Source organism: Hyla sarda, chromosome 4, assembly GCF_029499605.1.
Source record: "Hyla sarda isolate aHylSar1 chromosome 4, aHylSar1.hap1, whole genome shotgun sequence".
Classification (NCBI taxonomy): Eukaryota; Metazoa; Chordata; class Amphibia; order Anura; family Hylidae; genus Hyla; species Hyla sarda.
Genome location: NC_079192.1, coordinates 300434210 through 300578388, shown reverse-complemented (window position 1 = coordinate 300578388; position 144179 = coordinate 300434210). Strand labels below are relative to the sequence as shown.

Below are 144179 nucleotides of genomic sequence, written 5' to 3'. Positions count from 1 at the left end.
CAGCATCAACATTCAATGCTTTTATATGTCGGGGCCATCGCATAAATGGCTATCTGGCAGCGCAGACTGCTTCAGCTGCCGCTGGATAGTCGTTTAATGTGCCCTGTGTGCTCCAGTAGGTGTCACTCACCTGTCCCCAATGTTCCGGACCGTCCTCTTCATGTTCCGCTGCATGGCCGTCGCTCTCCTTGGTCATCATCATGTCACCGCGCACGCCGTCCCGTCATCCAATAGGAGCGGCATATGCAGTAACGTGATGTCGGCAATGGAGAGTGACAATCCAGGGCAGCGGTGAAGGTCCGGAGCGGCGGGGACACGTGAGTATAACTTTGTATATTATTATTGCACGGATCCCTCAACATACAATGGATTCAAGTAACGATGGTTCATTTGGAATGAATTACCATCGTATGTTGAAGGATCACTGTATTTGATACAGTGCCACATAAAAGATTGGTACAGAAAATTAAAAGGATTGGGCTGAGGGAAAATGTGTAAGTGGGTAAAATGTGTAAGGTAACTGGCTCAATGATAGAAAACAGAGGGTGGTTATTAATGGTACATACTCTGAGTGGGTGACTGTTACTTGTGGGGTACCAAAGGGGTCAGATTTGGGTCCGATTCTTTTTAAAATATTTACTTATGACCTTGTAGAGGGCTTAAATAGTAAAGTGTCAATCTTTGCAGGTTATAATAAACTATGTAAGCAGTTAACACAAAAGAGGACAGTGCACTGTTACAAATGGATCTGGATAGGTTAGAGGTTTGGGCTGAGAAGTGAAAGATGAGGTTCAACACTGATAAATGTAAGGTAATGCACATGGGGAGGAAAAATCCGGGCTGGGAAAAAGTATTAAATGGGAAAATACTGGGAATGACTGACATGAAAAAGGACTTGGGGGTTTTAGTTTACATTAAATGTAACTGTAGCAATCAGTGTCGGGCAGCTGCCGCCAAGGCAAATTAAATCATAGGTGCATCAAAATAGGCAGAGAAGTGGTTCTGCCACTGTACAAATCACTAATCAAACCATACATGGAATATTGTGTACAGTACTGGGCACCAGTGTACAAGAAAGATATAGCGGAGCTAGATATATGGGAGGACTACAATACCTAGAAAGATTATCAGAATCAGGGTAATTGGGTTTAGAAAAAGACGGCTTTGGCGGTGACCTGATACCTATGTATAAATACACTGCTCAAAAAAATAAAGGGAACACTTAAACAACACAATGTAACTCCAAGTCAATCACACTTCTGTAAAATCACACTGTCCACTCAGGAAGCAACACTGATTGACAATCAATTTCCCATGCTGTTGTGCAGATGGAAAAGACAACAGGTGGAAATCATAGATAATTAGCAAGACACCCCCAATAAAGGAGTGGTTCTGCAGGTGGTGACCACAGACAGGTAGTTCGGCTCATCCAGGATGGCACATCAATGCGAGCTGCGGCAAGAAAGTTTGCTGTGTCTATCAGCGTAGTGTCCAGAGTAAGGAGGTGCTACCAGGAGACAGGCCAGTACATCAGGAAATGTGGAGGAGGCCACAATCCAGCAGCAGGAACGTTACCTCCGCCTTTGTGTAAGGAGGAGCACTGCCAGAGTCCTGCAAAATGACCTCCAGCAGGCCACAAATGTGCATGTGTCCACTCAAACAGTCAGAAACAGACTCCATGAGGATGGTATGAGGGCCTGACGTCCACAGCTGGATGTTGTGCTTACAGCTCAACACCGTGCAGGACATTTGGCATTTGCCAGAGAACAACAAGATTGGCAAATTCACCACTGGTGCCCTGTGCTCTTCACAGATGAAAGCAGGTTCACACTGAGCACATGTGACAGATATGGCAGAGTCTGTAGATGCATGGAGAATGTTCTGCTGCCTGCAACATCCTCCAGCATGACCAGTTTGGCGGTGGGTCAGCACTGGTGTGGGGTGGCATGTTTTTGGGTGCCACACAGCTCTCCATGTGCTTGCCAGTGGCAGCCTGACTGCCATCAGGTACCGAGATGAGGTCCTCAGACCTCTTGTGAGACCATATGCTGGTGCGGTTGTCCCTGGGTTCCTCCTAATGCAAGACAATGCTAGCCCTCATGTGGCTGGAGTGTGTCAGCAGTTTCTGCAAGAGGAAGGCATTGATGCTTTGGACTGGCCCACCCGTTCCCCAGACCTGAATCCGATTGAGCACATCCGGGACATCATGTCTCGCTGCACCACAGACTGTCCAGGAGTTTGCAGATGCTTTAGCCAAGGTCTGGGAGGACATCCCTCAGGAGACCATCCACCACCTCATCAGGAGCATGCCCAGGCATTGTAGGGAGGTCATACGGGCACATGGAGGCCACACACACTGCTGAGCCTCATTTTCACTTGTTTTAAGGACATTACATCAAAGTTGGATCAGCCTGTAGTGTGGTTTTCCACTTTGATTTTGAGTGTGACTACATATCCAGACCTCCATGAGTTGATCAATTTGATTTCCATTGATAATTTTTGTGTGATTTTGTTGTCAGCTCATTCAACTATGTAAAGACGAAAGTATTTCTTACAATTAGTCCATTCATTCAGATCTAGAATGTGTTAGCTTAGTGTTCCCTTTATTTTTTTGAGCAGTGTATATCAGGGGGCAGTACAGAGATCTCTTCCATGACCTATTTATACCCAAGACTATCTATCAAAAGGGGACATCCTCTACGTTTAGAGGAAAGAAGGATTCTACATTAACACAGGCAGGAGTTCTTTACTGTAAGAGCAGTGAGACTATGGAGCACTCTGCCAGAGGAAGTGGTCATGGAGAACTCAATAAAAGAGTTCAAAAGGGGCCTGGATGCATTTCTGGAGAGGGATAACATTACAGGTTATGGATATTAGATTTATAGGGACAGAACATTGATCCAGGGATTCATTATGATGCCATATTTGGACACAGAATTTTTCACTTAGTATGGGGCAATTGGCATCAGCCTCATAAGGGTTTTATGTCTTTCTCTGGATTAATACAGCAGGGATACGATAGGCATATAGGTTGAACTTGATGGACTCTGGTCTTTTTTCAACCTTATGAACAAAGTACCATATTTATCGGTGTATAACTTGCACTTTTAAAACTAAAATTTATGGCAAAAATCCAACCTTCGTGTTATACGCCGATAAATGTCCTGGTCACTGATTCAAAGTGGCTGCAGCGCCGGCTGCTTGTTAAAGATCAGCAGCCTGGCTGCGACCACTTTAAACAGTACCCAGCGGTGGCACCTGCGTGCAAACACTTCTCCCCTGCTCTGCATTTTATATTTTTTATTTTACATTACCTGGCCACGCCCCAGCAGGCTCAGGTCAGGTGGCAGGAATGAGAAGTGACGTTCCTGACGCCGTGCAGAGGAGCCTGCAGAAGACATCTCTCATCCTCGACATATCTGCCGCACAGCATCGCAAGACCCACCACCTGACCTTAGCCTAACGAGCGTGGTCCGGTAATGGATTATAAAAAAATAAAATAAATTAAAAGCAAGGGGGGGGATAATGAGCAGAGGGGGGATAATGAGCAGAGGGGGGATAATGAGCAGAGGGGGGATAATGAGCAAAGGGGGGGATAATGAGCAGGGGGGGATAATGAGCAGGGGCGAATAATGAGCAGGGGCAGATAATGAGCAGGGGGGATAGTGTGAGGGGGATAATGAGCAGGGGGATAATGAGCAAGGGGGAAATGATGAGCGTTGGGGGGGAATAATGAGAGGGGGGAATGATGAGCAAGTGGGGGGGAGAATGATGAGGCAGGGAGAATCACAGGGAAAGGAGGCACACAGGGATCGGGGGGGGGGGGGGGGGATAAATGTGGCATGGGGGCTCATAAAAGGGGAGGAATGATGTGGCACTGGGTGGGGGGGACCAAACTGTGGAGCAGGGGGAATCAAAGTTGGGGGGATGATGAGGCATATAGTTCAGAGCTTCCAAGTCATTTATTTTACATTTACTTTTTTCCCCTCAAATTTTCCTGTGAAAATGAAGGTGCGTGTTATACGCCAATAGATGCGGTAACTGTTATATGATCACATTTCTGCATCCATCTTATGGACACAAGTTGTGGTCTAATAAAACTACCAGCAAAATAGATCCATATGATGCTGTCAATTTGGATGATTACAGCTTGCAGCTATATTTCTGCCATAGACATGTGTCCATATTAAACTTTTGTGAAATTGGTCTTCTCCTAGGTGTACAGAGATTTTTTTTTAAACAATATATTCCCATTTAACCTATTGTTGACAATTAGTTCACTGGAGAGGACTACATTGAATGCAATTTAAGGTCTTTATTTGCACAGTTATTAAAGGGAACCTCAAGGCAGCATCACATACGGATAGTGTTGCCACCCAGACTGTTTTTTTAATGCCTCTGCCACTAATTTTGTAGAAAAAGTATGTAAAATCCGGTATCTTTTAGGAAAGGGCCCTCGGCCACTGCGTTCAGATTCAAATGATGCGCCCTGGCCCTGCCTGCAGCAACTGCCGCAGCTCACTGTGGTAAGGTAAGCTGCGGTGGCTGCAGGGACTTATCGGGGTTCAACTGAAATGATTAAAAGAGTATAACACGGGGGGGATCAATTAAAATGGTTAAATGGTTATGGCACAAGGGGATCAGTGGAAAGGGGGGGATGAATGAATTGGAATGGTTATGATACGGGGTTCAGGGGGGATTCATTGAAATGAGTCAAAGAGTATGGCATGGGGGATCAACTGAAATGATTATGACACAGGGGATCAGAGGGGGGTTAATGTGATGTCACACATATATAATTGTTACGCCGAGCGCTCCGGGTTCCCGCTCCTCCCCGGAGCGCTCACAGCGTTCTCCTGTTCGCAGCGCCCCAGTCAGACCCGCTCAGCGCACCCGGTCAGGTGCGCTGCGATAATGTTCCCAGCCGGGATGCGATTTGCGATGCAGGACGCGCCCGGTCGCAGTGCGCATCCCGACCCGCTTACCAGACTCGCTCCCCGTCTGTGCTGCCCCGGCGTGCGCGGCCCCGCCCCCCAGGGCGCGCGCGCGCGCCGGGTCTTTGTGATTTGAAGGGCCGGTGCGCCACTGATTGGCGCATGGGTTTTAATTAGTGTCTTCACCTGTGCACTTCCCTATATTACCTAACTTCCCCTGCACTTCCTTGCCGGAACTTGTTGCCATTGTGCCAGTGAAAGCGTTTCCTTGTGTGTTCCTAGCCTGTGTTCCAGACCTCCTGCCGTTGCCCCTGACTACGATCCTTGCTGCCTGCCCTGACCTTCTGCTACGTCCGACCCTGCTCTTGTCTAATCCCTTGTACCGCGCATATCTCAGCAGTCAGAGAGGTTGAGCCGTTGCCGGTGGATACGACCTGGTTGCTACCGCCGCTGCAAGTCCATCCTGCTTTGCGGCGGGCTCTGGTGAAAACCAGTAGCAACTTAGAACCGGCCCACCGACACGGTCCACGCCAATCCCTCTCTGACACAGAGGATCCACCTCCAGCCTGCCGAATCCTGACAATAATTAATTATGCAAATTAGAATGTCAGGTATTTTTGGGCAAGAAAGTTGGCAACCCCACATACAGACAGATACAACGTTCTCAGCAATCTATCAATTATGCCAGGATGTACTGTAGGTCTCAAGAACCTACACCTGAAAGCAGGTAGCATGCGGCCAGAAAAGTGTCACCACCGCCATTGCTCCATCGCAATGATTGACAGATTTCTCTCTATTACTGCGTAGTATGGAAAAGCAGTTAATTCTACCTGTGCATATGGATTACTGTGGATTACATTACTAGGTAAAAAAATCTTTTTTTTACATGGAAAATCGAGCGCACATGTCAGCATGTCAATTATGAATGTGTCATGGAGTTTCACAGTGAATTTAAATGTATCCAGGATAAAATTTCTGTAATATATCTTCCACACATCAACATGACCATGAAGACCTGAAAGGCTATCTGTACAACTGACATAACAAGTGACCTATCAACCTTTCAAGTGTACCAGTCAATAGACATCAATTATTTATTGACCCTACTAAATAGCACAAAAATGTTTGATACATGTACTTGTGTTCGTTGTGAAGTATCGGGCGCAGTATTAGTATTTTAGCAGTGCACTGTAATGTATTCTCCAGTCTCCTGTTTAGCATGGATAATCATTACATTAAGTGATAGTGGCAGGTGCATTGGCAGGACTCAGGATAAAAATACCATCATCTGAGCCATGCATGTTTTTATATCACTAAAGTAAACTAAAACTTACTTATTATGTAAAAATACATATTTTAAAAACAACAACATTTTCCATTCCTAAGGATAGCCCTGGGAATGTTGGCCATTAATGTCATATTATCATACAAATGTGTTTGCAGTAGGCCATGGTGCCAGCCAACGGGTTAATCAAACAATGATCTTCCTCATAGAGCAAATCATTAGAGCAATTGTTTATGAATAGAAAACCACCCACATGCCTGCACATATTGCCACCCCTCCCTTTGCCTCTTTTATCAGCTGTAATTCCATGGAAAGGATTCTGGGCTGCAGTCCGAATGCTTTGCATGGCCTCCTGTATCGCAGCGGGGCTCCGGCCAGCATTACCTGGCCTGTAAAAGCTTCTTTGCAGTTCTACATTACAGCTTTCTGTGAAGTACTATTAGAGTGGAGAAACACCCACCGAGAGACAGAAAAGAGTCCATTTTCCTATAGAAGGGAAAACTAAAGTAAAAGGATTACAGCCCCGTAATTCCTGCTGGGTCACAGGACAGAAAAAAAGGAAGCGTCTATCTGACTGCTTAGAAAAGCAGAGCGAAGAGAAAGCGGTGAGAAAGGTTGTAGAGACCTCTGCAGTCATTGACTAGTCATGCACCAGAAAACCTTGGGAGATGGATGTGTTATTCCACTGCATGTCCACAAAACACAGTGAAGTAATGCGCTCTCAGGGAGATCAATAATGTTATAAATGGTGTATTAATGGAAGGACAAAAGAGAGAAGGATGAGGAGAAGTGCATTATGGGCATGTGTGACTGTTGTGCAATTAATGATGGTAAATTCATGGTTATTTATTCTCCTTAACATAAAAGGTATTCACTTGTGTATAGAATTGTATGAGCATGTACCATGCTGAAAGTGGCAGCTTCTTCCGGCTCTGCTCACACTGATAATATTCAGCCATTGTGTCCTTTGTCAAACCCTGATGAAGGCTTTACAGTAACAAAATGATATCAATTTTATATGAGGATTTAACCCCTATGAATGGCTGATACATTGTATCGTATCTCAAATTATGATAAAACGACCAATATGACACAATTTTCTAGAAACTACTTAACCTTGCAGAAAAAGATACTGCGGCAGGATGGGTGCATGCAGTTAGAGAGTACGGTGTCCATTTTAGGACATCGTCAGTCATCAGCCGTACCTCTGCCCTCCGTCAGGTGAAACAGCATCCCACCTCCTCCCTCAGACCAATCGCCGTCAATCGTCAGCCGCAACTCCGTCCTCCGTCAGGCGAAACGGTGTCCCGCCTCCTCCCTCACACCAATCGCTGTCATCCTTCAGCCACAGCTCCCTCATCCAAAAGTCCCTCATCAAAAACGCTTTCATGCCTCAGACGATTCTCCCTCAGACGCATAGCAGAGCCGACGCTGCACAGCACTGTATAGCAGAGCCGACATTGAATAGCATGTACAGCAGAACCCGTATAGCAGAGAGCCGACACTGCCTCAGCTCTGCTAGACAGAAGGAAGGTTTTTCGTCTGAGGGATGACAGAGTTTTGGAGGAGAGACTTTAGGATGACAAATGAGGGAGGAGGGAGTTGCGGCTGACGCCTGACGGAGATTGGTCCAAGGGAGGAGGCGGGACACTGTTTCGCCTGACAAAGGACGGCTGACGATGTCCTAAAATGGACACCGTAAGTGAGTCTTTTCTTCAGCCTAGTAAAGCCATTGCTTTACTATAGGTCCTACAGCAATGTCGTAACTCCATCTATAGTTTTATGAGAAGGCTTATCGAAAATGATCTTTTTTACATACTTTAGTCAGGTGTCAGTAGAGACGCTTTGCTGATGTTCGTAACTATGGAGCACCTAAACACTCTTGCCAGCAGAGCCATCAATGAAAAGCTCTGACAAAACCTTCTAAGTAAACAGTCATTGATTTTAGTGGCCCTGTGCTTACAATGCTGTGTCAGAGGTTTTCATTGATCAAATATTCAAGTAGAGATGAATAGATTGAATGGCTTTGACATATATCTAAGGCTAGTTCCACACTGCATAAAACAGTGTACAGCAGGCTCTACTTCACAAATACAACCGGGTGCAGTATTTTAGCAGCAGTGTACGTAGTGCACTGTAATGTATTCTCCAGTCTCCTGTTTAGCATGGATAATCATTACATAAAGTGATAGTGGCAGGTGCATTGGCAAGACTCAGCATAAAAATACCATAAAGGGATACTCCGCACCTAGACATCTTATCATCTATCCAAAGGATAGGGGATAAGATGTCTGATCGCAGGGGGCCCACCACTGTGGACCCCTGCGATCTCAGTTGCGGCATTGCCGTCTATGAGATAACACCTTTCTAAGTGGTCCTAGTGCCCTCTGGATTATTCAAATGAGTGGAATGTCCATCTGTGTTTTTCAGGCGGACGTTCCGCACATTTTTGCCATCCTGTTGCACCATCCCGTTTGATGCCTATCTTTTATTTATTTATTGTTGACATGATTTAACAAAACAAACAAACACATTTAGCCAGGTGTGGCACTCATCTAAAATAAGTTTTCATATCATATAACTTGTTAGAAAATATTCATGTCCTTCACCTTCTCACAATAGGTAGAATGGTTAAATCACCCAGGTTGTATAAGGCTTCTGACCCTAAATCTATACATTCCTTTTAGTTAATCAAAACCTTCATTGTTGAGATTTCAGTAATAAATAGATATGCAAATTAGTCTTTGAAGTCCACTGGGCGTTCCCATTGGCTACTAGAGCCCAGCACAGTTCTGCCCCCTCACCAGTTAGTCACTTCCCTGTGTGCACTGGGCACCTCCTTTACCCCCCGATTGACAGGCTATAGGTTGTGCTGTAATCCCCGCTTCTTCCCTGTAATTTAGTAGCCAAGAGGAACGCCCCATGGGCTCCAAAGTCTCATTTTTAAACCCTGAAAACCTGCTGACAGGTTTGCTTTAAAATAAATGTATCACCTGAATTTTTTAATTCCTGATTAGCACCAAAAACTAAAACATGTTTACTTTTCCAATCTATTTTTTATTTTCTGACTGTACATTTATTAATTCATTTTTAGTACATTATTTTGAAGGCGGTCAGATTGTCTGAGCTTGCTGCACAGCATTTAGAAACATGCCTTACAGCAGCCCCATAGAGGAAACAACAGACTGGAGGTGACCCTATTGGCTTTTGTGGGAGAGTTTTCAAAGCATGCTTTGTGACCTGTGCAGAGGTCAGTGTGTAGCAGGGGTCTCAAACTCAAATTATCTAAAGTTATATGATATGAAAACTTATTTTAGATGAGTGCCACAGCTGGCTAAATACATTTAGTACAGTCTGCTGTACCATTCCATATAGCAAGAAAAACATCCATCCTGTTATGTATTAGCTGAACAGAAGCCTAAAGGACATGTTTTTGGCCTCCGTCCGGTGAATAGGTGACCTGCGGATCTGTATAATTATATATAGAAAAAAAGCTCCATAGACAAACAGGTCAGAGAACAGCAGTGTGGAGCCTTAGGCTATTTGAAATATTTTGTGCTTTTTTTTGTTTGGTTTGTTTGTTTGTTTTGTTAAATCATGTTAAAAATAAATAAATAAAAGGTAGGCATCAAACAGGATGGCAAAAATGTATGGAATGTCCGCCTGAAAAACACAGGCGGACATTCCACCCATTTGAATAATCCAGAGGCCACTAGGACCTCTTAGAAATGTGTTGTCTCATAGACGGCAATGCATTTCCGAGTGAAATCCACAGAAAGTATAGACAAGTCTATTCTTTCTTTGGACGCCGGAATCGGGATTTCCGCAGCAGACATTTCCACCGTGTGCACAGTGCAGCAGAATCCTATTGAAATCAATAGGACTTTGCTCCAGTGGAATGTACGTGCGGAATATTCCTACAGACATTCCTCCATGAGAACATAGCCTTAGGATAGAAAAAATGGGACAGCCTCAGATTCTGATAGAAACTTAGTAAATAGAAATACGTCAGATTTTCCGCTCCAATTCCTCTTCCCCTTCCTTGGGTGGTTTCTGGCTTGTGCGGAATTGGTGTGGAATGGGAGAGCGGAATCCCATAGAAGTCTATTGGGCTTTTATTTGAGGCGGATTTCCGCAAGTGGAGATTCTGCCGTGTAAATAGACCCTTACTCTATATACAGTGACCCCCCCCCCGACGTACAATGGCCCCGACATACGATAATTTCAACATACGATAGCATCAACATACGATGCTTTTGTATGTCGGGGCCATTGCATAAACGGCTATCCGGCAGCGCAGACTGCTTCAACTGCCTGTCCCCGGCGCTCCGGACCGTCCTCTTCGGGATACCCTGCATCGCCGTCGCTCTCCTGCGTCATCATCACGTCACCGCGCACGCCGTCCCGTCATCCAATAGGAGCAGCGTGTGCAGCGACGTGATGACGGCAATGAAGAGCGACATCCCAGCCAGCAGAGACGGTCCGAAGCGGCGGCGACAGCGATGGAGGGAAACATCCAGGGCAGGTGAGCGGCGGGGACAGGTGAGTATAACATCCTATTCTTTTCATTGCACGGATCCCTCAACATACGATGGTTTAAACTAACGATCATTCATTTGGAATGAATTACCATCATATGTTGAGGGACCACTGTATCAGTGTTTCACAACTAGGGTGCCTCCGGTTGTTGCAAAACTCCAACTCCCAGCATGCCCAGACAGCCTTCGGCTGTCCGGGCATGCTGGGAGTTGGAGTTTTGCAACAGCCGGAGGCACCCAGGTTGGGAAACACTGCTGTAGACAGAACTGATAGCACCATCTTTCTTTCCTTTTTTATTTTTTTTTAGTTTTTAATCCTGCCATGATCGGAGAATAACCCATTGTAAGTACAAAATAAATTGGGTGTATGAAGACGGAGATGTGGAACCTTGACTTGCCTGATGTCAGAGGACAGGATCATAGTCTTCTGTACACACAGACAGTCAGGGATAGATAGAGAAGCAGCTCAGCGGAACCTCATCTCCACGTTGCGCAGAGATGAATGTTTTTGTCTGGCTTTCCTTGCTGCAGAGATATAAATCAGAGTAGCAATCCAGCTCCATTGCTCGTGAGGAAAACAAGCAGCTCTTATAGAAAATGTTCTCGTGTAAAGGGGAAGGAGGTTATATGCAAATACTCCATATAACATTCCTCCTGTACATGGCAGTGTTACTACGGTAATAAATCCAATACTAGGGCTGTGCCTAGAGACTGGGATCTGTACACAGCGAGCCATGCTGCTTACATGTCAATAGTCATAACAACCTATATATATTTGATGCCTACAGCGCAGCGCTTTATAGAATACACCGCATTGCAAAAGAATCAAACGCCTATTAAAAATAAAACAAAAAGGGGGGTGGGGGGGGGACCCTGCCCGTTAGAGCTTACAATCTACATTACCAGCCGCATTAATGACTGCATGTATATTCATGAGGGAATATTTGTCTCTAGCTTTTGTGCACTGCTCCGGAGTTAGGAAGCTTGGCCTGTGAATATTAAGCAGCTGTAATTATTAGCAGCGCTAATATATGTGAGCCTGAGTCAGCTGGGTGCTGCGGGTGAGGGGAACAGATGCAAAGTGCTACATTTCTCCTCGTTTGTTAATTGCGAAATGAGAATAAAATGGAAAATGAAAGTCTGAGTGTGGAAGGTCATGGATATGTGATGCGATCCTTCTTCCAAGCACGTTCTCTTGGCCAGCTTGAGCCTTACCGTCACAGCTGCTGCTTCCTCCAGGTCTCCTGCAGTGCTACATGACTGCCCCCAGTGGTCAGCTGCAGAATCACAGAGTGCAGACGTACCGTACAATGACCCAAATAGTGTCGGTCTCTCTTCCTGCAAAGCAGGCACAGAACACCCCATTTTAGAATTTATGGAATAGCGTGCAATTGCAGATTTTGTGTAGGCAGTGAATTGGGAAATGTATCAATGAATTAAATGACCGTAAGTTTAGCTATAATGTCAGGTATAAGTTGTCATATTCTAGTCCTAACATCTTACTATACGTTTAAAACGATCACTTCTATCTGGCCATAATGCACGGGTAGCATTCTAAGGGTAGGGTCTTTTACAGTTTTGTTGGGCCCAAAAACCCACATGGTACATTCATTTAACCTGTTAAGGACCAAGGGCTTACAGGTACGCCATTGTGTCCTGGTACTTAAAGGGGTACTCCCCGCCCTAAGACATTTATCCCCTATCCAAAGAATAGGTGATAAGATGTCTGACTGCGGGGTCCCGCTGCTGGGGACCCCCGCAATTTTGCATTCAGCACCCACCTCTTTGTGCTGCACGCCATGCTGCCAGCTCACAAACTGCCGGATGCCGACCACGGGACCGAAGTATTGTGATGTCACAACTCAGTGTGACGTCACCTCCCATAGATTTGCATAGTGAGGGCAGGGCGTGACGTCACATACCCCATCCCCATGGTCGGCACCCGGCAGTTTTTGAGCTGGCAGCATGGCGTGCAGCTCAAAGGAGTGGGTGCCGAATGCAAGATTGCAGGGGTCCCCAACGGCGGGACCCCTGCGGTCAGACATCTTATCCCCTATCCTTTGGATAGGGGATAAGATGTCTTAGGGCGGGAGTACCCCTTTAAAGAGTACCTCCCATTACCTTGTTAAATTTTATAATCCTCCCAGTTGACTGCCCCCGTCATGATAAACCACCCCCTGCCTTTATTTTTATTATTTTTTAGTTTTCCTGCATGATCGGTTTTACTCAGTTTTTTGGTGTTAAATTGTTACAACGTTTTTGCTCAACAGGCAAATTGGGAAAAAGTTTTGTGACTTTTATGCAGATTTTTTTGTTTTGTTTTCATTGGGAAGTGTGGTTGAAGTCAAAAGAGTGTTCAATTTTGCAGTGGTAGCTGATTAATCAAATGAGACCATTTTACATTATTACTGATTTTTGCACAATTACTCAAATTTTTGCACAAACTCACTCCAGCCCAGACCATACTGTAAAACCTGCTTAGATCTAGGGTATTTATCTTATTACTTGGATGACCCTTTGCTTAAGGATTTAGCCAGATTTAATTCACCAGAGGTGACAAAAATTGGTATTGAGTTTGACAAAGAGGAAAATATAATTGTTGAATAATAGTGGGCACCTGAATAAATGTGAAAAGCTAAAAAGGTTTCTTTGCCAGCATCTCAGCATTTCTGATCTGTCTTTACAATCCAGGGAAAATTCACACATGGCATATTTTTAAGCTGCGAACCAGGGACGTGCACACATAGACATGAAAGGCGGCTGCACCTGCCTTTGATGCCCTATTGACAGGCATATTATTGTATGTGGGGGTGAGGAGGCCGTATAAGGGGTAGTATATAAGGGAGATAGGAAGCAGTATATGTGTGTGAGAGAGGGGAGTAGTATTATAGGGAGGCAGTGTGTGGAGGGGGGGGGGCACTTTTGGATTGATTTGGGGTCTGTATCCCAAGATTAACCCCTAAATGGCACAGTGTGTATTATCCCTGTACTGTGACATCACTGTGTGTATTATTTCTGTGAATTATCCCTAAACTGTGACATCACTGTTTATTATCACTGTACTGTGATTTCACCGTGTGTATTATCGCTGTACTGTGACATCACTGTGTATTATCTCTGTACGGAAACATCACTGTGGGTATTATCTCTGTACTGTGACATCACTGTGGGTATTATCTCTGTACTGTGACATGACTGTGTATTATCTCTGTACGGAGACATCACTGTGTGTATTATCTCTGTACTGTGACATCGCTGTGTATATTATCCCTGTACTGTGACATCACTGTGCGTATTATCCCTGTACTGTGACATCACTATGCGTATTATCTCTGTACTGTGACATCACTGTGCATATTATCTCTGTACTGTGACATCACTGTGCATATTATCTCTGTACTGTGACATCACTGTGTGCATTATCCTTGTACTGTGAAATCATTGTGTCTTATCTCTGTACTGAGACATCACTGTGACATCACTGTGCGCATTATCCCTGTACTGTGACATCACTGTGTGTATTATCTCTGTACTGTGACATCACTAGTGTTGCTCACAAATATTCGCAATTCGAATATTCGTCGCGAATATCGCATATTCGCGAATTTGCGAATATTACGAATTTCGCGATTAAAATGCGCTATTACGAATATTCGTCTTTTTTTCAAACTGTTTTAAAAACTGAGCACATTGTAGGGATCTCCTTCGACTGATAAATGCAATGCTCGTATCATTTCATTAAAGACCTAGGGATGAGATTGTGATGCGAATATTCATGGAAATTCAGCCCTACTTATGCCTGTGAGCCAATGAGAGTTCTGCAATCACAGTTGTGCTGCAAGCAACGTCTCTAGCAATGTCCCTCGCATGATGTTATAGCGCGCATGCGCAGATGAGCAAAATTTAACTATTAATTTCACATTCGCAATAGCGAAATTTCGCAATTTAAAAAAATGTCACGAATATAACGAATATTCGAATTTCACGAATATGGGACGAATATTCGTCCTCTTATTCGCGAAATATCGCAAATTCGAATATGGCATATGCCGCTCATCACTAGACATCACTGTGCGCATTATCCCTGTACTGAGACATCACTGTGGGTATTATCTCTGTATTGTGACATCACTGTGTGTATTATCCCTGTACTGTGACATCACTGTGGGTATTATCTCTGTACTGTGACATCACTGTGTTCATTATCCCTGTACTGTGACATCACTGTGTATTATCTCTGTACAGAAACATCACTGTGGGTATTATCTCTGTATTGTGACATCACTGTGTGTATTATCCCTGTACTGTGCCGTCACCGTGGGTATTATCTCTGTACTGTGACATCACTGTGTGCATTATCCCTGTACTGTGACATCACTGTGTCTTATCTCTGTACTGAGACATCACTGTGGGTATTATCTCTGTACTGTGACATCACTGTGCGCATTATTCCTGTTTTGTGACATCACTGTGTGTATTATTCTTATTCTGTGACATCACTGTATGTATTATTCCTGTTCTGTGACATTAGTGAGTGTATTATTCCTGTACTGTGACATCCCTGCATGTATTATTCCTTTACTGTGACTTGTAGGAAGATGCATTTTAAGCCCAGATACTCTGTTTTTTGTAAATTATGCATCTTCTCTGCAGGGCAACCCAACAACAACATGGCATGGAAACACAATAGGAATATTGTCTTCACAATTGTATTGCATCAAAGTAAGTGTCTGCTCAAAAACAAAAACATGATCTAGGATTTTGTTGATGTAGGTTTTAACCTTGCTACCAATCCAGGTGGTTTCTTCCAATAAGCTTGAGGAGTCTAGACTAGAATCCTTATGAGTTTCCTTATGAGTGTCTGAGCTCCAACTATGTACAAATTTCTGAAAATATTGTATGGCCACCAATCCTGGTCCAATCACAGATCTAATGACTAGAACCGATCACATTATAATTTTCAGCGATGTTGTCAGTTCAGGTAATTAGACCAGTGGTCAGGCCAGGATTTGAGGCTGTAATACTGACAGAAAAATGTCCAAACTGCTGGCAGGTCCATAAGGAGATCAGAGAGGGGAATCACTTCATACCTGTAGTCTCGGGCACACACAGGTCACATGACCGAGAGAAACATTGAAGAAGGTTCCAGCTTTTGCCAGTGCCTGGGAGTGGGCTTTTTCTGCACTGTATGAGAACATTTCTAGTCCCGCTGCTCAGCTATGAGTGATAGGTTGAGCAGTCTCCTATCTGGATGCTTGACTTCTCAGTCATAGGTAATAGGAGGGGTACCTAAGAACACTTTGGGTACCTAGGAAAAGCCCACCCCTGCACACTTATGGAGAATGACCTTCTACAGCATTTATCTAAGTCATGCAAGCTGTATGTGTGGTGGCCCAGTACGAGAGATGTTACCCCGTACCCTTGCTACCCTGTCAGGCAGCCTCCTTCAGTGTCCCCAGGGATCCTTGTACCTGTCTCCCTCCTGTACATGTGTTCTGCAGTGTATTGTATTATAAAATGTGTTGTATCTGTAAGTTATGTCATGTGATTGTTACCCAGGAGGTACCAGTGACCAGGTGATCCCAAGAGTGACCTATGGGCTCCCTGCTAGTCTCCCCCATATAAGCCCTGGGTGGAGTTGCTTCTCTCTCTTTGAGCTCTGCTTTTCTGCTAAGCTGAAGTCCAGTGCAGTCGTGCCTAGTGTGTGGGTCCAGAGTGTTGGAGACCTCAAAGTCAAGTCCTGCAGCCACCATTAGTCAAGTAAGCTAAAGTCACAGCTTTATAAGTCAAGTCAAATCAGTCCCCGTCATCTGTCAAGTCAGCGTTGTCTGCATTCAATTGTCCAGTCCTACTACAAGTCCCAGCAAGCCCTTAAGGTCTCTGTGTCACTGGTCAAGCCCTGGCTGAACTGTACAGACTTTACCAACTGTCTACCCTCAGTAAAGCTACCGTTGTCCGTAACTTGGCATCGGAGTCTTTATTGCCCCCGTGCCTAGCCCAGGATCCAGCGGTATACCTTCGGGTGGTTTTAGGCTAAACCACGCCCTGGCGTCATGAATACAAGGGGTTAATGCCATCTATCCCTAGGGTAACAACATCTGCCCTCATCACACCGTGCTACCACATATGCAAAACATAAGGTATGTATAGACTCCCCTCCCTGATCTCTAGGCCTGTTAGCTGTTTTGTTCCTAACTGCTGACAGGTTCAATTTAAAGGAGATCTCCAGCAAAAAATAACTTAACTCAACTCACCTCTGCTGTGCATATAGCCTCTGACTGTGTGACATGCTGGATCAGCCATTGACTAAACCACCTCCAGTCTGAGAGGGGTGGGGTGCACGGCTAAAGAGGGTGTCACACCCCCCAACTTACAAAGTAAAAACAAAAGGAAAGATAGCCAGCACAACAACCTAATACACAGGTGCCCGCTGCTGTGGCAAATACAAAATGTAGAAAAAAGAAAGTTGCAACAGCACTGTAGGTCAAAAAATGGAGGCTCTTAGGATCTTTTTGATCAAATTGTGTCCCCCCCATCCACCACGCGGAGGTGGCCTCATATCGGATGGGACCCTAACATGATAACTCACCTCTGGTGGACAACACATGCTCCTCCTTGAGAGTGCCGGAGTTCCATTCCCAGTGATCGCAGGGGCCCCAGCAGTTGTACCCCTGTGATCAGCTACTTATCCCCTATCCTGTGGATAGAGAATAAGTTATTTTGCCTGAAGGATGAGGGAGGTACGGCTGAAAACTGATGGCGATTTGTCTGAGGGAGGAGGCGGGGCGCTGTTTTGCCTGAAGGATGAGGGAGGTACAGCTGACGACTGACGATGTCCTAAAATGGACACCGTACTGGAGTACTCCTTTAAGCTCACCCTAAATAGGTTTTCCTACTGAAGTAAGTAAGGTAATATCTCTAAGGTATGAAATAGCATGTTGATCAATGGAGGTCTGACTGCTTAGACCCTTATCCTTAGAACTGTAGAATTAAATTAGGGCTCTAGCTACTTATTTTCTAAACATATCAATATTTGGGCCACCCACTGTGCAGCGAACTACAGTGCAGGCCCATTCACTAAAAGGGCCACACACAGCCAGTTCACCCACACTAAACACAGGGCTATAGTGCGGGTGAACCAGATTAAATGAGGTATAACTTACCCAAACCTGTGGTCAGGTCCTGGAGATAGACCTGATATTAGATGGCAATGCTGATATGTTAATCACCGCCCTTGTGCAATGGAGGCAGGACCTGGCATACAAAGCTTCCTTGTCTCCATCCCCACTGCCCCAATATCCCTGTCCATAGAGAGCTCACATAGACAAAGGGTCCTCCATGAATATTCATAAGATGGGTAGGCATATCAGAGAGGAGGGGATGGAGGCAGGGATGCTGGGTATACTAGGTCTCATGATGGATAATACATTGTAGATCTTCTGAACCAGACCGCAGATCCAGCTAAGTTATACCTCATTTTAATCCTGTTCACCCCCACAATAACCCAGTGTATTGGGTTCAGTATGGGTAGACCAACTGTCAGTTTCCTTTTAAATGGAGTTGTGTTAAGGTTCTACAGAGTGTGGCTGGGCATGATGCTGTGGAAGGACTTGCTGAAAGTGCCAGTGTGCCTTCATTCTTTGTACTAGCAGATGGCCCATAGTTTGGATCTGCACCTATCACTCTGCAATGATACTGTATATTCTTGCCCTAAAACACCATGATATGTCAAAGGGGTACTCCGGCGCTTAGACACCTTATCCCCTATTCAAAGGATAGGGGATAAGATGCCTGATCACGGGGGTCCCGCGGCTGGGGACCCCCGTGATCTTTTACGCAGCTCCCCAGTTAAAATCAGTCCCCGGAGCATGTTCGCTCATGGTCTGATTACCGGCGACCACTAGTCGGCGGCGTGTGACGTCACGCTCCGCCCCTCAATGCAAGCCTATGGGATGTCTAAGCGCCGGAGTACCCCTTTAAACTCTTCTCCTTATCTGCAGGTCAGCAACGCATTGTTAGTGGCATGGGATCTGTTCAGATGGGAATATACTCCTGTGCACACTGACAGAACCTTTTGCTCTCCAGAGTAAAGACAATGGGGGAGATTTATCAAAGGATTTAGGCTAGGTTTCCAATTTTTTTTTTTTTTTTTTTTTTTTTTCTGGCAGTTTTTGGAAAACTGCCACTGCAGTTTTTGGGCCAAAGTCAGAAGTGGATCCATAAGGGAGGAGAAGTGTTAGTCCTTCCTTTATATGTCCTATTCCTTTTGAATACACTTCTGTCTTTGGCTCAAAAACTGCAGTGGCAATTCTCCAAAAACTGCCAGAAAAAAAAACAAGTGGAAACCTAGCCAAAGACAGTTTTTTCCTGTCTAAATTTGTCGCACAGAAAGTCGCAGTCTAAATACGTGCAACATTTTTGTGACTTTTGCTTTAGAGGATTTTTAGAACTTGATGCATTCTGGTCTATTTTAGACAGAAAAATGCATTGGTGCTGAATTTATCAATAGCAACTTTTTGGCGAAAAGTCGCATCGGTCGAAAGTATGCTAAAATGTCAGACCATGCTGAAGCAGGTTTAAATACAGTCTAAACCGTAGATCCCGAAGTCTGTGCTCAGAATATATCAAGAGCCGTGCGCCTTTTGATGAATTAAGCGCGCAATAGTCCAGCCTTACGCTCTGTAGGTTGGTCTACAGTTTTGATAAATCCCCCCAATGAAACTTTGGTTGTGCTCATGAGAAAATTCAGGAGCACGTAGTGTTCTCCCCAAACATAGGGCACTGACAATGAGTAATGAATGTAATCCAAAATGTTTTAACCTTCATTAGAAAATTTAGAAATCAAGATCAATGAATAGAAATAAAACTGCAGCAAAGTATCCGGCACAGCTTGATATAAGATAGTTGTCACTGCAGTCTATCCAATTATACAACACCATTTACAGGTGTAAAATGGGCATTTCACAGTGCAGCTGAAGGCTATTGAACGTTCACATCTTTTCAAAAAAGACAGAATAATGTGTATATATAGTCTGTTTTTTGGGGGGGGGGGGGTGTAAATATATTTTAAATTCTTTGCCTATAGTCCAAAAATGCTAAAATATCTGGTCACATATGCATAATGGAAGCAATGATGCTGTGTCTGACCAAACTTAGGGCAGCCGAAAAGACTCCAATAATTTAAAAGGAATCTATTAGGATTCTGGCTTTGTGTTTGTCACATTTTGATGGCAAGACTAGATCTAGGGCATGTTCACACAAAATCAGCATGGTTGTTGAGACAAAAACCATGCAGTTTTTGTTCGAAAACCACCTCCCTTTAATTTCAATGGGAGCCTCATGAAAAATTGGTATTTTGGGGGACATTTATCAAAACCTTTGCAAAGGAAAAGTTGCCCAGTTGCCTGAAGCAAGCGAACTGATTGGTTGCTATGGCAAAGCAAAGTTGTAATACCACACACAACCTGAGGACAGGTATGGTACAGAAACGGAAGTCCGTAATGTCAGGACTCCGCCCCGTGTGACGTCACGCCCGTCCCCTCAATGCAAGTCTATGGGAGGGGGTGTGACGCCCCCTCCCATAGACTTGCATTGAGGGGACGGGCGTGACGTCACGGACTTCAGTTCCTGTAGTCGCGACTAAGACCCTCCAGCGCTTCCGGACAAAAAACAGGTGGGTGCCGCATGCAATAATGTGGGGGTCCCCATCGGCAGGACCCCCGAGATCAGACATCTTATCCCCTATCCTTTGGATAGGGGATAAGATGTCTAGGATGGGAGTACCTCTTTAAAGAGAAGTCACTCCAGGAAGAAGTACACAACTTTTTTTTTGATCAGTGATAAAGTCAATGTTGGAATTTCTTTGCATACATTTTTATATGTATATGAGTCACATTGTAGTTTTAATTTGATCTTAGTCTTGGCATTTCATTTTAAGATCCAAATGTCTGTACGATGCTTTGGCATGATGAAATACATTAGCAAGGTTGCATGAACAGCAGGCACTAAAAACTTAAAAAGACAATGGGTATACCAAAGCTATATCAATGAAGTTATAGAAAATCCAGTGTAGAAATAACTGCAGCAACTTAACACCCACTGTAGAACATTTCTGTAGTCACCTACAGTGACCAGTGCTAAAATAGAAAAGGAAAACTTGTAAAAGTTGTAAAAATCTTCACCAGTTGTGTATGCTTCAAATAAAAAATAATGTATCTGTGGTGACTAAGGGTGCATGTATGACGTACTGATGGGGTGTTATGACTGAAAAAGAGTTTGTGATGCCAGGAGTGTTAACCACCATACATGCAAAGGATAAGCAGTTGCCTGTGCCAGGCGACAAAAAACCTCAAATGCCAGATTACGGCAACAACTTTAACTTTACTTTCAGGAACTTGCAGGATAAACAGGAACAGTTCAATTTTAATGCAGTGTTCACTGAAGGATGCATAAGGAACCACACTTATTTCTGGGCATTATGGGACTTGTAGTCCTTGCAGATTAATTTAAGTTTTAGATTTAGCTGAGACTGGTCTGAACATGAATTGGACAGACTAACTGACTTCTAGATTTAATTGAAGAAAACTTAGATATAGACTTAGAGACAGAAGAGATGTCTGCTACTGGCCTAGACTTTCTACACACAGTATTCCAGGGTTAAGGCTTACCACCAGGATGAAGGTATCTGGACCGGAGTTGGCTGAGGCTTTCTTTCTCATTATCCCTTTGGTACTGGACTTTTTAGAACTTGATTGGATAGACTAGACTGAAGAATGACCTGGTCAGCGGGAATCTGTATGTGGGCAGCCAGACTCTGAGGAACTGGTAGATAAAAGAGAACAGATAAAACCTGTCCCCATTAGAGGTATGGAGCATGTCTGCTGCAGAGATGCTCATATTGCTCTTCCTAGGCTCACAATGAATCCTCACACTAACAGCTAACTAGCTCCTCCCTGTCTAGTCATACCTGGATGGAGCAGAGCAGGAGGCCCTAAATGGCTACTGTGCTCTTGTGGTTCTCTGTGCATCCTCGTGCACAAACAAGATTCCCTCTACATAGAAGGAACAAATACTTAGACAGCAGATAAATGATAATACACTGAAACATTGTAAAGAGAAGTAGAGGGGGGGGGGGGGGCTCAACCAAACATAGAAATGAATGGGGTGCTATGTATATGTGTTGGCTAATATAATTTTGTATAATAAAGATATTTATATTTGTGATATTTTTCTTGTGGGTGTGCACTTTTTATGCAGTGATTTCTTTTTTCTCTTTTGCGGTATAATACACTGAAACATAACACACAACCCGAAGCCTAAACTATGGGCCCAGAGCAGACACTGCAAAATGACAGCTACCTGAAAGGGCAGATAGACAGGTGTGTTCAGCACATCGAACTAGATTTATGCAATAGCAAATGTCTGTAGCAATAAAATAGGTGATGTGACGTTATACACTGCTCAAAAAAATTTAAGGGAACACTTAGATAACACATCCTAGATCAGAATGAACTAACTAATCATATGAAATACTTTTGTCTTCACCAGCGGATCCGCAGCGTAAAATACGCTGTAAATACGCTCGTGTGAATGTACCCTAACACAGGAATTTCCGGACAGAAAAATTATGTTTGCAAAAACAGCACCTCACGTGTCCATGGGCTGTGTCAGGTATTGCTAATCATCTCCATTGAGGTAAATAGTTCAGAGCTGCCATACCAGACACAACCTGTGTACATGTATGGAGCTCTTTCTGGAAACATGATCCTGAACAACCCCTTTAAATGGAGCAGCAGTGCACGTTTCACTAGTACTTCATGTAAATGGGGGGGGGGGGGGGGGGCGCAAAGGACTGACAGTCTGCCAGGGATGTGCAGGCAATTATTACTGCAGCACTGTCAGCACAATAACCAGGTTGTGCATAGGCGTTATAAAAGTGTATAATGGATATGTTCACACGTCAGAATTTCCAAGCAGAATCTGTCAAATTTCACTCTGAAATTCCTTTGAAGCAGAGTCCAATTGTTTTCAATGGGATTCTGCTGCATTGTGCACATGCCTGAATTTCCACAGCAGCAAAATCTGGCACAAAAATTTCAGCTCCAGCCTCTACAGAAAGAATTGACATGTCATTTTTTTTTTTTTAGCAGAATTTGCTCAGAAATGCATTGCCGTCTATGGAGATGGTGCATTTCCAAGTGCCAGTCGGCACTTGCTGTCTGCAGAATGGCGTCCTGGAAATTTTCCAGTGTGAACATACCCTTATGGAGTGTTTCTCAAGTGCGGTCCTCAAGAACCCCCAACAGGTCGTGTTTTCTGGATTTCCTTAGTCTTTTACAGGTAAAACAGTTATTGTCAGTAAATCAGGAATCACCAGAGTTATATCACCTGTACAAAAAACTAAGGAAATCCTGAAAACATGACCTGCCGAGGGGGCATTGAGGACTGTGCTTGAGAAACACTGCCCCAGAGATCTCTATGTTTATAAGGTTCATTCACTTGCAGCCTCTATAAGGCACAGCAGGTAGAAGACTTGAATCCTTGCAGCCCTAGACTTCATCTTAATGAGAGATAAGACATATTGTGAAAATTACTAGAATATCTTACCTTAACCCCGGGGAGGTGCAATCCATGCCAATGCTGATATAAGGATTATTCCTTCTAGAAAAACAAAACCCTGTGATCACAGCAGCAGCAATGCCGATTCAAGCACACAGTCACTTTCTGAAGTGTATGGAGATGTTCACAAAGTGGAATTTTCACAGAAAAATTCCACCAGAAATTCTGCAAAATTTACTGCACATTAGGGGAGATTTATCAAACTGTGTGAGAGAAAAAGTGGAGCGATTTCCCACAGCAGCCAATCACAGCTCAGCTAACGAGCTCTGGTAAAGTGAAAGCTGAACTGTGATTGGCTGCTGTGGGAAAATCTCTCTACTTTTTCTCTCACACAGTTTGATAAATCTGGGCCATTGTGTGCAATTGGCATTCGGTTGTCTCATTTACACGGCAGAATTTCAGCCACAGAAATTCTGCCTTCCGCAAAAATATAAGACCTGTCTTTAATCTTGCAGAATTCTATGGCGTATTCCAACAAAAAATTCTGCCAAAATTCAAAACCCCATTGAGTTATGTTTGCACACACAAAAATGGCGCTCAAATTACGCAAAACTGCAGAAATTCTGCAGCAAGCTTTGCAGAACAGAATTCGAGTGGAATAGCAGAATTCCCATTGTGTGGACATTGCCTGAGTGGGGAACAGTAAAGCTGGGAAGAATAATATAAGCTATCATGATTGCAGACAAAAAGGTATATATGTTGTATATATGTTACATGACAGACAATGGGAACAACTTCTGGTTAGTCATTCTGCAAGGCTACTCCTGAAACAGCAAAGAAAATGTTAATAAAGTAACTAAAAGCAAGTTTTATATTTATCAGAGTACCCCAAAAGTAAAAATATCTAAAAGGATAGGGGAAGAGTTTTAGATTGTGGGTGACCCCCTTAGGACCCCCGCAATCTACTGCATGGCACCCCGGCTCTCCCTGGGAATGCGGTGTGTCATCCCCCAAATGAACTGGCGGTCGAGATGCCCCCTCCATGTATCTCTCCCATAGAGATACAAGGAGGGGGCATGTCGGCTGCTGCTTCGTGGAGAGATTGACACGATCCATTCCCGGGGAGAACCGGGGTGCCATGCAGTAGATTGTGGGTGACCCCCTAGGACGGCCCTCAATCTAAAACTTATCCCCTATCCTTTTAGATAGTTGAGTTTTATGTACAAACTGGATGTAAGCCCCAAAGCCTCTCCTAGTGGTAGGAATATTTTTCCGGGGTCCCATGCAGGAGATTGTGGGGGTTCCCAGCAGTCGGGCCCCCTGCAATCTAAAACGTATCTTTTGGATAGGGGATACATTTTTCTACATGATTAACATTCAATGCTGATTCATTTCTAAATTTATTTAACCACTTTGGTGGTAAAGTAAATGACAAATTGTTAAACAATGGAAAATACTAATAAGTCCACGTTGACACGTCATTTTTGGCTGCAAACAAAATAAAAATGAAGGGAAAAAAAAGTTTTGCATTTAAAGCAGATTTCTTTTTAAATGGCTGGAAATGTCGGGCACGAAAAAATTAAAAAAATCTGCTGAAATAAATGGCACTTCACTGTTTAATGGCCATAAGAACTGCAAAGAAAGAAAACGAAATGATCCAGCACTTGACGAAATCCACAGCTTTATTAGATCCTCTATAAAAACAGCATGGCAACACACAATTCACAAGGTATGTGTAATCTTGACGCGTTTCGAGCGCATGCGCTCGAAACGCGCCAAGATTACATATACCTTGTGAATTGTGTGTTGCCATGCTGTTTTATAGAGGATCTAATAAAGCTGTGGATTTCGTCAAGTGCTGGATCATTTCATTTTCTTTCTTCCTTGTTGGACACATGGAGCCTGGGTGAGGACCTGCTGCCAGACCACTGCCCTCTTCAGAACAAAAGTATGGTGTCAAAGTTTAGTTAGGCAGAATGAGATAAAGTGTAGCGACCTTTTACAGTAACAAAAAGAAGGGGGTGCTGTACTATCACTCTAAAGAACTGTTGGGCTTTAGACTTCAATAATTTAAGAATATTCCAAAAATCGGGACATTATATAACTTTTTTTTTTTCATCCCGTCTTGCAGTACTGTTTTGTCAACAGCAAAAAGGCCCAAGGGCATTCCAGATTTAAAAAAAATATCTACTTTCTCTAAATTTCCCCAAACTTTGCTAAAAAGGTCAATTGCTAAAAGCTCAGATGTCTTTCCAGTAGTCATTAAAATAAAATTCTCCTCAGGGGTTTTTCTGGGCAGTAATGTGTTGTAGTTCACATGTACTTACTCCAAGACAAATGCCAACCAAACAGCATGGGTTTGAAATATACATTTGTAAGTAAAGCCAGTCACAGTCAGGACAGCATGAAATCTCATTAACATAATGGTAGGTAATCACATTAAAAGTGAATTCGAATTTTAAAAAAATAAAAGGGTACAATCTACATACTTATTTCTGCCAAGGAACTTATTTCAAATACAAAAACCTGCCTCTTAATACCATCATGTCTTAGGGCTCGTTCACATCTGACTCCGCTATTTGGAGTTCCGTTGGCAATCTGGTTAGAATGGCAGGAGTTGTGTCATCACTCTTAATGGATGTCCATCCAGCTTTTTACTTCAACACATCACAGGGAGAAAAAAACACAACAGTCTTTGACAGATTGTTATTGTGCACTGTCTTGACCACATTCCTGCTCTCTGTATCTATTCACAATAAAACTAAACAACTGATCCTTAATCACTTAAGGACTCAGCCCATTTGGGCCTTAAAGGGGTACTCTGGCGCGAAGACATCTTATCCCCTTTATAAAAGGATAGGGGAAAAGATGCGTAGGACCCCCGTGATCCCCCACGTCGGGACCCCCGTGATCTTGCACACAGCACCCCGTTAGAATCAGTCCCCAGAGCACATTCGCTCCAGGTCTGATTACTGACGATCACGGGGTCGGAGCATTGTGACATCACGGCTCCGCCCCCAGATTGCCAATTTTTTTTCAAGTTTTTGTTTTTTCCTCCTCACCTTCAAAAAATCATAATTCTTTTATATTTTCATCCACAGACTAGTATGAGGGCTTGTTTTTTGCGCGACCAGTTGTCCGTTGTACTGCCATCACATCACTCACATACCATAAAATGTATGGCACAACCAAAAAAATACTATTTGTGTGGGGAAATTAAAAAGAAAACTGCAATTTTGCAAAGTTTCGTTTTCACGGCATACAATTTATGGTAAAAATGACGTGTTCTTTAAGCCCTTAAGGACCGGGGGGTTTTCAGTTTGTGCATTTTCGTTTTTTGCTCCTTGCCTTTAAAAAATCATAACTCTTTCAATTTTGCACCTAAAAATCCATATGATGGCTTATTTTTTGCGCCACCAATTCTACTTTGTAATGATGTCAGTCATTTCACCCAAAAATCTACGGTGAAACGGAAAAATAAATCATTGTGCGACAAAAATAAAAAAAAACGCCGTTTTGTAACTTTTGGGGGCTTCCGTTTCTACGTAGTACATTTTTCGGTAAAAATGACACCTTATCATTATTCTGTAGGTCCATATACGATTAAAATGATACCCTACTTATATAGGTTTTATTTTGTCGGACTTCTGGAAAAAATCATAACTACATGCAGGAAAATTAATACGTTGAAAATTGTCATCTTCTGACCCCTATAACTTTATTCCGTGTATGGGGCGGTATGAGGGCTCATTTTTTGCGCCGTGATCTGAAGTTTTTAACGGTACAATTTTTGCATTGATAGGACTTATTGATCGCTTTTTATTCATTTTTAAATGATATAAAAAGTGACCAAAAATGCACTATTTTGGGCTTTGGAATTTTTTTGCGCGCACGCCATTGACTGAGCGGTTTAATTAATGATATATTTTTATAATTCGGACATTTCCGCATGCGGTGATACCATATATGTTTATTTTTATTTACACTTTTTTTTATGGGAAAAGGGGGGTGATTCAAACTTTTAATAGGGGAGGAGTTAAATGATATTCATTCACTTTTTTTTTTGCAGTGTTATAGGTCCCATAGGGACCTATAACACTGCACACACTGATCATCATTGATCACTGGTCTCTCATAGGAAACCAGTGATCGACGATTCTGCCGCATGACCGCTCATGCCTGGATCTCAAGCACTGAGCAGTCATTCGGCGATCGGACAGCGAGGAGGCAGGTAGGGGCCCTCCCGTTGTCCTGTAAGCTGTTCGGGATGCCGCGATTTGGCCGCGGCTATCCCTAACAGCCCACTGAGCTAACCGGCAGCTTTCACTTTCGGTTTTAGCCACGCGGCTCAGCTCTGAGCGCGTGGCTAAAGGGTTAATAGCGTGCGGCGCCGCGATCGGCGCGCTATTAGCGGCGGGTCCCGGCTTCACTATGACGCCGGGCCCGACGTGATATGATGCGGGGTTACAGTGTAACCCCGCGTTATATCAGGAGAGCAGGACCAAGGACGTACCAGTACGTCCTTGGTCCTTAAGGGGTTAATCTTTGGGTCAATACGATTAAAATGATACCCATGATAACATACTTTTCTATTACTGTTTCGCTTAAAAAAAAGAAAATCGCAAACCAAATTAGTACGTTTAAAATCCCCCTATTTTGAAGACCTATAACATTTTTCCGTATAAGCGGGCGTATGAAGGCTCAATTTTTGTGCCTTGATCTATACTTTTTATTGATACCATATTTGCTAATATAAAACTTTTAATACATTTTTTATTTAAAAAAAATTTGGAATAAAATGTTATAGAAAAGCAGCTATTTTGGACTTTTTTTTTAGGTTCACGCTGTTCACTGTACGGTATCATTAACATTTTATTTTAATAGTTGGGATATTTACGCACGCGGCTATACCAAATATGTATATAAAATTTTTATTTTATTTTATTTTTTTACACTTTTTGGGGGTGAAATAAGGAAAATGGGCCAATGGGGGTTTTTCAAATTTTTTTTTTTTACACTTTAATAGTCCCCATAGGGGACTATTTATAGCAATCATTTGATTGCTAATACTGATCAGTGCTATGCATAGGACATAGCACTGATCAGTATTATCGGTCATCTTCTGCAGACCAGAGCAGAAGACCCGTGGAAGGCAGCGGAGGCAGGTGAGGGGACCGCGATACTGCAGATGCCGTGATCTGTATTGATCACGGCATCTGAGGGGTTAATGGCAGACATCCGCGCGATTGCGGATGTCCTCCATTACCGGCTGGCGCATGACCCGAGCATCGTTCCCATGCTCGCAGTTATGCATAAGACGTAAATGTACGTACTGGTGTGTTAAGTAAGAGCTCACCAGGACGTACATTTACGCCCGACGTCGTTAAGGGGTTAAAGGGGTACTCAGCCACTAGACATATTATCCCCTGGCCAATTTAAATAACTTTTTTTACTGTGACGAGCTTTCAATATCCGCCTCACTGTCTTTCTTGCACTTGTTATGATAGCGACATATTGATAAATTTGGCCTAAGTACACATAACTTCAACATTGTAAGTATAGACCTACAGCTTGTGTGCCACCACAAGCAATGATAAAAGTGTTTCAGAGTTTGTGCTACACCTGTCACATATATTCATATATATCCCAGCTATAGATGAGGTAGTGAAACCTTGCATGTTATAGCTTTTCTTTTAACCTGCATTACGCAGTGACCTTCTTTGAGAATGCAATTTTAGGTGATCTTATGTATTGTATTACATAGGCTCAAAAAAAAAAAAAAGGGGTTATCTATAAATAAAATATTAGTTTTTTTTCCCAAAAACAGCACCAATATTACATATATAATTATATTATATATTTTATTTTAAGGAAATCACATTTTTTTCTAATCCTGGATAACCTCTTTAAAGGTATTTTCCCACCTTTTGCTTAATCTGTGGACCCCATTTCCAATTGTGTCTAAACCTAACATAAGAGGAGCATGTATTGACAAGATGAGACACTGCAGTGAATTTATCCACATGCAGCTATCAATTAGTTCAACAACCACAACTTGTCAAGGATTAATAAGTAGGCTCCCAACAATATGAAGCCATTTTGAGGAACGAAATGCAGCATTTTGTGCATCTTTAAAATCAGCAGGTTGTTGCAAATATTAGGAATTTTTTGGTCCTGCCAGTAACGAAGGTTCAGTAGATACTTTAATGCTAGGAGCTAGCACCCTCTAGTGGCAGCAGCATGCTATAATCCCAAATCCACAAAGACCACAAGACGTGTTTTGTCAACTTTATTTTCCATAAACAATTTTGTACAGTAACATTGCACCGAGAATTCCTGAATATCCTCTGAGTTCCGCTGCAGCAGTGTGAAGTGTGGACGGAGGAGTCGAGACTTCTGGTCATTTCAGAACTGTAACTCTTGGAAAAACACATTCTGAAAACATTCACAGTTTTAAAAAGGGACAAGTATAAAAAAAAAGAAAAAAAAAAAAAAAGAAAAAACACTTTACCAGACATCTGCCTCTAAAGAAGTAAAATGCTTTACTGGCCTAACACTGGCTAGCTAAGAACACACATTCTGGGGCATAAGAATAAAATGAAGCAGTGACTGCTGGGGAGAAATGTTCATGCTACTGTGGATCATCTAGAATGTGAACATTTGCTGGTAGAAAACCCATACAGATCTACTCCATTATATTTCCCATGTAACTTATGTTAAATAGGGGCAATGTGTGTGAATCCAATCCATATGGCACGATTGACTCATCAGTGTCCATATTCCTCAGTAGACAGGCTGTGTAGTAGAGGTAGGTGACATGGAACTTTCCATCTGTTTCGTTACTAACTATGCAGTTTTCAAGCTGCAGTGCATAGATATCAAGAAAACCACGTAAGGAATGTAAAATATTTATAAAATGTGATAGCTTTCTAGAGATCAATAGTCATCCCCAAAGCTAGCATACTGTTTTGTCAGATCAAATTTCTATCATCTAAGGATTATTTCCCCTTCATCAATCTGCACTATCACATTTAAGGAACCTAACACATACTAGAAGACGCTCTGTCCCTGAATAAAGAGGAATCAGACTAAATAAAAAGAGGGCTCTGGTCTTCAATCTCAAAGTGAACACTAGCATTGAGTGATCACTATCTGGACTGATATTTTCTCCATGTAGCCTAAAACAAGGGTATCACGTAGCTGTGCAGTACATTTATCAAAGGCAAAAAAAAATGTGCAATACACATACACTCATCATAAGCACAAGTGGGATGCAAGGAGTTAACTGGACGTATGTGCTTTATGCCCAGACAGACGTCTAAAAAGAAAAAAACCTTGCCACAAAATACACAGACGTAAAAAAAAACAATTAATAAATGGAATGAAACAGACATGGCCATAGAAAACACCCCAGGGTACAGAATGCGGAGACCAATGAAGGGTGCTGACCACAATGGACAGTCATCCAGTTTTGACTGTGGAGAGAATGCAACAGGCTGTGGTCATTTCAGAAAACAATGATCCTTTAAGACTTCAGTTAACAATCCATACATTGGCATATACCATGGCATACAAACTGGACGGGATATCCTTAGTGTTCATGGCTGTCATGTGGGTGTATTGATCAATGAAGGTGCACATTCAAATGTCATGTACTAGGAATTGGGGCTTTAGAGGGACACTTTACACAAGTGTGACAACAAATTCTATCCTTCTCAGTTTGCAGGGAGAGCTGCTTGGCAATTCTGCCACACTTAGCATGACTGGCTAGTAAACCAACCAATATGTTGGAGACCTATTTCACGGTCTTCTCTGATGTGCTTCTGCCACAGCTGGCATGTCCAATACCCTCATAATCATCATAGAAAATACACATAGGAAAAGAAAGCAAAAATACCATTCAGTAAAATTTGCATGGGCAGCCCTGGGCACTATATGATTCATTAATGTAAACCATTATGCTGCAACGGCTCCAGTGTCTGACAATTCAGGGAAAGGGTTGCTGGCACCACACACCATCAAGTAATCATGCCAGGAAATGTCCCTTTATTATACCACATTGAGGACTTCATCAGAAGTTGGTTGAAATGGTGTGTTCAGTCTTTTCATTTTGTTATATAGATTTATATATACTATATTTATAAATATAAAATCACTGTCACGCTGCCCTTTTTTTTATCGTACATGCACGTATTTACACCATGGCTTCCAATGCCAGCCCCTCCATGCCCAGGGAGGGAAGGAAGCCCAGGCAGGAGGTGGGAATTTATGTTACAGAATATGGCGTTGCCACTCCTTCTCAAAACTATCACAGGAGAAGGGAAAATAAAAAGCATTTGACCATCTTTATCCCACCATCTTGCCACAAAACACTATCGAGGAAAAGGGGGCATTCTTGTAAAAGTCCAGTGCCAAGTCTCTGTGATGTTAGAGTGCAGTCCCGTAAGGCAGGCTCCAGTGTTCATTGAGGACGGCTGAGGAGCACAGTAAGTCACCAGTTTGCCTTCACAGCTTTAATATCACTAACTAGATTCTGAGCCAAGCAGATTCCAAAAATCTAGAGGAGAGAGGGGGAAAAAAAAGTGATATTTCATATAGCAGCTTTTAATATTTCTTGTAAGATCTCTGCAAACCACAATAAGCATGTGATGCGACAGACTGCTCTTCTATTAGCAGGGAGTAGGAGATTGTACACACCAGATTAGAGTGTGAACAGTAGGGAGAGCATACATGAGAGCAGCTCATACATGCTGTAGATCAGTGTTTCCCAACCAGGGTGCCTCCAGCTGTTGCAAAACTACAACTCCCAGCATCCCCGGACAGCCAATTTTTCCAATCAGTACTACAGGGTCCATTGGATCCTCAAGTCATGTCGCACAACAAGTCTCCCATTTATGTATGGTGTGCTACAATGTTTATAAGATATATAAAAGTGGATATTTATTGTAACTTTTTCTATTTACAGCAATAAGGAAACATTGAGGGCAGATTTCTGTTCTACAGGAACATCATTTTTGTTTAAAGCAAATGTACGATGTTGGTAAGACTCTTGGGCTGAGACATATGGTGGGGGAAAAAATAAAGCTGCCTTTTCTCCTGGGGGTCTGTTTGTAAGCATATAAATGGTTAAGGGGTATTTCAGGATTTAAAACTAGTAGTATATCACTGGAGCACCTTCTTTTTTCTGCCTAGTTGGCGCAGGACATGCACATTCAGCCAATCACTGGCTGAGACAGAAGACTGCCCTCTCATCTCAGAACCAGGCAGGAAAGAGGAGCAGTAGGAGACCCGAGGGAAGCGCAGGGGCACTGGGGTAGGTACTTTTTTCCCCACCTACCCCAGAAATAGGGTTGAAAACATTGAAAGGCATGTGTTATTGATCTGCCCTCACCTATAAAGCCTATTATCTACCTTTGGGCAAATCCTACATTCAAGACTAAACATATCTCCGTTTAGCAAGCCAAGCACTTTCTCGCTTACAACACTCATAGCCATTATCTTTCCGATGTAACATGCAGAATGTTACTTTGTGTAAACAAAAACCATTATTTAATTCAGGAAAAAAAATCACCTAACACTTTTAGTCCAGCAGAGGGCAGCAAAACTCTTCATAATGTATTTTCTACAAAGTGCAACAGAGCATGGTGGGATCACAAGTCATGTTTGAGATCCTGTGTGATTTGTTTTGTTCAAGGATTTCTAAGTGTCTAGTTTGTTACCCAAAAAAAGAGGTTTGATTTCATGATGCATGCGCACATTTTGTATGGGTCCTCTTGTTTGCATAAAACAGGATACAATCTATCCAGCTAAACGCGTACATATAAGTACTAGTTAACATGGATTTACACCGCATGTTTGTTTCAGTTTTGAAGGAAAAAGAAAACCACAAGAAGTCAGTCAGTCCTCAAGGATGCAATAAAAGATGAACATTATATTTATATATATATATATATATATATATATATATATACACATACATACACGGTATATATATATATATATAATATATATATATATATATTTAAATGGAATATAGAGATGTAGAAAGTGTCCTGGTTGAATCAAGGACATAGAACAAATTAAATAAAAGATTTAAAAAAATGAAATAGCATAGGGAAATACAAATAGATATATAGATTCTCTCATCTATTGGACGTTTAAGATTTTCCTGTCTTTTTTTAATTATATTTGTTTATATTCATGTATAAAACCACAGGGCCCTCGTGGCTACCTCACCATGATAAATTTGGTACATATGGAATAATAATAAAATATCTAAGAAAATAAAAAATTGAAAAATAATTGTCAAGAATCACTATCTAATATATGCAAGATCAAAATTACAAATAAGTTAATGTCTAAATTTATCAATACATAGAGTAATCCCTTTTGTAGTAAAATAAACAGCAGCCAATTAATCTGCTTTAAACAAAAATGATGTTCCTGTAGAAGAGAAATCTGCTCTTAATGTTTCCTTATTGCTGTAAATAGATAAAGTTACAATAAATACCCACTTTTATATATCTTATAAACATTGTAGCACACCGTACATAAATGTTTGATGTTGGTAAGACGCTTGTAAAGGAATCCTGTAAGGAAAGAGTTATTAAAATGTCACCCGATACACCGGGCGCCCCGTTCCTCCAAAGGTCCCCCTTCTTCCAGCGCTCATTTGCGCACTGAGGCCGACCTGCCGGCTAGATTTAAATGTTCATAAGCGCCAGTCACGTGAGTGCTCGTGCCTACTGAGCACTCACATGACCAGCGCTTAAGAATATTTAAATCTAGCCGGCGGGCCCGCCTCAAAGCGCAAGTGAGCGCTGGAAGAAGGGGGACCTTTGGAGGAACAGGGCGCCGGACTGCAGGTAGGTATAGCATTCAGAGACCCCGCATCGGTCTCCTGTTCACCCGCACTATAACCTGGTGTATCAGGTTATGGTGCGGGTGAACGGGTGACTGTTTTCCTTTAAGGTATGGTACATAGCACCTTAAAGAGCAACTGTCATGAGGTTTGGGGCATATAACCTAAGGATTGTGTGTGTATGGTGTGTAAAATATGTCTGCAGCCTTACTTGTATCCCTCTTATTACAGCTTTTATTAGCTCAAAAACACTTTTATATGCTGCCACTGACAGTCGGATAGGCTTGGCTAGGGGTTCGCTATGCCCCGCGGCCGCCACGCCTATCCCCTGTACACCAGCGCTGGGACCGCTGTGAATGGCACATAGGTCCCAGTGCACGCGCCCCTTATCTTTCATATGTAAGCGCCGACCACCATTTCTTTACAGAGCGAGCGCTGACACCTCCGTGTGCCCGAGCAATACTGGAGGCAGAGAGTGAGCGCTCTCTGCCTCTAATGAATGCATAAGAGCCCAGCACGTCTCCTGCACAGGGAGAAGTAAGAGGAGAAGGACGGGCATTGTCCATGCGCACAGAGGTGTCAGACAGTTGAAGTGAGTGCTCGCGCTCTGTGAAGAAATGTCGTTCGGCGCTTACATATGAAAGATAGGGGCGCATGCGCTGGGACCTGTGGAACACAGCGGTCCCAGCGCTGGTGTATAGGGGATAGGCATGGCGGCCGCGGGGCATAGCGAACCCCTGGCCACGCCTATCCGACTGTAAATGGCTGCACATTAAAGTTTTTTTTTTTAGCTAATAAAAGCCGTAATAAGAGGGATAAAGGCAAGGCTGCAGACATATTTTACACACCATACACACACTATGGTTAGGTTATATGCCCCAAACCTCATTACAGTTGCGCTTTAAATACTCTCCCCTTACAGGACTTGTTTAGAAGATTTTCACCAACATCAAGATTTACTGTGTGCTACAATGTTTAAGTTATGTGAATTGACCGAGGAAAAAAAGTAATGAACCCATAAATAAAAGGGGGATGCAAAAATGCATGGAAAGTCAAGACAACAGCTGGAATCTATAAGTAATTAAAAAGCAATCCAGTCCCTTGTCAGTGCAAATTAATATCAGCTGGTTCAGTCCCAACTGATGGCCTGCAAAAAAGTGCCATACAAGACACATCTCATGATGGGACTTCTGTGTTGCAACAATTAGGTTGCAAAGATCTTACTGGTGTTTGTTCACTGGAAGATTCAGAAGCTTAGAAATGCTCATGTAACCCTGTTGGGGTTATAATACAGGTGGGGAAAAAAATCATTTCACCATAAATTTGCATCGACCAGGTCAAGAAGACTTGTCCAAGAGCCAAGGACCACTTGTGAAGAGCTTCAAAAAGACCTGTAATTAGCAGGTACTGTTGTTTCAAAGAAAACAGTGAGTAATGAAATCCGCCACCATGACCTGTATGCTGCTCACCACACAAGACTCCATTGTTGAATAAAAATAATGTTAAAGCTCATGTAAAGTTTGGGGAATATAGTGTGATCATATGAGAGCAAAATGGAACTATATGGAGGTCATAATACACACCTTGTTTGGAGGAAAAAAGGCACTGCACATCACCCTAAAACCACCATAACAAGAGTGAAGTTTGGAGGCAGGGACATCATGATGTGTGCTTTTCAGCAAATTGTACTGGCAAATGGGCAAATTTACCGGGACATTTCTGACAACAATCTGCTGCCATCTACCAGAATGATTGAAAAGAAACGAGGGCAGACATTTCAGCAAGACAATGATCCTAAACACACAGCCAAAGAAACTCTCAAATGGTTTCAAAGAAAGAAAATAAAGCTGCTAGAATGGCCCAGCCAACAACATGACTTATATCCCATTGAAAATGTATGGAAAGAACTGAAGATCATGATTCATAGAAGAGGCCCACAGAACCTTCAAGATTTTAAGTCTGTTTGTGCCGAAGAATGGACCAAAATCACATCAGTGGAATGCATGTGACTAGTTTCTCCATACAGGTACCAACTTGAAGCAATCATTACCAACAAAGGCTTTTGTAAAAATCAGTGTTCAAAGCTTTTGTTAAAGTGGGCAACCAAGATATGCGTTAAGCTGACCATGGCTTGTGTGTATTACCTGTAATAAATCTGTTTTAACAGATGCAATAAAGTCAAGAAAGTTTTATCCCCATTGGAGTTGTGCTGGGCTACTTTTTCTTTTGGAGTATTGGCACATTCTACAAGGGAAGTATCTGCTTTGTGGGCAGAGAGAACGGAGGCCTCACTGAAACAAATTTGCAGGACAGCAACATGGTCTTCTAGCCATACCTTTGCTGGACACTACAGGTTGGACATTTTGGTCTCTAAATATTGGGCATTTAAAGGAAAACTGTCAGCCACTTCACCCACACAAAACCCAATATACTGGGTGATAGTGTGGGTGAATTGGAGTCCAACAAGGGGGCACTTACTTTAGTGTGTCATCTGGCCACTGAGTTTTCCCCCGATAAAGTTCTGTTTGTCCTCTCTGTAGCAGTGCTTTGAAAGCGGTCCCCAAAGTCCATGTTTCTTTGGTTCCCAGAGGAAGGGGCCTAAGCCCGCCACCGTGGTTTGCGACTTCAAAGCACTACTACAGAGAGGACAAACAGAACTTTATCGGGGGGGAAACTTAGCAGCCAGGGCACACACTAGAGTAAGTGACCCCTCGTTGGACTCCAGTTCACCCACACTATCACCCAGTATATTGGGTTTAGTGTGGGTGAACTGGCTGACAGTTTTCCTTTAAATAGGTACTGTCAGATACAAAACTTTTGAAATGTTGAAAACCAATAGGTTTTGCAATTTCTTTCATTCGAACACTTTCAGTATTTCATACTGAAAAAGCCAGTCAAACAACTGCGCGACCCCCCCCCCCCCCCCTTACCTGCTTGGACACATACTAGTCCTGCTGTGTCCATGCATCATCACCTATGTCATGGACACATTTCCTTGATTGACAGCTGTGAACACAGGGCTCACAGCTGGAGAAAAAATCCTCCCACTTTCAGCTTGTGTCCCGTTACTGTCAGTGAGGACAAGCTGGGAGTTGTAGTTTTGCTAATGCTAGGGGAGATGTAATCAGACAGCATACTGAGGGAGGGGGTGGAGACCTGCACAGTGAGGCCACGCCTTTTTGAGAGGAATTCAGAATAGTGAGCTAAATTAAAAGTGTAATAAAAAAAGGTGCTAGACACATAAAAATTAGATGTACATGGTCAGGATTAGGTACTGAGTGATATATTTAAAAAAAAAAAAAAAAGTTTTTTTTGTTGGATCTGATGGGTACGCTTTAAAGTAAAGTTTATCCAGCAGTCATCCTGCCCTTACTACATTAATAGTGCCATCATGAAAAAGGATGCTGTGGAAAGTTGGAATTATTCCTACCGTTAATTAAGTTTTCAGGAGTCCCTCATGACCGCACCACCTTATATCCCACCCTGGTAACTGGTGTAGTCCAGCTTTTAGTTGTAACTTGTTAAGCACTGCTTTTAACATTTTTGTTTCTGTCCCTACAACGGTGAGGGAGCATCCTCCATTCTTTCATAGAGCCATCATGAGGGAATAATGCTTACTTTTACTTACTTGAACAGGTGATCACCTGAGCGCTTGCACAGTGAACAACAATAGTTTTTCACTCTGTATGGCAGTGTACTTTATACATTTTACCACACAAATTATAGAAGGTCTTCATACAAGCATACCACTCCCTGTGACTGTAAGGATGAACGGACAGACGACAGAGGAGACCAGCATAGGAATCTAACACAGCCTAGATGCTGTGGTTAAACATCTAAGTTAAACAGTTAAGTACTCCTGAGCTGCTCCATACTCATCCTAATGTATGTGTAAGGCCCCTTTCACACTGCCATTGCGCCCCGCCAAGAACGGTCATTAAAGTCTCTTTTTTTGTGCCTTTAACAGCCGTTCTCGTGACGGGGCACAACAAGAAACAATGGCTCCCGATGGCTCCCATTTACTATTATGGCGTCCGTCAGGCGCCGTTGTTTTTTTTACGGGAATAACGGGAGAAAAAGACGGCACTAACAGTATTTTTCCTCCCACTATTCTCCGCGGCTCCCCTGACGGGCGTCACTGTGCCGTGTCATTATGGCAGTGTGAAAGGAGCCTAAGTGGGAGGTTTTATAAAGCCAGAATTTTCAGATCTTAAAAGAAAACAAGTGATCATAATTTTCACTGGGGGTCGTAATTCCAGTGACCATACATACCTGCAATAAAGCAACTGCAACAAACACTCCGGCAACTACTATTAAGTTGTCTTGTAGCCATTTTTCAAACTGACCCACACATCCCTTAGTATATATATAACTCTGTTGCTCCAGCTCCTGTTGTAAAGAAAAGAATTCTGTGAGACCACTTACAAGATGCAATACTTGAAAATGATTATTTTATTAGGTGCCTTGTAGCAATGCTGCATATAGGAAATCTGTAGTCCTACAAAGATGGCAACAATTACCACACTACTTATACTGCAGAAAGACTGGCTCGAGCAGCTACAATATCTTTACACGCTATCTAGTGGTGAAATAGGTCGAAGGAAGAAAGAAAGTTCTTTGTTAGAACTTAGATTAATTTAATTACGATTTTATATAAAAATTGTTTAATTCCCAACCTTACACTGTAAAACTTTTTTTAAGCACTGCATGTCACAGATCTAAGAGAGGAACTCGAAGCTGTATACAGTTTTGAGATCCATTTTGCCATTGATGCTGCAATAGGCATAAACACACAAGCTTTAGTTTAGGTGTGGTTTAAGTGGTGTAAAAAATAGCTAATAGTATCTCTCTACAAAAAAAAAATAAAAAAAATAAAGTTGAGAATACCTAATGTCTTGAGATATCAGATAAGGCAGATCGATCGATTATCTATCTATTTATATCTTCCATCTTCCGTCAGTGGAATGACCAAAATCCAAATCTAAATGTTGCTGTTTGACCAGCTTCATAAGAAACTGACACAAATGGAACATTGTATCCCAGCTTCTTTCTTAGGATAAGTGATATCTAAAACCACTTAACAGAAGCAACTTACTCACAGACTTGAGAAAACTAAAACCATTTGCTGCTGAAATTAACCCCTGAAATTCCAAGTCCCATTGACATATCTTTTTCCGGGCAGATTCATGTTCATTCTATTGGTGGAATGAAAGTTCTTGTTGGAAATTCTGCTACAGGAGGCTGCTGCAAGTGGAATCTTCTAGGAATTTTATTCTTGTAGCGGAATGTTTCTAGTGTATATGGACACTACAATTTTCACACTCTGTCATGTCCATCAGAAATTTACTTTGCTGTAATTTCCAAACCTATACTGCTGACAAAACAGACTCAATCATACATAGACACCCAGAAAACAAAATACAATCCTTACTAGCTTTAGTCTCACGTCATAGCCACACTGTGTGTTAGGGACATCCTCCTATAGGAAGGAAAGACAACATGCTTTAGAAACACTTCCAAATGTTTAAGCTTCTATACATATTAAATTGATGATATATACTTTGTGTTCATTGGGGAAAGCCCAAGACATAGGATCTGTCTACCTATAGGTCACAACAAGAAGCAAAAAGAATGCCTTTTGTGGCCTTATTCAGGCCAACATACCACAAAAATATATGTATGCAACAAAAAATGCCAATAGCTTTACTTGGCACATATGTCAAACAGAAACTATAAGCATGATGTGAACATGGTCTTATGAACAATATGGGATAAAACACTGAGAAACACACACAAAAAAATAACAATCAGCACTTAAAAACACACATACATGTATAAAAAAAAAAGTGGTGACCATAGGGACAGACATGTAATTTGAAAAAATAAAAAGAGCTGTGTCCTCTCATTTCCATTCTGCACAGCTAAAATGAACAGTATACGGAATTGCCGGAAGTCCCATAGAATCACAATGCAAGGGTACGCCAGTGGAATTATTTTTTTTTTTTTCTTTAAATCAACTGGAACAAGAAAGTTGAACAGAATTGTAAATTACTTCTATTAAAAATAATCTTTACCCTTCCAGTACTTATTAGCAGCTGTATGCTACAGAGAAAATTCCTTTCTTTTTTAATTTTTATTTGTCTTGTCCACAGTGCTCTCTGCTGACACCTGCCCCCCCCCCCCCCCCCCCATCAGGAACTGTCCAGATTAGTACGGTATGTATCTTAGTGTGATAAATTTATTTAACCAGTTTTTTGATAGCACAATACTGCTTCAAGGACTTTAATACCATGAGTCTGATTGCAGAGTTCTACCTAGTGAGGTATAGTTTAAAGTCCCTTGCTATTCTCCCACTTGTGTTACTTCTAGGTTAAACTTGCAGAGAAATTATCTGCCAGTCTCCATGTAATGCGTGGTGGTAATGGGCATGAAAATCTCAATGATTGCTTTGGGAAATTTTATTGGGGGAGGGGGCAGTAACAGAGACTAAGACATGGATGAAATCTCTCACTCTTACAAAAAGGAAAACATGCATATAACTGTCCTTTTCAGGCATTATGAAAGACTCAGAGACACCAACCGAAGAAGGCTAAGTTTCCACTTGTTTTTTTCTGGCAGTTTTTGGAATACTACCACTGCAGTTTTTGAGCCAAAGCCAGAAGTGGATCCATAAGGGAGGAGAAATGTAAGTACTTCTTTATATGTCCTATTCCTTTTGAATACATTTCTGGCTTTGGCTCAAAAACTGCAGTGGCAGTATTCCGAAAACTGCCAGAAAAAAAAAAAAACAAGTGGAAACTTAGCCTAAAACAGTCTTGTACAAAAAATTTACCGCAGGGTCCTTCACACAACAAGAGAACGGCACCCCACAGCGTTCTCGGCTCGGATTAGAGTCTGTGCAATTGAAGTAAATGTTGAGGTTCCAGTCATTGGGTCCATGAGCACCACAGCAGGACCACTGTAAAATGGAAAGAACAATCATAAGGTAGCCTTCAAGTAACAGAAGTTTTAGGATTATTTACAGCATTTTAGAGAAATGTTCAGAATAAGCTGAAAAAGCTTTGTTCAGCAGAAAAGACGGTCAATGATATTCTAATGTTTGCAGGGGCCTCTCTACCAACTGTAGGGCACTGTTCAAGTAACATGCAATTTTTATTGCAGGAGGCAATTTTACAGAATATAAGCTGCTATGAGAAGTAATGTAATGTAGTCTGATGACAACTGCAGGATAAGTGTAACATGATTCAAGTAATACATTGTAATTGGACTTACATATTCCTGAGCAAAGTCAATGAGGTTCTGCAGGTCTATATCATCACGATATGCCTTAACATTGTTATTAATAAAGAAGTTGAGTTGATCTTTGATCCAGTCTTTAAATACAAAGGCCAGGATCCCTGCTGTCAGCTCAAGGAAAAAGATCAGCCCAAGGAAGACTGAGAACTGCGAAGAAAAACATAATATAAATCAGAAAATACTTCTAAGACATTCTGGGCAGGCTGCAGTTCTGATCTTAAAAGACAAATGGGTCCCCAAGGCTTCCTACTTGGAATGGAGCAAAGGCCTGTGGAGACACTTATTAGGGGTACTCCTGTGGAAAACTTTTTTTTTTAAATCAACTGGTGCCAAAAAGTTAGACGGATTTGTAAATTATTTCTATAAAGAAACGTTCCAGTACTTATCAGATGCTGTTTACTACAGAAGAAATGTTTTCTTTTTGGACTTCTTTTCTGTCTGTCCACAGTGCTCTCTGCTGACACCTCTGTCCATTTTAGGAACTGTCCAGAGCAACATAGGTTTCCTATAGAGATTTTCTCCTGCTTTGGACAGTTCCTGACATGGACAGAGGCGTCAGCAGAGAGCACTGTGGAAAGAAAAGAAATCAAAAAAGAAAATCATTTCCTCTGTAGTATACAGCAGCTAATAAGTACTGGAAGGATTAAGATTTTTTAATAGAAGTAATTTACAAATCTGTTTAACTTTTTGGCACCAGTTAAATAAAAAATAAATAAATAAAGTTTTCCACGGAGTACCCCTTTTAGTGCTGTAAGTGAATCTGATGTAGTTATTTTTATATTTCTCAAGATCTAGGATGGTATTTATCAGCCCCAATAAACTATAACAGAAGACATTAATCATCATCAGAAAGATCAGAGAAAAAGGAGGAGACGGTGACCCACAGCTACAATATTAATAATCATGCCATCCAAAGAATGTAATAACTGGGCAGGGAGGATTGAATGGGTGTGGTAGACATAGCAACAAAACCATAACAGAAAGTTATCCTAGTAAACAATCATTTCAGGCTGTGGGTATGACAGGCAATGTTATGCTGCAGATACCGAATGTGACTTTTACATTCATGAGTAAAATCTGGCTAAAGAGCTACTGTGGCGACTAAAAAGATGACGAGAATGAGACAAGATCACAAGAATGAGACAAGATCACATTTTCAGTATGACCATGAGAACACTGGTCCCTCTTATATGTTCAATTTACCAACAATTACCAGGAAAGGTAATATAGGTTAACATCAAAACCATTAAAGAATTCAATAATATGTAAATTTTATGGCAATTTGCTACTTTTTTGCATTAGGCTGCGTTCACATCTGCATAATAGGCTCTGTTGCCTATTTAAAAAGACTACTCCGGGATGCAAAAATTGTCAGACTGGCGGCAGTAAAAAAATAAATAAAGAGATACATATTTGCAATCGCTCCCCCGATGTCTCAGATAATACGCTCCGGCCTCCGCCCCTATCCTCTTCCTGGGTGCCGGTGGTGAGTCATCCTGCACTCAGCAAATCACCGGCCACAGCGAAGCGGGCCAAAAATGTCACACTGCCGCTCAGCCTATTGCCGGCCGAGGCGGGACTTTGCTGCGGCTGGTGATTGGCTGAGTGCAGTATGACTCGCCGACAACCAGGAAGAGGATCGCGGCAGAGGCCGGAGCGGGTTACCGAAGGCACCGGGGGAGCGATGGCAGGTATGCATCTCTTAATTTTTTTTAATGCAGCCAGTCTGAATGACCATTTTTGCATCCCGGAGTACTACTTTAAGGTGGGAGAGGGATGGACAGATTAGAAACCAACAGACCCCTTGTTCATTATGGAGTTCTACAGGCGCAGGTTGTGTCAATCATTTAACAAATCTAACATTGTTGTGGTTTGTTTCTAAACTAAAATAGGACAAAGCCTTAGGTTTCTTAGTTGATGCACTAAGCTAAAAATGAAATATACCATGAGCTGCATTGGCCAACATACATGGCTGTTAAGGGAAAATTGCACAATAATGCTTAAACAGAAAAGCATACTCCCTGTTTAATGTTTACACTGAAGATAAGGTCATTACTTATTTCTACACTTTCTGTTACCATTAAAGGGGTATTCCAGGAAAAAACTTTTTTTATATATATCAACTGGCTCCAGAAAGTTAAACAGATTTGTAAATTACTTCTATTAAAAAATCTTAATCCTTTCAGTACTTATGAGCTTCTGAAGTTAAGGTTGTTCTTTTCTGTCTAAATCCTCTCTGATGACACCTGTCTCAGGAAATGCCCAGTTTAGAAGAGGTTTGCTATGGGGATTTGCTTCTAAACTGGGCGTTTCCCGAGACAGGTGTCATCAGAGAGGATTTATACAGAAAAGAACAACCTTAACTTCAGAAGCTCATAAGTACTGAAAGGATTAAGATTTTTTAATAGAATAAATTTACAAATCTGTTTAACTTTTTTCCTGGAATACCCCTTTAAGATTAACAATTTTATACCTCTATTAAACTAAAAAAATAAAAATAAAAATTATTGGTTCATGGATCATAAAGATGTGAGTTACCAGTCCTCTTATTCTAAGAAATACAATGCAGGGGAAAAAAAATTAAGCATGTTGTGTAAAGTGTTTGCTTATTCAGAGCACAGACCTTTCAAGGTCCATTGAGTGCAAAGGCTAAATTCATGTCACCAACATAGAAAAAGTAAATGTATTTGTACAAATCTAAATGTAAACCACATGCAATAGTCCTTAATGAAACAACATACAAATTTTAGTAGAGTAGTGTTCTCCCGCAGTGCTCCAATGCAGCCAGCAAACCCCAGCACAAACATAACAGCCCCAGTGACCATGAAGAGCCAGACAGGGTCAAAGCCGCCTAGGTCCGTGATGGAGGAGATGTTGGAAAGGACACCCTGTGGAGAGAACAGCTATATCATCAGACAGTAAATTACTGGTTAAAAGAGCACATAAAAGGCACCAAACACTGATAAACATCTAAAGTTATAGAAAAACTCACCCACTCAAAAAAAAAAAGTGTGAACGCTGATCAGGCATTACCCCTGCATCCAAAATGGGGGGGTCCCAATCAGCATAAAGCACAAACGAAGGACTCTTAGCCCTCATACATCCAATTTTAAAGCTATATACAGAAAAAAAAGTAAAAAATTACTTAAATATAATATAGTAAGCAGTACAATAATACTGTCAAGTGCTTTGTGTAAAAAAAGAAATAAAAAGTTGCAGAATTTTTCTCTTCATTTTCCTGCCACAGATAATAAATTTTTAGGGGAAAATGATTGCAAAAAAAATAAATAAAATAAAACTGTCATATGGGTCTATAGAGGGATAAATAGGTGCTATGGACCTTAAAGGAGAACTCCAGAGTATAAAAATTGTCGCCCATACTGCCGGCAGTAAAAAATGAAGAGGTACATACCTTCCTCCGCTCCCCTGGGGCCTCCGGTAACCGGCTCCGGTCTCCGCCGCGATCCACTTCCTGGTTGCCGGTGGTCGGAGAGTCTTACTGGGCTCAGCCAATCACCAGCCGCAGCGAAGTCCCGACTCGGCCGGCGATACGCTGAGTGGCAGTGTGACGTTTTCGGCCCCGGACGCAGGTGCATAAGAGCAATTACCCAAATATCCAGAGACCCAAAACCCCCGTCCCACAGGCCCGCCGTGAGCACCCAGAAGGTGAAATTAGCTCGATTGGTGTAATCCGAATGACCCGAACATCCCCCATCCTGGGAGTACAAGGACCCTAAAGGAGACAGACATGGGAACTGGAGGTTCCCGAGTAACCAGGAAGACGTACACGGAAGTATAAACTGTCAAGAAGGAGCGGAAGACCCTAAAAAAGGAGCATCCCATAACACCAGACATGAGAAATTGGAGGTTCCTGGGTCTCCTGGAAGACTTACACCTGAAGGGGGAAGGAAACCCAACAGCCGCAAAACGCTCCGGGAGACAAACTTCCGTGGCGGGACAAGAAGTGCCGTACAGAGAGACCGCCCACAATGGAATCACGGAGAAGTCGGGGCAGGATAGCCACCCCTGCCCGAGACCTCAAGCATCAAGAAGGCCCAAAGAACCAGGATGGCCAACCCAAAAAGAAGGCACACCACAGCAGTCTAGGATAGCGTCCAAGCCAAGAAGACTAACCAGAGTTATACCCCAGCAGTCCGAGAAGACCACAGCACTCCGAAGCAACATCCCGTCAGGATGGGAACGGAGTGAAAAAAAAAGGGACCCCAGCAGAAACTCCCAGGTGAGGGAGGTCACTCTAGAAGACCGTGGTGTCAGTGTCGCACAACCGACGCAGTCAAGATTGTGGAGATTGTGCCAAGCGATGAGGAGAGAGATATGGCTCCATCTAGGCAGAAGATAGCGCTCAGCGAAATAGTCTGCCTAGCGGAGGGGAAAAACAAGGGGTGGTTGGGAAAAAAAACCTAGGCACCAACCACAATAGCTCCCTGATCCCCGTTCCTCCCTGTGGAAGGGGGATTGACAAGTGCACCAGGCACTGTCAAAGCAGGGAAATGCCGCCCTACGGCAACGGGACAAGATACTGGGTGGACATAGCCCCCCCCCGGAACCCTACAACAATATAGAGATATTAAGAGATCGGAATCCTGGATACAGGTGCTGGGCAAGGAAACCAAGACACTGCTACAAATGAGTGTAAGAAGCACATGCACACAGCAACCAACAGCATTGAGAGAAACACCCCAACAAGGTGCACCCTAGACCAGATGGGTGCCAGCTTAGCCATCCTAGACTTGTGTAAGGCAACAGAGCAGACGCCTGAGCCACCCTGCACAGAAAACCAGGAAAATACCTGGAGGCAAAAGGGGGCCTGAACTGACTGTCGCCCCAACAGGCCCCCTGCCAGATCAGAGGTGCTCAACCGTCACAGGACTTCAGAACAAGACCACAGGAAGGCCCGAGGCACACCACACCGAACAGAAAGGAGGCTGAACTCTACATGTGCAGAGGACCTAGCATACGTAGGGACACAGACATGGTTACCTCACTGTAGTAGAAGGGAAGCAAACTGCAGACACGAAGGAAACCACAGACATACAAAAGTCCAGCTGAATGGAAGACACTCAGCACCCAATCCAGCAGACCAACGTGGCATTCTTAGAAAAGTGGAACAGAGTGCAGCTGTAGCCATGAAAAGCCATGGAACCTGGAGGAGACGCCCACACCCCAGCTCCTAATGGTGCTACACACCAGGACTGCTGTTGCAGATGCAAGAGATGAGGGATGCATGTGGGGCAGGAAACATGCAGACACAGAATAGGTCCCATGAACCCATAGACACACTTTGTGGAACTTCACACGGAAGGAGTCACCGCACTGCAGTCACAGGAGCGGCAAGAATGGGGGAGGTGACCTGGTGGATCAGAAAGCCATGCAGACACTGTCTGGCTACCTGGTATAGGGGCTATGGCCACACCGGGTCCCGCATCCAGAACCGCACACTAAAAAGTGGGCTACCAGCCTAAAGCCATGAGAGCGGCAGGCATGTGGAGAGGGACCTGATAAAGTAGGAAACTCCACAAACCAGCATATGGCGCATTGCAGAGGGCTAATGGAGCAACATGGGGAGACCCACTCAGAACTACGCCTAGGCAGCGGGTTACCTGAACTTCCACCACGCAGTGGGAAGTGTATGGTAGCTGACCCGACGTAGCAGTGAACTGTGGAGACAGCCATCCGGCTGACAGAAGGAGGATTCCTGAGCCCACAGGAGCACTCCTTCGAACCCTCCCACAGACAGTGGGGAACAGGAGTGCGGCCAAACTTATGGGTGACCCGGTGGGGTAGGAGACCATGCAGACTAAGACTGGCTGACACCCAGCAGACCCTTGTGCCTGCATGAACCCTCAGATAGAGTCCTCACACCAACAGTGAGGTACGGGAGGCCATAGCTATGCACACAGCAGCCCAGAGATGGGACACAAACAGTGGCGGAAACTGTGCAAACAACGGTCTGGCAAAATGAGTGCCCCTCCAGGCGCTGGTGATAAGGGGACACAGTCAGATAGGTAATAACTATGCCCCTTGACGCATGTAGAAAGGTAGTGAAGTCTAGAAGCCATGAACAGAATCCCCGTCACCCTGGGAGAACCGGGGAGGCTTAGGAGCCGTGGATTGTATCCCCTTCGCCATACATAGGGTCCACAGAACACGCCAAGTCACTCCACCGGACATCGTGCACTAGCAGGAGCTTCAGCCGCAGATACTTCAGCCCTTGGAGAAGCGACAGGTGGCAGATAAAACCTTGCAGACCACTGTCTGGCTTACTGGTATGGGTCCATGTAGGCAACGGCGCACTCCAGCGATGACCCTGCACTAGTAGTGGGGTACCGAAGTCCAGCCGCGGACGTGGCAGTTGCGAGATGAGTGAGACTAATGTCTGGCCCAATGAGAGCAGGCGCAATCAATGGCCACGCAGGGACACTTCCACAGAGACCTTGCACTGGAAATGGGGATCTGGGACAGCACCCACGGATGTGGCAGCCTGTGGAGGAGGGAATAATTTATGTACACGGCAGGAACACCTGCGGACATGTCAAACATGTCATGACAACAGGTGGTAGAGGAGAAACAGTCCTGACTGCAACCCCCGGTATCTTCTAAGGAATCATGAAATCCCTGTCACAACCCGCCACAGCGAGTCAAGTATGTCTCCAACAGAGTGAGAAAAGGTACGCCAGAGATTCAATGCATATGTGTCATATCAGGTCCCATACAGGGTGATTGAGACAAGAAGGCCCCCCCCCCCATATACAGTCCCAGAAAAAAGAGCCCAGCAGATATTTTTGGTGCACTGTACCCAGATACCGCCTTAGCTGGTCAATGTATGGGGCGACGGAAGCAAGCTTCGAAATTAACTATACGGTCCCCGGATAGGGGACGTATCAGACATTAAACTGATAAGAACAGGACACTACACTTGAACTTGAAGGAGATATGCACAGAGTCCCCGTCCAGCAACACGACCGCCGGCACCTGTGAGGGGAAGGATGGCAGAGCTATATCTTCCCCCCACCATAAAGGCTGCGAGCGACGAGAGCACAGTTCCGAGTCCCTGTCCATCCAGGCGGGAGAGGGAAAGCAGCGGTGCCCGGCTGGGAAAGGTACCGCCGGCTGAAAGAGACAACTCCCTGAACCAGGGAGTCAGAGAAGGGATACAGCCTCTGACATCCCTGGTAGTACTAAAGACCCCTGCAGAGCCAGTCTGGAGATTTCGCTGCGGGGAAAAGAGAGGCGGAGCTAAGCTAAGGAGAGGCACAGATCCTTGATCTTAAAAGATGTCCTCAGCCAGCTTTTAAGTCACCTGCATCATGTCAGGCTGAGACAGCGGGACGAGCAGGGAAGATAGGGGGACCTGGACCCATGGTGCAGCCCCAGGCGCTGGCCGTTGGCGGGAAGGGGTTAACGGTGCATACTTTTATGTTCCTTGCCCCTTAGCCGCATATTGGGGGGGGGGGGGGGGGGACAGGTAGTGCCATGCTCCTGAACCCTCAGCTGAAAAAAGTAAACAAAAGGGAGTAAAGAACCTAACTAAACAGCCCTTACTAGAAAATAAAAAACGACCAGGTCTGGGGAGCTCCCCAGACCTGTGTCTTGCCTCCTACTGACACTAGCTAAAACTGATTACCTCATTTCCAGTGGGCGGGTATATCCTGCCAGGGAGGAGATTACTTTTTTTCCCCTAATGTCAGCGCCTCCTAGTGGCAAGAGGCTATACCCATCTGTAAGGTGTCCCCTAATTTAGAGCGACCGAGAAACCTTTTTATTTAAATCAACTGGTGCCAGAAAGTTAAACATATTTGCAAATTACTTATATTAAAAAATCCTTCCAGTACCAGCTGCTATATGCTAGTATCAGCTGCTATATGCTCCACAGGAAGTTCTTTTCTTTGAATTTCCTTTCTTTCTGTCTGACCACAGAACTCTCTGCTGACACTTCTGTCCATTTTAGGAACTGTCTAGAACATGATAGGTTTGCTATGGGGATTTTCTCCTATTTCCCCCCAAATAGCAGCTAATAAGTACTGGAAGGATTAAGATTTTTTAATAGAAGTAAATTACAAATATCTTTAACTTCCTGGCACGAGTTCATACAAAAATAAAAAATAAATTCCAGTGGAGTACCCCTTTAAAGGGAAGGGAAATGAAGGCAGCAAGTCCTCTAGAGAACCCACATGTATTTATTTTGTCAGCATTAATAACTTTACATTCAACTGGAACACTGTGCATGTTTTCCATCTGACAATATCCTGCAATTGTAATCCGGCTTAATTGTATCACAAAACAATGTTTTTATAACCTCAATCCCCATAAGCAGCACATAATGAATCTGTAATAAAGTTAAGTCCTTCAGCCTGGTCTCACATCTTTAATGCATCTTGCACAATTTAAGGCTTGTACTGTCAGAAACGGCAGCAATAAATCGCACAGAACACCAGGTCCACAGTACGCGGCTAATGTGATGAGCTGGATGGAGGATCACTTAAGTGTTCTACCACTGGCAGCCTACATCTATAAAACAATATGAGAATGAGGTTAATTGCAGCTAATGAAACCTATTTCTTATCACAGAATCCACAAACACATGGAGGAGGTTATTAAAAGTGACGCTGCTTAAGTGCAGGAAGAAATCTAAAACTAGAAAAATTCAATATAAAAAAAAAAATTAACTACTTTAAGACACCGTTCACATCTCGCTATAGAGCTACGTTACAAATATACACTGAGAAACTATCAGAATAAATTTGTTCTTGTGAAGCATATCAATGTATCAATCAATGTATGCAATCCTTGAACAGCAGTTTGAGGGTGCATATTGCTGTGCAGCATGTGTGCGAGTTGTTCATTGAAGCCCAGATCCTGGATCTAGAGGAGCAACTGGCAACACTGAGACGTATTGACAACTTGGAGAGGAGTCTCCTGCTCACTGAGCAAGTACTCTATGGGGTAGAGGTGGGGGAGGATAGTGGGACGGAGGTGCAGGACAGTCAGGCAGTTAGCTGGGTTACAGTTAGAAAAAACTGGGTAGAGGGAAAAGTGTCAGGGAGGCTAGTCCTGAACTGGCACATCCCAACAAGTTTGCCGGTTGGCGGAAGAGGGGGATGCCATTTCAGAGCTAGCAGTACTGCAGCAAAACTCTGCCTCTGACCGCCAGGGGGGTGTCTAAGAGGGAGGAGTGCAGGCCAGGCCAGACAGGTACTGGTAGTGGGGGACTCTATTAGGGGGACAGACTGGGATCGCCCAACAGTGTGTTGTCTTCCTGGTGCTCGAGTTTGGCACATCACAGATCGGGTTGACAGGTTGCTGGGTGGGGCTGGAGAGGACTCAGCGGTCATGGTACATATTGGCACCAATGACAAAGTAAGAGGTAGGTGGAGTGTCCTTAAAAATGATTTCAAGGACTTAGGCCGCAAGCTTAAGGCAAGGACCTCCAAGGTAATATTTTCTGAAATATTACCTGTACCACGAGCCACACCAGAGAGGCAGCAGGAGATTAGGGAGGTAAACAAGTGGCTCAGACGCTGGTGTAGGAAGGAGAGGTTTGGGTTCATGGAGAACTGGGCCGACTTTGCTGTCAGTTACCAGCTCTACCGTAGGGAAGGGCTGCACTTCAATGGGGAGGGTGCAGCTGTGCTTGGGGAGAGGATGGCTAGAAGGGTGGAGGAGTGTTTAAACTAGGGACTGGGGGGGGGAGGGAACCTACAGCAAAGAGGGGGAAGATAGTGTAGATAGAGAGGGGGGACTTATTAATGTACCTGGGGGTGGAGCGGAGGGAAGAGTTAGACTAGTTAATAGGGATAGGCTTCAAAGGAAGAAAAAACATACAGCATTGAATTGCATGTTGACTAATGCCAGAAGTCTGTCCAATAAAACAGGTGAACTGGAGGGGTTGATGTCTGAGGAGGATTATGATATAGTGGGTATAACAGAGACTTGGTTGAACGATGTGACTGGGCGGTCAACATACAGGGTTATAGTCTAATCAGGAGTATGTCTTTATGTAAAGTCCAGTCTGAAGGCCGCACTGCGGGAGGATATATGGGAGGGAAACGATAATGTGGAGTCATTATGGGTAGAAATATATGGAGATAAAAAAAAAAATTCTGATAGGGGTTTGCTATAAAGCCACCAAACACAATGGAAGAGGCAGAAGATCAATTACTGAGGCAAATAAACAAGGCAGCAAATCAGAATGAGGTGATAATAATGGGGGACTTTAACTATCCTGATATAAACTGGGAGACTGAGACCTGTGACTCTCATAAAGGAAACAGGTTTCTAACTATAGCTAAAGACAATTATCTGCAATGGGGAGGGTGCAACTGTGCTTGGGGAGAAGATGGCTAGAAGAGAGTAAAACTAACCCCAAAATGTTCTTTAACTATATAAATAGCAAAAAGGTCAAAAATGAAAGTGCTGGCCCTTTAAAAAAAACGATAAAGAAGAAATTATAAACGGGGATGAGGAAAAAGCAAATATATTAAACAAATTCTTTTCTTCTCCACTGTATTCACCGAGGAAAATGAAATGCCAGGTGAAATATAGAGATGAGCGAACTTACAGTAAATTCGATTCGTCACGAACTTCTCGGCTCGGCAGTTGATGACTTTTCCTGCATAAATGAGTTCAGCTTTCAGGTGCTCCGATGGGCTGGAAAAGGTGGATACAGTCCTAGGAGACTCTTTCCTAGGAATGTATCCACCTTTCCCAGCCCACCGGAGCACCTGAAGGCTGAACTAATTTACGCAGGATAAGTCATCAACTGCCGAGCCGAGAAGTTCGTGACGAATCGAACTTACTGTAAGTTCGCTCATCTCTAGTGAAATACAGCGAAATAAGGCAAACTCCCCAGTACAGGTCACCTGTCTAACCCAGGAAGAAGTACAGTGCCGCTTACAAAAAAATCAAAAATAGACAAATCACCAGGTCCAGATGGCATTCACCCCATGTTCTAAAGGAATTAAGTAATGTAATAGACAGACCCCTAAATATAATATTCAGGGACTCTATAGTAACAGGGACTGTTCCCGAGGACTGGCGCATGTCAAATGTGGTGCCAATATTTAAAAAAGGGGACAAAAAGGTGACCCCGGGAATTATAGGCCTGTTAGTTTAACCTCTGTTGTATGTAAATTGTTTGAGGGTTTTCTAAGGGATGCTATTTTGGAATATCTTGATAAAAATAAATGTATGACTCCATATCAGCATGGCTTTATGAGGGATCAGTCCTGTCAAACTAACCTGATCAGCTTTTATCTGGATTTTTCCAAAGCATTTGATACGGTGCCACATAAACGGTTGGTGCATAAAATGAGAGGGATTGGGCTGGGGGAGAATGTGTGTAAGTGGGTACGTAACTGGCTCAGTGATAGGAAACAGAGTGGTTGCTAATGGTACTTATTCTGATTGGGTGACTGTTACTAGTGGGGTACCACAGGGGTCAGTCTTGGGTCCTGTCCTATTTAATATATTCATTAATGACCTTGTAGAGGGGTTGAATAGGAAAGTAGTAATCTTTGCAGATGATACTAAACTCTGTAAAGCGGTAAACGCAATAGAGGACAGTGCACTGTTACAAATCAATCTGGATAGGTTGGAGGTTTGGGCCGGGAAGTGGCAGATAAGGTTCAAAACTGATAAACGTAATGTAATGCACATGGGGATGAAAAATCCGGTCTGGGATTATGTATTAAAAAGGAGAACAGACGACAGACGTGGAAAAGGACTTGGGCGTCTTAATTAACAGTAAATGTAGCTGTAGTGACCCGTGTCTGGCAGCTGCTGCCAAGGCAAATAAAATCATGGGGTGCATCAATAGGGGCTTAGATGCCTAGGACAAGGAAATAATTCTACCGCTGTACAAATCACTAGTCAGACCACACATCGAATACTGTGTACAGTACTGGGCACCAGTGTACCAGAAAGATATAGTGGAGCTGGAGAGGGTTCAAAGACAGGCAACTCGAGTAATACAGGGAATGGGAGGATTACAGTACCCAGAAAGATTATCAGAATTAAGGTTATTTAGTTTAGAAAAAAAGAAGGCTTAGGGGAGACCTAATAACTATGTATAAATATATCAGGGGGCAGTACAGAGATCTCTCCCATGACCTATTTGTACCCAGGACTGTATCTATAACAAGTGGGCATCCTCTACATCTAGAGGAAAGAGGGTTTCTACACCAGCACAGACGGGGGTTCTTTACTGTAAGAGCAGTGAGATTGTGGAATTCTCTGCCTGAGGAGGTGGTCATGGTGAACTCTGTAAAAGAATTTAAAAGGGGTCTAGATGCATTTTTGGAGAGTAAAAACATTGCTGGTTATGTATATTAGATTTAGATTTATAGGGACAGAACGTAGATCCAGGGATTTATTCTGACTGCCATATTTGGAGTCGGGAAGGAAGTTTTACCTTAATATGAGGGTTTTTTGCCTTCCTCTGGATCAACTCAGTAGGGACTCATTAGGGTTATAGGTTGAACTTGATGGACTCTGGTCATTTTTCAACCTTATGAACTATGTTACTATATCGGTGACAGTTAAAATTTTTATGTGAGGGTGTCCAACTCAGCAATATAATCTGGATTTTGATAAAACAATAAAACTGAGGAAGATAACTACTATGATCATTTACTAGAATGATTTGATAATCCAGAATATTTAAGAATTGATAACAAGTCCTTGCGGTTTTGCATGGACCTGTAGAAACACATGGTGCACCTGTAGTGCATATCTACAGTATATTCTCTGCTAGGCTAGATTTACATATATCCGGCATCAGGCTCTGGCGAAACTGGATGAAAATTGCATCAACTGATGCACTAACTGATGCCAGAAGTGCATCAGTTGGCATCAGTTGTGCCTCATCCGGCATCCATTGTTTGTGATCGCCGGACAGGGGAATGCAGCAGGATGCGTCTGTGCCGGTCCAACAAGTCCAATCATCCAGCGTCTAAACTGAGACACCGGATGATTGTGAACGGTCCCATTCTAATGAATGAGATAGTTTCTGGCTTCATGTTCCCTCCGGCACAGATTTTGCCGCGCTGGAGGGAAATTACAACTGACGTCGGACTTATGTAAAGGGGGCCTTATAGGCAACGATTCTGGGGAAAAAAATCTCAATAGAGAAGGCCACACTTTTCGATTTTTATGTACTTTTATTTCCATGGGTGCTGCATACAGACTTCTCATATCTGCATTTAAGAGAGCTACCTACTACAAAAACTGTTACAAATATCTCCCTTGGGACTGAATAAAGCTTAGTGGAGAGAGCACAAGGCGTGTTCATGTAGGGTATCCACAACAGGTGCTGATAACCCCACTATGATATCTCCATCATTAGCCACAGCCAGATAAGCCTCAGGAAGCTAAATCAGAAACCATACTGAAAAGTGTATCACAAACAATTGTGATGAAATATGACCCCATGAAAGACAAGAAGTTAATAGCAGAAAGAAAAGTTTACCTTCTCTGCCCATGCCCATAAGCCGATGGCCAGGAAAGAGGCCCCCAACAACTGCAAGGTAATAAGGAGACAGAAAACATTAGTCACATGGTATGAATGGACAAGTTGCAGACCAATAATATAAATTAAGCATTTTTCTATTTATTTTAATTTATAATACTTACAATTAAAGTCTTACCTACCCACAAAGACACATGTTAAAAAAAAAAACATGAAAAAAGTAAATGGCGGCTCAGTTTTACAATAAAGAATAGCATGGTAAAACCCGACCTTTAGTGAACAAAAGGCCATAGTTCTCACACAGAACATTATTCAGCAATGCACAAAGAATTTACTCCCACAACACTATCACATTCTCACAATCTTGCTTTCCCTTTTTAACACAGTTGCCCAAGGAACACAAAGCTAGCTCTGAAAACATTGTTTGCATCTTATCAGTGTGGCACATTAATGGTTAATAACTGATTTAAAAGGCATAATGTAAACTGTACTTCTGGTTGGTATTTTATTAAGGTTCAACAATCCCCTATACAAGTCATATTGTGCCAGGTTCATGCAGAGACAAGAAATGCAGCAATGACTACAAAGTGCCTAACACAAAACTATACAGTAAGGTATTAATAGTAACTCTAGGACATTAGTATCAGGTTAGGATAGCAGAGAGTGCTATAAACCTGGTAGTTAAAAAAAAAACATACAGAATTGGTACAGAACCCATAACATTTCATGCTATACACTATAAAATGTATAAACAGCTAGTTACATATACTGCGACGCTCACAGAGCTACGGTGTTCATTTAGCTCCCTTTAAATGTTTATTAGACTTGCATATACTTGGCTGTTTTCAGAATCCCTGCTACCTCCTACCAACACTTTCAGAAAAGCTTTTTTTAAGAACAGTGTCAGTCCTAGAGGTGAGGTCAATAAACGTTTAAGATGGAGATAAGCCCTTTAAGAGAAAAGAACAAACAAAAAAACAAACAAATACTTACCAATCCCTGACTACTCCCACCGCAGCTGTAATTCTTCTGATCCCTCACTGCTTATCTCTCCAGCTTGCTTCAACCTATCACTGGCTGCCGACAGAAATTGCTCAGAGAACAACCTGCACACCCAGTTACTTATCTCAGGTCCCAGCATCAAGTTGCCCCCTCCCCACCGCCCATGACAAAATACCCCTTTAATATGTTATGTAAAGCATACGCTCAACTTTGACTACCAGTTAATAGCTAGAGAGATGTAAAGCATTGCATCACATGGACTACAGCCTGTAATGTAATACAGAGCTGCATTTACAATTCTTAGGCTTCAGAGCCAAAATTCACTTGCATTTCTTCGTGTCTCCGTATCTGCAAAGACTCTGTTCTGGTGATCTGCATTCAGGGAATTGTCATATATTATGCATAAGTCAGACAGTAATGTGGAAAAACATCTACATCACAACTAGGGACTACATCTGGCATATACACCAGGGAAAATACTGTATGTGTCATTAAAAAAAATTAAGTAGTATGACAATGTGCTAGATTACGGTGCTACACTGCTCAAAAAAAATAAAGGAAACACTTAAAGGACAACTGCAGCGCAATATACACTTATCCCCTATCTACAAGACCCCCCCGCGGTCTCCCTAATGGGGCGCCGCCATTAGCGCTCACAGTGAGCGCTTAGGCACGTAGCGTCGACCTAGAGGTCAACAGTGACGCCCCGTCTCCTTCCCGTCCCCATACAGTTCTATTGGGGGAGGCACGAACACTGCCTCCCCGTCTCTCCCATAGAGATGTATGGAGGAGGCGTGCCGGCCGCAACGGCATGCTGCGGCTGGCACGCCCCCTGCACGGGACAGCCGTGGCCCCGTACAGGAGATCACAGGGGGTCCCAGAGGTCGGACCCCCCGCGCTCAAACACTTATCCCCTATCCTGTGGATAGGGGATAAGTGTTAATCATGCTGCAGATGTCCTTTAAACAATGTCAGGGCTGGTTCACATCACGTTTCACTCCGGCCGGCTCATTGAAATAAATTACATACAGGAGCGCATATGAAGGCATACGGGAGCGCAAGGTTTTAGCTCCCCCCTGCCGTATGCGCTCCCGTATGGGAGAAAACGTGATGTGAACCCAGCCTAACACCAAGTCAATCGCACTTCTGTGAAATTACACTGTCCACACAGGAAGCCACACTGAATGATAATCAATTTCACATGCTGTTGTGCAAATGGAACAGACAACAGGTGGAAGTTATAGGCAATTAGCAAGACACCCCCAATAAAGGAGTGGTTCTGCAGATGGTGACCACAGACCACTTCTCAGTTCCTACGCTTCCTGGCTGATGTTTTGGTCACTATTGAATGCTGGAAGTGCTTTCACTCTAGTGGTAGCATGAGATGGAGTTTACAACCCACACAAGTGGCTCAGGTAGTGCAGTAGTGTCCAGAGCATGGAGGCCCTACCAGGAAACAGGCCAGTACATCAGGAGAAGTGGAGGAGGCTGTAGGAGGGCAACAACCCAGCAGAAGGACCGATACCTCTGCCTCTGTGCAAGGAGGAGCAGGAGGAGCACTGCCAGAGCCCTGCAAAATGACCTCCAGCAGGCCACAAATGTGCATGTGTCCACTCAAATGGTCAGAAACAGACTCCATGAGGGTGGTATGAGGGCCCAACGTCCACAGGTAGGGGGTTGTGCATACAGCCCAGCACCGTGTAGGATGCTTGGCATTTGCCAGAGAACAACAAGATTGGCAAATTCCCCACTGGCACCCTGTGCTCTTCACAGATTAAAGCAGGTTCACACTGAGCATGTGACAGACGGACCCAGGGAGTACCTGTACACCCGTGGGACTTTCGGTCCCCGTCGCACAACGGACGGGGACTGGACAGGGATGACTGCTGTGGTCCTGAGACCCACACCCCCATGTCGGCGATCACACCGGCAATTTGCAACGATTCTGGGTCATACTGGTCTCCGGTGACCCAGAAAATAAGGGGGATCGGGAGTGTCCAAGACACAATCCCCCTGAAGGGATAGGAGTGAGGTGGCAGGGGTGCCACCTAGGGTTGGGCAGTATACCGGTTCATACCGAATACCGAAATTTTTGTCCGGCACGATATTAATTTTTCCCCATACATCAATACCAGTTTGGCCTCTCCCCCTCAGGAATTAATGAACTATCAGCCCAGTGCTGCGCTGTCCCCACATAGGGGACCTAGTCATATGTGACCCGCGAACGCTGTCCTGCTCCACCCCCCAATTAATTATCATCCCAGCGCTGTGCTGTCCCCATCGGGGTAAATACTCACATAACACCCGCAAGCGCTGCCCTCCTTGTCCTTCTGTTTGTAAAAAAGGTAAACAAAATAAACTTTAACTCACCTTCCCTGTTAGTCCGAACCTGCTTCCTGGAGACGGGAACGCTGGACAGAGGTCAGCCTATCACCGGCCGCAGCGATTTTCCGCCTCGGCCGGTGATAGGCTGAGCCCACTGTCATGTAAGAAGCCCCTATGCAATCCCTAATTTAGTCCTCAAATGCGCATGGCGTTCTCACTTCAGAGCCCTGTCGTATTTCAAGGAAAAAGTTTAGGGCCACATATGGGGTATTTCCTTACAAATTGAGTTACAAATTTTGGGGGTCTTTTTCTCCTTTTACCCCTTATGAAAAGGAAAAGTTGGGGTCTACACCAGTCTGTTAGTGTAAAAAAAATCAAAAAAATTACACTAACATGCTGGTGTTGCCCCATACATTTTATTTTCACAAGAGTTAAAAGGAAAAAAAAAAAAAAAAAAAAAAAGACCCCCAAACTTTGTAGCGCAATTTCTCACAAGTATGGAAATACCCCATATGTGTGCGTAAAATGCTCTGTGTGTGCACAACAAAGCTCAGGAGTGAGAACACACTATGTACATTTGAGGCCTAAATTGGCAATTTGCACTGGGGTGGCTGATTTTACAGCGGTTCTGACAAATGCAAAAAAATAAATACCCACATGTGACCCCATTTTGGAAACTACACCCCTCACGGAACGTGACAAGGGGTGAAGTGAGCCTTAACACCCCACAGGTGTTTGACGAATTTTCATTAAAGTTGGATGGGAAAACGAAAAAAAACAACAACTAAACACGCTGGCCTAAATTTCTCATTTTCACAAAGGAAAATAGGGGAAAAAAAAGCCCCCCAAAATTTATAACCATTTTTTTCTGAGTAAGAATATACCCCATATGTGGATGTAAAGTGCTCTGCTGGCGAACTACAATGCTCAGAAGAGATGGAGCGCAACTGGGCTTTTGGCAAGAAAATTTGTCCGGAATAGAAGGCCACGTGTGTTTACAAAGCCCCCATAGAGACAGAACAATGGACCCCCCCCCCCCCCACACATGTGACCCCATTTTGGAAACCTCACCCCTCGCAGAATGTTATAAGGGGTACAGTGAGCATTTATGCCCAACAGGTGTCCGACCGATTTTTGGAACAGTGGTCCGTGAAAATTAAAAAAATGTATTTTTCATTTGCACAGCCCACTGTTCCAAAGACCTGTCAAGCGCCAGTGGGGTGTAAATGCTCACTGCACCCCTTATTAAATTCTGTGAATGGTGTAGTTTCCAAAATGGGGTCCATTGTTTTGGCACCATGGGGGCTTTGTAGAAGCACAAGGCCCCCGACTTCTATTTCAAACAAATTCTCTCTCCAAAAGCTCAATGGCGCTCCTCCTCTTCTGAGCATTGCAGTGCACCAGCAGAACACTTGATGTCCACACATGTGGTATTTCCATACTCTGAGGAAATGGGGTTACAAATTTTGGGGGGCATTTTCTCCTATTACCCCTTATAAAAAAAAATAATTTGTGGGGGGAAAAAAACTGCATTTTAGTGAAAAAAAAAAAAAACATTTACACATCCAACTTTAACGAAAAGTCGTCAAACACTTGTGAGGTGTTAAGGCTCACTGTACCCCTTGTTACATTCCTTGAGGGGTGTAGTTTCCAAAATAGTATGCCGTGTTTTTTTTTTTTGCTGTTCTGGCACCATAGGGGCTTCCTAAATGTGACATGCCCCCCAAAAACCATTTCAGAAAAACTCTCCAAAATCCTCAACGTTGCCCTTTCCATTCTGAGCCCTCTAGTGCACCCAACAGAGCACTTGACATACACATGAGGTATTTCCTTACTTGAGAGAAATTGGGTTACACATTTTAGGGCGATTTCTCTCCTCTTACCCCTTGTAAAAACTCAAAAACTGAGTCTACAAGATCATGAGAGTGTAAAAAAATAAAAATAAAAAAAGATTTAGAATTTTCTCCTTCCCTTTGCCGCTATTCCTGTCAAACACCTGAAGGGTTAACACACTTTCTGAATGTGATTTTGGATACTTTGAGGGGTGCAGTTTTTATAATGGGGTCATATAGGGGGTATTTTTTAATATGACGGCCCCTCAAATCCACTTCAAACCTGAACTGGGCCCTGAAAAATTCTGATTTAGAAACTTGTGAAAAATTGGAAAATTGCTGTTAAACTTTGAAGCCCTCTGATTTCTTCCAAAAGTAAAAACATGTCAACTTTATGATGCAAACATAAAGTAGACATATTGTATATGTGAATCAACATATCATTTATTTGAGATGTCCATTTTCCTTATAAGCAGAATTTTAAAGTTAAAAAAAATGCAAAATTTTCACATTTTTCATGAAATTTTTGACAAAGAAATGATGCAAGTATCGTCAAAATGTTACCACTAACAAAGTAGAATATGTCACGAAAAAACAATCTCTGAATCAGAATGAAAAGTAAAAGTATCCCAGAGTTATTAATGCTTAACCCCTTAAGGACCAGGCCATTTTATACCTTAAGGACCGGAGCGTTTTTTGCAATTCTGACCACTGTCACTTTAAACATTAATAACTCTGGAACGCTTTTAGTTATTATTCTGATTCCGAGATTGTTTTTTCGTGATATATTCTACTTTAACATAGTGGTAAAATTTTATGGTAACTTGCATCCTTTCTTGGTGAAAAATCCCAAAATTTGACGAAAAAATTGAAAATTTTGCATTTTTCTAACTTTGAAGCTCTCTGCTTGTAAGGAAAATGGATATTCAAAATAAAAAAAAATTTGATTCACATATACAATAAGTCTACTTTATGATTGCATCATAAAATTTACGTGTTTTTACTTTTGGAAGACACCAGAGGGCTTCAAAGTTCAGCAGCAATTTTCCAAATTTTCACAAAATTTTCAAACTCAATATTTTTCAGGGACCAGTTCAGGTTTGGAGTGGATTTGAAGAGTCTTCATATTAGAAATACCCCATAAATGACCCCATTATAAAAACTACACCCCCCAAAGTATTCAAAATTACATTCAGTAAGCGTTTTAACCCTTTAGATGTTTCACAGGAATAGCAGCAAAGTGAAGGAGAAAAATCAAAATCTTCATTTTTTTTCACTTGCATGTTCTTGTAGACCCAATTTTTGAATGTTTGCAAGGGGTAAAAGGAGAAAAATTTTACTTGTGTTTGTAGCCCAATTCCTCTCGAGTAAGCACATACCTCATATGTCTATGTAAAGTGTTCGGCGGGCGCAGTAGAGGGCTCAGAAGCGAAGGAGCGACAAGGGGATTTTAGAGAGTACGTTTTTCTGAAATGGTTTTTGGGGGGCATGTTGCATTTAGGAAGCCCCTAGGGTGCCAGAACAGCTAAAAACCCCCCACATGCCATACCATTTTGGAAACTAGACCCCTTGAGGAACGTAACAAGGAATTAAGTGAGCCTCAATACGTCACAGGGGTTTCACGACTTTTGCAAATGTAAAAAAAAAAAAAAAAAAATTATCTAAAGTGCTTGGTTTCCCAAAAATTTTACATTTTTACAAAGGGTTAAAGCAGAAAATACCCCACAAAATTTGAAGCCCAATTTCTCCCGATTCAGAAAACACCCCATATGGGGGTGAAAAGTGCTCTGCTGGCGCACTACTGGTCTCAGAAGAGAAGGAGTTACAAATTTTGCTCTGGGGGCATGCCACATTTAGGAAGCCCCTATGGGGCCAGGACAGTAAAAAAAAAACACATGGCATACCATTTTGGAAACTAGACCCCTTGGGGAACGTAACAGTGTTACACCTCACAGGTTTTTTGAACAGTGGGCCGTAAAAGTGAAAAATTTGATTTTTTTGCACTATATTGACAGTGTTACCCCAAATGTTTCAATTTCACATTGGGTAATAGGGCAAAAAGCCCCCAAAATTTGTAGAACAATTTTGTCTGAGAAAAAAAATACCCCATATGTGGATGTAAATTGCTCTGTGGACGCACTACAATGCTCAGAATAGAAGGAGTGAAAATTTTGTTGTAATTGAAGTCGGGGGTCATGTGCATTTATAAAGCCCCCAACAGGAAAAAAAAAAAAAAACACATGTGACACCATTTTAGAAACTTCACCCCTCAATGAACGTAACAAGGGGTACAGCGGGAAATAACACCTCACAGGTTTTTTTTGAAAAGTGGGCGATAAATTGAAAAATTTGATTTTTTTACAGTAAAATGCTGGGGTTACCCAATTATTAACATAATATGAGAAATTGGGTTACAAATTTTGGAGGGCTTTTCCCCCTGACTATAAAAATACATCCACATATGGGGTAACATGCTGGGCGGGCGCACAACAAGGCTCAGAAGTCATAGAGGTCACTTTGTATTTGTGGCCTTTGGCATATCAGTAGCTGACGGTTACATACATTCCGAGGAAAATACAAAAATGAAACACCCACATGTGACACCATTACAGAAAGTACCCACCCTGAGGAATGGGTATAGGGGTAATTTTTAATGCACAGGTGTTTCCTAAATTTATTTTCCAGGAATGGATGAAGGGTAGCTTTTGAAAATTGCAATTTTCAACCTATGTTCTGCTTCATCTTTCTGGGAACAACTAACATGTGACTCCGAATTGTCGCCTGAAAATACGACAGAGCTCAGTGAGAACTCTTCGCATTTGAGGCGGATGTTTGTTACGGACCTAACAGTTACATACATTCAGAGGAAAATACAAGAAAGGAACACCCACATGTGAACCTATTACAAACAGTACACCCCCTAGGGAAGGTGTATAGGGTGAAGTGGAGATTTGGAACAGACGGGTGTTCCCTTCATTTATTTTCCAGGAATGGATGAAGTGTACTATGGGGGGAAGAAAATTGCAATTTTAGTACTGATATGCCAATTATTTTCCCAGAATGATGACCCAGAGTACAGCCAAAAGTAAAAATGATGCCCGCCCCAAACCCTATACTCTGAATCATCATTCTGGGAAGGGGATGTGTGGGGCCGTCCCTATTCTGTTACCTCAAATGCGCAACCCGCTCAGGTGGGGAGAGAGAGCGTTGCGCATTTGAGGCAACTGCAAACCTCCAATGCTGTTGACTCTGTGTCCCATGACCCATTTTTTAGGGGGAAGAAAAAAAAAATATTGGGCTATTGGGAAAAAGGTTTTGTTTTTTGGGGGTGTGTTTTGGTTTAAAATTTGGAAGTCAATGTACCCTGGACTGGTACATTGGAACCGAATTCTGGGGAATGAAAATTAGGGCAAAGGATGGAAAATTTAGTACTCCATGGAAGTGTGATACTCCCTGAAGCAGCCTATGCAGAGGCCCGGATGATCGGGGCAAGTGTCACATTGAGTGGTGGTGTCCCTCCGTCTCCCCTTCTTGTGACACACTCTGCATTTCTTCTGGGTTCGTCCCGTCCTTCCAGTGTTGGGGATCACACCTGGAAAGTGTTGGCCGGGGACGATCCGGGGACCTAAAGTTCCAGAGGTGCTCTGACCCGCTCTTTGGCGGTCACCATAGATGAGGGCCTTTAGAACTACCTCTTGGAACTCCAGGTATGTCCCTGTGTTGCCAGCGTTCTGGTACAGTATAAAAGAGTTGTACATGGCAACCTGTACCATGTAGACCGCAACCTTTTTATACCATACGCGTGTTTTCCGCATGGCGTTATATGGCTTGAGTACTTGATCAGAAAGATCAACTCCCCCCATATACCGATTGTAGTCCAGAATACAATCGGGCTTGAGGACCGGTCCCACGGTACCTCGCACAGGGACAGGGGTGCTGCCATTCCCATGAATTGTGGTGAGCATAAGGACATCCCTCTTGTCCTTATACCGGACCAACAACAGGTTCTCATGGGAAAAGGCACGGGACTCACCCCGGGGGATAGGAGCATGTAGGGGATGGGGCGGAAGGCCTCTTTGATTCTTCCGGACTGTCCCACAAGCGACCGTGGATCTGGCGGCGAGGGACGTGAAGAGAGGGATACTAGTATAAAAGTTATGGGCCCCAAATGATTTTCCCGCTAACACCCAGAGTGGGGGGACATTCTGGGGGTTCAAAACGGGAATCTCGTCCCTCATACACTATAAACTTGCAAGTGTACCCGGAGGTACTCTCGCAAAGTTTATACATCTTCACGCCATACCGCGCCCGCTTGGTCGGGATGTATTGCCGGAAGCTGAGTCTCCCTTTGAAGCTGATGAGAGACTCATCAATAGAGACCTCCCGCCCCGGGACATAGGCCTCCCAAAATCTGGCCCCGAAGTGATTGATGACCGGCCTGATTTTATACAGGCGGTCATACGCGGGATCAGTTCGGGGGGGACATGCCGCATTATCAGCATAATGCAAACATCTCCGAATGGCCTCGAACCGGGAGCGTGCCATGGCCATACTGTAGAGGGGTGTCTGGTAAAAGACGTCCCCACTCCAATATTGCCTGACACTGGGTTTTTTAACTATACCCATATGCAGCGCGAGGCCCCAATAGGTCCTCATTTCGGCTGCATCGACTGGAGTCCAGCCGCCGGGTCTAGCTAAAAGTGAGCCCGGGTTAGCGGCGACGAACTGTTGGGCGTACAGATTCGTCTGTGTAACCATCAAATTAACAAAGTCGTCACTGAAAAAATGACCGAAAAAGTCCTTTTCAGTGAACCCGGCGATGTTAATTTTGATTCCTGAGTCGCCAACAAACTCAGGAATCACGGGCTCGTGGTCCGCTGGCTCAGCCCAGTCAAGTTCTCCGGTACGATGTACCAGTGATCTTGGCAGGGGGGCTTCACTAGTATGAGCGCCAGGGGGACTCATACTAGCATGGGGCACAGGGTCAAGGGCAGAGGAGGTTTGCGGCACCGCACGGCGGCGTCTCCGCCGCCTTGGTGGCTCATCATCAGAACTAGATGATGAGGAGGACGATGAAATAAGGAAGGTGGGGTCTTCATCGTCCTCTGAGCCGCTCTCGGTGTCGGAGGCAATTAGGTCATATGCCTCCTCCGCCGAAAACACTCTGCGGGCCATTTTCCTACTCTAATGTGGATACGGGGGGTGTGTGTGTGTGTGGGGGGGGGAAAAACTTTATTGGTGTGTGTGCTGCGTGTGGTGTGGTGCGATATTACCTCCCTAACCCTCCCTAACCTAACCTAACTAAACTAACCCGCCCTAACAGAAAAAAATATAAAATAAAAAGGAGCCTTTTTAAAAAAAAAAGGGGGGACTTCTAGCGCAAAAAAGCCCTGCGCCCAAAAAAAAGCGTTTATCTAATCAGTGGTGTGCGCACTGATTAGCGCTTGTGGCGGCAGGGGGCGCAGAAGTCAGTGGGGGGTCTGGCCACTGACCCCCACACAAAAAAAAACTGAAAAAAAAAAAAAAACGCTTTACCCCGAAAAAAATGCACCCACCTGAACCCCCAAAAAAACGCTGATCAGTGATAAATCACAGACAGCGGCGGGACTGGCTGCACACACAGGTACGGTCCGTCCGCACAGTACACGCCTGCTACTGGTGGCACGGACCGCCTATGGGTGCAAAAAATAAACCGCGTTAACCGAAAAAAGTGCCTGTACCACAAAAAAAAACGCTGATCAGTGATAAATCACCGACAGCGGTGAGGCACGCCGCACACACACAGGTAAGGTCCGGCCACACAGTACACGCCTGCTACTGGTGGCACGGACCGCCTATGGGTGCAAAAACACGCTAGAAAACCCGAAAAAAAGCGCCGGCACCACAAAAAAAACGCTGATCAGTACTACGGGACTGATCAGCGGCGGGTGGGCTTTAACAAACGGTGGCGGACCGCTCTTTTATAACTAAGAGGGTCCGCACACACGCTTAGTGAAAAAAAAAAAAAAAAAAGATCTGCACCAAAAAAAAAGGGCTGGCGGCAGACCGCAGCGACCCAGCAGGGCCGGGGTCACGCAGCTAAAGGTGCTACGGACCCACGGACACCCACTGAGGTACGCTGAAAAAAAGACAAAAAAAAACTTTTTTTTTTTTACCCTAACCTGTCCCTACCTAATCTAAAGCTATCCCTGGCGATTTCTGTGCCAAGGGGCCACAGAAAGGGGGCAAGGGGCACTTTTTTTGGACACAGGGGATGGTGGGCAGCACGGGGCTCCGTCCTGCACACCAGATCTATGTGGAATGGTGGGCAGAACGGAGCAACGTGCTCCTAGCCCCCACCATCCCCTCCCATTACTATGTGATTGGTGTGGCCACTTTGGCCACCCAATCACAACTGTACTGAGGGGGTGGCCACAATGCCAGCCCCCAGTACAGCATGGATGGTGATTGGTGGTGTATACTACACCACCAGTCACCATCTATATCCGGGTCACAGGGTCACACGTGACCCTGATGACCCGGAACCGCTGCAGAACGCCGGTAAGTAGTTACCGGCGTCCTGCAGCGATCGCAGGTATAGGAGGTCCTCCGGACCTCCTCCTGCACACTGCCGGGATGTCTGCTGATAGAAATCAGCAGACATCCGGCTCCGATCCCCGCCCGGCGAGCGGCGGGGAACGGAATCGCAGCGCATCGCTCGTCTGAATTGACGAGCGATGCGCTGCGATCGCCGACATGGGGGGGCATAATGACCCCCCTCGGCGTTATGCCGCGATGCCTGCTGAACGATTTCAGCAGGCATCGGGCACCGGCTTCCCTCCGGCTAGCGGTGGGGGGCTGGGAATGGACAGGACGTACTCCTACGTCCTCGGTCCTTAAGGACTCGGAAACGGGGGCGTAGGAGTACGTCCATTGTCCTTAAGGGGTTAAAGTGACAGTGGTCAGATGTGCAAATAATAGTCGGGTCCTTAGGGTGAAAATGGGCTGGGTCCTTAACCCCTTAAGGACGCAGCCCTTTTTCACCTTAAGGACTGAGCCATTTTCGCAATTATGACCACCGTAACTTTACGAATTAATAACGCGAAAACGCTTTTACCGAATATTCTGAGTCTGAGACTGTTTTTTCGTGACATATTCTACTTTATTTTGGTGGTAAAATTTCGGCGTTAATTGCATCCTTTTTTGGTGAAAAATCCCAATAGAAAACGCTTTTACCGAATATTCTGAGTCTGAGATTGTTTTTTCGTGACATATTCTACTTTATTTTGGTGGTAAAATTTCGGCGTTAATTGCATCCTTTTTTGGTGAAAAATCCACAATATGTCCACTTAATGTTGGCATCATAAAATGGACATATTTTTGCTTTTTGAAAAAATTAGAGGGCTTCAAAGTAGAGCAGCAATTTTCAAAAATGTCATGAAAATTGCTAAATCTGAAGGGACAGATGTTACAGAACTACAACTCCCAGCATGCCTGGGCAGTCAAGGCATGCTGAGAGTTGTAGTTTGGCAACATCTGGAGGGCTACTGTTTGGGCACCACTGTAACAGTGGTCTCCAAACTGTGACCCTCCAGATGTTGCAAAACTACATGCTGGGAGTTGCAGTTTGGCCCCCCTAGTGGTTGCCACAGTAAAGATCGATTTACTTTCACTTTCAATTCCCCCCACTGTCGATTCCCTACCTGATCAGGATCCTGCAGGCTCCAGCGAAGATCCCAGGTCCCCAGGCATCTTCTCTTGCAGGTACAGCCTCCATCTTCTTCCCAGAGCCCCTCGACATCCAGGGGCGGGCAGAACGGGGGGTTGCCATGGCAACCCCCTGTCCTGCGCTGCCATTGGTCAGAACTCCGTTCTGAGTAATGGCAGGGGATAGGAGTAGATCGCAGCTTTGCGATCTCACTCCAATCCTTTAGGCTGATCGGGACTGTTGCTGACAACTCCGATCAGCCCTATTTTCCGGGTGATCGGGTCACCAGAGAACCGATCAGCCCGGAATTGTAGAAAATCGCATGTCTGAATTGACATGCGATTTTCTCCGATCGCCGACATGGGGGGGTCTCAGGACCCCCCTGGGCGATGTGCCAGGGTGCCTGCTGAATGATTTCAGCAGGCATCTGGCTCCGGTCCCCAACCGGCTAGCGGTGGGGACCGGATTTCCCACGGGCGTATGGATACGCCCTCGGTCCTTAAGGACTCTGAATGCAGGGTGTATCCATACACCCTGTGTCCTGAAGAGGTTAAAGGGGTACTCCGGTGCGTACACATCTTATAAGATGCCTGATCGCAGGAGTCCCGCAGCTGGGGACGCCCGTGATCATGCACGCGGCACCCCATTTGTAATCAGTCCCCGGATCGTGTTCGCTCCGGGTCTGATTACGGTCGACCGCAGGGTCGGCGGCACGTGACGTCACGCCTCCGCCCCCATGTGACGACATGCTCCGCCCCTCAATGCAAGCCTACAAGAGGGGGCGTGATAGCTATCACGCCCCCTCCCGTAGGCTTGCATTGAGGAGCGGAGACTCCCGCGATCAGGCATCTTATCCCCTATCCTTTGGATAGGGGATAAGATGTGTAAGCACTGGAGTACCCCTTTAAGGGGTTAAGCCAGCTGTACATTGGTGTTTAAGTAACTTTTTTTTTTTTTATAAAAGGGGAAGATTCATCTAGACCTGTCCAGTGGAAAAGTTGCTGAGTTGCCCATAGCAACCAGATTGCTTCTTTCATTTTTGAGAAAACCTCTGAAAAATGAAAGAAGCGATGTGATTGGTTGCAATGGGCAACTCAGCAACTTTTCCTCTGGGCAGGTTTTGGAAAATCTCCCCCAAAGTGAATAAACAACAACTGTAAGGAGCTATTGTGAACTTTTACTGTGGTTTTGTTTCACTTTCTACAACAGTATGTTTAATTCTGCTGTATACAAAACTGCAGTCAACTACACAATTCACAGCCAAAAAGAATGTAAAAAAATTTAATAAAAAATATATAGCAAATCAATGGGAAACAGATTCTGCTGTATGACAAACAGCAGCATACATTTATGTGTACTGTACGTTTATACACTTGAAAAATGGGTAAACAACAAATATGCTAAACAGAAACAAACAATGTGTGAACATCTCCTTAGCCAAACATGACTTCTATATAAGCAGCTGTATAAGCACCTAAATAAGCAGCTGATCTATAGCGCTGGAGTTTTGGCTCAGTTTCAGTGCATTTAATATTGTTGTATGCAAAAAAAAGGATACATTCTTATATTTATTATTATATTTTTTTTTATTTTTTTTAAATAAGTCAAATGGGAAATGGATTTTGTTATATGGCATACAGTGTATAAAAGTGTATAAAACAAAACTGCAGAATTAACCCTCAGAAGTCAGTTTGTAGAGACAACACACTGTATACTCACACATCTAATCTATCCAGACCAGGTACATGCAGTCCCTGGAGAGCCTATTGCATTGACAAGCACTTGCCATATTTGTAGGCTTACATCAACATCCCATTTCCTTGTTTTGATCAGGGAATGTGTTTCTCCAGCTGTGATTTACTATCTCTCCAGTGCTTTTGGGACATTCGCTCCAAGTGTCTCACACTTAAACATGTAGAATATTACTTTATTTCAACGTACTATGCCTGAACCTTTGCCTCTGTGGACTATTCCTCTACTACATAAAAGTATAAACAATATACAGAATAAGAAGTTCATATAGAAGGACGCGCAATTGCCTCTTCTACAAGGGGAGAGAGGTAACAATGTGTGTTACATTGTTCTGGACATGGTGGTGTGTGAAGGCAGCAGGGTGTTACAGGAGATGGAGGAGGGGTATGGCAGACAAGCAATATAGCCCGTTTCACACAAGGGAAAGTCAGAGCTGTGGATAGTGGGAAGAGATTTCCCACGGCGATTGAGTTGGTTACCATAGAAACACAGTAACCACACAGACCCCTTATATCTCCTGAAAGAAGGTGGGTTGTAGCCTACGGCTTATACGCTACACCGTACACAGAACAGCTCCAGATGACAACCAACAGGGCCAATATTTTGTTTTGGACAAAGGGGAGATGAAAACCTGAGCAGAGAAGAGGTGAAGCAGTTGTCCAAAGTTACCATATTTCATTTTTAGAGGCCTTTTTAAAGAAACATTGATTGGTCGACTTTTCCTCTGCACAGGTTTTCATAAATCTCCCCCATGGTATCTTTTCCAACCTTTCATAAAACTTGTGATGGGTCAGGAGAGCAGTAATCTGTCAAGAGATTTCCCAAGTGACCAATACACGGGGCGAGATCGACTTACTACTATAACCTGGATATGAACCATCTACCAGGTCTTCCTGTAACACATCATAGGCCTGTCCCCTCAGAGGATCCCATACACATAACATGCAGCTTCAGACAGTAGTTGTTACTATGAACACAATTCATGTTATATGTCAAACTTTTGTTGGACGTATACGAATGGAGTATTTTCCAACATATACCTCCAATTAAAGGCTATGACATAAGCCACGAGGGAATGCTTCACCTATATGGTCCTATTGGAAAATAAAACTGCAGACCGCACCAAATTATACTAGGGTAGTCCATACAGAAAAACTGGAGTGAAGGACTGGATGGATATGTTAAGATGATCTTAGAAGCTTTCTTAGGCTGGGTTCACATCTCGTTTTTGCAATACGGTTGCCGTATCCAGTTTATGTTCAAAAAACGTATGTAACCGCACCGGACAGAAACGTATGCAAACATATGCAACCATATATGCCTCCTCACGTTTTTAAACCGTATACGGTTTAAAAACGGATTTCCGTTTGCACACATTTTTCTTGGAAAAAAATATATACGGTTTTAAGGTTTGTCAACATTTTAAATAAAGTTCTTCTTTTTATTGAATTTCCAATAAGAAAAAAAATGAAAAACCGTATTGTGCAAACCGGATGTAACTGTATGCACATACGGTTACATACAGTTACCATAGAACTCCATTTTAAAATAACTGTATACAGGTTGGATACGGTTTTTGACCGGGACACAAAACCGTAGTAGACTATGGTTTGGTGTACCGTTAAAAACCGTATACAACCGTAAATGATGCAAAACGTACACAACCTGATGCTACGGTTGGCATGCGGTTTACAATGAAATTTTTTTATGTATACGGTTTGCACTACGGTTCGATACGGTTTTTTAAAACAAACCGGATACGGCAACCGTATTGCAAAAACGAGGTGTGAATGCAGCCTTAGACTGAAACCGGGAACATAGATAAATAATGTGTGAATGGTAGCAATTCACATAGGAGATGGTGCGGCACTGCGTGAGTGTGCTGGATTAGGAATGGCAAGTGGGAGTTGGTGTAGCTTTAATGCCTCAGGTGGTGCTCAGATAATACAAGCAAAGTTCATGGTATCCGTGAAGAGAAATGAAAATATCGGCACTCACCAATGTGGCTGCAGGGTCTTCTTTATTGAGACATACTCACATGCGGGGTACAGAAGAGAGGGGAGTGGCCGGACGAAGCACACCAAGTGTGCGAAACTAGAGCTCGGTCGCCACCACTTGTCCCCCCACTCCCCTCTCTTCTGTACCCCGCATGTGAGTATGTCTCAATAAAGAAGACCCTGCAGCCACATTGGTGAGTGCCGATATTTTCATTTCTCTTCACGGATACAATGTGTGAATGGTGTCTACACTGCAGCTTCCAGTTCTGCTTACAAGACCGATGTGATGGACCAGACAGAAGGAACCTCTCAAAGTTAAGCATATAAACAAAAACAAAAAAGGTGTCTACCTATGTATTGCAGCGTTTTGTCATCTATAGTTTGCTGTAATATGAGAGTAACATGGCAGCCACAGAGGCCATAAAGGGGTTGTCCAGTAAAAATTATGTTCTCCCAAATCCACAAAATAGGGGATACGTATCGGATAGTGGAAGGTATGACCACTGGAACTCACACCACTCCCGCGTTATCCAGAACAGGGTCCCGGCTCTCAGAACAAAAACCATCTGCTGTACACAGCCCCCGACTTTCATTTAGATAGGAGTGCTGGAGATACCCAAGTACTATGGTATCTTCGGCACTCCCATAGAAGAGAATTGAGTGTGTACTGGAAGCTAGGGTCCCATTCTTGATATCACATAGATACCTGTGGGCCTCCCACGATCATATACAATTTTTTTTTTTAGTTATATTTTTATTGGACAATAAATAGAGGACCCATACAAACTGCTGATATGGATTTTGCTGAAATGCATTGCAGGCAAGACCATGCAGACATGTGCTGTCTCCATATACGGCAATGCAGTCCGGGCAGAATGAACAGGTTCCTTCTTTTGGCGGATCAGGAATTCTGGTGGAAGATTTAACCATGACAACCAAGTGACTGGAACTGCACCTGTCATCTAGCTGCTTAGATGTCACTGGCATTGGCATTGTCATTGGCCATAGCATCGAGGAAGAATAATTCTATTAAAGGGGTTCGCCACTGCTTTAACCTTCTTGGGGCAGTTAGGTAGTGCTGTGGCTATATGTTATTACCCCTTTGTTTCCTGCTGGTAACGCTACTGTAGTTGGGTTATTTTTTACCTTGTTTTCAAACTCGGAAGCTGGTTACTTCATTAGTTTGATGGCTTTTTTTGACCACTGTTTTTTTTTTTGTTTTTTTTCAGCCACCGCCATCTTTCCATCGCTACGTCACCCTGCAGGGTGTTGTGTTGGAGGCCGGCCTGCCCCACGCTCCGTACGTGCCCGCCTCCCGCGCTGATGAATATTCCACTGTCATAATCGCGGACCTCCTTCCTTTCAGCTTCTTATAAGCGGATTGGGCTGCTCGCGGCGAATCGGCTCCGTTGTTGGGCGCATGCGCAGTTCGTCCTTGGTCGGGAGGGTCATCTGCGCATGTGCCATTGTGTTTTCAGCTTCGGGACTGACGCACTGGGGTATTGTTAACACTAACCTTGCCAGAGGGAAGTTCCTGTGTGCTGGACAGCTCCTGAAGGTTTGCTAGGCGCTCTCTGGCAGATGACCCTCCCGACCGAGGATGAACTGTGCATGCGCCCAACAAAGGAGCCGATTCGCCGCGAGCAGCCCACTCAGTAATCAGCTTATAAGAAGTTGAAAGGAAGGAGGTCCGCGATTATGACGGTGGAATATTCATCAGCGCAGGAGGCGGGCACGTACGGAGCGTGGGGCAGGCCGGCCTCCAACCCAACACCCTGCAGGGTGACGAAGCGATGGAAAGATGGCGGCGGCTGAAAAAAAAAAAAAAAACAGTGGTCGAAAAAAGCCAGCAAACTAATGAAGTAACTAGCTTCCAGGTTTGAAAATAAGGTAAAAAATAACCCAACTACAGTAGTGTTACCAGCAGGAAACAAAGAGGTAATAACATATAGCCACAGTACTACCTAACTGCCCCAAGAAGGTTAAAGCAGTGGAGAACCCCTTTAATTGGATAGCACCAACATATTCCTCAGCACAGAACTTCACTTACATCACTTTTGTCCCCATTGGGGATCACAATCACTATTACTAATACTAGGTTTTGAATTGTGGGAGGAAACCAACACAGGGAGTATAAAAATGCCATGCACATGCTTTCCTTGGTGGAATTTGAACCAGCATTACAAGGAAACAATACTAACCATTAGGGGTGTGAATCGCCAAGAATTTGGCGATACGATTCGAATCGCGATACCAGTGTGGCAATTCGATATATCACGATATATCGCGATACCATCTAGGTGATGATACATCGCGATATATCCCAATACATCGCCCACCAGGGAGCATTCACAGATCCCTTTAGACGCCGCTGTCAGCTTTGACAGCGGCAATCTAGTAGTCCAACGCGCACTTTTCTCATTTTATCCCGTCCGGGCTGCAAAATAAAAGAAAACACACTTTCTCTTACCTGCCAACAAGCCCCCGGAGCTCCGGTACATGCATTCGGTCCCCGGGCTGTATTCTTCTTACTTCCTGTTAGCCCAGCACGTCACACGGAGCTTCAGCCTAACAGGAAGTAAGAAGAATACAGCCCGGGGACCGAACACCTGTACCGGAGCTACGGGGGCTCGTTGGCAGGTAAGAGAAAGTGTGTTTTCTTTTATTTTGCAGCCTGGACGGGATAAAATGAGAAAAGTGCGCACCGGACTACTCCTCTAATAGCCAGCCGTGGCGATCGCCACATGCTGGCTATTAGCGGTGGCCCCCGGCTACTGAGAACAGCCGGGGGCTGCAGAGTATGGAGTGGGCACGAGTCGGAGCCCGCTCCGTACACCCAGAGCGCCGCCGCGTCAGATCCGGCCCTGCCCAGTTCCACAAATGTGGAACTTGCATCTCCTGATGCCCGGGACATGCTGTTCCGGGCGTCAGGAGATACAAATTCCACATCCCTAAAAGAATCGATTCAAAAATATTTTGAATCGATTCAGTATCGCCAAGTGAAAAAAATTGCGATAATCGCGCAAATCGTTTTTTTCTTACATCCCTACTAACCATTAAGCCACCCTGTTAAATGACTACAATTTGTGGCAACTTCAATGCCAGCCACTAACAGTGAGTGTCAACTGCTCTATACAAGTTGTGTCCACATCCACCAGACATCAGATACACAGATATCGCCAAGAGATTTCTCATAGTAAAAACTGATAGTTCACCATAGATTATCCACAATACAGTGTAGCTAACTAAGTTTGGTGCTCGGTGCAGTGCCTCAGAGGTCATTGCCTCAGTAGAAGCAGGACACAATATTGATCAAACAGAGCACTTTTTGACCAATACTAGAAAAGACCATTATTTTTATTGTACAACCAGTAATGTTTCCTTACTGTATATTACACAAAACATGTGATGCCTGAATACAAATACATAAAACAAACCAGCATAGTCTTCAAAAGCCCAGGCTGGGACTGAACATCCAATGAGTGCACAATGGTGAGCTAAGACATAGGCTGGGTGTCTTCGATTAAATTACAGACTACCCCCATCAAGTTCTATACACTGCAAAAACTGTTGAAAAGAGCAGTAGTTGCCATTCAGATTGAAAATGTTCCATTCATATACATACACAGGCTGAATAAACACATATGAGTGTGTGGGTGTGTACAGATAATATCAAGTGCACTGGCCACACTAATGTACAAGCACAGCCTGTTACTTTTCTAAAGGACACAGGAAACCGTGTTTAGACACAGAACATCACATCGCTGTGTACATAAGACTCTGCCAAACACCTGAATGTCTTTCCTCTTCCTAAATGCTCAACCCAGGCCATGCACTTACTTCGAGATGAAGGGTCAAATGCACAGTCTCTCTAGCACAACACGAATAAAAGCGAAAATAGAGAAACATTACATAAATTGGGATAATATTAAGACATTTCCAGTCTCCCTGGTCCTGATACAACATAGATCTGGATGCAGTTAGGCACCAGCTACCAGGTGCATTGGCTACCTGGTTGTTGGAATTTAACTGTGTCATGGCATATCATTATGAAATGGTAGAGAACAGGCCTCTAGGACTCTCACGGGTCAGAAGATCAAAGGGTCCAGAGCCCTTTGTATTATCGTATATACTCGAGTATAAGCCGACCCGAATATAAGCCGAGGCCCCTAATTTCACCCCAAAAACCCAGGAAAAGTTATTGACTCGACTACAAGCCTAGGGTGGGAAATACATCACCACCACCCCCCCCTTCATCATTACCCTGTCATCATCCCCCCCTTCATCATCACCGCCTGTCATCATCCCACACCCTCCCTTCATCATCACCGCTTGTCATCATCCCCCTGTCATCATCCCCCCCCCTGTCAATGTCTGAACAGTGGTCATCAACCTGCGGACCTCCAGATGTTTCAAAACTACAACTCCCAGCATGCCCGGACAATGCTGGGAGTTGTAGTTTGGAAACATCTGGAGGTCTGCAGGTTGAAGACCACTGCGGCCTTCGTCATCATCCAGACCCCCCCCTCCCCCTTTTAGTTTTGTACTCACCTCCCCTCGGTGGGAAGGAAGGGTGAGCTGTTCCGGGCCATCTGTGCTGCAGGGACCGGCCGGTGGGGAGGGATAGTCGTTCCGGGCTGTCCTCTTCTCCGCGCTTCGGGCCAGGAATAGTGACGTTGCCTTGACGACGACGCAAAGGGATGTTGCACATGAACGTCCCTGTGCGTCGTCGTCAAGGCACAGTCACTATTCCGGGGCCGAAGTGCAGAAAAGAGGCCCCCCTGGTGAAGATGGACAGCCCGGAACGACTATCCCTCCCCACTGGACAGTCCCTGCAGCACAGATGGCCCGGAACAGCTCACCCTTCCTTCCCACCGAGGGGAGGTGAGTACAAAACTAAAGGGGGGGGGGGGGGTCTGGATGATGAGGAAGGCCGCAGTGGCTGACTGGGCATGCTGGGAGTTGTAGTTTTGAAACTTCTGGAGGTCCGCAGGTTGAAGACCACTGAGGACGGAGAGATCACTCGAGTATAAGCCGAGGGGGGTGTTTTCAGCATGAAAAACCGTGCTGAAAAACTTTGCTTATACTCGAGTATATACGGTATTCCATGAGCTAACCACTATGCAGGAAACTAACACTGCCTTATCTAAGTAAATGTGGCCGAGCTGCAGTTGTTATGCTTGGAAAATGTCAATGAAAATTTGTGAGAGTGATATTACAGCTGACTTCAATTAAGTAAATAGAGAAAAGTTATAATACCACACACACACACACACACACACACACACACACACACACACACACACACACTGAGGACAGGTATCATGAGGGTTTTGGAAGAAGTTAGCTCTGTGAAAAATACCCTCCCCCAATAAAAACGAAAATTATCCCTTTTCCCATTTTACCCCCAAAAAGCGTAATTTTTTTTTTATAAACATATTTGGTATCACCACGTGCGTAAATGTGCGAACTATCAAAATATAATGTTAATGATCCCATATGGTGAACAGTGTAAACGTAAAAAGTTTTTTTTTAAAAAGGCCAAAAATGCTGTTTGTCACATTTTATTCCAAAAATAATAAAATGTGATCTAAAAGTTTTATATATGCAAATGAGGAATCAAAAAGTACAGATGACGGCGCAAAAAAGGAGCCCTCATACCGCCCCATATACGAAAAAATTAAAAAAAGTTATAGGTGCTCAAACTAGGGCAATGTACAAAGTTTTCTATTTTTTGTACCGCTTAAAAAAAAAATCTCAAAGTATCTAGCCATGGGTATCATTTTAATCTTATTGACCCACAGAATAAAGAACACGTCATTTTTTCCGTAAAGTGTACAGTGTGAAAACGAAACCCTCCAAAGTGTGCAAAATTGTGGTTTTCATTGAAATTTCCACCCTAAAAAATATAATTCTTTGGGTTCGCCGTACATTTTTTGGTAAAATGAGAGGTTTCAATACAAAGTACAATTGGTCACGCAAAAAACAAGCCCTTATATTGGTCTATAGATGGAAATATAAAAGAGTTATGGATTTTAGAAAGGGAGGAGGAAAAAACAAAAAAAACGCAAAAATAAAATGGGCTTGGTCCTTAAGGGGTTAAGAGTCTCCTCCGTCCTCCACTTGTTATCTGTATTAATGGCACCTGTTTGAACTTGTTATCAATATAAGACACCTGTCCACAACCTCAAACAGTCACACTCCAAACTCCACTAAGGCCAAGACCAAAGAGCTGTCGAAGGACACCAGAAACAAAAAATTGTAGACCTTCACCAGGCTGGGAAGACTGAATCTGCAATATGCAAGTAGTGGGAAGAAATTAACTGGGGGAGCAATTATTAGAAAATGGAAGACATACAAGACCACTGATAAGCTTCCTCGATCTGGGGGCTCTTCGCAAGATCTCACCCAGTGGTGTCAAAATGATCACAAGAATGGTGAGCAAAAATCCCAGAACCACACGGGGGACCTAGTGAATGACATGCAGAGAGCTGGGACCAAAGTAACAAAGGCTACCATCAGTAACACACTATGCCGCCAGGGACTCAAATCATGCAGTGCCAAACATGTCTTCCTGCTTAAGACAGGCCCGGACATGTACTGGCTTAAGTTTGCTAGAGAGCATTTAGACGATCCAGAAGAGGATTGGGAGAATGTCATATGGTCAGATGAAACCAATGTATAACCTTTTGTTAAAAACTCAACTCATCATGTTTGGAGGAGAAAGAATGCTGTGTTACAGTCAAAGAACACCATACCTACTGTGAAGCATGGGGGTGGAAACATGCTTTGGGGCTGTTTTTCTGCTAAGGGACCAGGACGACTGATCCATGTAAAAGGAAAGAATGAATGGGGCTATGTATTGTGAGATTTTGAGTGAAAACCCTCCTTCCATCAGCAAGGGCATTGAAGATGAAACATGGCTGGGTCTTTTAGCATGACAAGGATCCAAAACACACTGCCCGGGCAACAAAGGAGTGGCCTTCGTAAGAAGCATTTCAAGGTCCTAGAGTGGCCTAGCCAGTCTCCAGATCTCAACCCTATACAAAACCTTTGGAGGGATGTTGAAAGTCCATGTTACCCAGTGACAGCCCCATAACATCACTGCTCTAGAGGAGATCTGCATGGAGGAATGGGCCAAAATTTACAGAAAAAGTTTGACTTCTGTCATTGCCAACAAATGATATACAACAAAAGGACTGAGATGAACTTTTGTTATTCACCAAATTACTTATTTTCCACCATAATTTGCAAATAAATTCTTTAAAAATCAGACAATGTGATTTTATGGCTCTCATGCTTGGGAGATATATGTTGGATGGGTTTCCCGATACGATACTGACACAGGGGTGTGGAAATAGAAAAAAAAAAAAACATCAACTACTTGTCCAAGGGACTAAAGCGGAACACAATCTACTTGTCCCCCAAGAAAATCCACTTGTGGTCAAACTTACATATTTTGATACTTTAGGTTGGCCTGATTACACCAATACCAAATGTGTTTATAGTCTGTCATGTTTTAATAATTCATTTTTATTTTTTAACTTTTTAATAAAAATAAAAAAAATATATATATATATATTTTTTTTTTCTTTTTCCGTATACTGGGCTGTATGAGAGCTCATTTTTGGGCCATAATATGCTGTTTATATCGGTACCATTTTGGTATTGATCGGACTTTTTGAACACTTTTTTTAACTTCATTTTTTCTGGGATATGATGTTATAAACATAAAAAACACAATTCTGTGATTTTTTTAAATTTTTTTTTTTTTCATGTTCACGCCATTTAAAGTACGGGATATCAAATTTTATTTTTTAATAGTTCAGTCAATTACGAATGTGCCAATACCAAATATTTTTATTTTTATTATGTTTACATATTTTTATATGGAAAAGGGGGGGGGGGTGATATGAACTTTTAATATGGAAGGGTTTAATTGGTGTTTTTAAACTCTTATTAAAAACTTTTTTTTTTTTTTTTAATATGTTTTTTAGGTGGAATCCTTTAGATTCCTCATACAGATCAATGCAGTTCTATTGAACTCCATTGATCTGTGTTCATTTTTGAGCCTGCTCAAGGCAGGCTCAATCAAATGCAGATCTATGGGGGCAGCCATGAATGCAGAAGCAAGCCCTCCTGCTACCTCCACAGGGGATCGCCAGGCTATCCATCCGGCTAGACCAGGCATTTTTGAGCCTGCTCAAGGCAGGCTCAATCAAATGCAGATCTATGGGGGCAGCCATGAATGCAGAGGTAAGCCCTCCTGCTACCTCCACAGGGGATCGCCGGGCGATCCACCCGGCTAGACCAAAGGGATGGTTAAAAGATCCCTTTAGACACCGTTGTCAACTTTGACAGCGGTGATCTAAAGAGTTATTAGCCGGCCGCGGTGATCTCCGCATGCCAGGCTATTAGCAGCGGCCCCCAGCTACTGAAATCAGCAGGGGGCTGCAGAGTATGGAGCGGTCTCGAGTCAGGAGCCCAATCCATACACGCTGAGCGCCGCTGTGAGGTGCAGACTTGCGTCCCATGCAAGTCTGCATCCGCTCCTGCACATCACACCGTATAAAAAAAAAAAAAAATTTGAAATAAAAAAAAAATTTGAAATAAAAAAAAAAGGGCTGAATATGAAAAATTCACCTGCCCGGCGCCCGGAACTAGATGCCATCCTATAGCACTTCAACAATCTGGAGGTCAGAGATCCACGGAGGGGAGAAGAAAAAGAAAAAAAAATTGTGCTTCTCGGTGCTATTCCAAACAATTGCCTGACCTGTACAGTACAAGAATTACAAACAGACAGTAATAAAATTAAAGATAGTCAAGTGACCCCAAGAGGGCGCTGACCTGGGTCATATTTGATGCTTTGTTGATTTGCTCAGCGCCTGCTGTCCTACCCGAATGACTAGACATGACCCTTTTAAATGTCTACCAACAGTATGATTGCTCTTTTTTCATTTCATGCAACACAATGATGCCACACTGGGCTTGTATAAAAAAAAAAAAAAATTATTTGGTAATGATCCAAAAAAAAAAAAAAAATAATAATAATTTTTTTCTTAAAAAGCACACACAAATTATTAATATATATATATATATATATATATATATATATATATATATATATATATATATATATATATATACATACACATACATATACACACACATACAGTACAGACCAAAAGTTTGGACACACCTTCTCATTCAGAGTTTTCCTTATTGTCATGACTATGAAAATTGTAGATTCACACTGAAGGCATCAAAACTATGAATTAACACATGTGGAATTATATACATAACAAAAAAGTGTGAAAATATCTCATATTCTAGGTTCTAGCCACCTTTTTCTTTTATTACTGCTTTGCACACTCTTGGCATTCTCTTGATGAGCTTCAAGAGGTAGTCACCTGAAATGGTCTTGAAGGAGTTCCCGGAGATGCTTAGCACTTGTTGGCCCTTTTGCCTTCACTCTGCGGTCCAGCTCACCCCAAACCATCTCGATTGGGTTCAGGTCCGGTGACTGTGGAGGCCAGGTCATCTGGCGCAGCACCCCATCACTCTCCTTCTTGGTCAAATAGCCATTACACAGCCTGGAGGTGTGTTTGGGGTCATTGTCCTGTTGAAAAATAAATGATGGTCCAACTAAAAGCAAACCGGATGGAATAGCATGCCACTGCAAGATGCTGTGGTAGCCATGCTGGTTCAGTATGCCTTCAATTTTGAATAAATCCCCAACAGTGTCACCAGCAAAGCACCCCCACACCATCACACCTCCTCCTCCACACCAGCACACCTGTGAAGTGAAAACCATTTCAGGTGACTACCCATTGAAGCGCAACAAGAGAATGCCAAGAGTGTGCAAAGCAGTAATCAAAGCAAAAGGTGGCTATTTTGAAGAACCTAGAATATGACTTTTTCAGTTGTTTCTCACTTTTTTGTTATGTATATAATTCCACATGTGTTAATTCATAGTTTTAATGCCTTAAATGTGAATCTACAATTTTCATAGTCATGAAATTAAAGAAAACTCTGAATGAGAAGGTATGTCCAAACTTTTGGTCTGTACTGTATATACATACATATACAGGGTGGGTCATTTATATGGATACACCTTAATAAAATGGGAATGGTTGGTGATATTAACTTCCTGTTTGTGGCACATTAGTATATGAGAGGGGGGAAACTTTTCAAGATGGGTGGTGACCATGGCGGACATTTTGAAGTTGGCCATTTTGAATCCAACTTTTTTTTTTTTTTTCAATAGGAAGAGGGTCATGCGACATCAAACATATTGGGAATTTCACAAGAAAAACAATGATGTGCTTGGTTTTAACGTAACTTTATTCTTTCATGAGTTATTTACAAGTTTCTGACCACTTATAAAATGTGTTCAATGTGCTGCTCATTGTGTTGGATTGTCAATGCAACCCTCTTCTCCCACTCTTCACACACTGATAGCAACACCGCAGGAGAAATGCTAGCACAGGCTTCCAGTATCCGTAGTTTCAGGTGCTGCACATCTCGTATCTTCACAGCATAGACAATTGCCTTCAGATGACCCCAAAGATAAAAGTCTAAGGGGGTCAGATCGGGAGACCTTGGGGGCCTTTCAACTAGCCCACGACGACCAATCCACTTTCCAGGAAACTGTTCATCTAGGACCTGACACCCATAATGTGGTGGTGCACCATCTTGCTGGAAAAACTCAGGGAACGTGCCAGCTTCAGTGCCTAAAGAGGGAAACACATCATGTAGCAATTTCGCATATCCAGTGGCCTTGAGGTTTCCATTGATGAAGAATGGCCCCACTATCTTTGTACCCCATATACCACACCATACCATCAATTTTTGTGTTCCAACAGTCTTGGAGGGATCTATCCAATATGGGTTAGTGTCAGACCAATAGCAGTGGTTTTGTTTGTTAACTTCACCATTCACATAAGTTTGCCTCATCACTGAACAAAATCTTCTGCGTAAACTGAAGGTCCTGTTCCATTTTTTGTTTTGCCCATTCTGCAGCACCTGAAACTACGGATACTGGAAGCCTGTGCTAGCATTTCTCCTGTGGTGTTGCAATCAGTGTGACACGAGTGGGAGAAGAGGGTTGCATTGACAATCCAACATAATGGGAAGCACATTGAACACATTTTATAAGTGGTCAGAAACTTGTAAATAACTCATGAAAGAATAAAGTTACGTTAAAACCAAGCACGTCATTGTTTTTCTTGTGAAATTCCCAATAAGTTTGATGTCACATGACCCTCTTCCTATTGAAAAAAAAAAAAGTTGGATTCAAAATGGCCAACTTCAAAATGTCCGCCATGGTCACCACCCATCTTGAAAAGTTTCCCCCCTCGCATATCCTAATGTGCCACAAACAGGAGGTTAATATCACCAACCATTTCCATTTTATTAAGGTGTATCCATATAAATGGCCCACCTTGTATATTATTTTTTATAATCAATATAAAAAACAAGGCATTTTGTAGAGATAATTGACATCATATGGTTTATAGACCTGAAGAAGTACTTATTCCTTCAAAACACATTGTCAGTTATTCTTTATTTTAACAATCTCTTATTTTCATTTATCGCCATCCGTGATTCATGCACTGTACAGGTCAGGAAATAGTTTGGACTTAGAGAAGGACTATCTTCCTGGGATCTCAGATTTCCAGGCTGTGCCAGTGATTTACTGAATTCCCTAGGGAGCTTTGGGCCTGTGCAAACCATGCCCAACAATTGGTTACATGAAAGGTTTTCAATGGTGTCATGCCCAGAGCATATTGGATTTATATAAATGAAGCCAAAACAAACCAGTTGGTCAGTGTAGGTTATATATAATCGGTCCCTCTCATATATGAACTTGTTTTATCTCAGGTAAAGAACTGAAGGTGAAGTCTACATAAGGTCTTTTCTAGCGATTGTTGCAGGTAGTGAGGCCTCAGGAAACAAATTCCATTGAATCAGAAAGTACAGGTGTTCTAAGAAGAAAGGACACTGTTCTTCAGAGCGATGATTAGTGTGAAATTGATCCAATGGCCTGCAGCACTGACTTCGCCATACACTTCTGTAACAGAAGGATTTGTAGAAAGATACTTGTCATATTCCCCTTTTTATGTGATCTACAATAGTAAGCAGTTCACAGTAAGGTCACATCCAAGTGCCATGCTGTAGCAACATGTTATTCTAAGGGCCCTTTCACACTGCTGGTATGCTCCGGCAAATTCAGGCGACAAGCCGGAGAAAAAGACGGTGCAAGCACTATTTTTTTCTCCGACTATTCTTGATCCTAAAATAACAGCAGTGTGAAAATAGCCTTATGGACAAAGGCCGGCATTTATCATTGTAGGTGTAAGTGAAGCATTTTTCTACACCTTTTTTGTGTGCTGTAATGTGTAGGAGAACAAAATGTATTAAATGGTCACAGAGCATTTGATACATTTTATGCAGGTCACATTTTCGGGAAATTTCATTCTTCACATACACCAAAAAGCTAAGCTAAGCTAAGTCTGGGTTGGTGTAGTTTTAGAGCCTTTTCAGTGGCTTTGCACCTTTTTTTTTTTTTTTTTTGCACCTTTTCACAAAAAGGCACAGTTCATAAAACCCTTCCATATCATGTGTATTGCCAAAATCAGTGGATTACAACTCAAAATCAACAGAAATGTGTAAACCAAAAGACTCAAAGGTGAAAATAAACCCTTCTTGCGCATTTTGTAGACAAAAAAAACTGCCTAAAGACAATAATAAATGTTGTCCATATAGCTTATTTTGCATTAAATGGGCAATGTCAGATACAAAAACTTTTGATATGTTGTAAAGCATGTATAACCAATAGGTTTTGCATTTGCTTTCATTAGAAAATTTTCTGTATTTCATACTGAAAAAGCCAGTCAAACAACTGCCACCCCTGCCTGCTTAGACACATACTAGTCCTGCTGTGTCCATGCATCATCACCTATGTCATGGACACACTTCCTTGATTGACAGCTGTGAGCACAGGGCTCAATGCTGGAGGAAAAATCCTCCCACTGTCAGCTTGTGTCCCGCTTCTGTCAGTGAGGACATGCTGGGAGTTGTAGTTTTGCTAATGCTAGGGGAGATGTGAGCCAACAGCATACTGAGGGAGGGGGCGGAGACCTGCACAGTGAGGCCACACCCCCTCCCTTTGAGAGGAATTCAGACAAGTGAGCTAAATTAAAAGTGTAATAAAAAATAAATAAAGGTGCTAGATACAAAAATGATGTAGATGTACATGTCAGGATTAGGTACTGAGTGATATATTTTAAAAAAATGTTCTTTTGTTGGATCTGACGGGTACGCTTTAATAATTTCAATTTTTTTTCTCTTTAAACACTAACTTTCTTAATATTCCTCTAGCAGAAGAAAATTCTGCAGTACATTAGGCATTACATTTATTAATAGGTTTATGTCTGGGTTATGGTTGCAATACCTGAAGATAAAGGTTCTGTTTCACCCAACTAAGATCACCAAAGAACCATAAAGTGATCTAAACTGGATCCTCTGAGAGGGGGGCCCTCTGGGTACTGGGGCCATATTATAGCTGTCTATAACTGTTCTACATTAGCTATTCGGGACACAGAACACTTCAAGACAGTTTTTTTTCACTACTCCGGAGAGGAGAAGCACAGTGCAGGACAGGTAAGGTTGTCTGTGTGTGTGTGTGTGTCTGTCTGCGTGTGTGCATGTGTGTGTGCGCATGTGTGTGTGCATGTGTGTACATGTGTGTGTGTATGTGTGTGTGCGCATGTGTGTGTGCGCGCGTGTGTGGGCGCGCGTGTGTGGGCGCGCGTGTGTGGGCGCGCAAGTGTGGGCGCGCGTGTGTGGGCGCGCGTGTGTGGGCGCGCGTGTGTGGGCGCGCGTGTGTGGGCGCGCGTGTGTGGGCGCGCGTGTGTGGGCGCGCGTGTGTGGGCGCGCGTGTGTGGGCGCGCGTGTGTGGGCGCGCGTGTGTGGGCGCGCGTGTGTGGGCGCGCGTGTGTGGGCGCGCGTGTGTGGGCGCGCGTGTGTGGGCGCGCATGTGTGGGCGCGCATGTGTGGGCGCGCATGTGTGGGCGCGCATGTGTGGGCGCGCATGTGTGGGCGCGCATGTGTGGGCGCGCATGTGTGGGCGCGCATGTGTGGGCGCGCATGTGTGGGCGCGCATGTGTGGGCGCGCATGTGTGGGCGCGCATGTGTGGGCGCGCATGTGTGGGCGTCTGTGAGTCGGGGGGAGGGGGTAATCGAAAATGCTACCAAATGTGGGGAACCTGCTGCCTACCTAATGTGGGGAACCTGCTGCCTACCTAATGTGGGGAACCTGCTGCCTACCTAATGTGGGGAACCTGCTGCCTACCTAATGTGGGGAACACCCAGAAGTAGCACCCCCATCATCTGTCAGCTCATGCTATTACCACACGGGGTAGGGGGAAGAGGGGGGGGGTTGATGGTGGATGATGGGGGTGCTATTGCTGGTGGAGGGTGTTGCTGGTGGATGATGAGGGGTGTATAATGAAGGCATTATATGTAATGGGCGCATGCAGCCCAGCCTCACCCAGCTGCTACCTCCAGTGGCCCCCGGATAATTTGAGTTTGAGACCCCTGGAGTAAAAGGATGCATGGTTAGGCCAAGAAAGACAACCACAGAAAACACTGCTTCATCCTGGCAATAGCTTGTAGGCTCATAACTGTATGATCACTTTAAAAGGAGAACTCCGGAATATAAAAATTGTCGCCCATACTGCCGGCAGTAAAAAAATAAAGATGTACATACATTCCTCCGCTCCCCCAGGGCCTCCGCCGTGATCCACTTCCTGGTTGCCGGTGGTCGGATGAATCAGCCAATCACCAGCCGCAGCGCAGTCCGACTCGGCCGATGATAGGCTGAGCGGCAGTGTGAAAACGCTTCAGGACACAAAATTCTTCACTACACCGGCACCTGTGGCCGGGGCCGAAAACATCACACTGCCGCTCAGCCTATCGCCGGCCGAGTTGGACTGCATTAATTTAAATCAATGAACTGCAGCGGCTTTTGCGGGGATGGGGGAGGCAATGGGGCCGGGGTGGTGCGGTGAAGGGTGTGGCGCGGTGCGGTGGGGGGGTGCGGCGCATTATCGGATTATGGGCAAGGTAATTGCTGATACCGATAACGCCCAAAATCGTGAATATCGGCCAAACCGATAATCGGTCGATCCCTAATATATATCACACATACATAATACACGCACACAGGCCCTTCTTCACAGCTGCCGTTCTGATGGTGTTCAGTCCTCAGGCCTCTACTCATCTGATGGCGTTAGGAACCTAAGTGAGCTGACGGCAGCAGTGATTGGTTGAGCAGGCAGTTGCTGCAGGGCCAGGAGGGCATGAAAGCAAGATGAAGCAGAGAGGAATGGGGACAGAACACTGACAGTGTAACAGCAGGGGGAAAGTGGGATGTGAGAGTATAGCTTATTTAATATTGGAAACCGGGGGTATTTCATCCTCTAATGACCCCTTTAAAAAAATAAAATAAAATCTATACTTCAGTGTGATCTGTGTTACAATGTATGCAAAATAAATTCAACAAATGTAGGAAAGCACAGATAATCTAGAGTAGAGTCACCATAGAAACCACATCCATATTAGAAGCTTCATCATAAGGAAAGTTTATTGGAAATATTGCCCTAGGCTGCATACTGTTTTAATACAGTTGCTGTTTTTATTGGAGTGGTAACAGAATACCCTAGAGAAAATTATATATATATATATATATATATATATATATATATATATATATATATGAGTTTTTAATGTAAAGCTGCACAGAATTTTTTAGGGTACCAAAAAAAAAATATATATATAATAATAATAATAATAATAATTCAAAAGCAAACTAAAAGACTTCATACACACTTTATGTAATATTTATTATTCCTGTCCATTACTCTTTAAAATACTTCAGGTGTGTCTGACACCACTTGGTCTAAAGTCAGGATAACATCAACCATTATTTCGATACCTAAAGAAATAAGGGGCTGAAGTGTTGCCATGTCTTCACTGTTCTTGCCTGCACAGGTGAACTCCCACCCCCATTATCTTAAAAAAAAAAAATATATATATATTAATAATAATAACACATATATATATATATATATTTTTATTTTCTTTTCACATATAACATACATTATATATATATATATATATATAGATATATATATATATATATATACATACATATACACACACACACATTATAATTATATTATATACCGTATACACACACAAATCCACAATATCTGCCTCTTTTATCCAGGCTGCAGGGATCTCCGCACTTCAGAAGGTTTTCTGTTCTCTGAACTATTGCATGCAGCATTGTTTACTATGTAAAGCACCACAGACAATGATTGCAGGATGTAAATTAGCTCCAAAAGTTAATAAATGTAAAACAAATATTTAACTTCTACTTTCTCTTATTACAATGTGCACATTTTCAAGGAATCTTAAAATTAAAGATGGCTTACCAAAGCAATTATAATATTCCTCCCCCACACCTGTGAAAATACTAATTACATTTTCATGGGATAGCCTTCATGGGTAAAAGGCTGTATCCAACCTGGGTTAGGCTGGGTTCACACTACGTTTTCTCCCATACGGGAGCGCATACGGCATGGGGGAGCTAAAACCTCGCGCTCCCGTATGTCACCGTATGCGCTCCCGTATGTCATTCATTTCAATGAGCCGGCCGGAGTGAAACGTTCGGTCGGCTCATTTTTGCGCCGTATGCGCTTTTATAACTGGACCTAAAACTGTGGTCAACCACGGTTTTAGGTCCGGTTGTAAAAGCGCATACGGCGCAAAAATGAGCCGACCGGACGGAACGTTTCACTCCGGCCGGCTCATTGAAATGAATGACATACGGGAGTGCATACGAAGGCATACGGGAGCGCAAGGTTTTAGCTCCCCCATGCCGTATGCGCTCCCGTATGGGAGAAAACGTAGTGTGAACCCACCCTTAGGCTGGGTTCACATATATCCAGCATAGGTGTACTCAGCCTAGATCTCAACGCAACTGATGCCTTAACTGATGACAACGTGCACCAGCTGTATGACATCCGGCGTAGCTGCGTTCCCCTGTCCGCAATGTATACCCGAAGAGAACTCCTTCAGCTTTGAGAAGGTGGTTTTACCTCCTGAAGTAAAGTCTCACCAGAGGGCTTTAAAAAGGTTAAAGTGAGATATATCAAAACAGCAGAGAACAAAGGCCACAGATTGTACAGTTTAATTAATTACATAGTAACTATTTCACATATATTAAAATCTTAGACTCCTGATTCGTCAAGGACATTGCATGTACATCAAGACATGACACATAGCTTAAAGGGGTTCTCTGGTGCTTCGACATCTCATCCCCTATCCAAAGGATAGGGGATAAGATGCCTGATTGCAGGAGTCCTGTCGCTGGGGACCCCCATGATCATGCACGCGGCACCCAGTTTGTAATCAGTCCCCGGAGCGTGTTCGCTCCGGGTCTGATTACCGGCGACCACAGGGCTGGCGGCGTGCGATGTCATGCCTCCGCCCCCGTGTGACATCACGCTCCGCCCCTCAATGCAAGCCTACGGGAGGGCGCGTGATAGCTGTTACAAACGGGGTGCTGCGTGCAAGATCACGGGGGTCCCCAGCGGGACTCCCTCGATCAGGCATCTTATCCCCTATCCTTTGGATAGGGGATAAGATGTCTAAGCACCGGAGAACCCCTTTAAGGATGGCCATATACTTATGTCTGCAATGTGTGGATCATGAAAAATCTTCTTTCAACATGAGCCATATATACAGCTTGAGCAGAGGTCAGGGGAATCAAGAGAACAACTGAGTTGGCCACCTGTTCTGCACAGAAATCATTGATCTGGACATACTGACATAAACCTATAACCTGATCAAGCCCCAGCCAACTAGTTTTTGGATGAGACTATTTTCTTCTTCACTTAACCCCTTAACAACAATGGACTTAAATATACGTCATGGCGCGGTGGTACTTGTACCTACATGTACGTCATGAATATGACCGCGAGCACCGTCCGGTGCTCCCATTATGCACGGTAGATACCAACTGCTGTAAGCAGCCAGGGATCCACCGGTAATGGCGGATATCAGCGATCATGCCGATGTCCGCCATTAACCCCTCATGAACAATACAGATCACGGCATCTGTGGCAGTGCGGCACAGGTGCGTTCCCACAGGGCGTATACGCAGCATATTTGACGCTGCGCAAAATTTATGGCAGCAGCGGGAAATACGCTGCGTATTCCTTGCTCACTATACACACAGGGCTTTCCAGCGGCAGCCCTACGTGTGTAGTTAGTTTTGGAGGCGGGGCCATGTGCCGGCGTGTCTGTGACGCGCGGCTCCGCCTCCAAAACTCACTGCACACATAGGGCTGCCGCCAGAAAGCCCTGTGTGTATAGTTAACAAGGAATACGCAGCGTATTTCCCATTGCTGCCGTACATTTTGCGCAGCATCAAATATGCTGCGTATAAGCCCTGTGGGAACGCACCCTTAAAATGGATGATTGGATCGCCCGCATCGCTGCCACGGGGATCCGAACATCCAGCATGGCGGTCGAAGGTCCCCTCACCTGCCTCCGGCCATCTCCAGGGGTCTTCTGCTCTGGTCTGAGATCGAGCAGCACAGAGCAGAAGATCGCCTTATGCATAGCACTGAACAGTAATAGCAATCAACTGATTACACTTTTTATGTCCCCATAGAGGACTATTTATAGCAAAGAAAAAAAAAAATGTGAAAAATCCCCTCTCGCAATTAAAAAGTAAAATATCCCCTTCCCCCCCCCCCCCATTTTACCCCAAAAAGTGTAAAAAAAATTTTTTTACATTTATATATTTGGTATCACCACGTATGTAATTGTCCAAACTATCAAAATATCTTAATTATCCCGTATGGTGAATGGCGTAAACGTAAAAAATAAAAAAATTATTAAAAAGTGTTATATATATATATATATACATACACACATACATACATACACACGCAAATGTGGTATCAATAAAAAGTACAGATCACCGGGCCAAAAAAACTGAGCCCCCATACCGCCGCTTATATGGAAAAATTTATAAGTTATAGGTCGTCAAAATAGAGGGATTTTAAACGTATTAATTTGGTTAAAAAGTTTTAGATTTTTTTTAAAGCGCAACAATAATAGAAAAAGTATGTAATCATCATTTTATCATCAAGTATCTAATCATCATGATTTTAACCCCTTCACGACGCAGCCCATTTTCACCTTCAGGACCTGGGCATTTTTTTAACATCTGACCACTGTTACTTTAAACATTAATAACTCTGGGATGCTTTTACTTATCATTCTGATTCCGAGATAGTTTTTTCGTGACATATTCTACTTTATGTTATTGGTAAAATGTCACTGATATTTGCATCCTTTCTTGGTAAAAAATTTCATGAAAACTTGGGAAATTTTGCATTTTTCTAACTTTGAAACTCTCGGCTTGTAAGGAAAATGAATATTCCAAATAAATTACATATTGATTCACATATACAATATGTCTACTTTATGTTGGCATCATAAAATTGAAGCCCCCTGGTGTCTTCCAAAAGTAAAAACATATCAAAGTTCAGCAGCAATTTTCCAATTTTTCTCAAGATTTTCAAAATCGTAATTTTTCAGGGACCAGTTCAGGTTGGAAGTGGATTTTAAGGGTCTTCATTTTAGAAATGCCCCATAAATTACCACATTATAAAAACTGCACCCCCCAAAGTATTCAAAATGACATTCAGTAAGTGTTTTAACCCTTTGGATGTTTCACAGGAATAGCAGCAAAGTGAAGGAGAAAATTCAAAATCTTCATTTTTTACACTCGCATGTTCTTGTAGACCCAATTTTTTTATTTTTACAAGGGGTAAAAGGAGAGAAATCACCCTAAAATTTGTAACCCAATTTCTCTCAAGTAAGTAAACACCTCATATGTGTATGTAAAGTGTTCGGGGGGCGCAGTAGAGGGCTCAGAAGGGAAGGAGCGACAATGGGATTTTTGAGAGTGAGTTTTTCTGAAAGGGTTTTTGGGGGGCATGTCCCATTTAGGAAGCCCCTATGGTGCCAGAACAGTGGACAATAAATATCCACATGTGACCCCATTTTGGAAACTACACCCTCATGGAATTTAATAAGGGGTGCAGTGAGCATTTACACCCCACTGGCGTTTGACATATTTGAAACAGTGGACTGTGCAAATGAAAAATTGTATTTTTCATTTTCACAGACCACTGTTCCAAAAATCTGTCATACACCAGTGGGGTGTAAATTCTCACTGTACCCCTTATTAAATTCCATGAGGGATGTAGTTTCCAAAACAGGGTCACATATGGATATTTATTGTTTTGCGTTTATGTCAGAACCGCTGTAACAATCAGCCACCCCTGTGCAAATCACCTCAAATGTACATGGCGCACTCTCCCTTCTGGGCCTTGTTGTGCGCCCCCAGAGCACTTTGCGCCCACATATGGGGTATCTACGTACTCGGGAGAATTTGCATTACAAATTTCGAGGGTCTGTTTTCCCTTTTACTTCTTGTGAAAATGAAAATTATGCGGCAACACCAGCAAGTCAGTGTAAAAAATTTAATTTTTATACACTAACATGCTGGTGTAGACCCCAACTTCACCTTTTCATAGGGGTTAAAGAAGAAAAAGCCCCCCAAAATTTGTTAGGCAATTTCTTCCGAGTACAGCGATACCCCATATGTGTACCAAAACTGTTGCCCTGAAATACGACAGGGCTCCAAAGTGAGAGCGCCATGCGCATTTGATGCCTAAATTAGGGATTTGCATAGGGGTGGACATAGGGGTATTGTACGTCAGTGATTCCCAAACAGGGTGCCTCCAGCTGTTGCAAAACTCCCAGCATGCCTGGACAGTCAATGGCTGTCCGGAAATACTGGGAGTTGTTGTTTTGCAACAGCTGGAGGCTCCGTTTTGGAAACCGTAGCGTACAAGACGTTTTTCATTTTTATTGGGGAGGGGAGGGGGGCTGTGTAGGGGTATGTGTATATGTAGTGTTTTTTACTTTTTTATTTTAGGTTAGTGTAAGTGTAGTGTAGTGTAGTGTTATTAGGGTACAGTCACATGGGCAGAGGTTCACAACAAGTTTGCTGCTGGGAGTTTGAGCTGCAGCGCAAAATTTGCGCCATCTCAAACTTGCAGCACTCACTGTAAACCTCCGCCCATGTGAGTGTACCCTGTACATTCACATTGGGGGGAGGGGAGGGGGCAAACATCCAGCTGTTGCAAAACTACAACTCCGAGCATGCCCTTCGGCTGTCCGTGCATGCTGGGGGTTGTAGTTATGCAACAGCTGAAGGCACACTAAGTAATAAACTTTCAAGTGTTTTGCAACCAACTTAGTGTTTCCAAACCAGTGTGCCTCCAGCACTGTCAGTGCATGCTGGGAGTTATAGTTTTGCAACAGCTGGAGGCACATGGGTTGGGAAACACTAAGTTAGGAAACGGACAATGTTTCCCAACTAGTGTGCCTCCAGTTGTTGCAAAACTACAACTCCCAGCATGCCCAGGCAAGCTGGAAGTTGTAGTTCGGCAATATCTGAAGGATCAGATGTTGCCGAACTACAACTTCCAGCATGCTTGGGCAGTCTGGTATGCTGGGAGTTGTAGTTTTGCAACATCTGGAGGTCCACAGTTTGGAGACCACTGTATAATGGTCTCCAATCTGTGCTCTTCCAGATGTTACAGAACTACAACTCCCAGCATGCCTGAACAGACTGAGCATGCTGAGATTTGTAGTTTTGCCACATCTGGAAGAGCACAGATTGGAGACCATTATACAGTGGTCTTCAAACTGTGGACCTCCAGATGTTGCAAAACTACAACTCCCAGCATGCAGAGAAAGCCAAAGGCTGTCTGGGCATGCTGGGAGTTGCAGTTTTGAAACTCCCAGAGGCATCAGTGAGATCGCTTTACGGCGATCTAACTGCTGCCAATGAAGATGCCGCACTGCTGCTGCAAACACCGCCGGGACACACCACCTCCAGAACCGCCTGGAGGACGCTGCTCGCGCCGGGACACCGCATGGCTGGGTAAGTGACGCTGGGGGACGGGTAAGGGACACTTAGCAGAGCGGTGTGTGTCCCGATCCCCGTGATCGGGACTCACACACCGCGCTGCTAAGTATTCTCATGGCGAAAGGCTGCTATCAGCTAGCCAGCGATGGCTTGGGGGGGCTGAAACCCCCCGTGATCGCATGGTAAGATGGCTGGCTATCAGTGATAGCCACCATCTGACCGGGCGCTGCGGGATGCCGCAAGTAGCGGCAAAAATTTTCATGACGTACCAAGTACGTCATGGGTCGGGAACACCTTCCCACTCATGACGTACAGGTATGTCATAGGTCGGGAAGGGGTTAATTGTATTGACCCACAGAAGAAAACATGTCATAATTTTTAATGTAAATTGTATAGCGTGAAAACTAAACCTTCCAAAATTAGCAAAATTGTGGTTTTCCTTTCAATTTCACAATTTTTTTTGTTGCGCCATACGTTTTATGGTAAAATGAGTAAGGTCATTACAAAGGACAACTGGTCGCGCAAAAAGCCAGCCCTCATACTCGTCTGTGGATGAAAATATAAAAAAAAAAAAAAAAAGTTTTTAGAAGGTGAGGAGGAAAGAAAAAGAAAATGCAAAGATAAAATTGGTCTGGTCCTTAAGGTCAAAATGGGATTGGTCCTTAACCCCTTAAGGGCATACGATGTAAATGTATGGCACTTCATAGCGTCATTTCGCTCACTGGCTGTGACGCGAGCGCAGGAGCTGTGCTTGCTTCATTCTCAACTGGTCCCCGCAGCTGTCAGTAGCCGCGGACCTGCCGGTAATGGCAGACATCAGCGATTCAGTGATGTCTGCCATTAGCCCCTCAGATGACGTGATCAATACAGATCATGGCATCTGTGGCACTTCAAATGGCTGATCTGATCGCCCGCGGCACTGCCAACCAACATATTCTTCCTGTACTGATATTCTGGAGCTTGTGAGGGATCGTCTCCCCTGTAATAGAGACAACGGCCCTGATTTTCTAAGAGTTGAGTGTAGTTTTCTTTGTGGGTTTTCAATTCCCTACAATTTTTTTCCCACGGTATTTACTTGTTTCCTTACAATTGTTTTTTTTTTCAAAAACACATGCTCTGATCTCAGGGGTTTTCCTCAGATCAAATCCACCACGTTTTCTGGAAACCTTCGTAAATATGTTTTGTTTTTTTTGTGTGAAAATGTCGGGGATGTACCCTTTCGTTATCCACGTCCCATTTTTGGTTATTCTCAATAAAATGGAGAGTTCCTATTTTTTTTCTTCTCCTTTCTCAATTCTGGCGCACATTCTGTCGCAATGCGCCAAAATCTGACGCCCAACCAGATAAAACATGTCAAGTTTACAATAGCAAGTCAGGGCCAATGATGTAAAGGAACGTGTGATTTCCCATCCTGAACAGTTTGCCATGGGTGCTCTCATTTCTCTCTACCCTCATACACAGCCTATATGATCTATCACTCTATCCCCTGCACTCCCCGCATTGCCTTTAAAGGGGTATTCCAGGCAAAAACTTTTTAATATATATCAACTGGCTCCAGAAAGTTAAACAGATTTGTAAATTACTTCTATTAAAAAAATCTTAACTTCAGAAGCTCATAAGTACTGAAAGGATTAAAGGGGTACTCCGCCCCTAGACATCTTATCCCCTATCCAAAGGATAGGGCATAAGATGTTAGATCGCCGGGGTCTCGCTGCTGGGGACCCCGGGGATCGCTGCTGCAGCACCCCGCTATCATTACTGCGCAGAGCGAGATCGCTCTGCACGTAATGACGGGCAATACAGGGGCCGGAGCATCGTTACGTCACGGCTCCGCCCCTCGTGATGTCACGGCCCGCCCCCTCAATACAAGTCTATGGGAGGGGGCGTGGCGGTCGTCACATCCCCTGCCATAGACTTGCATTAAGGGGACGGGCCGTGATGTCATGAGGGGCGGAGCCATGACGTCACGCTGCTCCGGCCCCTGTATCACCCGTCATTATGCACAGAGCGAACTCGCTCTGTGCAGTAATGATGGCGGGGTACCACAGCGGCGATCCCCGGCGATCTAACATCTTATCCCCTATCCTTTGGATAGGGGATAAGATGCCAGGGGCGAAGTACCCCTTTAAGGGTGTTCTTTTCTGTCTAAGTCCTCTCTGATGACACCTGTCTCAGGAAACGCCCAGTTTAGAAGAAAATCCCCATAGCAAACCTCTTCTAAACTCGGCGTTTCCCGAGACAGGTGTCATCAGAGAGCACAGACAGAAAAGAACAACCTTAACTTCAGAAGCTCATAAGTACTGAAAGGATTAAGATTTTTTAATAGAATTAATTTACAAATCTGTTTGACTTTCTGGAGCCAGTTGATTATATAAAGTTTTTGCCTGGAATACCCCTTTAAAATGTTGTTGCTTTCCCACCTTCTATACTTATAGCAGCAGAAAAAATATATTGTACTCTAGATCTAATATTGAGAGAAAAGGGGGAAAGCCAGAGAGCGCTGATACAACCAGAAGCAATGTGCTGGCAGATCTATGCTAGAAGAAGCAGGGCAGACAGTTATATTCACATATGCCTCAGTGTATTTAGAATGGAAGCCACAACGCCGTGCCAGATCAGCCATACGAAGGACACAACCAGCACCTGACAGACCCTATTAACCTTCAAAGAGGCATCCATCATCTTGATGAAAAGACTAGTGCTGCATGTAGTGCTATTTCCCCCAATCAAATGTAACCGAATCTACCACCAAGTTCCCCAAAAGTCTGGGCTGTCACTATGTTTTTAATTTCAATAACACTTCTACAACCAGTTCAATGGAGGTAGCGACTAGCCACAATCATGACAAAAGCGACTGGCTATCAGAAGGAATATATATTGCCGCAAGTTTACTATTGCAATGGCGCCAGAATTTTGGTGCACTTTTGCCCAAACCAGTCTTCTAATACTTCCGCAAAACATTTACTATGTGTTTGACAAACATTATTGCATGAAAAAAAGGGGGGTTGCCTATATTTAAAATAGATGTGGGCACTGAAGAAAGGAAGTAGCTCAAGATGTAAAACTTTGGCACAAATCCTGGCACACATTTTAGTCTACTAATAGCTGGTTTAAACTTAAAATAGAGTTTTCAGATAGGCCACATTTATTAGCCTGATGCACTGATACATCTAGCGCATTTAAAGTCAGTCCATCTAAGATTGGCAAATAAGGCAAAATAATAATAAGACAAAGATAAACCAGCTACGAGGTCTGTCATTACAAGAAGACATCAGCGGCTGATAATCAGCGGGCATCGGTCGGTTATGACGCGGATCCGACTCACGGGCCCGCACCATAATCCCCTCACCAGACCCTTGACATACGTCAACATCATGGGTCGGGAAGGGGTTAAAGGGAAACTGATAGCGGGTTCACTCGCGCTAAACCCAATGCACAGGTGAGCTGGATTACAATGAGCTTTCACTTTAATCTGCAGTCCGGTTCCAGAGATACCTGTTGTAGAAGTCTCCATTGCTAATAGCCGGCTTTGTGCAATTGAGGCGGGACCAGCTCAGATTAAATTGTTGGCCTATATTTGTCTGATTTTTAAAGACAAAAATCAGAATATAGGAAACCAATCTTATATGAAACCTGACAGCTAGAAAGGGCAGCATGAAACAGACAGGGTGGGGTAACAGTGAACTTAGATTTACACTGTGTGGACCTAGCCTTACCGCCACCCCATTCCCATGCTAATCCCCCGTCCCTGCCTCTGGTGTTTAGCAGCGTATGTCTGCAGTTAGCGCTCCAGTATCACATGACTGCCTCAGCGCCCGAGTACAGGGCATCACCGCAGAGGCAGCTGACCGGCTGTGGCTATTACAGGACGTCCAATGCTCCCACCGACTGCAGGATCAGTACAGGAGCGGAGGCAAGTACCCGTATTTTTCGCCCTATAGGACGCACCGGCATATAAGACGCACCCAATTTTAAAGGTGCAAAATCTAGAAAAAAAATAAGATTCTGCACCCAACAGTGATCTTCAACCTGCGGACCTCCAGATGTTGCAAAACTACAACTCCAAGCATGCCTGGACAGCCAATGGCTGTCCAGGCATGCTGGGAGTTGTAGTCTTGCAACATCTGGAGGTCCACAGGTTGAAGACCACTGGATAGGAGGTAATACTCACGTGTCCCCGCCACTCCGGACCCATCACCACTGCCCTGGATGTCGCTCCATCACTGCCGCCGCGTCCGACTTCTTCCCCAGGATCCACGCTCTCCGTCGCCGTCATCACGTCGCTATGCACGCCGCTCCTATTGGATGACGGGAAGGCGTGCGCGACGACGACGAAGGAGAGCGCCGCCATGCAGTGGATCCCGGCACGGAGCAGACACCGAGGAGGCAGGTAAGGTCCCTCCCAGTGTCCTGTAAGCTGTTCGGGACGCCGCGATTTCACAGCGGCATTCCCGAACAGCCCGACTGAGCAGCCGGGTTACTGTCACTTTCGCTTCAGACACGGCGGTCAGCTTTGATCGCCGCGTCTGAAGGATTAATACAGGGCATCACCGCGATCAGTGATGTCCTGTATTAGCCGCGGGTCCCGGCCGTTGATGGCCGCAAGGACTGACCCGATAGGTGTATATTCGCCGTATAAGAAGCACCAACTTCCCCCCCCCCCCCCCCCAGGTTTGGGGAAGAAAAAGTGCATCTTATACGGCGAAAAATACGGTAAAACAGGTTTGTTTATTTTTTTGGTGAACATTTCTTATTGGAAAGGGCTGATAAGAACCTGGGTGGCCTGGTGCCGGGATTTGTCATGTCCTAAACTAACATTATTTGCAAAGTAACTTCATTTATGCTTTAGATGTATTGGAGTAAGAAAAGTGGATGATAAAGTGGATACATTCTGGTACAGTTTTTTTTTTACTATTCCTACTAAAAAGGTATATCTTGTAGTGCACATAAGAAGCCATATACCAATCTGTCTAACACCATGCAATAATGGACAGTCAGCATACAGAACAAAAGCCTACACCGTATGATAGAACACAAATATGTGTAGCATCCTGTGTACACCAGTCAGGATGAACTCTCTAAATCAAAACAGTTCTACCGAACAAAAGCAGGAAAACCAGGAGAGGAAACCAAAAAGGTGCAAAGCAATGGAAAAAGGCGACTTTATGATCTCAATAGGCATCAATGACATTTCTCGTATACGCCACCAGTTGGGGGTAGTTTAAGGGACAAACTTTCTATCTGAATACAGATTGTTTTGTCTGCATTAACCCATGTGTTTATGTTATACTGTGTCAATTCTTTTTAGCCATGTTGTCATTAGGGATTTTTCCAGCATCCACTATTTTGGGGTATATCTGAAATTTTGACCACTTTTTTAAATAAAATTTTTACTGAGGTAGGGTTACCAAAAAGCAGTAATTTTGTCAAGTTTATTTTTTATTTTTATTTTTTTATTTTTTTTTTTACAGTGTTCACCATGCGGTATAAAAAAAAAAAAAAAAAAAGACATTGTAATTTTTTCTGCAGATTGATAGGTTTAGGGCAGTACCTAATTGATGGTGTGTTAGGAGTAGTTACGGAATATAATTAGAGTTAAGTTGGGTTCACATCGTGTTTTAGGCAATACGGGAACGCGTACAGCTGGGGGGGGGGAGCTAAAACCAGGCGCTCCTGTATCCCTTCCGTATGCGGCCCATATGTAATTTATTTCAATGAGCCGACCGGAGGGAAGCACTGACTATGGTCGGCTCACTTTCGCCCCGTATGCGGTTTTCCCACCGGACATAAAACCGTAGTCTACCACGATGCGATCCCGTATTGCCTAAAAACGTGATGTGGACCCAGCCTTAGTTTATAAAATATGGACTGATGACAGGTACTCTTTAAAAATCAATCGTGTTTGTGTATCCATTTTTGAGAGCCGTATTAATTTTTTTTATTTTTATACTAACAATGTTGTGTGAAGGCTATTTTTTCCAGCTTTTTTTCCATGTGACATTTTGATCACTTTTTGTTTTAGTTTTACAGAGGTGGCATTAACTTAAAGCAGTTAATTTGTCAAATTTTTTATGGTGTTCATTAGGGATGTCCCGATACCGATACTAGTATCGGTATTGGGGCCGATACTAGCCATTTACATGGTATCGGGGACTCGTTTAATGTCCTCGATACCATGTCCGATACCTGCTGCCCCGTTCTCCGGTCCTCCCGTCCGCTCCATAGTCTTCCATGGAGGAGCATGTGACACAAAGTCACTCCGCCTCCTCCCCTGCGCCCAGCGTAACGCTACGGAGGAAGTGGAGTGACGTGTATGGCACATGTTCCTGCATAGGACGCCATGATGCGGACCGGGAGGACGGAAGAACGGGACAGTGGAGCGGTAGCACCCGACGGAGGACCGCCGCAGGTGAGCTGTGTGCTGCTCCTAATGTCTAAAGGGGGGCCCTGCTGCTCCTAATGTCTAAAGGGGGGCCCTGCTGCTGCTGATGATGTCTAAATGGGAAGCCCCTGTCTATAGGGGGGCTGCTGCTAATGTCTGCAGGGGGATACTACCTACTATTAAAGGCAATGTCAAAGCAGAGTCACCTGCACTAACCTGAATTTATAGGTAGATCGTGCAGGTGACCCGGTTTCTACCGCTGCTCATCATGTGGTCATTGGTCTCGCCGCCTATGCAAATTCCCTGTTCTGCCCAATGGAGAAGAGAAATCTTGGCTCCTACTACAGCAGCTGCCTCCATTGTACACAACAAGGACCCACATATCATACGGTAAACAGCGCCAGAGACCAGGTCACCCTGCTGTCAGATACCCTTTAAAATATAAGTACTCGTACTTGGTATCGGCGAGTACTAGAATTAAAGTATCGGTACTCATACTCGGTCTTAAAAAATGGTATCGGGACATCCCTAGTGTTCATGAGGCAGTTTAAAGGGGTACTCCGGTGGAATTTTTTAAAAATTATTTTTATTTTATTTTTTAAATCAACTGGTTCCAGAAAGTTAAAACAGATTTGTAAATTACTTCTATTAAAAATTCTTAATCCTTCCAGTACTTATTAGCGGCTGTATACTACAGAGGAAATTATTTTCTTTTAGGATTTCTTTTCTGTCTGACCACAGTGCTCTCTGCTGACACCTCTTCCATTTTAGGAACTGTCCAGAACAGCATAGATTTGCTATGGGGATTTTCAACTGCTCTGGACGGTTCCTGACATGGACAGAGGTGTCAGCAGAGAACACTGTGGTCAGACAAAAGAAATCCTAAAAGAAAAATAATTTCCTCTGTAGTATACAGCCACTGAGAAGTACTGGAAGGATTAAGATTTTTTAATAGAAGTAATCTGTTTAACTTCCTGGCATCAGTTGATTTAAAAAAAAAAAAAAAAAAAAATAGTAAAATACAAAAAGTTTTCAACTGGAGTACCCCTTTAAATAAGGTGATCGTGTATTTTTTATTAAAGGAGTAGTCCAGTGGTGATTCAGTGGTGAGCAACTTATCCCCTATCCTAAGAATAGGGGATAAGTTGCAGATCGCGGGGGGTACGACCGCTGGGGCCCCCTGCGATCTCCTGTACGGAGCCCCGACAGCCCGCGGGAAGGGGGCGTGTCGACCTCCGCACGAGGCGGCGGCCGACACGCCCCCTCAATACAACTCTATGGCAGAGCCGAAGCGCTGCCTTCGGCAATCTCCGGCTCTGCCATAGAGATGTATTGAGGGGGCGTGTCGGCCGCCGCCTCGTGCGGGGGTCGACACCCGCTATCTCGGCGGAGAGCCGGGGCCCCGTACAGAGAGATCGCGGGGGGCCCCAGCGGTCGGACCCCCCGCGATCTCAAACTTATCCCCTATCCTTAGGATAGGGGATAAGTTTTTCACCACTGGACTACCCCTTTAACTTTATTTTAACCTTTTTTTTTTACTGTCCCACTAGGAGACCTGACTGTACAGTCTGAAGCAAGCACATATATTATATATTTTACTACAGATCTAGATGCCATTTGCCACATCAATCAGGGTGACAGAGGGAGACCTCCAGTGACACTGACCGCAGCATTAAAAAGGTTAAAGGAAATCTGTCATCAGTGTCACCTGCACTAACCTGTTGGTACAGAAGGTAGTAAAGGTGACACTGATGACAACCATACTTACCTTGATCCGTTCCATGCAGTCATTCTTCTGTAACCTTCTTCGGTATCTTCAGCTCAGGGCCTGGCTTGGAGCATGGGCGGAGCTTCGTGACATCACAGCAGAGGACCACAGCAGTGACATCACTAAGCTCCGCCCATGCTCCAAGCCAGGCCCGGAGCTGAACGACTGCACGGAACAAGGTACTGTAAGTACTATTGTTATCAGTGTCACCTGCACTACCTGTCTGTACTGACCGGTTAGTGTAGGTGACACTGATGACAGATCCCCTTTAACTGTCAGTTTCGGAGCACAGATTCACTCATGGCAGTTGCGGCAGGTGCCTAGTAATATGCTGCCTCTGACCATGAGGCACAGCTACAGCACCATTATCGTGAATTGACATATATACACACACACACACAAACAGGTCCATTTGCAGGAAAGGAGTTAAAGGGGTATTCAGCCCATAGGCACCTTATCCCCTATCCAAAGTATAGTGATAAGATAAGATGTCTGATCGCGGGGGTCCTGCTGCTGGGATGCCGGGTGCTGCACGGAGATTACTTGCTGATCAGCAGACAAGGAGAGATGGGCAGGCACAGGTTGCAGAGCACACAGCCATACAGTAACTGCTACTGGCCTGGACTGACTCTACATGTCAGGGATGTGGAATTCCTATTGCCCAACGCCCAGGACATGCAGTTCCGGGCGCAGGGTAGGTGAATTTTCAGGCCCTTAGCCCTGCTTCGGGCAAGCAGGGCCGGACCCCCGACAAGCACGCAGAGCACAGGGTGTATGGAGCAGGCTTCAGACTCCTGCCCACTCCATAATCTACTGCCCCCAGTTGTTCTCCGTAGCCGGAAGCCACAGCTGGCTATTAACCCTTTAGATCGCCGCTGTCAAAGCTGACAGCGGTGTCTAAAGGGGACATGTGAATGCTCCCTGGTGGGCTGGATCGACCCTGCTGTCCCGTGGCTCTGTCATTGATAGAGCCATGTCCAGCCAGGCTCTATCAATGGATCAAAGAGCGCACAGATCAATGGAGTTCAATAGAACTATCTTGATCTGTATGAGGAATCTAATGATTCCTCCTAAAAGTCGAAGTAAAAACATAAAAACATGTAAACATAAAAATAAACATATTTGGTATCGCTGCGTGTGTAACTGTACAAACTATTAAAATATAACATTATGTATCCCATATGTATGGTAAAAAAATAAATATAAAAAAAAAACAGAAAGAGAAAAATACCAAGCCACAGAACTGAAATTTTTATAATAGCCCAGAAAAATAGCGATTAAGGGTCTATTCACACGTACAGTATTCTGCGCATATTTGATGCGCAGGATTTCAAGTCAGTTTTCACTGAAATCTGCAGCAGAAAATCCTGCACATCAAATCTGTGCAGAATACTGTATGTGTGAATAGACCCTAAAAAGTCAGATCAATACCAAAATGCACAAAAGACAGATTATGGCGCAAAAAGCAAAAAAATTAGCCCTCATACAGCCTTGTATGCAAAAAAATAAAAAAAGCTACAGGGGTCAGAAAAAGGCAATTCAAAAAAAAAAAAAAAAAAATTCAGAATTTTTTTAAATGAGTAAAACATGACCGAAACTATACAAATCAGGTATTGCTGTAATCAGGCTGGTCTAAAGTATCAAAACAACATGTTAGCTCCACCACAAGGTAAATGGCGTAGAAAAGAAAACCACTAAATTTGCTAAATTATCTTTTACTATTTCAAATTTCACTTAAATATTTTTTTTTGTTGTTTAGGAGCATTTGTTATGGAAAAATTAAAACGGTATCATTATAGTAGTTCTTTATGGCTATCATAGGGTAGAGGAGGAAAAACAAGTGTAAAAGCAAAAATTGTCCCGGACAAGTTGATCGTCATGAGGGACAGGTAGATTTTGCGCCGTTTTAGTCCTGTAAACAAGTAGATTTTTTATACATTTCCACACCCCTGAATCATGTAATGCCACCAATGACCCAAGGCACACAAAGCACAGATAAGCTGGCACATAGGGGACAGTAAATGGCTCTGCTCACCACTAGAGATGAGCGAACTTACAGTAAATTCGATTCATCACGAACTTCTCGGCTCGGCAGTTGATGACTTTTCCTGCATAAATTAGTTCAGCTTTCAGGTGCTCCGGTGGGCTGGAAAAGGTGGATACAGTCCTAGGAGACTCTTTTCTAGGAATGTATCCACCTTTTCCAGCCCACCGGAGCACCTGAAGGCTGAACTAATTTACGCAGGAAAAGTAATCAACTGCCGAGCCGAGAAGTTCATGAGGAATCAAATTTACTGTAAGTTCTCTCATCTCTACTCACCACTTTACACTGAAACAAGGTGGGGGGGGGGGGTATTTTTACACTGCTAGCTTTGGCTGTAACTGGTCAAGTCAGTACTGGCCAACCACAACAATCACGTAGGTGGTACCAACCGTACATAACCAAAACTACTCGAGATCGGCGGCTTCTGAAAACAGTAGTCAGTAGACACTGATCACTCAGTCATGATGTACATATATGTCAAATGTTGTTAGAGGGTTAAAAGTATTGGTATCAGCGACATCCCTAGTATAAGCCCAACATTAAAAAATAAAAATAAATGTTAAGTATAAAATTAATAAACAACCAGTGAAAATGCTTATTAGATGGTCATTTATTTCAATGGAGGGTGTCCACACACTATTTAAAACTGGGTGGTTATTGGGCGCTACCAGTGCCCTATGCCCTGAGAGACAATAAGCTTCAGCAGACATTCCGAAAATTCCACATTTTGTATGTCTAGAACCAGAACACCACACAAAATAGCTAAAATGACGCATGACATTTATAAACACAATTACTCAGTCACTCCAAATAGGTAGTAAACCTCCTTTCTGAAAACACAAAGGAAAGCAGGGTCTGGTACTGGCATTCTTAGCGGTAACATGGGTGACATTACCATGGAAGCAAGGTGACAAGGGGAGGGGGATGGAGCATTACAATCCAATCCTCATTCTTCACAGAGCTTAACTGCTTCACTCGCATCGCTTACCAAGTCATCTGCAGGAACACACACAAGTGACTAGACACCCTCACCAATACCACCAGGTCCAAGGGTTATCACCGAATAAGTCAGTCCACAGAGAGAGGGGGGGTTGGGGGACTTAAAAAAAACTGTACAAAACCACTTCACAACAAACCATTCACGGTTATCTTCTTAAGGCCCCGTCCACACTGCGGACATTCAGCCGACAGAACTTCGCTTGCAGCAGAGATCCATTCTTTTCAGTAGGATTCTGCTGCTCTGTGCATGCTGCAGAATTTTTGCAGCAGAATTCCGCCAGCAGAAAGGAGGTCCGCCCAAAGATTGAACAGGTTTATTCTTTGGACAGAATTCCGCAGGACTGCTTGGAGATGCCTTGTCTGGCCAGTTTCAGCAGCACCTGCTGCTGCAGAATTCCGCCTGCTGAATTTCAGCAGTGTGGACGTGATCTTGGGGACAGTGCTCACATGCTCTGTTTTAAACCTCATTTTGCGACTCGAGAGATGGCTGTTTTTGACACAAAAAAAAATGGTCCCACCCCTTCATGCAAAGCCCCACCTATTCAATGAGTGCATTGCAGAGGGGCAAAAAAGGAGTTTGTTTTTGGTTTATTGGGGGGAGGGGCACAAAAAGGAAGTTTAAAAAAAAATTAATTTTATGTTTATGCAGCTCTGTGCTAGTGTCAGAACACAAAGACTTCTCCCACAGTGAGAACATGGCCGATATCCTAGAACAAAAGGTTTCTGGTTGTTATTAGGTCCACAGGAAGGGGACTTTTTTATGTAGTAGATTTAGTGTTTATTTAATGACTATTCTGAAAGAAATAAGTTATATATATGTTTTCATATTGTGTCCCAATCAATGGAACTGAATTACATTAGCTGGAACGGAAACCAAAAAATCATCCAGACTAAAACAACGTTTGCTTTGGGTCATCAATACGATTTATATATAAAGTTTAGCATACCAAACAATATCTGCACCCCAGCCCAAGAACCTAATCGGGGGACCCTGTACCCCCAACAGTCCTGCAGATTTCATATACACATCAGTGCCTCAGAATCAGTGACGGGCTAAATGAGGAACAGTTGTGTAGAGTAAAATCCCTTTAATCTGTCATCTAGTCATGGAGAAAGTCTAATAATCCAGTACAGAAGGTTAATGTGGAGTTTCACTAGACAATACTTACAAAAATACCGTAATAAGTTCCTACTCTTACAGATATGTTAGAGGGTTTACTCCGGTGGAAAGAAATGCTTTCAAACAACTTGTGGCAGAAAGTTCAACTTGCATTGTAAAATTATTTCTATTTAAAATTCTTAATCCTTCCAGTACTTAGCTGCTGTACACTCTTTCCAGTCTGACCACAGTGCTCTCTACCGACACCTCTGTCCATGTCCGGAACTGCCCAGAGCAGGAGAGGTTTGTTATGGGGATTTGGTCCTACTCTGGACAGAGGTGTCAGGAGAGCACTGTGGTCAGACAGAAAAGAAATTCAAAAAGAAAAGAACTTCCTCTGTAGTATACAGCAACTGATAAGTACTGGAAGGATTAAGATTTTTAAATAGAAGTACTTTACAAATCTGTTTAACTTTCTGGTACTGGTTGATTTGAACACATTTGTTTTCCACCAGAGAACCCTTTAATATAAGACCAGAAGTTCATGTATTTGGACTTAGGCAACTTTTGTGTTGTGGCCGCATTATGTTTGTTTCCCCCCTCTGTTGTTCCCAGCTGTTACAAAACTGCAACTCCCAGCATGCCCTAACAGCTGGAGAGACACAGGTTGGGAAAACATGTCCACCCCCACTAATCCTTTAGATCAGAAGGCGCAGAACTTCTTTATGACTGCAGCAACATTATCTGGCTTCAAGGAAAACCATTCTCTGTAAAACCATTCTCATGCTAACATCTGTGCAGCCCCTGATAACATCTGTACGAAGGGGACTAAAGTTTAGATCCCACTGTACTACACTTCAGGGTAGAGATGAGCGAACTTACAGTAAATTTGATTCGTCACAAACTTCTCAGCTCGGTAGTTGATGACTTATCCTGCGTAAATTAGTTCAGCTTTCAGGTGCTCCGGTGGGCTGGAAAAGGTGGATACAGTCCTAGGAAAGAGTCTCCTCGGACTGGATCCACCTTTTCCAGCCCACGGGAGCACCTGGAAGCTGAACTAATTTATGCAGGAAACGTCATCAACTGCCGAGCCGAGAAGTTCGTGACGAATCGAATTTACTGTAAGTTCGCTCATCTCTACTTCAGGGAATGACCTGCTCAGCCAATCAGTGATAAAGGCAGGAAAACGCAGTGGCCGCAATTGGCTGAGAAGGTAGTTCCTTATGCGGTAGGGCTGGACAGCGAGACCCAGGACTAGGTGACAACAGTGGGGGAGCGAGTAAGAGGTAAGTATTGTTTTATCCTACTACTTACTCCTTCCCTTTTAAGGAGTTTTCTGGGGATAAGAGAACTTGGCTCTAAATGATAAATTCCCTGTATACTAGTCTGTAGAATTTCTTAATACTCCCTGTTTACACGTAAGAGTGATGATGACAGCGGGTGAGTAGTGACATCACTAGGGCTGACACTGATTGGACGGCCCGATCATGTGACATCACCACACAAGCCAATTAAATATGATAGCTACAGAGGTGGGCAGGTATATTGCAGCAACACTACTCCCGGATCTGGCCATAGAACAGGTACATGGCAGTCTTGGTACTTCTGGAGTTCTCAATCAAAACAATCCAGATAAAGTAACAAGATAGGCGAGCACTCACCAGTAATTTGTTGTAACCAATCCTTTATTGTTCCAGCAGGTTATTTCAAGTTACCGGTGAGTGTCCCCATATATTCCTTGTTACTTCATATGCATTAACAAATGACAGGGAACAGAATGCTATAGTTCATATAGGAATTTATTTTTTATCTTTTAGGGTATGTTCACACTTAGAATTTACGATCGCGGTATTTTGCTGTGTAAACCTTAACATTGGTGGGAATGGGCAGAATTTCAGCAGAACTTCTGCTCGTCTGTCTAGCTCCGGCAGAAGCCAACTTCCCCAGCAGGCGCGACATCACTGATGCCTGCTGGGCGCTGAATTCTGCCCTCACCTCATCTATGCTGCGCTCCTGTGGGGAGCGCGCATAGATGGGAGTCCAATAGCATGGCAGGCTGCTCCGGGGTCTCCTCCTCCCTGTTTAGCAGTGTAGTGTTATCCAGGAAGGAGGAGTATAGGAGCATCGTCCACCTGCCGTGCTCACCACCGAGCCCCGGGACCGAAACACAGTACGGGTGAGACCTCGCTTACTTGTACAGGACATGTTCAGTCCTGGAGCATCAGCACAGCACTGAGATTCATGCCACACTGCTTCCAGACTGTACATGCCAGGGGCAGACAGCCAATGAGGCAGCTGCGAGGCCAGGCAGCCAATGAGCGCAGCCCCAGCGTTCATAGCGCTCGCTCCCATCTGTCTGATTGACAGGCAGGGAGCGAGCACAGGCTGAATTGGGACCAGGCAATCGGTCCTAATACAGTCAGTTGTGACATCACAGCAGGCTGCAGCCAGTTTTCAAATATAAAACACACTATTTTAATAAAAATAAAAAATAAACAATTAGAGATATGTTGTAGTACATTATATATATATATATATATATATATATATATATAATTAGTACTTTATATATATATATATATATATATATATATATATAGTAGGTGACAGTGACCATTTAAAGTTAATCTGATGAAAGAATAAACATGTTCATTTTTTGAGCAGACTGCATTGCTGTCAAGACAGCGGAGGTCCGGGCGGTCCTACCGTTGAAGGATTTCCGCGATGGACGACAGAATGAATCTCAGAATAAAATTCCTAATCAGAATTCCTCGAGCGGGGATTCTGTAGTGTGAACATACCCTTAGGGTACACGGTCACACGGGATTGAAATTCTGCAGGTTTGTTGTGGATTGTTCAAGTAAAGGAGTATGCCTGCTCCGTCTGCAAAATAAATGAAAATGAACCAGTACTCACCTCCCTGGGTTCCCGCGGAGCGCCACTACAGCTGATCAGTTCTCCGGTCCATCTCCTTCATACATCCGGGTGTAACGAAGCGTCACATAGCGCTCAGCCTATCGCCGGCCACTGCGATCTTCTGCCTCTGCCGGCGATAGGCTGAGCGCTATGTGACGCTTCGTTACACCCGGATGTATGAAGGAGATGGACCGGAGAACTGATCAGCTGTAGTGGCGCTCCGCGGGAACCCAGGGAGGTGAGTACTGGTTCATTTTCATTTATTTTGCAGCCCGGGCAGAACGGAGCAGGAATACTCTGCACTAGAGTACTCCTTTAACAGGGAAGTTAAAATAAGCTTGGGTCTCAAAATAGGCTCTTTAAATTAGCGCCGATCTAGGAGACTGGTGCTCGTATATTGCAAGCGTCTGCCTGTGTAATAGAGCCCTAAGGGTTCACGCTACAGAATTTCTGAGTGGAATTCCGCATTGACAAATCCCGGGGAAGCAGAATCCCATTGCTAGAAAAAAAAATAAAAAATGGGCAAAATGTTCACAGGGGTTCTGACTTGCACAACACGCCTATCGATTTTAAAGGGGTATTCCAGGAAAAAAAAAAACTTTTTAAGATAGATCAACTGGCTCCAGAAAGTTAAACAGATTTGTAAATTAATTCTATTAAAAAATCTTAATCCTTTCAGTACTTATGAGCTTCTGAAGTTAAGGTTGTTCTTTTCCATCTAAGTCCTCTCTGATGACACCTGTCTCGATAAACGCCCAGTTTAGAAGCAAATCCCCATAGCAAACCTCTTCTAAACTGGGCGTTTCCCGAGACACGTGTCATCAGAGAGCACTTAAACAGATTTGTAAATTACTTCTATTAAAAAATCTTAATCCTTTCAGTACTTATGAGCTGCTGAAGTTGAGTTGTTCTTTTCTGTCTAACTTTCTGGAGCCAGTTGAGATTATGTATGTGTGTATATATATATATATATATATATATATATACACACACATATACTGTATATAATAAAGTTTTTTCCTGGAATACCCCTTTAATGGGTTTTGCCATGCAAATTCAGTCACCGAACTTTCCAAATTGGAACCAAGCCCCTCAAAATCCACTGAAATAGACATGCAGTGCCAGTCTGAGTCCTTCCGAAAATTCTGCGTGGATTCTCTGTGTGAACGGGGGCCTTAGATTTGCAAAAGAAGTTGACAGGTTCCCCTTAATCCTGGCCTTCTCCGGTCCTGCTCGGTTTGTTTACATTCCTATGTTTCTGGCCTGACGGGTATACTCAAAACTACTAAGGAGCAGCGGCACTGGACCACTATTCTAGCTCATTTTGTTGGACAAGCCAGTGTTTTTCAACTTGAGTGCCTCCAGCTGTTGCAAAACTACAACTCCCGGCTGTGCGGGCAAGCTGGAAGTTGTAGTTTTTCAACAGCTGGAGGCACACTGGTTAGAAAACACTGCTCTAAGCGTTTACACTGAAACTGGATTAACTGTTTAATTCTTGCAGTAGCGAAGATATTAAAGTTCTCTTTTTTTTTTTTTTGTGTACAAAATACCAGGCGACTATTATCAATCCTATCCAAAAGGAACCCAGATCCGCCCCACGTAGGGTGCGCCCACAATCAGGTGTGCCACATACTGTATAAACGCACAGCACGTGCCCACAGACCATTAGCCTGGCAGGTGGTATACACCACATCATTGGCCAATAAGCCCATACACAAGCCAGCCATGTCAGGGGGCACACAGACACTGGATTAGAGACCAGGTAGGCATCTGGGTCACTACAGATGTTCTGGATTATACCCACTCTATATGGATTATACCCACTTTCCATGGGGTGGCACACAGATGGCGCTTAAAGCAGCAGTAGGGACAATAAACAATGCCCAGACAATGTCCCCGCCCCCAGGACCCCTCACCCCAGGGCACACACATACACAAGCCTGTCATTGCCTGGCACCAGGGATGCACTGCCCTCCACCACATCAATTTACGGCTGGGAGGAAAGCACTGCCGCCCACACAGCAGCCTGCCCGGGTTAACCCCGTGGGCGCCGGATCATACCATAGACAAACAATGGGAAGTGCAGCAGGCCAGCGCACCCCCCGGCCTCCCCCAGCTGCCCACCCCCGGGTCACTCACCCAGAACACGATGTTGAAGCCGAACAAGAAATACTTGACGCAGCAGCTGACTTCGGGGCCCTTGAAATGCTGGTGTTTGCCAGACATGGCTTGCAGCACCTACACGGGGAGTTCCAGTCACAAATGCAGGGGATGCTGGCAGCGTGCGGTGCGGCGGGGAAGGTAGACTGGCGGCCGAGGGCTGAGCGCGGGCATTGGGAGGCTGCAGGGAGCGCTCGGGGCACCAGGCTATTGTTACAGCGCTTCCTGGAGTCCCGGGCACGGGCTGCCCATGTCTGCTTATACCGCCTATAGTCCTGCTGGATGCAGAGATCGCACGCTCCGCCCACATGGAGGCGGGGCTATCATTGTTGGACACACCAGCGCCATCGCGTGCTAGGACAGAGGCACTGCAGCGCTCGTAACGCGTCAGTCTATAGCGGGGGCCAGAAGTGAAGCTATGTGCCGGATTCCAGCACGATACGTCCTTTTCCTATCTGATGTGTAGGCTCTATGCCAGTGTTTTCCAACCAGGGTGCCTCCAGTTTTTTGCAAAACTACAACTCCCAGCATGCCCGGACAGCCAAAGGCTGTCCGGGCATGCTGGGAGTTGTAGTTTTGCAACAACTGGAGGCACCCTGGTTGTAAAACACTGAGTATGTTGACATTTGCAGATCAGTCACACACAATGCAATACTTATTCCCCATTTAGATGTACAGAATATTTTAGGCTAAGTTCACACCACGTTTTTTGGCTCCATTACAGTCCCTTTAATATAGCTGTATATGCAAAAGAAAAAAAAAGTTTTTCCTTTTTGCTCAAATCCTGCAAAACAACAAACTGACACTAATCGAAAACCAGACAGACCTCAATTAAAAGTAAATTGCCAAACCTGTGCAGAAAAATAGTTGACCAGTTGCCCATAGCAACCAATCAGATCACTTTCCTTTTTAAAAGGGCCACTGTAAAACAAAAACAAGCGATTGGTTGCTATCGGCAACTGGGCAACACCCCCACAGGTTTTGATAAATTTCGACTATTTCGGTCTTTTGATGTCTGCTAGATTAAAAATGGTTTTTTATCAAATCAACTGGTGCCAGAAAGTTAGATTTGTCAATTACTTCTATTAATGAAAAAAAAAAAAAGCATAATCCTTCCAGTACTTATTAGCTGCTGAATACTACAGTGGAAATGGTTTTCTTTTTGGAACACAGTGCTCTCTGCTGATATATCTAAATTGTAGAAACTGTACAGAGCAGCATATTTTTGCTATGGGGATTTTCTCCTACTCTGCTGACAGCTCTGTCCATTTTAAAAACTGTCCAGAGAGCACTGTGCTGGTGATGTCAGCAGAGAGCTCTGTGTTCCAAAAAGAAAACCATTTCCTCTTTAGTATTCAGACCCTAAAAAGTACTGGAAGGATTAAGATTTTTTTTAATAGAAGTAATTTACAAATATGTTTAACTTTCTGGCACCAGCTGATAAGTTTTCCACGCAGAGATTCCATAGTGTGAACATACCCTTGAAATCAGTCATGTATTATAATAGAGGTCGTATGGGGTCCTGACTGCTACCTCTGCAGCCCCTGTGTGAATGCATCATTATGAGTTACAGGAATACATCACCACTAACTTTCTCATTAAAATAAAAGTAGAAGACTTGTTTGGTCTGACCGCCCATAAAAACAATTGCCTCCTTATTTTTCTCCTCCATGATGCTGTTCTTGCCCCTTTTTAAATCGCATGTATAAGCACAGGGATTCAGTAAAAGTCATTTCCCCACCAGTAGATTGATAAACACCATAATTTCTTGAAGACGGACACTAATCACAGAGCCTGCTGCAACTGCCACAGAGCCTAAAAATGCCACTAGGATTCAGAAATTTGGCGTTTTCTATATTTTCCGTTTAACTCCCAGCTAACATTTGGCCGCATGGTTTTCATGATCCCAGCACCTGTCCCACAAAAAAAAAAAGTATGTTATTTTGGGCAGAAGCCAACAGATGCCATTAAAAAGGGATCCAGTATATAAAGTCTTGTCCCCTATCCACAGGAAACGTGTCAGAACCCAGGGAGTCAGACCACAGACTCCCTGCCACCCCAGCTCGCTCCATGCGTAAAGGTGGCTGACACATCTGGGCATCTCTATGGAAGATCTTAAAGGGGTACTACTGTGGATATTATTATATATATATATTTTTTTATTATTAACTGGTGCCAGAAAGTTTTACAAATCTGTTTATCACTTCTATAAAAAAAAAAAAAAAAAAATCTTAATCCTTGCAGTACATTTTAGGGGCTGTATACTAAAGAGAAATCCAAAAACAAATGCATTTCCTGTGATGTCCTGACCACAGTGCTCTCTGCTGTCCATTATAGGAACTGTCCAGAGAAGCATATGTTTGCTATGGGGATTTTCTCCAGTTCCTAAAATGGACAGCAGAGAGCACTATGGTCAGGACATCACAGGAAATACATTTCTTTTTTGGATTTCTCTTTAGTATACAGTCCCTAAAAAGTACTGCAAGGATTAAGATTTTTTAATTAAAGTGATTTAAAAATCTGTTTAACTTTCTGGCACCAGTTCTTAACCATTAAGATCTAAATATATAGTACAAGCTCTGTACTTCACTACAAGCCATGATAGCCCCCTGAAAACAATGGCTCCTGCAATGGAGGTCCTGGCACCATCTATTACAGTGGTCTTCAACCTGTGGACCTCCAGATGTTGGGAAACTAGCTTTAAAAACGCAGGGACCGCCGGGAGGTAGAGCACGCAGGGACGTCACTGACATCCCATGCGTGCGCCCGTAAAGCAGAGCATCGGGGAGGACCGAAGATGACGCGCGCATGGTAAGTGACCAGCGGGACGTCATCTTCGGTGTTCCGACACAGACACACAGCCTCCAGCCATACACTGTATATGGCTGGACGCTGGATGTCTGTGGGGGGACACTGCCTGCCTAATGTGGGGGAACTATTCTGCCAACCTAATGTGGGGGGGGGGGGGGGGACTATACTGCCAACCTTGTGGGGGTGAAATATACTGCCAACCCTAATGTGGTGGGGGGGGGGGGGGGGAACTATACTGCACCCAATGTGGGGGAACTATACTGCCAAGCTAATGTGTATTCTGATTTAATTGTAGTGTTGCTCGCGAATATTCGCAAAGCGAATTTTATTCGCGAATATCGCATATTCGCAAATATAGCACTATATATATTCGTAATTACGAATATTCGTTTATTTTTTATTTTTTCCCACAGTACACATCACAGTGATCACCCCTCTCTGCTTCCAGCTTGTGAGGTGTAAAGAAGGCTCTAATACTACTGTGCAAGACTGGCGTGCGAATTTTCATTTATACTAATTTTTATTTATGATAATTTTCGCATATGATAATTTTTCGCATACGCGAATTTTTGCGTATGCGAAAATAAAACGAGGATATTACGAATATGCGAATATATGACGAATATTCGTCCATATATTCGCGAATTCGAATATGGCCTATGCTGCTCAACACTATTTAATTGTTGTGCTGGCACTTTGAGGGGAAAAAAGTTGGCGTGCATTACAGTTCAGGCACTCGGGCTCAAAAAGGTTCGCCATCACTGCTATAAGGTATACATGGATTTTTTTCCTAACACTATTTAGCTGTATTTAAACATTTATATATGTAGAGGAATTTCTGTGCAGCATTAATAAAGGATACAGGCTATTGATCTTAAACTGATGAGTGATTGGCCACTATTACAGGCTGCACCATCCCTTTATATGGTCTCATTTGTAAAAACTGGTCTGGCCCAATATATCTTGGCACCAGGACCCAGGCCTATCACCGGCCAAGGCAGGACATCTCTGCAGCCCACGATTAGCTAATCTGCAGAGTGATGCGTTGACCCCCAGAAGCAGGGAGTTAGGAACCTGCATCGCGAAAGATAAGTATAATCTGGGCTATTTTTCCTACAGTACTTACTGCCAAGCAGCAGGTCAATATCCCAATACCCTGTGGTCAACCCAATCCCCACACCCCCCCCTCCCCCCCGAAAAAAAATAATTAAAAAAACACCCGATTTTGTATTTCATTTCCATATGTGCCTTTCAAATTTGGACCACAAAAATATTAAGGCAATATATATCAGTTGTAGGGGAGGATGTCACAACTTGTAAAGAATAGTCCCTCAGTACTGTTTGGCAGTGTAGACGATGGGTACACCATAGTAGTAGTCAGTATAGCTGTAGTTTGTCACTTATTTTGTAGTAGCACGGCACCTAAACTTTAGGCACCAGAAAGATGGGAAAAGCACAAGGTTAAAGGGGTACTCTGGTGCTTAGACATCTTATCCCCTATCCAAAGGATAGGGGATAAGATGCCTGATCGCAGGAGTCCCGCCGCTGGGGACCCCCGGGATCTTGCACGCAGCACCCTGTTTGTGATCATTCCCCAGAGCGTGTTGGTCCTGGTCTGATTACCGGCGACCACAGGGCTGACGGCGTGTGACATCACGCCCCCCTCCCATAGGCTTGCATTGAGGGGCAGAGCGTGACGTCACACACCTCCAGCCGTGTGGTTGCCGGTAATCAGACCCGGAGCGAACACGCTCCGGGGACTGATTACAAATGGGGTGCCGCATGCAAGATCACGGGGGTCCCCAGCGGCGGGACTCCTGCGATCAGGCATCTTATCCCCTATCCTTTGGATAGGGGATAAGATGTCTAAGCACCAGAGTACCCCTTTAAATTGTTTTCTCCCCGTCTTGCTCATAACTGCACTTGACAATCTTTATAGACTTCCTCTACGCAGGTTTTGATAAATCTCCCCCTAGAAAGAGTGGTGGAGTTGCCCATTTTTTAAAGAGACCTATGAAAAATGAAAGCAATCCGATTGGTTGCCATGGGCAACTGCACCACTCTTCCTCTGTGCAGTTTGATAAATCTTCCCTCTCTAGAGTCTACTCTGTGCAATAAAGAGACAGAAGCACTTATTGACAAAAGAAGGTGGGCGAAGTGCTCGTTTTTTGTCTGGGACACTCAATTTCTGGAAAGGATCACACTTCATATGTCTCTGCATTGAGAAACACAAATATACTGTAGTTTATTTTATTGATCTGCATTTAAATTATATTTCTTATTTCCCTCTTGACATAGCCACCGCTAAACAAAAAGGAACAAAAAAAGTGCTAATAGATAAGCATTATCTGTCGAGTCCTTATACCACAAACTTATTCTTGGTAAGGGAGCTGCTCTTGGTAGCAGTGTCTGCATGTGCTTGATAACCAATGACCACTTTGGAAGACAGGCCCAGTCTCTCTTTATACACTTTACTGCAGAGGAAAATAAGAGGATACGAGTAAGTTTTCACCTTACTGGTTGTGGTGCTTTTCACTATAGTCTTATTTAAAAGCTAAGAGTAAGCAGAGATCTGGTCTGGATGAAGAGTTCAATTCTGTACAGAGGCTATGCTGTTTGTTAAAGAAACTCATAAAGTTTCTACACTATTCATACAAAATAAAACAGTTAAATTATACATACTAAAGAGCTACTCCTACCCAATCCCTGCAGTAGTCAGATTTATTTAAGACTACCTCCTGCCAACTTCATCTCAAAGACCATGTCTCAAATCCGCTCTTCCCTCAAGTAAACTATTCGTACATGCCCTCATCTCCTGCTTTGACAACTGCAACATCCTCCTCTGTGACCGTCTATCAAACACTATTTGCTTTCCTCTAATTCATCCTTTAAGGGGTACTCCGCCCCTAGACATCTTATCCCCTATCAAAGGATAGGATGCGTGATCATAGAAGTTGCACCACTGGGAACTGCCCCCCCTGCGCTCTCTCCTGCAACACCCAGTCATCTGCTGCATGGAGTGAAGTTCGCTCCATGCCTGATGACGTGCGATACAGGGGCCGGAGTATCATACCATCATGCCCCACCCCTCAATACACACCTATGGAAGTGGAATGACAGCTGCCATGCCCCCTCACAGACTTGCATTGAGGGGGCGTGGCATGATGTCATGAGGGGGTAGGGCTGTGATGTCACAATACTCCAGCCCCTGTATTGCTCTGTCATCAGGGACAGAGAGAACTTCGCTCCGTGCCGCAGATGACACTGGGTGCTGCAGGAGAGATCGCTGGGGTTCCAAGCGGCAGGACCCCCACAATCAGACATCTTATCCCCTATCTTTTTGATAGGGGATAAGATGTCTAGGAGTGGAGTACCCCTTTAACTCTACTGTCCAACTAATCCACATCTTTTCTGCCAATCCCTTCACTGACTACCTAATACCAAACAAATGTAATTTAAACTGTTCACCATGGCATAAAAAGGCTGTCCACAACCTGTCCCCCTTTGTACATCTAACCTGATCTCCTGATACCGCCCCTCACGTAATCTCTATTCCTCACAAAACCTCCGCCTGTGCTCCCTTCATCCATACCTCACGAACTGAGAGACTTCTCCCGTGCTTCCCCATACACTGGAAGTCGCTTTTACAGCTCAAACCCACCATCAAGATCTCAAAAAGCAAATTAAAAAGACATCTCTTCAGGAAAGCCTAGATCCCACAATAACCCTGCTGCCGCTGCACAGGGATTGGCTACTTTCCAGATGACCAGCTGTTTGCCTCCCTTTGTAGATTGTAAGCCCTTGCATGCAGAGCCCTCTGTCTATATCACATTCATTGGGCCTCCTTTACTAAGAGTGTAGGGTTTTTACTATTGGGAAATTTTTCAGACTTCGGATTCCACCCTATTTACTATAGGGATCACAGATTTACAAGTCGGGAACATTTTCTGACCAGCTTTTTCTAGGTGGAAATTTCCAGCCATTTATTCACAACATTTTCTGTGAATTCAATAGTAAATAGGTCGGGCTGTGAATCCATGCCCCTTCGTTGCATACATGCCCCTTTTTCGGCTTTTTACAATGCAATGTTAGGTTAGTTGGATTCTCTTGGTGTACACTGTCGCAGTGTCTGAGGCATGTTTCAGACATGTCTCAGACACTGCACCAAAATAACTTGGAAAAACCCCATACAAAAAATAGTTGTGTTTTAGCTTGGTAAATTAGGGCCATTGTATTTGCCTTTGTGTTTTGTATTTTAATCCTTATATATGTTAAGTGCCTTGTGACTAATGTGCTATAAAAACAAAAAAAAAAAATTTTATAATATTTTTATAATATGTATATTAAAAAGTAATTGCAGCACAGCTCAGTCCCAAAAACAAGATGGGTGCCAGCGTCCAGACCAGATCAGGGCCTCCTTTAGACAAAAAACTCCAATGACGCAGCACTCCAATAAAAAAAAAAAAATGCATTTTATTCACACATCTCAATACAGCAACGTTTCTGCTCCTATGGAGCCATTTTCAAGCCTTTCAGGCTTGAAAATGGCTCCATAGGAGCAGAAACGTTGCTGTATTGAGATGTGTGAATAAAATGCACTTTTTTTTTATTGGAGTGCTGCGTCATTGGAGTTTTTTGTCTAAAGGAGGCCCTGATCTGGTCTGGACGCTGGCACCCATCTTGTTTTTGGGACTGAGCTGCAAATATTTTAAAATTATTATTATATTTATATACAATATATATATATACACATATACATATATATACACATATACATATATATATATACATACACACACAATTTTTAAACGCAAAAAGCCTTAACTGTAGCATACATGTCATCTCACCCTATATAAGTAACAGCCTCTCGGTTTTCAGCCTCTCTGGTCCAGATGGCGATCTTATCTCCTTTTGCCCGAATGTTAATAACTGCGCCACAGACTTCTTCACTGTGTTCATCAAAGGCTTCTCCAATCAGACATAGTAACTGGACAAGAGACATGAAAAAATGGTTCATTTGGTTGATGACATTTACATTGATTTTCTCTAAAATACCCTGGACAATCTTTTGAATTACATTACGTGTATCACATGCCACCTTCATTCACTATAAAGCTATGTTTACATTTCCAAGCAGAATATCATGGGAATACTGAACTTGGAAATTCTGCTGCAGCATAGCCCCCTTCATTTCAATGGGATTCTGCTGCACTGTATCCGGCAGGATTTCTGCAGCATGTTTCTGCTGCAGAAATCGCGATTACTGCGTCCACAGAAATATTGAACCAGTTAGTAAATTAATTGCCGTCTATGAAGAGGCCATATTTTCAAGTGGTCCTAGTAACAGATTCAAGTAAATGTGTGCAGTGTCCACCTCTAATGGCAGACATTCTGCACATTTCCAGCAGTGTGAACATGGCCCAACAGTGTTTCCAAACCAGGATTCCTCAAGCTGTTGCAAAACTTGTGGTGAGCCATGGGGGTACGATGTGAGGTGTAGGGGCAGATTGTGTTGCCCCCTTAAGCAAGCCATGCCCTGGCGTCACAAACACTATGTAACCACCCAAAGGTAATCCCATTTCTCCTAGGTTAGGCAGGGTTTAATAGTCTAAGGCCAGGTTAAAGGGGTACTCCACCCCTAGACATCTTATCCCCAATCCAAAGGATAGAAGATAAGATGTCAGATCGCCGCAGTGCCGCTGCTGGGGAGCCCTGGGATCCCTGCTGCGGCACTGCGCTATCATTACAGCACAGAGCGAGTTCGCTCTGCACATAATGACGCGCAATACAGAGGCTGGAGCATAGTTATGTCACTGCTCCGCCCCTCGTGACATCACGGCCCGCCCCTTTCAATACAAGTCTATGGGAGGGGGCGCGGCGGTCGTCACGCCCCCTGCCATAGACTTGCATTAAGGGGACGGACCGTGATTTCACGAGGGGCGGAGCCATGACGTCACGCGGCTCCGTCCCCTGCATCGCCCGTCATTACGCACAGAGCGAACTCGCTCTGTGCTGTAATGATAGCGCAGTGCCGCAGCGGGGATCCCCAGCAGCGGCACCGTGGCGATCTGACATCTTATCCCCTATCCTTTGGATAGGGGATAAGATGTCTAGGGGCGGAGTACCCCTTTAAGGTTAACGGTAGCTTTTTGAACATGTATAACAGTCTTTACAGGGCAGTAAGGTACCCAGAGAGGTAACACGAGGGAGCTTGCTGGGACTTGCAGTGACTTGACAGACTAGCACAGCCACACTGACTAGAATAGACTTGACTGAAGATCGTGACAGCAGACAGATGACTTTACATACAGACTTGTGGCTGGAATTGAGTTTTCAGGCCTCCAGATGTACTGGACACTGGCTCTGAGACGTCTGGACTTTACCTCAGCAGAAAGTGTAGTGTAAGAGCAATGGAGGCAGATTACAGCACCTACCTTATCAAGGGGAGCTGAGCAAGTACCCCACAGGCTAGCTGGGTGTCACCTGGTGCTCTCTGGGTAAAACATGACAACACCTTGGGGACAGAGTGTTTTTCCACCCCACTTTCGTTTTTTCCTCCTTACCTTTTAAAAATCATAACCCTTTAAATTTTGCACCTTGAAATCCATATGATGGCTTATTTTTTGCACCACCAATTCTACTTTGCAGTGATATCAGTCATTTTACCCAAAAATCTACAGCGAAACGAAAAAATAAATGCCATTTTGTAACCTTCCGTTTCTATGCAGTACATTTTCCGGTAAAAATGAAATAATATTTTAATCATATAGACCTACAGAATAAAGATGATACCCTACTTATATAGGTTTGATTTTGTCTTACTTCTGGAAAAAAATCATAACTTAAAGTTTATACGTTTAAAATTTTCATTTTCTGACCCCTATAACTTATTTTACCGCATATGGGGCGGTATGAGAGCTCATTTTGGGTGCTGTGATCTGAAGTTTTTAGCAGTACCATTTATGTATTGATTGGGCTTTTTGATCACTTTTTATAAATTCTCATGAAGTGACAAAAAATACGCAGTTTTGGACTTTGGAAATTTTTTGGTTGTACGTCATTGAACGTGTGGATTAATTAACAATATATTTTTATAATTCGGACATTTCCGCATGTTTATTTTTATTTTGTACACAGTTTTTTTTATGGAAAAAAGGGGAGTGATTCAAACTTTTATTAGGGAAGGGATTAAATTATCTTTATTCACTTTAAAAAAAAATTTTTTTAATGTTATAGCTCCCATAAGGGGGCTATAACACTGCACACACATTGATCAATGGTTTCGCATAGGAAACCATTGATCAATGATTCTGCCAGTTGACTGCTCATGCCTGGATCTCAGGCACTGAGCAGTCATTCGGCGATCGGACAGCGAGGAGGAAGGTAGGGGACCCTCCTGCTGTCCTGTAAGCTGTTCAGGGTGCCGCGATTTCATCGCGGCGATCCCGAACAGCCCCCTGAGCTAACTGGCAATGGTTTACTTTCACTTTAGACGCAGCGTTCAACTTTGAACGCTGCGTCTAAAGGATTAATAGTGCGCGGCACCACGATCAGTGCCGCGCGCTATTACCCATGAGTCGGGCCCAACCCACTATGATGCATTATAGACAGGGAGTGGGCGGAGGGCACACAGGTATGCCCTCCGTCCAACAGGTTAAACATGTGACAACATCAAAAAGGTCATTTGCCCTTAGTATATTACTTATACACATTATGGGGGAACACTGCAGGTGAGCCCTGAGGATGTACAGGGACACAACCAGACAGGACTGTAGGAGCATATCCCGTACTGGGACATCACACTTGTAGTGTATCTGCCTAAGAGCATATTCCTCAAGCCAACAAGTTCTTTATCTGAGTCACAGTATACAAAGTGATAGAAAAAGGTCTTGAGCACAATTCTTTGCTAAGGCATTATTTAACTTAGTTGACAAGGCACATCTATAAAGCCTACAGATCATGAGGTCACAAGTCAAGAGTCAAGAGTCATTGATAGCAGGAGGAAGGGCTGTACTAGAACACAATAGGGGATATAATGGCAACAACAGGGTATACAGACAATGGTTTTGCAAGTAGGATTAGACCTTATAAAGTGGATTTAAGTCATGGAAATCTACAGACCATTTCATGATTTGTGTGAGTACTATAAAGGCTTGTCCAAAGTAAGGGAATCATAATAAACATAACCAAAATGCAAAACCTTTATCATCTCAAAGCAAGAAGATCTCTAGTATACACACTGTATAGTAATGTCCACAAAACTAATAAATATCACCTCCTTGCTAACCAGGGCTTTTTAGTATTCTTTGGGAATCTGCCTACTTACCTCCATTAGTTTTTTTTATTTATATAAATGGGGTAAATATTCCTCTTAGGAATAGGCACCACTTCTGGTGTATGGAGATTTAAAAAAAAAGGCCATTAATAGTAATGAGCAGCAGGGGCCATATTAGAATTTGCGATATTTTGAGAATCTATTGGCAATTATTTGTCCTATGTTTGCATATTTGCTATGTTCTTTCACCCCCCCCATGCAAAAATTTGCATGAAAAATTTGCATAAATTACGAATATATAGCACTATATTCAAAATATTAGTGAAATGCCGATATCTGTGATAGAAATTTGCATTACGAATATTCTTGCTCAACCCTAGCCATTAAAACTCACCAACCAAGCCAGAACACCCTACTCTCTACTGATGAGGAGCAAATACTCCGAAACAGTGCTGTCTGCAGATTGGTCCTCTCCTCTTCTGGGGAGAAGTCTGTCTTGGCATTAAATCCCAATCAGTCTCTGAGACTCCATAACTAGAGCTAAAGCTGATGTCCAGGGAATGTGATGAGCTGCTTTGCATATTTCATATATATACTGTAACTGTATTAAAACAGCACATGTTCAAGGCTCACATTCCTGATGTTTCCAGAACCACTTGCACTTTTATGCATTAACAGCAGAACACATGATCAATCATTTCAGAACCTCCATCCCAGGTCATGGGAGATTGGCCTCCAAACAATGAGGGAATACAGCACCAGAGACCTTATTGTTTTTAGCAGCTGTTACTTACGGTCTCAAGCCAAAGGGAGTCTAGGTCACTGTGTCGTTGCTGCTTGGAAAGAGTGATAAGCCACCTTCCACCCCTTTTGTTCCGACTATCTTCCCACATGGGCTCAATCCCATCCTATTAAAAAAATATATATAAAATAAAAAATAAAATAAAACCACCACGACTCTTCTCTTTAAATGGATTTATTAGATTATGGCTAAATTAACATACCGGGTGTAAGTTATTTTTTGGGTCTATCACTGCATTTTGTAAAAAGGTTACAAGATTTTACTTAGTTTGTTAGGGTCTGACTCCCTGCCCACCAGTCCCCTCTGGGTAGCAGCATCCATGTAAGGCTCTTTAAGGGACGAGTATGACTTGTTGCTATACTACCTGTAGAGATGAGCGAAGTTAAAGTGATTCAGACTCTGCAGTTGCTGACTTTATCCTGCATAAATGAGTTCAGGTGCTCCGGTGGGCTGGTAAAGGTGGATACACTCCTAGAAGAGAGTCTCCAGCCACAGGAGCACCTGAAAGCGCAACTCATTTATGCAGGCTAAAGTCAGCAACTGCCGAGCCGAGAAGTCTGACGAATCGAATCACTAACTTCTCATCTCTAACTGCCTCCTATAGGTGGCGGCAAAGGGAAGATATTTTCCTACTAGTGGAAAGCTACTTTGCGTACCCCCCCCCCCCCACCCCCCTAAATATGGAGCACTGCATGGCATAGTTAAGTCTCCATATGCCAGTTTAGCAGTCTGTGTGACAGCTGATACTTGGTTAATGCCTAGGTTGATGCCAGGAGCACTTGTGGTCCCTCAATAGGATTAGTGAAAAGGGACATGGAACCCGGACCCTTGAATGTGCCTTCTGGCCCAAAGGAAAAGGGAAGGTTTGTTGGGGGCCCCCTCTCTCAGAGAAGGGCTTGCAATGGACTGCATGTGTGTCACGTTTGCACTTTTTCTTGCACGTGGCTCAGTTCTTAAAGAAAAGAAATGTTTTGTTGAAGGCAGCTTTACGGGTCATTACAGTTTTAAAATAATCTAAAACCCATTTTTTTAAATAAAATTATATATTTGTTTTGCTGAGAATTATTAACCAAAGCCTAAATATGCAGTCATGGATGTAAAAGTAGTCTCACCTTAAAGATGGAGTAGTCACAGCCAGACGACAACTTGCTTGCAAGCTGGATATGAGTATGCAACCTAAGAGATAGAAACCATGATGGTCAAAGCAAATTTCTTTAACACCTTCTGACCAAATACTTCTGTAAATGATGTGCAGTTGATTTTTTTTTGAGCACATGTAATCCTTAGGAAGAAAAGCCCACGTGTGCGAATAGGATACCTTACACAGCCTTCCTAAACATTTTTATAGTTCTAAGAGGGTCTCACCAGTGCATTTTGAGGAGTAAACTTAAAAGCCATATTCATTGTGAATAGAAGTCCAGACCAGGAAGCCTTTTAGGCTTCTTTCACATGTTATATGAATGCAAAATATGCTCATCAAAATTCGTCAAAAATATTGTAAAACCTCTGAGGAGACCACCCAAAATTACATTTAAAAAGGGATCTTGGCATCATAACCCCCCCCTATCCCCCCCCCCCCTCACATTACACCTACTCTACACTCACCATTGGCTTCCTATTAAATGGACTTTAAACTATTTTCGGAATGATTATGAGAAAAGGTAATACCTGGTACGTTGAGTCCCATTGGGAGAAAAGAGCCATATAAATACCTGTTCTCTTATCTCTTATTGGGGCAACTGAAAAACTGTCACATCTCTGGTCTGTACAATGGGTGGTCATAAAATGGTGGTCTTTTGGCGAGGTTTTCTGTATATTTTATTTTCTTCCACAATCCTAAATCACTGACCCTGTAGTAAAAATAGTACATAGGACTGTACTTACGCCCAAAAGTCTTCCACGGTGTTAAATGTCGTTACCAGGCGCAAGTTACACTGCCACGGTTGGCTTTTCACATTTTTGAAGAACCAGAGTGCCCACCTAGAGAAGTGATAAATATCAGTGAAATATTGGATACTTTTGGGAATTAGAGATTTCCTGTGCCAAGAAATGTATTCCCTATCCGCAAGACCCCCGCGATCTTCTGTACAGGGCCCCGGCAGAGCTGCTGTGTTTGACATTTGTACCAACTGACCTGCTGGGTACAAAACATGCCCACTCCATCTCTGTGGGAGAGGCAGAGGGACAGCGTTCCTGTGTCTTTGCCTCTGCCATACAGATGAATGGAGGGGCATGTTTCAAGCATCTGACGTGCTGGGTACAAAACGCACTCTAGCAGCGCAGAGTGGGTCCCCATACGGGAGACCATGGGGGGAGGGGGGTTGGGATATTTCTTAGCACTGCTAATTTCTTAGCACTGCACATCTTTAACAAGTTATAAAAAAAAAATATTTTTTTTTAGCAGATCTAGCATGTTTTTGAACCATTTGTAAGCTGGTCTCTAAATCTAGAGACTATTGCATTCTCTTCTCAGCTTGTTTTACTTGTGAAGCTCCCACCCTTGTAAAGAATGAATTCCACAGCTGGGAGGATGAGGTGAGGTAAGGGAACTGCTGCAACAATATCTACGGTCAGTAAACTTAGAGAAAAAGTCACTTTTCGACACTCCTAAAATTTCCACTGTGTAAGCACCCACAGAAGTCTGAGCCCATACTGTACTACAAACGTATAATGCACAGATCTATAATATATAGTCTCGAGCAAATAAGCTGAAAAATAATGATCTCTACCCAAGATCTAACATTTCATATTTTCACCCAGACTTCAGAACCACAGGGGAAATTTATTGTTTGTGTTTTTTTTATTGAAATATATTTTTTTAACCATTTCTACTGGTCTATACTTTGCGCTGTTGTGCAATATTATACGTGTGTACAGAGAATGATAAATTTTGCGCAAAATTAGAAAACTCCACACGGTACTTCAAAGTAGTCAATCTGACACATTTCTGCGTGTGCTCATTGATGGTATGGGGTTGCGCAAAATAATGCTGCCATGCGTCAAATTAGTGCTAGACTTCTCAGAAGGTGCACATGATAACTCCAGCCACCTTAACAGAGAAAAAAAAAATGTAAATTCTTTATCAAAAAATGCACACAAACAAAAACACATTGCACAAAAAACAGTGCAACATAAAACAGAAAGCCAGTGTAAAACAAGTATACCGTATATACTAGAGTATAGGCAGAGGCCCCTAATTTCACCCCAAAAACCCAGGAAAAGTTATTGACTCGACTATAAGCCTAGGGTGGGAAATACATCATCCCCCTGTCATCATCCAGACCCCCGTCATTAATACCCCCTGTCAATCCCATCAGTGGTCTTCAACCTGCGGACCTCCAAATGTTGCAAAACTACAACTCCCAGCATGCCCGGACAGCCATCGGCTGTCCGGGCATGCTGGGAGTTGTAGTTTTGAAACATCTGGAGTAGAGATTAGCGAACTTCCAGTAAATTCTATTCGTCACGAACTTCTCGGCTCGGCAGTCGATGACTTATCCTGCGTAAATTAGTTCAGCCTTCAGGTGCTCTGGTGGGCTGGAAAAGGTGGATACATTCCTAGGAAAGAGTCTCCTAGGACTGTATCCACCTTTTCCAGCCCATCGGAGCACCTGAAAGCTGAACTAATTTATGCAGGAAAAGTCATCAACTGCCGAGCCGAGAAGTTCGTGACGAATCAAATTTACTGTAAGTGCGCTCATCTCTAATCTGGAGGTTGAAGATCCACTTCTGGGCCTTCATCATCATCATCCAGGACCCCCCCCCCCCCTTTTTGTTTTCTACTCACCTCCCCTCGGTGGGAAGGGAGGGTGAGCTGGTCCGGACCATCTATGCTGCATAGACAGTCCAGTGGGGAGGGCTAGTAGTTCCGGGCTGTCCATCTTCAGCGGGAGGCTCTCTTCTCCACTCCGGCCCCGGAGTAGTGACATTGCCTTGACGTACATCACGTCCGTGCGCATGAACATCCCTGCGCGGTGGCGTCAATGCAGCGTCACTAGTCTGGGGCTGGAACGGAGAAGAGGGCCTCCCGGTAAAGATGGACAGCCTGGAACTACTAGCCCTCCCCACTGGACGGTCTCTGCAACATAGATGGCCCCGACCAGCTCACCCTTCCTTCCCACCGAGGGGAGGTGAGTAGAAAACAAAGGGGGGGGGGGTATGGATGATGACGAAGGCTGCATTGGTCTTCGACCTGTGGACCTCTAGATGTTTCAAATCTACAACTCCCAGCATGCCCGGACAGACGATGGCTGTCCGGGCATACTGGGAGTTGTAGTTTTGCAACATCTGGAGGTCCACAGGTTGAAGATTGACAGGCCAGAAAGTTTTTTGTTCACTCGAGTATAAGCCGAGGGGGGGGGGGGGGGGGGGGGGGACTGGGGGGGGTTGGGGAGTTTTCACCATGAAAAATAGTGCTGAAAAACTCGGCTTATACTCTACTATATACGGTAAATGCCGCCTCCCCCCCAATTGCCTTTTTAGCCTAATGAAAGTAAAGTACTGTATATAAAAATACATAAGAGTTCCTTGGAATGTATGCAGATGCATTCTATAAGAACCTGTAAGTGGCTCTGGTTGGTAGGAGGAGGGTTACTTCACAGATTTATGCTATCAAAAAGATAAAGGCGGGCAGGTTCAAGAAAGCACCAAAAACCTCTCGTGTGCGCAAGATTCTGGAGGAACGTGTCCTCTTACAGCACCGCACTGAATAAAACAAAGTCGTTTTGTATCCATGGCTTTAAGTCGCATAAAGGGAAGCCTTCACTTCCAGGATAAACACCACATTACTAGTGGGGCACCATCTGTTACTAAATACATAAAACTTGGTAATACTGCTAAAGTATGCTTATGTTTAATTCTCTAGAGGGTTGCATCTGGGACCACTGAATATTCTATTTTAGAGAGATTTAGGCCTGGTTCACATTGCACCTCTCTAGAACATCATTTTAATTATTAATGTAGCACATCAATGTTGAAGTAGAAAAAAAATTTGACACATCGTGACACTAACAAAATGCCAGTTTGGGAAGATATGGGGGGGGGGGGGGTGGTGGAAGGAAAAAACCTCACCTCATCTGACTTTTTTAATGGCATTATTTTTATTTTTGCCATAGAATGTGTGGTGAAATGAGTAAGGGGGGGGGGGATTGGAATTCTATGCATTACAGTTCATAGATGAGAGTGACATTATCTTTATTCTTTTAGCCAACAATTACCGAATTTATATGGGTTTTATTTTACTATTTTTTAATGTTTGATTATGCTTAGAAATTGCTGTTTATTTTTTAAATTTTTATCTGTGGGTCTTTTTGGTCATTTATTGGGCAATTCTGCGCACAATGGTGCCAAGTATCTTTGTTTTTTTCATTTTTGAAAAAAAATCTTTGTGAGGAAGGGATTTTATATATTTAAAAAAATTATTTTACATTTTTAAGTGTCATTATAAGCAATCATTCAATTGCTTGTACTGTTTAGTGTTATGCCATGGCATAACACTACTTGTACCATCTGCCAAAGGAAGACTAGCAGAAGGTCAGCGAATGTCACCATTGCAGTGAGGAGAAGTGCTCTGGTTGTCATTTTAACTGACCAGTCCCCCGAACCCACCGGCAACTGTTATGTCAACATTTAGATGCTGTGATCAATGCAGTGATTGCGGCTTCTAAAGCGTTAATGGCAGACTGAGATCGCTGATGTCCATGATTGGCTGCAAGTCCTTGCTGCTCATAGCCAGTACTCAACAGGTAAAAGTCACGCTCAGATTGAGTGCGCACACTGAGTCCTCTGTTGTGAAGAGGTTAATTGTCAATTAAAGGTCTTTTCTCAGAGTTCTGTTACTTTTTTCTTCCCCATCCTATTGTCAGGCTGAAGCTGCTTATCTAATAGAGTGCCACCTTGTGGAGGAACTCTACCAGCAGCTGCAAAGGATTCACTCTAAACTCAATATTACCTGCTCTGTAAAAGATGTCTTTCCACATGTTCAACAACAGCCACTTTTTTCTTTTTCTTCTTTTCATCTCTTCGAGGAAGCTCCTTAAAGGTTAACTAGAAGAATAAAAATAGAATATATAAGTTTACTTCAAACATGCGCACATAGATACAAAAACTGTATGGCTACCACAACATAGAAATCACAGTGAATATGTGGAGTTTTGACAAATTCCTCCTGATCTGCAGCTTGTTTAAAAAGGGAAATTGTTATCATTTTCACCCGCACAAACCTGTTGATTCAGGCATGTAGTACGGGTAACACCGATAATACTTACCTGTCCCTGATCTGTAGTCATATTGGCCTGTCATCTTCCTCATTCGGGAGGAAGGCTTTGTGCACCGGTGGAGATTTAGGAACATGCTGACATCACCACTGCTAAGGCTGCATTCACACCTCGTTTTTACGTTACGGGTGCCGGCTGGGGGAGGGGCAAACTGGACTCTCCCGTACCCCAGCCGGCACCTGTAACGTAAAAACGAGGTGTGAATGCAGCCTAAGGCTGGTTTCACCTTAGTGTAACATGGTCACGTTTTTGTATCCATATTATGGCTGCAGGTCCTGACCTTATCATAATACAGCCACAAGTCCTGGCCTAACTGCGGACACTAACAGTAGCCTATTCAGTTTTACCTGCACTTACCTGTTGGTACCGGTGTGTAGTGTAGGTGACACTAATAACTATACTTGCCTGTCTCCTACTGCTATCTTCCTGATTTGGATGGCAGGCTTGGTGCGCGAGCAGAGCCTTAGGGTGCATGCACACCACGTTTTTGCAATACAGTTCCCGTATCAGATTTTTGATGAAAAACGGATTCCTCGAAACCTGACTAAACTATCAAAACGTTTGTACAAATTTTACCCCATATACGTTTTTAGCTTTTCACTCCATTATGGATAAAGTTTGTTTGAAATTACAAAAAAAAAAAAAACTGTGCAAAGTCAAAAAAACGTATGGAACTGTATGCACATACGGTTCCCATTGACTCCCATGTTAAAAAAAAAATAAAAAATAAAAAAAATGCGTACACAGTTTCAATACAGTTTTTTCACCCAGACTGAAATCCATGGTAGGCTACGTTTTGGACACGTGAAAAATTGACAAAACCGTACAAGACGCAAAATGGACACAACCGGATGTATTGTTTGGCATACGGTTTTCAATGGAGAATCAATGCATACAGTTTTCAATACGGTTCTATATGGTTTTCAAACTGAACACGTATACGGGAACTGGATTGCAAAAAATGTGGTGGGAATGCATTCTTAGGGTACGTTCCCACACGGCGTATTTTGCTGCGTATTTTCCTACCCATTGACTTCAACAGAGAAGAAAAAATACGCAGCAGCAAATACGCCGTGTGGGAATGTACCCTTATGGTATATTCCCACAGTCAGTTTGTGAGGCCCAAACCATGAACAGATTTAAATATTAGATCGGAAAACCTGAATGTGGATGGAAAATTAAAGGGGTTCTCCGGTGCTTACACATCTTTTCCCCCTATCCAGAGGATAGGGAATAAGATGCCTGATCGCGGGAGTCCCGCCGCTGGGGACCCCCGTGATCTTGCACGCAGCACCCCGTTTGTAATCAGTCCCCGATATTACACCCCCTCCTGTAGGTTTGAATTGAGGGGCGGAGCGTGACGTCACACGGGGGCGGAAGCGTAACATCACACACCATCAGCCCTGTGGTCGCCGGTAATCAGACCCAGAGAGAACACGCTCCGGGGACTGATTACAAACGGGGTGCCACGTGCATGATCACGGGGGTCCCCAGCGGCGGGACTCCTGCGATTAGGCATCTTATCTCTTATCCTTTGGATAGGGGATAAGATATCTAAGCACCGGAGAACCCCTTTAAGAACAAATTTCAACTGTGATGAAATTGATACTTTAGTCCTGAAGTCTTTAGGATCAAAGGAAGAGGGCAAAACAGCATTGTCCTAAACATAGATGTGACTAAACAAGATTAAAGTACAATGGTAAAGTGTGAGCGCACAATGTCATATACATAAATATACTGGGGGGGGGGGGGGGGGGCGGCTGTTACTGGATATAGAACAGTGGTTTCCAAACTGTGGAGCTCCACATGTTGCAAAACGGCAATTTCCAGAGTTGTAGTTTTGCAACATCTGGAGGTCCACAGTTGAGACCACTGTTGTAGAGGAACTTAGGACACAGGGTAAAAGGCCATTTTTTTTAGGGTAACTTTACACACAATCAATAGTTAATGGCTCTTACAGTAGTTTAACGGTTCAAACTCTTCAGATGTTTTCTGGGAGTTAATAATTTAGAGTCTCATCACATTCATCTATAGCAGTGGTCTCCAACCTGCAGACCTCCAGATGTTGCAAAACTACAACTCCCAGCATGCCCAGACAGCCGCTGCAGCAAGCTACTTCTATGGAACATCATAACCACCAAGAAAGACTATTTAATAACATTGAGCTAAACACATGTAATACTATAAACTGCAGACAGGAATATGAAAATGTCACAACACACAAAGCCCTCTGTGAGCCCCTACTCTAGTATCATTCCCACTCACTCCTTCAGCTTTAGCCATGTCAGGTTAGCAGAGGATCAGCCTAATGAGTTACCAGCCTACTATTTATAGGGAGCATAATTGCATCTTAAAGGTACAGGACACCCTCCTAAGGTTTCCTTCAGGGTAAGTTCACACGTACATAATCCTCTGTGGATTTACCACAGCGTAAACTCTGCTTGTGGAATTTCTGCTGTGGAATTCCGCAAGCATAATTTTCACAGCAGCAAATCCGCAAAGCGGATAATGGTGCAACCCATTGACTTCAATGAGTCTGAAGTACCCTCAGACACAACTTAGGTGTGAATGTACACTCAGAAAAAACTCAAGGTAGGTTTACTCTAAGATCCTGCTAATTAATCGTATCCATCGGCGTCCTGCCGAAAACGCTGGGAGCAGTGGAGCCTATTCATTTGTATGGCTGAACAGTCACCTAGTGACTCCATTCAGGACATGTGCACTATTTCAAAAGTGCAACAGCCGCCGCTTTTGAGTCTGCTTAAAATAGCAGATGCTTCCCAAACTGACTAGGTGACTAGGTGACTCTATTCAGCCATAGAAGTGAATGGGGCCCATTGCTTCCATTAACAGTATGAATTGGATTAATAGGAGCAGGAATGTAGTGTGGACTAAGGGTCCACGTGTTTGCTATACAGTTCCCGTATACGGTTTCAAGTTAAAAACTGCAGGGAACCGTATAGAAAACCGTATGCATTGACTTAACATTGTAAACCGTATGTCAAAGCATCATCCGGTTTTGTCCGTTTTGTGTCTTATACAGTTGTATCTGTTTTTTTTACCCGTACCCAAAACCGTAGTCTACCACGTTTTTTGGTCCGGGTGAAAAACTGTATTACACTGTATATGTTTTTTTTTTTAACATGGGATACAATAGGAACTGTACAGAACTGTATGTGCGTACGGTTCCATCCAGTTTTCACTATACGGTTTTTGACTTTGCACAGTTTTTTTTTCTTGTAATTTCAATCAAACAGGTGAAACTTTATTCAAAATGGAGTGAAAAGTTAAAAAACGTATGTTTTTTTCTTAAAAAACGGATGCAACCGGACATCATTTTCCAAACCGTATACAGTTTTCAACCGTATATGGGTTAAAAATTTGTACACGTATTGATACAGTTTAGTCAGGTTTTGTGGAATCCGTTTTTCATCAAAAACCTGATACGGGAACTGTATTGCAAAAACGTGGTGTGCATGCACCCTAAGCCCTGCAAGTGAACGTACCCTCACATTACGGCGATTCCATCTGTTATGGGCACCAACTGATCAGCCGGCTCTAGGATCACTCGGATATGCGCCATCTCCATAGATGTCAATGCATTTTGAAGCTGATTCTGTACTCAAAGGGGTCCAGAATGTGAACAGCGCATCAGAATTTCTGAGTAATTTCAAAAGCTGCCATGTGTGACACCAGCCTCCTTTTTCCCACATTTAGGTTTTTTTATGTAGTTTTTAAAGCCAGATCTAGAAATGGATATAAAAAGAGGTGAAAAATAATTTCTACAGTAATAGTTAAACCCATTGTTAAGTTAAAGCCTCCTACAGAAGTATGTAACTACAGACCACAGTGTGACCCAAACACTGGTAAGGATATGTTGGGAGGTGTCAGACATCATCTTGCTGCAGAGCATACATGCTATATAGTACTGACATGAAGCAGGCTGAAGAAAGAATACACATTTCCATCCATGTGATGGCTCCTCTGATTGTCTTTTCTTTTGTCATCTTCTCCACTTGGCTCAGACTTTCATAATAACATCTTTAGCTGTTTTTAATCTCTGCAGAGTTTGTTACCCACGTCTTATGTTCTATACAAGTGCTGAATACTGCTACACATTGTGCCCCTGCCATTGCTTCATTGCACTCCTTGAAGTATATCGCAACTCTGGCTGTGCCCTCTGAAGTATATAGTACTTTCAGCTGTGCCCAGGAAGTGTATGTGTGTGTGTGTGTGTGTGTGTGTGTGTATATATATATATATATATATATATATATATATATATATATATATACTGCATATATCAAATAAAATCCTCATATCCTGACCTCTTATCTCGTCCCCATATGCCATCCTCGTAGCCAGTCCTCATATCCCGCCTTATATCCTGTCCTCATATCCCATCCATATATTCAGAATGACATGCCATCCTCATATCTAATCGTTATATTCCATCCTCATATCTCATCCTCATATCCTGTCCTCATATCCCGTCCTCATATCCCGTCCTCATATCCCTTCCTCATATTCTGTCTTTATATCCCGTCTCTTGCACTAACTCTGCACCTCTTCCTGGACAGTTGGCAGAATGTTTAAATGGGTTCTCCTCCTAATTTGTTTTAAATCATCTGGTGCCAGAAAGTTAAACAGATTTGGAAATTACTTCTATTTAAAAATCTTAACCCTTCCAGTACTTATCAGCTGCTGTATGATCCACAGGAAGTTTTTTCCTTTTTAAATGTATTTTCTGTCTGACCACAGTGCTCTCTGCTGACACCTCTGCCTGTTTCAGGGGAACTGTCCAGAGCAGGAGCAAATCCCCACAGCAAACCTATCCTGCTCTGGACAGTTCCTGACATGGACAGAGGTGTCGGCAGAGAGCACTGTGGTCAGACAGAAAATACATTTAAAAAGAAAATAACTTCCTGTGGAGCATATAGCAGCTGATAAGTACTTGAAGGATTACCATTTTAACATAGAAGTTATTTACAAATATGTTTTACTTTCTGGCACCATAAAAAAAAAAAAAAAAAAGTTTTTCATCCGAATACCCCTTTAGGTCCCGGACAATGTCTGCAGCTCGAGAGTAACACGATCAGGAGATGTATCTGTGTTGTCCCACTACCGCATTTCATACGGTACTTATTTATCTATTGGTCCCCGTAGCCAGAGTCCCTAGGACTTAGTAATCTCTGTTAGTCAGTCCGCCCCTAGTCGCCTCTATTATAGTATATAGATTTCTAATTTGTCCATAGAATAATGTATATAGTATTATTTCTGTATATAAATGTTTAATTACCTGTTTCTATTATCGTTACAGGACCTGCGGGTCATGTGACAAGGTGAACTCTATGGTTTTAGCTTAAGGACCTTTGGAGGCCCTCTTACGTCAGTAATCCCATCACACCATGTACTGGTGAATGGCAAACGTTCGGACCAATCAGAATCGCCACTCCCCCTGCCCATATAAGGGAGAGGCGGTCATCTTCTCACTCTCTTTCTCCTGGCTCTTGATGAGAGAAGACCTATATCGCAGTAATCGCAGTGAGTTAGGCCTGAGCCTTGCGGCGACGGCTGAAGGATCTAAATTATAGAGTGTGTCATCCCCTAAGCACTCTGCAGTATCACCGGACCCAATATTTCCCCTAAATCCGGATGGATCTGCACATCACTCCCTAAATTCAGAGACTACAAGTTTAATGCAAGGTCCACAACTTCTGCCAGTCGCTAAGCAACCTAAGAACTGTTATATGAGACTGTTACTACGCATTGGATATTGCAAGCACTGCAGTAAAGTTATTCAAGTTCAAGTTAAATCTGCTCGTGGACCTTCAGTCATTTCATTGCACCTATCGCTTCTGGGAAGGGCGGCGATAGGCCGGAACATAGATTCAGCATACCAGCCCTCACCCTGGTGTCACGAGTGACAGGGTTAATATTAACCCCTCATATATCAACATCATACCATCCCTACCATACACCCCCCAAGGGCTACCACATATCAAATAGAGTTCAGACAAAAAAGAAACCCCCAGCCAAGACAAAAACCTTTATACATACATACACACTGGGGGAGATTTATGAAAGTCAGTGTAGGTGCACTGATTTTATACACAGGTTTTGATGGTTGGTGTGTACATGCACCAAATTTATTAAATGGTGCACGGCCTGTGATAAATATGGGGCTAGTACACATTTTTGTGAAATTTCTCTTCAGAACACTACTTTGTATGACCCCCTTCTCTGCGACTTTTGTGTGACTTTTTCCACCCGCATGACTTTTGTGCGACTTTTTGAAAGCCAGTTTTGTAAGCCAGGTCTCTTCTGGTGTAGGTTTTCTGTGTAATTGAAGGCTGTGCAACAAATCTGAGATATTTTTATTTTTTTTAGAAAGTCGCACATCGTAAATCACTGACCACTGCAAAGTAAAAAGCAGATCTCGTGTAAAACATCTGTTCAGTGAGAAATCGTGCAGGCCAGATTACCACAATCCCTTGCAGGCCGGAGTACCCCCACTTAGTATAACATCGATATATAGTGTAAGGTCGATCCTGATGAGGTCAACATATCGTGGTTTGATGGTACACACTATTTGATTAAAGTTAAAGGGGAACTCCAGTGGAAATTTTTTTTTCAAATCAACTGACTCCAGAAAGTTAAACAGATTTGTAAATTAATTCTATTTAAAAATCGGAACCCTTCCAGTACTAATCAGATGCTGTATACTACAGAGAAATGTTTGAAGTTCTTTCCAGTCTGACCACACTGCTCTCTGCTGACAACTCCGTGTCAGTACTGTCCAGAGCAGGAAAGGTTTTCACTGGGGATTTGCTTCTAATCTGGACAGTTCCTGACACGGTCAGAGGTGTCAGCAGAGAGCACTTTTGTCAGACTGGAAAGAACTGCACAATTTTCTCTGTAGTATGCAGCAGCTAATAAGTACTGGAAGGGTTATCATTTTTTAATATAAGTAATTTGCAAATCTGTTTAACTTTCTGGCACCAGATGATTTGAAAACATTTGTTTCCACTTGTTTCCACTGGAGAGTTCCCCTTTAACAGCCAGTTTGGGAACTGGGTTAAGTGTGTTACCATTGTGGAATAAAACCATTTCTATCTCTTTAAGACTGGGGTCACATTTTGTGGTTTTTATATTTGTACTGTGTTTTGAGGGTCAGAGAAAAAGCTGTCCTGCTAAAACCACTCAATTCAAACCATAAAAACACAGTGGTTTTGCAATGCTGTTATTGACAGCATGGTTTCAACAGGTTTGCAAAATTGTAATGGTGTGCAGTATAAATACATGCAGTTTTTGCAATGTCGCTTTATTGCTAACTAGAGATTAGCCGATTCGCCAAATTTTCTGAAGAAATTTGGTTTGGTCCGAAATTATACACGACTAATCGCTATTAAAACGTCTATTTCCGGGCTACAGAGAGCCTCAATAGGGGTGTAGAACACTTTGCCTTGCTGTAACATGCATAGGGTGTGTGCTGGGTTAGTGAAATAATACTGTTATTTAGTATGACATGCAGATCAGAGGCCTTGCTATTAGAATCACTGTCGCAGAGTGGCACAATGACATAGCCTGGAGGTGGCATCAGTATGAGGAGACCATATAGTGGCTGAATGACACAGTGTGGGGGTGTTGGCAGCATGAGAAGACCATATAGTGGCTGAATGACACAGCGTGGAGGTGTTGGCAGTATGAGGAGACCATATAGTGGCTGAATGAAATAGCCTGGAGGTGGTAAAAGCATGAGGAGACCATATAGTGGCTGAATGACACAGCCTGGGTTTGGAGGAAGCATGAGGAGACCATAATCTGGCAGAATGACACAGCATGGAGTTTGTGGTAGCAATAGGAGACCATATAATGGCTGAATGACACAGCATTGAGGTGGCGGCAGCATGAGGAAACCATATAGTGCCTAAATGACACAGCTTGGAGGTGTTAGCAGCATAAGGAGACCACCTGCTGACGAGACAATATTGCCTCACAATTGAAAAGAGGAACCTGTTGCGCCCTGGTACTTAAGGACCAAGGGCGAACCTGTACGCCCGTGGGAATTTCGATCCCCGCTGGGAGCCGGCGAGTCCAGAGACACTTCCGCCCCCCCCCCCCCCCCCCCCCATGTCGGCGACTGGTTCAGATTTGCGGCGATTCCAGGCTGATCGAGTCTCTGATGACCCTATAGTCTGGAAAATAGGGATGATCGGAGCTGTCAGAGACAACTCTCAGCATGCCCAGACAGTCCAGGCATGCTGGGAGTTGTAGTTCTGTAACATCTGGCCCTTCAGATGTTGTAGAACTACAACTCCCAGCATGCCTGGATTGCGGGAAACCCGCTGCGAGTTATGCTACCATTGATTTAAATGGGTCCGCGGACAGTCCGCAAATCTGACACTATTGAGGACTGTCTGTGGACCCATTCAAATCAATGGTAGTGTAACTCGCAGCAAGTTTCCCTCAGCGTAAAACCCGCTGCTGGTAATAGCGTGTGAACGCACCCTCAGAGTTGTATTTGTGGTCCAGGCAGAATGTTTGCATTTCCACGTGTAATCTGTGCAGACTCTAGGGGAGATTTATCAAAACCTGCGCAGAGGAAAAGTTGACCACTAGCCAATAGCAACCAATCAGATCGCTTCTTTCATTTTTGATTGGTTGCTTTGAACAACTGGTCAACTTTTTCTCTGCACAGGTTTTGATAAATCTCCCCTTCTGTTAGGAAATCTGCACCAAATCTGATGTGAATTTTCCAGGTGGAAATTAGTGGGAGTGCACTGATTGGTCACATAACTATAACCTCGCACCAGCATATTTTCTGCAAGGAAGAAGGAGCCGAGCTGCAGACATGGGGGAAATTTATCTAATAATTTACCTGTTTTTATGGGTTAAGTTTTTTGCAGGATTTGCTACAGTGTAAAATTTGCGACTTTTCCTGCAACTTTTAGTTCACACAAAATCAAGGTGTGCTGTGATGCACAGATTTGTAGTACGGTAAGTTTAATGTAAATGTAATAGATTAATCATTAGCGATTTCTCGCACAATTCGTCTCAAAGCCCTCAATTTGTGGCAAATCTGCGAAGCCCAGACCAGTCTTACAAAAGACTGTGGACATAATTTGTAAAAAGTTGCACATTTTGGAGGAAATAGGTTAAAAAGTCACTAAAAAGTCACAGAGAAAAGTGTAAAGCTAGCCGTTTGGGAACCGGACCAGGATGACTGCTGAAATCATTCAGCGGGCATCCAGGCACATGGCCGAGGGGCGTCCTAAAACCGGGTCAATTCAGACCAGAGGGGGGTCAATTCAGACCGGCGATCTGCAGTGATTCCGGATCATACGGTTCATGACCCGTAAAATAAGAGGGATCGGGGCTGTCCAAGACACACCCATGATCCCCCTGGAGGGATAGGAGTGAGGTGGCAGGGAGTGCCACCCCTCCTATCCCGGCTATAGGTCGGTCAGAAGCGACCGACCAATAGCAGATCGGGGGGCGAGGGGGTTAAAATTTGGTTCCCGCTCTCTGCCCACCCACTGTAGTCTGGGCAGAAAGGGGGAACCAGCAGTGACCGATGCCGGGGGTCACTTACCAGAGGTGGGCGGCGATGACGTGCGGCTCCCTGGTGCGGCGATGCTACAGAAGACTACAGTTTGGAGACCACTATGCAGTGGTTTCTAAACTGTAGCCCTCCAGATGTTGCAAAACTATAACTACCAGCATGCCGAGACAGCAGTTTGCTGTTTGGGCATGCTGGGATTTGTAGTTTTGCAACAGCTTGAGGGCTACAGTATGGAGATCACTGTGCAGTGGTTTCTAAACCAAGGCCCTCGAAATCTTGCAAAACTACAACTCCCAGTATGCACAAACAGCAAACGTCTGTCTCGCCATGCTGGGAGTTGTAGTTGCGTACCTCCAGCTGTTGTATAACTACATCTCCCAGCATGCCCTTCGGTGATCAGTACATGCTGGGGGTTGTAGTTTTGCAGCAGCAGGAAGCACACCGGTTGGAAAATATTGAGTTAGGTAACAGAACCTAACTGAAGGTTTTCCAACCAGTGTGCCTCCAGCTGTTGCAAAAGTACAACTCCCAACATGCACAGTCTGTCAGTGCATGCTGGGAGTTGTAGTTTTGAAACAGCTGGAGGTTTGCCCCCATCTCAATGTACAGGGTACATTCACACAGGCGAGTTTGCAGTGAGTTTCCTGCTTCAAGTTTGAGCTGTGACAAAATTTCCGCCACATCTCTTAGCGGGAAACTCACCGTAACCCCCATCTGTATGAATGCACCCTAAAAACACTACACTACACTAACACAAAATAAAGGGTAAAACACTACATATACACCCCCTTACACTGTCCCCTCCCCCCCCCCCAATAAAAATGAAAAACTTATCGTACAGCAGTGTTTCCAAAACATAGCCTCCGGCTGTTGCAAAACAACAACTCCCAACATTTCCGGACAGCCACTGACTGTCCAGGCATGCTGGGAGTTTAGCAACAGCTGGAGGCACCCTGTTTGGGAATCACTGGCGTAGGATACCCCTATGTCCACCCCTCTGCAATCCCTAATTTAGACCTCAAATGCGCATGGCGCTCTCTCACTTCAGAGCCCTGTCGTATTTCAAGGAAACAGTTTAGGGCCACATATGGGGTATTTCCCTACTCGGGAGCAATTGAGTTACAAATTTTGGGGGGCGTTTTCTCCTTTTACCCCTTATGAAAAGAAAAAGTTGGGGTCTACACCAGTTTGTTAGTGTAAGAAAATAAAAAAAATTACACTAACATGCTGGTGTTGCCCCATGCTTTTTATTTTCATAAGAAATAATAGGAAAAAAAGGCCTCTAAAATTTGTAACGCAATTTCTCCTGAGTACGGAAATACCCCATATGTTGGCGTAAAATGCTCTGCAGGTGCACAACAAGGCTCAGGAGTGAGAGAGCACTACGTACATTTGAGGCCTAAATTGGTGATTTGCACAGGGGTGGCTGATTTTACAGTGGTTCTGACATAAACGCAAAAAAAAAAAATACCCACATGTGACCCCATTTTGGAAACTACACCCCTCACGGAACATAACAAGGGGTATAGTGAGCCTTAAAACCCCACCCCAATTTTTCTGGAATTGAAGGCCATGTGTGATAACAAAGCCCCCATAGTACCAGAACAATGGACCTCCACCACATGTGACCCCATTTTGGAAACTACACCCCTCACAAAATGTAATAAGGGGTGCAGTGAGCATTTATGCCCCACAGGTGTCTGACAGATTTTTAGAACAGTGGTCCGTGAAAATGAAAAATGTAATTTTTCATTTGCACAACCCACTGTTCCAAAGATCTATCAAACGCCAGTGCGGTGTAAATGCTCAATGCACCCCTTATTAAATTCTGTGAGAGGTATGGTTTCCAAAATGGGGTCACATGTGGGGGGTCCACTGTTCTGGCATCACGGGGGACTTTGTAAATGCTCATGGCCCCCAACTTCCATTACAAACAAATTCTCTCTCCAGAAGCCCAATGGCGCTCCTTCTCTTCTAAACATTGTAGTGTGGCAGCAGAGCACTTGATGTCCACACATGGGGTATTTCCATAAATGGGGTTACAAATTTTGGGGGGCATTTTTTCCTATCACCCCTTGTAAAAATGTAAAATTTGGGGAAAAACCAGCATTTTAGTGAAAATATTTTTTGTATTGTATTGTATTTGTTATAATGTATTTACACATCCAACTTTAACGAAAAGTCATCAAACACCTGTGGGGTGTTAAGGCTCACTGTACCCCTTTTTACGTTCCTTGAGGGTTGTAGTTTCCAAAATGGTATGCTATGTGTTGTTTTTTTTTTGCTGTTCTGGCACCATAGGGGCTTCGTATATGCGACATGCCCCCTAAAAACCATTTCGGCAAAATTCACTCTCCAAAATCCCATTGTCGCTCCTTCCCTTCTGAGCCCTCTTGTGCACCCACGAAGCATTTAACATCCACATATGAGGTATTTCCTTACTCGAGAGAATGGGGTTACAAACTTTGGGGGTGATTTCTCTCCTTTTACCCCTTGTAAAAATTCAAAAAATGGCTCTACAAGAACATGCGAGTGGAAAAATTGAAGATTTAGAATTTTCTCCTTTACTTTGCTGCTATTCCTGTGAAACACCTAAAGGGTTAACAAACTTTCTGAATGTCATTTTGAATACTTTGAGGGGTGCAGTTTTTATAATGGGGTGATTTATGGTGTATTTCTAACATGAAAGCCCCTCAAATCTACTTCAAACTGAACTGGTTCCTGAAAAATTCAGATTTTTACATTTTTGTGAAAATTTGGAAAATTGCTGTTGAACTTTGAAGCCCTCTTATGTCTTCCAAAAGTAAAAACATGTCAAGTTTATGATGCCAACATAAAGTAGATATATTTTAAATGTGAATCAATATATAATTTATTTGGAATATCCATTTTCATAACAAGCAGAGAGTTTCAAATTTAGTAAAATTCTAAATTTTCCAAATTTTCATGAAATTTTGGATTTTTCACCAAGAAAGGATGCAAGTAACACAGAAAATTTACCACTATGTTAAAGTAGAATATGTCACGAAAAAATAATCTCAGAATCAGAATAAACGGTAAAAGCATCCGAGATTTATTAATACATAAAGTGACAGTGGTCAGAATTGCAAAAAAGGGCTCAGTCCATAAGGTGAAAAAGAGTTCAGTCCTTAAGGGGTTAAATATGGCCATGTGCTTGTAAACTGCTGTTTGCATACATTTGCATGCCCAGTGCTGTATGCACGTGTGGATAGCGTATATACTCGAGTATAAGCTGAGGTTTTCAGCACGATTTTTCGTGCTGAAAACGCCCCCCTCGACTTATACTCGAGTGAACTCTCCACCTGTCAATCCCTTCTCAGTGGTCTTCAACCTGCGGACCTCCAGATGTTGCAAAACTACAACTCCCAGCATGCCCGGACAGACATCTGGAGGTCCGCAGGTTGAAGACCACTGCGGCCTTCGTCATCATCCAGACCCCCTTTAGTTTTCTACTCCCCTCAGTGGGAGGGAAGGGTGAGCTGGTCCGGGCCATCTATGCTGCAGGGACCGTCCGGTGGTGAGAGTTAGTCGTTCCGGGCTGTCCATTTTCACCGGGAGACCTCTTCTCCGGGTCAGCCCCGGCCTAGTGACGTTGCCTTGACGATGATGCACAGGGACGTCCGTGCGCAGCAGACATCCCTGTGCATGAATGTCCCTGTGCGACGTCACTAGTCCAAGGCAACGTCACTAGTCCGGGGTCGGCCCAGAGAAGAGGGCCTCCCGGTGAAAATGGACAGCCCGGAACGGCTAACCCTCCCCACCGGACGGTCCCTGCAGCATAGATGGCTCAGACCAGCTCACCCTTCCTTCCCACCGAGGGGAGGTGAATAGAAAACTAAAGGGGGGTCTGGATGTTGACGAAGGCCCGCAGTGGTCTTCAACCTGCGGACCTCCAGATGTTTTTTTTTAGGTGGAGGCACGGCTATGGCTTTGGGATAAGGTATTTATACAAATAAGGTGGGCTAGTATAAGTATCAGTGGACTGGTCAATTTTAAATTTCCAGATTAAATCCATAGGCATTAATATGTCTTTATATTAATTCCTATGGATTTAGAGTTGGAATGTAAATAAATATATATACCATGTAGGATACAAGGTTTATTTTTGGCACCCCCAACAGAGATTTTTATTCATTATGATTTCTACTTCGCATTGCAGTATTACTCCAAAAGTGATACAAGATAGGTTATCTCTAGCCAATCCTTTGGTGAACTTTGAATATCTACCTATGTGTCCATCATTTAAGAGAAGAAAGTCCAGCACTATGGCAGATGAAGATTCGGCTTCTTTATTAGGACAACATGAGAAAAGAGAGAGATGGTAGCTAACGTCAACGGGCTTAGGCCCTTAGTGGCCCTTACTCATGAGTAAATGTTAAAGGGGTATTCCGGGCAAAAACATCTTATCCCCTATCGAAAGGATAGGGTATAAGATGTCTATTCGCAGGGGGCCTGCCGCTGGGACCCCCCCGCAATCTCCCTGTAGCAGCCCGCATTCTATGCGTAGCTGCGTCTGAAGTTTCGGAAACCTCTGGGCTTCCGAGATGGGGACATGACGTCAAGCCACGCCCCCTCCATTAATGTCTATGGGAGAGGGCGTTGTGGTCATTACGCCCCCCTCCCATAGAAATGAATGGAGGGGCGTGGCGTGACGTCAGAAAGCGACCTGCTTCAGGGAGATCGCGGGGGGTCCCAGCGGTGGGCCCATCGCGATCAGACATCTTATCCTCTATCCTTTCGATAGGGAATAAAATGTTTTTGCCCGGAATACCCCTTTAACAAAGACATAAAAAGACAAACCTAGCCAGTAGAAGTAACAGTTTCATGTGTCACCTAGGGCTGTTACATCAATTAAAATGCAAATCCTTCACGATAAAGCTACCTAATACACTTTAAAATATAAAAAATAGGAGGGCATGTGTTAGAAAGAAATTAAGAAATGCTTATACATTATTTATATATACATTGTCAAAGCGTACAAATAAGATCCAAATGCTGGATATTATATTTCTAGTTAAAGGACAAGTATCATGGGAAAAAAAGTATCCCCTATCCAAATTATAGGGGACATGTTTTAGATTGCAGGGGGTCTGAGTGCTGGGGCCCCCCGCGATCTCCTGTTTACAGCCTCGGCTCTCCTTCACAGCGGGGTGTGTCACGGCCCCCACCTGAAGCGGGGGCCACTACACCCCCTCCATATAGCTCTATGGGAGAGCCGTTCGTCAATCTTCCCCTCTCCCAGAGAACTATATAGAGGGGACGGGGGTCGTGACGCACTGCTTTATAGGAGAGCCGGGCACTACACAGGAGATCGGGAATACATTTTTTTGTATACATGATGATAATGGGTTTTATTCAGAGACAAATGAAGTATGTCATATTCTGCAAAACATACCAACAGTATGTATACATGTCAATA

The 144179-nt window shown here is 43.7% G+C and overlaps 2 protein-coding genes and 1 pseudogene across 2 annotated transcripts; all 3 read right to left on the bottom strand.

The window, feature by feature from the left end:
• Window positions 1-29589: 29589 nt before the first annotated feature.
• On the bottom strand, window positions 29590-111321 carry TSPAN17 (tetraspanin 17). Its single transcript, XM_056574718.1, has 8 exons — window positions 110991-111321; window positions 54959-55009; window positions 44214-44360; window positions 41449-41619; window positions 41009-41134; window positions 39608-39655; window positions 38449-38565; window positions 29590-31872 (listed from the first exon to the last, which is right to left on the bottom strand). Exons 1-8 carry the CDS (start codon window positions 111075-111077, stop codon window positions 31807-31809), a joined length of 813 nt encoding a protein of 270 aa, XP_056430693.1. The 5' UTR covers window positions 111078-111321; the 3' UTR covers window positions 29590-31806.
• LOC130267839 (U2 spliceosomal RNA) lies at window positions 48274-48428 on the bottom strand (annotated as a pseudogene).
• A 4745-nt stretch (window positions 111322-116066) lies between the features above and the next one.
• On the bottom strand, window positions 116067-133546 carry EIF4E1B (eukaryotic translation initiation factor 4E family member 1B). Its single transcript, XM_056569889.1, has 8 exons — window positions 133503-133546; window positions 132681-132702; window positions 128850-128944; window positions 124784-124879; window positions 124012-124075; window positions 122892-123005; window positions 118670-118809; window positions 116067-116296 (listed from the first exon to the last, which is right to left on the bottom strand). The coding sequence occupies exons 1-8, from the start codon at window positions 133544-133546 to the stop codon at window positions 116182-116184; spliced, it is 690 nt and encodes a 229-aa protein (XP_056425864.1). The 3' UTR covers window positions 116067-116181.
• Between the last annotated feature and the right edge of the window lie 10633 nt (window positions 133547-144179).

Excerpts from the sequence above, each read along its gene's own strand:
- TSPAN17 (XM_056574718.1), bottom strand. The coding sequence starts at position 111,077 with ATGTCTGGCAAACACCAGCATTTCAAGGGCCCCGAAGTCAGCTGCTGC. Across the intron at positions 38,566-39,607 it reads ATGACGTGAGACTAAAGCTA|GAGCTGGAGCAACAGAGTTA; the intron begins GTAAGGATTGTA and ends TCTTTACAACAG. Across the intron at positions 31,873-38,448 it reads TTGCAGTTGCTTTATTGCAG|ATTTTTGGAATCTGCTTGGC; the intron begins GTATGTATGGTC and ends TCTCTCCTCTAG.
- EIF4E1B (XM_056569889.1), bottom strand. The coding sequence starts at position 133,546 with ATGAGGACTGGCTACGAGGATGGCATATGGGGACGAGATAAGAG. Across the intron at positions 132,703-133,502 it reads ATATGGGGACGAGATAAGAG|ATGGAATCGCCGTAATGTGA; the intron begins GTCAGGATATGA and ends TGCCCATAACAG. Across the intron at positions 124,076-124,783 it reads ACCGTGGAAGACTTTTGGGC|GTTGCATACTCATATCCAGC; the intron begins GTAAGTACAGTC and ends TCTATCTCTTAG.